Consider the following 144,179-nt stretch of genomic DNA (forward strand, 5'->3'; position numbering starts at 1 on the left):
ACCAACCACCAATTAAAACAGGAAGCACCAAGAAGAAGCTGGAATTTTCACAATGAGGAGTTGAAAGATAATGTCTAAGGTTGCTAAATGAATAGAGGGAACAAAATAGAGTCTAGAGTTAGGAAGGACTGACAAGAAAAGCTAGATAAAGAAAAAAAAAATAAAAAGCTTATCTCTAAGTTGTGGATTCAGAGAGGGGAAGCTGGGAGGCCATTCCTTTCCATTGTAACTTGCTTGGTGTTCTTTGTATTGCCACAAGTGTGTCCTTCCTTAATAGGAAATAGAAGGGAAAAATCTAATAGGATGATGTAGTCTCCAGTAATGTCAGGAAATTCGGTTTCACTATAGGCATCAATGCCTGCTCATTAAGACTCAACAGAATTGGTCTGTTACTAAGCAACAGAAGCCACTTGACTGTAAACTGTACACAAGATGCTATGACACAGGACCACAATCAGAGCAAATGCTTATTGATGCTTACTAGATGGCGGTTACTCGGGCTTTGGAGAATTTTATTTGCCCTTCTCTTTTGGTTTTCATAAAAATCCTAAGTCCTGAGTGATTGCGATACCATACCCATTTTACAGATGCAGAAACTGAGACAGAGATAGAAAGAAGCAAAATGCACAGGGCTAGTAAGTGGGGGACAGAGTCTGAATATAATCAGTCCGCTTATAAAAGCACCTTAACCTCTGTGTGTCGTCGCCTCTAAGCTGTGCCCCAAATATTATCTTGGAAAATATTGGGCTAGGGGTTGGAAGTGTAGTGCGCGCACGCACACACACACACACACACACACACACACAGAGCTATCATACTAGCAGGAGGTAAGTTCTTCATTCTAAAATTATATGTAAATTCAAGTAATAATTGCCTTTAACTTTGTCTTACCTCATTATTTTACCCAAGAAATACTAGCTCCCGACCTGTGCTCTGTATATACCATCTAGGACATGACTCTCCAGGGAACCCCATGGATTTACACAACTTGATTCTTCTGACACGAGCTTCAGAGCACACCGTGAGAAGCAATGCATCCGTGAGGAATGAGAGTGCTGGGCTGGGAGGCCTGACTCTCTTACCCCTGAGTGACACCTCTCTTAATATGCTTTCTGTTGCTATGACAACCCCTGAGACTGGGTGAAAGAAAGAGGTTTCTCTTTGGAGGCTGGGAAACTCAATATCCGGCAGCCACATCAAGTGAGGGCCTCCACTGAGCCAAGCTTCAGCTCATGGCAGAAAGCAGAAGGGAAAGGGGGCATGCGCAGAAGAGAAAAGGAGGGCTGGCCTTGAAGGACAACAACCCACCCTCGGGGCATCTAACTCATCTCCAGGGAGTGAAGACTCACCCCTTTTAGGTGGCATTAATCCACTCAGGAGAGCAGATCCTCAGACCCAAATGCCTCTTAAAGGCCCTTCGACCTCTCAGCATTGTTAGGTTGTCTACCTGACCTTAGGGCATGGATGACGTGGTGCACTAGCAGGTACTAAAGCAAGAGAGGGATTACATCTGGAACCAGGAGCACAGAGAGCCAAGGGAGAAGAGCCGTTTGGACTCTGAATCTCCAAAACAGAACTAAATAAACCTCTTCTTCATAGGTAGGCATGTGTCAAATATATCATTTCCCATTACCAGAAAGCAAGGCTCAGTATAAATCGCGGCTCCTCATGGACTCTTGCAAACAGTGGCAGCCTTGGGGGTTAATCCTACCATGCTTTGATCTCCTAGGAGGAAATGCAGACTCTGCCCCAGTCGTTCCCAACCTGGACTAGGGCTGTCCCTCTGCTGCAAAAGCTTTGGTCCCAGAACCCTTGACCATCTTTAAAAGTACTGAGGATCCCAAGACTTTCTTTTTTATGTATTTTTTTTTAGTTGTAGGTGGACACAATACCTTTATCTTATTTTTATGTAGTGCTGAGAACCGAACCCAGTGCCTAAGCCGCGCCAGGCAAGTGCTCTACCACTGAGCTACAGCTACAGCCCGCCAAGACCTTCTATTTACGAAGGCACACCTATCAATAATTACAACATCCACAATTAAAACTGAGGACTTTAAAAAATTGTGTATGTTTCATTTTAAAATTACAATAACAAGCTTATTACTTTAAATCTAAATAACATATTTCTATGGAAAAAAATCTATATTTTCCAAAACAAGAAATAGTGAGAATAATAGCTTTGTTTTATACTTTTTGCATATTTCTTTAATGCCCAGTTTAATGGAAGAAAAACAAGATTTACCTTTTTACTTCTGCAATCAATTTCATTATCACACAATTTATATTTTGGAAACTACTACTCTACAATGTAAGAACAAAAAAAGGCAACAATATCTCAGTATCAGTACGGTATTAGGTTTTTATTAATTTGTGGGGTGTGTGGGGTGTGTGTGGTGCTAGAGACTGAACCCCATGTCTTGTACCTACTAAGCATTCTGCCACGGAGCTATATCCCCAGCTCAATTATGGTTTAAATTTAAACTTGAACATTCTCTGAAAAGTCCCAGGGTCCCTGAACCATGTCGTGAGAACAGTTTTTCTAAAGAGTGTTTGGAAACAGGTGGGGGTTGACTCAGTGATTTGACGAAGGGAATGGCCAGGTTTGCTGATGTCCTGTACAGCCACAGATAGTTCTATAAAAGGAAAAAAAATCACAGGGCCCGAAACAACAGTGTGCAGGGTAGGGAGACTCAATCCCCACAGGGGATGATCTGAATTCTTGCATTACTGGCCTCAGTATAACTTTACAAACATTTTTGAATTTGTTAAATGGAAATGAAGGAACCAAGCTGTTGACCTAATAATGAATCAAAATCTAAGTGAGAGTGTTTTCATTGTGCAGCCTTCTAATTACCATGATGTTGCCAAAATCATTGCATGTCCCAGATAATGTCTAAATATATACACACACACACACACACACACTTTTTTTTTGGTAACCAAAACAGTTTGGCCATTGTTAGTCATATGATTGTCTTCATTTGCTATGTTAAAATTCTACTGGACTAATGAGTAGATTTGGTGCAAGACAGAAAGCCCAGTGGAACCCACTTCCTCCCAGGAAACAGAGTAAGGCTATAAGTCCTATGGGGTTTCTGATTAAAGTTACAAATGAACACAGGGAACTCAGTACATTTCAGTAGAAAATGTCGAAGAGAACCTCTGTTAAGTTAGCATCCTTTTGTTTATTTTTAAAAACCATAACTTAAATCATAAATATGACTCATTGTGCACAGGCAGGAATTACCAGGGATGTTGCGTTCTGGTTTGCTGGTCTGGAAGGTCCTGCTTTTCACAATGGCATTGGAGGTGAGATTCGGACTTTGGAGGGATAAATGCTCCCGCCCTGTGCTTCCTTCACCAGCTCCCTGGATGCAACCAATAGCTCTACTTCTCACTGCATTTTGATAGTAATTATCATCAATAAACTCTATTAGTTGAATGCATTTAGTTTGCATCTTTTTCATCCTAATTAATCTCCCCAAACCTTGCTGTCTCTTTTCCATTCAAAATGGTCAGTGCAATGCCGGGCACTAGGGAGCTTGCCTGTCTGCCCAGCTACTAAGGAGGCTGAATTGGGAGGATCACTCAAGCCCCCAAGTTCAAGATCAGCCTGGGCAGCATAGTGAGACCCCATATTAAACAGGAAATGATTCAGCCCATCCTCTTTCCACTCTGGATGAATACAGCAAAGTTACTAACCCGTCATCTCTTTGGTGAGTATCTAAGTCATGTAAAATTTTCCTTGAATATGAATAATACCGTTCTGTTCATAATGCAAATTTTCCAGCTTAGTATTCCAGGACTTCACACACTGTCACCTATTAGCTTTCTTCATGTCCTGATACACCCTACATAAATCCTCTGCCTCAACGGGGCTCCTACACTCCCGTCACTAAGCCCTGCCTCTCTTCTCCTCCTTGTCACCATTAAAGCACCCTCTCAAGGATCAGCCCAGCCATCCTTCCTCCACGGGGTCTGTATTGACAGCTCAACGGCTGTTTCTTCTCAGATTCCTAAAATATTTACCATCAGTGCCACGCAGCTGGCACCCGCTGCCTCCATACTTTTTATGTATCTTCGCCCCACTCCCTGACACCCCCAGGAGATGAAAGTAACCTGGTTAGTAGGAACAGCATCAGAGAGCCTTAAAGGGAAGGAGATCCCTGCAGCAACCAGCCCAGGTCCAGTTCAGTCATTACCTGCTGGTTCTCATTTGACACACATGTATACATGGTGTATTTAAACTTTTTGCAAAGGTTTTTTTTGTTTTTGTTTTTGTAAGTCTTCATTTTAAACTCTCCCTTAGGTTGGTTACCATCCAAGTGAAAATAACTCATTGTAAAAACAAAAGGAGAGAGAGAGAGAGAGAGAGAGAGAGAGAGAGAGAGAGAGAGAGAGAGAGAGAGAGAGAGAGAATAAAGAAGTATTTTAAGAAATTGAAAGTAAAAGTCTCCCATCTCATTTTTAAAGGAAAGTGTGCTTCTCCCTGAAGATCCACATGTAGAAGTCCCCGTGGGTGTGGCTGGGTTTGCATTTGCCTCAGGCTTTCTGTCCAGGGGGTGGGGAGTGGGGGAGAAACAGCTGGAGAAGAGACCTGAGTGGTTGTTACAATGTGCTTGGCGCAGACCCTGAGACCCCTGTGTGTGCACATGGACCTTCTGGGATCACCACCCCACAGGCTGACGCTCCTCTGCCCCAGATGGGGAAGATCAGTGCAGAGAATAACCACTTACCACCCTCTATCTGTAATTTAGGGAAACTGCCGCTGTCTTTCAACACTGGCCCCTCAAGGACTGCTTCCTTCTGAAACTTGAGAAACTAGTGGGAAAGGGTGACAGAGAATATTCAAATCACCACTCAGAGATGAACATCAACATTGTTTTGTATAATTTTCCACATTCTACACACATGGACGTGTGCATGTGTGCACATATAGTACACACACACACACACACACACACGCACAATTGGGGCTCACACCATATAAGCAACATGAGCAACTATGTGGTCAAGGTCACAAGTCAGGCCTCTAGAGTCTGACCCCAGGATCTGAACCTGGTCCTACCACAAACTAGCTCTGTGACCTTGAACAAATTGCTCTCTCTTCACATGTTCCCCCAGCTATAAATCAGAATAATGGTTCCTGCCGCATAGAGTTTTGATGAGCTTCAATGAGGAGATGTGTAAAATGTTTCTAATAGTGACAGCACAAAGCAAGAATGATTCAGCTATGGATGATCACAATTACACAGTTCTCCAACTTACCTTTGAGTGTGTATGTGTATCAGTTATTCACCCAGGGCCTCTAGCATGCAAAGCAGGTATTTCACTGAGGTCCACCCCAGCCCCTCTCAACTCACCTGTTAACTTAAAATTTTGTTTTGACTGTGTTATTCAGTAGCCTTTGAAAATATTATTTTATGATTATGTGATCCTGTATCCTATTCTTTTTTAAATTTTTTTTAAAGTTGTAGATGGACACAATACCTTCATTTTATTTATTTATTTTTATGTAGGGCTGAGGATCAAACCCAGTGCCTCACACATGCTAGGCAAGCACACTACCACTGAGCTACAACCCCAGTCCCCCTATTTTTTTAATTAACATTTAATCATGAACTTATGTTTTTAGACATTCTTTGAAAACATTATTTTTGATCTTTACGTAATTAAAACTCTATTTTCTAAATATGCCATAATTTTATCTACGATTACTGAACATTTAGGTCATCTCCTATGCATCAGCATTATAAATAAGACTGTGATGGATGATATACTTCAAACTGTATCACATCCCCAATTATTTCCTGAGGATGAATCTCTAAGAGAATTGCCCAGGGCAAGAGGGCATACACATGATTTCACGTTCGTGTTACCACACTGCTCTCCAGGAAGGGCAAAACGGCCTCCCCTCATCAGCGTCCTGTGAGAGTGGCATTTTAGTATTATCTCCTCTTCTTCTTTGCTATATGGGGAAAAGAAATTTCTTATTTCTTTTTGTTTTAATTACTCCTGAAGTTAAACCTTTATGGTTATATTAGTCATGGGTATTTTTTTAATTGACAAAAATTATATAATTTTGTGGTGTGCATGTGTGTGTGTGTGTGTGTGTGTATGTGTGTGTGTGTGTGTGTGTTATACATATTTCCTCTTTTTCCTTCCACCTACCCTCATGGGTGTCCCTAAAATCTTACAACCACTTTTATATCTCATGGTCTGGGACTAGAAGAATAAAAGTGTGCAGGGAGCTTTGATAAAACAGAGAAGCTTGGGGTCCCATAAGCAGAGGAGACTGTTCCTAGCAATAGCTCTAAGAAATATCTGATGCAACAAAGCCAACTTCCCGAGATTCCTTTCCCTCCACTGAGGCACAGGAGGGCCACCGAAAATCCCCTCCAAATCCATAAGCCCCCTTAGCCATTCTCCTCCTCCTCTCAGTGGAGCCAAACTCTCTCCACACCAACCTGGGTGCACCTGTGACCAGATGGGTCACCCTCCCTCCAAAGTCTCAGCCCCTAGAAACCACTTCAGGGCAGGACATGGAGGGGACCTGGAATTGATTGAGATTGTGTTTCTGGCAATGAAAGAAAAGGGAATAAAAACAATTTAATGAATAAATTTCTATTTCTTATACATTTGAAATATCTCACTTCGGTTTGTTTGTTTATTTGTTTGTTTGTTTGTTTTAAAGAAAGAAACACCAAAAAAGAGATCATCGGGGCTGGGGTTGTTGCTCAGTGGTAGAGCGCTCACCTTGCATATGTGAAGCCCTGCGTTAAATCCATAGCACCACATAAAAATAAATAAATAAATGTCTATCTACAACTAAAAATATTTTTAAAAAGAAGTTCATCATCAGTTCTGTTTTTGGCGGGAGGGAGTGTTAAATACTGAGAATTGAACTCAGGGTGCTTTATTAATGGGTTGCATCCCCAGTCCTTTTTAAATTAGTTAATTAGGAACTGAGGGTCTTGCTCATTTGCCCAGGCTGACTTTGAACTTGGGATTTTTTTTTTTTTACACAATACCTTTATTTTATTTATTTATTTTTAAAATAAAAAAAAATACCTTTATTTTATTTATTTATTTTTATGTGGTGCTGAGGATTGAACCCAGGGCTCACACATGCTAGGCAAACACTCTACCACTGAGCCACAACCCCAGTTGGAACTTGGGATCTTAAACCTCTAGAGCTGCTGGAACTTAGAGGCATGCACCATGGTGTCTGGTGAAATTCCTACGGTCCTTAAGAAGAATCTGAAAATGTATCCAGAATTTCATTAAGTTAGCAATAATAATAAATAATAATAATTTTAAGTGAATTTTTTAAAGTGCAGTTTGAAAAACATTGTTTGCTCCATTGTGTCCAAGGTGGAGGTGACTGATTCTGCTCTTGCTGGCTGGCCCATCACAAGTACCAGAAGCACAAATGTCCTTCAAGGGCACACACAAGCAAAGACCTCCTGACAGTAGGTTGCTAAATGGTCCTATTGAGAAGATTCCTTCTTTTCTTCCCTCCCAATCCATAAGCCCCCTTAGCCATTCTCCTCCTCCACTCATCAGAGGCTGGCCTCTAGAGTGGGGCTTTTTCCTCACTGGAGCAGAGTTGGCTCTCAGTGGGAGGAAGCAAGTAGAGCAAAGCTCATGGAACACGGTGTCAAAAGAAAGCATCAAAAACATGCTCAGCATCACCAGGATCAGGGAAGTGCAAAGCCAAGCCACAAGGAGAGAACATTCACACCCATACACCCATCAGGATGGTGGTCACTGAAAACGGGGGGGGGGGGGGGGGGATTGGAGCCCTGCAAACCCTTGTTGAGAAAGTGAAATGGGGCAGCCGCTGTGGAAAACTACACAATGTAGTAATTCTACTCAAGGAATGTTCCCAAAAGAACTGAAAACAGAGATTCAAACAGAAGTTTGTACACCCATTTTCATAGGAGTATTATTTACAATAGCTAAAGGTAGAAATAAGAAAGTAGCAGAAATGTTGTTAGAGGGGGAAATAGGGAGTTACAGTTTAAAGCCTTATGACATTTCAGCTTGGGAAGATGAAAAGGTTCTGGAAATGAATGGTGGTGATGGTTACACAGCAATTTGAATGTACCTAATGGCACTGAGTTATCCATTTTAAAATGATTTAAAGGGGCGTGGTGTCTGTAATCCCAGCTACTCTGGAAGTTGAGGCAGGAGGATGGCAAATTTTAGGCAAGCGTCAACAATTTGGCCATGGCCTAAGCAATTCAGTGAGATTCTGACTCAAATTTAATAAACAGATAAACTAAAAACAAAAAGGGCTGGGATATAGATCAGTGGTAAAGTACCCTGGGTTCAATCCCTCATAACAACAACAACAAAAAAAAGTTAAAAAGAGAGGGAGTGTTGGCGCCCGACTCTCACCTACTCGGGAGGCTAAGGTGGAAGGATCCCAAGTTGAGGACAGCCTCTGCAATTTAGCAAGTCCCCATCTCATAAAAAAAGGGGGTGGGAGGGGAGGGCCTGGGATGCAGCTGAGAAGTAAGGCGCACAGTGTTCAGTCCCCAGGTCGAGGAGCAGTGGGAGGTGACGGTAAAGGGTGAGAAAAGGAGGGAGGAGGGAGAGGGTGGTGGTGGAGGAGGAGGAGGAGAATAATCAAGAGTTAGAATCGCAACCGGGAACCCGGGTTGACTGTCCCCAGGAGCAGGTCCCCAGGAGTCCTCTGGGTTGTGCCGTAGAAGAAAAGGCCGGGAAGCGCCTGGGTGGCCCTCCTCAAGCCCCCACCTGGCTCCTCCAGGCGCCCAGGCTGATTCCAAAGGGTTAAGTTTGGGAATGGGAAGTGGACGTCCTCAGAGGTATTTAAACTCGAAGGCCCTCCGTCGCCCTCCCTGGTGTCCCCTAAGCCGTGCCTTCTCAAGGGAGCCCCCCCCTAAACGGGTGCAGATTCGTTCTGGAGGTAACAGGACGCTCACTTGGTTTTCACGCACACAGCACAGAACGGCACGGGGCGCAGGCACCGTGCGGCTGTGTCCCCACGTTTGACGGAGGTGGCGGGGACGGGGCAGAGCCCGAGGGGAAGGGGCACCGCGTCCCGGAAGCCGAGGAGCGCACGCGGCTCGGTCCGGTGGCCCACGCCAGCCCCGCGCTCTGCCCCCGGGGCCTGGGGGGGCGTCCGTGCCACCTGGACCCGTCCCAGCTCTCCGCGGGGACCCCAGGCAGCGAACGGCGGGTCGCGTCCCCCGAGTGGCGCAGGCCACGCTCGCAGCCGGGGCTGGCAGGGAGGCGCCCGGGCCGGGCTTTGTCCCCACGGGAGCCCCGAGGCCCCGCCCAGCCTCCCGCGCCCCCGCGGCTCCGCCTCGCCCTCGGCTCGGCTCGGTTCGCGGCTCGGCCTCCGCCCGGGCCCGCAGCGGTCCTCCGCCCGCACTCAGCGTGGCGACGCCCGGGGTGGCGAGGGCCGCTGCCGCCGCCGCGGAAACGTGTACCCAGCGCGCCGCGGCCCGGGTAGCTGGGTCTCTGTGGCGCAATCGGTTAGCGCGTTCGGCTGTTAACCGAAAGGTTGGTGGTTCGAGCCCACCCAGGGACGGCGGCGCTTCTTTTCCCGAGAGACACTCTCTGCGTGGGTTCATTTTAAAACTGCAACCCAGAGGTTTTTAATTGAGGAAGAGGATCACGTAGAACCACGTTTCTAGGACAGAGGACACTATCTCCTTGCTGCTTGGGGACTAACGCGATTGGTGCACCCCCAGTGTGGCAAGGGACTCCCTACCCTTAACCCTAGGGGTGTACACGTGGGCTTCAGGAGACCCGCCCAGCAGTGCTCCCAAAGAGCAAGAATGAAACAGCAACCCAGGTGCCCATGGGCAGGTGAAGAGATAAATGCCATTAGTTTCCCCCCCCCAAATTTTACACCACCAAATAGCAAACTTATTCAATATTACTACCCCCCCCCCCAAAAATGAGCAAGCCTACAGATGAAACTGTGAAAAGGAGTCATCCAGAAGAGGGTGAAGCACACCATCTTCAGAAACTATTCGGTTAACCTCAGTCACAGGCCCGCCCCCCAACAATGGACCTGAATCTAGGAAAAGTCGTTAGAACATTTACCTTAGCCTGATGATGGAATTTTCCCTGAAGTTGACCTCAAGAGGAAATTGAATAGGTTCCTATGAAAAAGTTCCAAATGACATTTTTTTTCAACTCTAATCTTACGGGGGACACAAATATTTTTCAAGTAAATGATTTACTTAACTATGAAGACAGAGAAACCCATGATTGTTTTGATATAATAACACAATTTTCTGTGAGGCTTGAGGTCATGTGGCAGGTGCTTTGTCTCTGGAATCAAAATAGAATTTAGAGACCTAGATGAAGGAACTGAGTCACTAGCATGTCTCTTAAAGAATGCCTAGGCAAGGGGCTGGGATTGTGGCTCAGTGGCAGAGTGTTTGCCATGCACTTGTGAGGCACTGGGTTTGGTCCTCAGCACCACATAAAAACAAACAAAATAAATATGTTGTGTCCACGTATAACTTAAAAAATGCCTAGTAAATGCTAACTGATTTTTTTTTAATCAAATAACTTGACAATAAAATATTCTCTCTTGCATCGTTAGGGCCCCTAAAGAATGAAGCACAGCATTGCTTATGGCAGAATTCCAGGCAGAATCACAGGTAGTCCCCTCAAATGCTCTTAGGTTAAAGGCCTTCCTGAAGCCTATCAGAATTCCTCACTTCCCAACTACAATTAAGGGTATGTTTTTTTCAGTGGAAACAAGAAAATGAAAATAAACTAGGTCATAAAATCATGTATACACTGTTCAAATCTTACCTAACTTCACCATGAAGGGTATATTATTTGCTACCACTACAATGATGAGGACTTAGAAAGCATGCCTTCCACTTAACTGAATATTGTATTGGAGGTTACAAGCTCCTTGGGGCAGAGACCATCTTCTATCACTAATGATTATTTTAGGTGCTTCCTTCAGGATACAGATCAATTTCTTGAGCTTAACCCACAAAGGACTTATATGATCCACAGCCTTTGTCTTATATCATGTTGTCCGGTGAAAACTTCCCATGGTTATATGTACTTACCCAGGGTTCCTTGAGTGGCCTTGCTGCCTTACAGCCCCAAGATGCCCTTACAAGTCCACCCCACTCAGACTCATCAGCTCAGGAGTCACCTCAGCAAACTTCCCCTCACGCCCCTCTTCTGCAAACCACCACACCACCCTGAAAACAGTGGGCTTGTCGCTGACACTGGAATTGAACTCAGGGAGAGTATACACCAGGGCTTCCCATGCTTGCTCATCTAGCACAGGACTGTCACACAGCGCATTCTCAGTACAGGAGCAGTCCCTGCCTTCTCAGGATTCAGAGAGATGGACAATCACGTAAAAACGTGTATGATGGAACATTAGCTCCAGACCCACAGAAAAATGTTGTCAGGCAGTTAAGGAGGTGGTCAACATAATGGAGGAGCTGTAAGTGTCTTCATGGAGGATTTGAAAACCTTGTAAGATCTGGATAGGTCAGAAGTAGGGAAGGGGCATATAAGTCTCAAGAAAATTCAGGACCAGATGGTAGTGGGCAGGTGGCGGGAAATGAGAACAACTGGTATATAAAGCAAGTGTTCTCTAAGAGGGTGAAGTGGAGGTGTTCTTAGCTGTGGAAAGGCCCTGGAGACCTGGGGATGAGGCTACACGTCACCCTGTAAAGTAAGGGAGTAACTATTAGAAGGTTCTGCTTCAGGACAGAATAAAACAGACTTTGGACGGTTAGTCTGGCAATAGGGCAGAGAAAATAAGAGATCAGAGAACAGTTAAGAGGCAATTCTATTTCAAGAGAGAAGCAAAGAGATTTTGTGCTAATGTGGGTACAGAGAAGGCAGGGTATGGATGCAATTCAAAGGAAGTCTGGGAATGGGCTTTGGAGATTCAGGCTTTTAATCCCAGTGAGTCAGGAAGGTGAAGCAGGAAGATCCTGAGGACAGCCATTGCAATTTAGCAAGATCCTATCTCAAGAATTAAAAATGGCTGGTGATGTAACTCAGTGTTACAGTGCCCCTAGGTTCAATCCCCAATACTAGCCAAAAAAAAAAAAAAAAAAAAAGACTAAGACTAAGAGACTGAAAGGAATGAAGAGCCCAGGGTAGTACCTACATTAGAGCTTGGGTGACCCTATTAATAGATATTTGAAATTTGGAATTGTTTTTGGCTTTGTTTTGCTTTTTGAAATAGGGCCTTGCTGTATTGCTGGGGCTGGTTTTGAACTCCTGGGTTCAAGCAATCCTCCCCTTTCAGCCTCTGGAGTAGCTGAATGGAGTGGTCATAAAAAAACATAGAAATAATAAAAAGTATAAATTGTCTATCACCCTTAGCTTATCCAGTTCGAAACCAATGAATTCTACTGGAAACTAGAACCTAATTCCAGAAACAGACTTCATTTTTTTAAAGTTGAACCACCTCTTTTTCCCCCTTCTTCTTCTGCCTTCAGAAAGGGTTTTCCTATGTTGCGAAGGCTGACCTTGAACTTGTGATCCTCATGCCTTAGCCTACTGACTAGCTGGGATCATACGCATGCATCACCATGCCCAGTTTTAAACTTCATCTTGACCTTAAGTTAAGCTTTTACTTATTTAAGGAAAACTTCCCAAGAGACTACCATAGGGATTCATGGAGCCCTGTGAAAATCAAAAAGAAAGGTAAGTACCCGGTTCCCCCAAACACATATATTCAGAAATAAAATTTTGTTAATGATGTCCAAGGAAATCACAAGCCCTATGAAGTAGAGTTCTTGGCCCCCAAATTTTTAATCCCTGGCTCTTATTTTATATGCTGAATTTTAATTCTAATTACTGATAAAGGCCAGAAGTCAAAAAGTGTTTACACATGGAAAAATGACTAATCTAAAGATTTTAAGATAGCACAAAGAATCAGAATAGTCAAGTACAAAAAGAAATCGGCTTTGGGGTTACTTTGGTTGAGCAATTAAGTAGACGTTAAATCAGTTATAAAGGACTTGAGACTAAAACAGCTGCCTTGAGGTTCTCATACAGTGTTGTCTGGGTATAAACTGGGATGAGTGGATGTGAAGGGCTTCAACAGAGTGACCCTTTCAGGACCATTAGCAGATACAAATTTGCATTTCTTTCCTTATAAGTTACTTAAATGACACTCCAAAAATTGCCACGTTTTGGTTACCCCTCCAAGGAATAGAGTCATTTCCATGGTTTTTTAGCAAAAACAAAACAGCCCAAAACAAAAAAGCCCTGGTGTATACTCTCCCTGAGTTCAATTCCAGTGTCAGTGACAAGCCCACTGTTTTCAGGGTGGTGTGGTGGTTTGCAGAAGAGGGGCGTGAGGGGAAGTTTGCTGAGGTGACTCCTGAGCTGATGAGTCTGAGTGGGGTGGACTTATAAGGGCATCTTGGGGCTGTAAGGCAGCAAGGCCACTCAAGGAACCCTGGGTACATACATATAACCATGGGAAGGTTTCACCGGGCAACATAAGACAAAGGCTGTGGATCATATAAGTCCTTTGTGGATAAAGCTCAAGAAATTGATCTGCCAAAGATTGTGCCAAAGATGACTTAAAATGGTCATTCCCAAACAAGTGAATTAAATACACACTTCAAAATAAGGAGAACCTCAACTGCCTTTGTAAAAAGCTGAGAAGATTATCATGTGTGTGAGCATAGTGAAGGCTTCTTTGTACTTCACTGAACTATATGTTTACTTATGCTTAGTATATTGAATTCTGATGATTAGAATTAACTCGTATAAATGTTATCAGGTAAAAGATGCTTTGGTTAATACCTGGTGTAGAAGTTTGAAATATAGGATTTCTCTATTAATTACCAAGCACAGGGACTCTGTCCACCACAAGTTCCATAGCCAGGGGGCTGGGGATGTGGTTCAAGCGGTAGCGCGCTCTCCTGGCATGCATGCGGCCTGGGTTCGATCCTCAGCACCACATACAAACAAAGATGTTGTGTCTCCCCAAGAACTAAAAATAAATATTTAAAAAAATTCTCTCTCTCCCTGTCTACAAAAAAAAAAAAAAAATGTTCCATAGCCAGTCAACATCAGTTGACCACTGCAAAACTTTTGCCATCCTCCTGAATGGGCCCGGTTTACATTGCCCTGGGGCTTTGGGAGGCTTTAACTATCAAGTGACTTGTAGAATCACGGGAACTTCCTGAGCATATTCAGATAATCTCTGCCTCCCAGCCTGTGGAAAGCTCGCAGAACACCTGTGAAGTACCTGCAATAACTAAACAGAAAATGCGTTTTCATTTTGAGATCTAAAGTATTTCACTGGGTTCTTTTTCCTTACAACCTCTCTCTTCTGTAGTTATATTTAATCTACTAATTATTTTCAATATCACCAATACCAGATTTATGGTCACTTTCGTACTTTGGCTATTTTGTAGATGCTAATCAGCGCCTTTTCATGGATGTCCTGTATTTAGAAGAACCTGATGTGCCCTTCGGCCCCACTTGCTTCTGTGGTTCTCTTAGGGAATGCTGGTGGGATTTAGGAGTGCCGGCCTCTTGGTGGTGAAAAGCTATCAAAAAACAAAATGTCAACAAATGGAGTTGGACCTGTGAATTGCGGGTGGTGGCTTTCATTACTAATGTACTTTTTAATGATTCATTAATAGAGCAGCATCCCATCTATGAAATAGAAGGGTGCTTATGGCCTGAGACAGGTACTAGAGATAGAAAAAAGACAAAGCAATCAGAAACAAGAAGAAAAATGGGTTTGTTTCTGTAAATTTTCCTATGGGGTTAAAGCAGAAGGGCTGTCTTAGCATAGAGCGCAAATAGACCAGGCCCCCTTCTGATTGGCTGCAGTGATCTGCTCTTTTGGAAGACTCTTATAGCACCTAGTACAGGTGACTCCATTCTGGTTTGATCTGGTCTATTTAGCCTAGTGCTGTGACTCAGTCCAAAACAATGGCTGACCATAAATTTTATTTAAAAAGTCAAAAGGGCCAGAGATACAGCATCCCAGATAAGCTCATTGACCAGGTCTGTTCAGGCCTATGAACTGTGGGTGATGGCTCTTCGTGACATGGATGCCCATCTGAAGGGTTGCCTCTGGAAACCACTCACAGTGAAGTCATTAGTTGAAGTCATTGCTTGAATGTCACTTCTGTGGGATACTTTCTCTAATCCATCAGATTGATTACACCTCTGCTGCCATGAGCTTCCTATCATTTTTTCCTCCCTGATATAGCACACCCCTTTTGGACCCCAGACTCTAAGGTTGGAGAGGCCAGTCCATTCTGTGTTGGTTTCGACACCAAAACTCTAATGCATTGTCTTCCACTTTCCACCCTCTTTTGAAGGCTTGCCAAGGACATTTTTGTGGTATCTTAAGTGGATAAAAAATTGGCTAAAAATTTAATACTTTCCTCCTTGCATGTTTTTTTTTCTTCTAGGGAATTGGCATTAAGTCCTTGTATTTACACTTTTCAAATGGCATTTGATAAGAAAATTTCCCAGTAACTGCAACATATAATGGGAATTGAATGTTGTTAGTATATGAAGTAAGAAAGATATATAAACAGTGTGTTCTGAATCATTACAGAACCATTTATTCAACAAATTATATTCAAACAAGTTTACTATTTGGAGAAAACCAGAAAAAAACAAAACAACAAAAAATGTTACATATCAAAATATATTCCAAATTATTAAATTCATATGCCAAAAAAACACAAGTTTTATTAGAAAAAAACTGTGAATATTTGTAATTTAGGATGGAAACTTTGCTAAAATACCAAAAGATTCTAAAATAATGTAAAAACTTCTATATTTCAAAACATTAAAAATTATGGCTGCCTAGAAACTCAAACTGCCAAATAACAGAGAAAGTTAAGTATCTTTTATACATAGAGCTGATATCAATCACCTCAATTCAACTGCCACAGGACTGGGGAGGTCCATAGAGTTCTTCCTGCTTCTCCTTCAGACACTAGTGCTTAATTTGTCTTTAGGAGACTCCTCTCTTGCCAGGTGTGATGGAGCACACCTGTAATCCCAGCGGCTGGAGAGGCTGATGCAGGATTGTGAATTCAAAACCAGCCTCTGCAGTGAGGCTCTAAGCAACTTAGTGAGACCCCATCTCTAAATAAAAAATATTAAAAGATCTGGGATGTGGCTCAGTGGTTAAGCATCCCTGGGTTCAATCCCAACACAAAAAAAGAGAATCCTCTCTTGCCTCACTCCAACTTTCTAAGACATCAATCCAAGGGGGATGCTACAATAACAGCCTGTCCTGATTCCATTCCCAAGAACTCTCACACTATGTGTACCTCTGTCACCCTATTAACGGAGGCCTCCCACATCTAATCTCACCCAACTGCCCAACCTCTCTTGTCTAGCCCCTTACCCTCCCACAGTGCCAATTCATGGCCTGTCCTTGACAGGACCTCCCATGACTTTGACTTCTGTCAACAATCTCCCTCCAGCCCTGTGCTAAGGGTATTCCGACTCTCCCCAGGAGGGCTACCCCTCCAGTCCTATCCAGTGTTGTCTCCCACACACCACTGGACCTGGAGATGGGCCAGGTTCTTCCTTGCTGCTATTTCAGCCACGGTTCCTCCATCCTCCTCATAACCCTCCAGTGCCTTTGATGCAAATCTTTCCACTGAACCACCAACTCATGCTCCTTTTGCTGCCATCTGTTATTTGCACCATACAGTTGTCCCTTGGCATCCTTGGGGGATTGGTTCCCAGACTTCCCTTCAGATTAAGTACCTTCTATAAAATGGTGTAGTATTTGCACAAACCTACTCACATCCTCCCGTACATTTAAATCATCCCCAGATTATATATCTAATATAGTGCTGTTACACTAATATAGTGTAAATAGCTGTTCTACAGTATTTAGAGAATAGTGACAAGAAAAAGATCTGTGCAATTTGGGGAATATTTTTAATCTGTGGTTGAAAATGCAGATGTGAAATCCATAAACATCAGACTAAATACTGTCCTTCCTTGAAAATGTTAGCTCCTGGTTTTTTCTTTCCACCCATTTACATTATTTTATCTTCCAAAAAGATAACCCATGTACAACATGTTCTGGCCTCTTTATTCCTTGATCTCACTTCTTGTGGACTTTTCGCCCAACTTCCATTGGGTACTTTCGTCACACTTCATACTTTACATCACTAGACTGCTGTCTCTAATCCAATTACCTACTAGTTCTGCCTTGGCATTCTTGAACTCTCCTATCCATCAAGATTTGCTACCCTTTCAATCTATTGCCTCCTAATCATAGCAATAATCATTACCTATGTCCGCTGGCTTTGTTATTGTATGAAATACCTGAGATAATCAACTTACAGAGAAAAAAAGTTTAGTTTGGCTCAAAATTTTAGGTTTCAGTTCTGTGATGATTGGCCCATTTCTTTGGGCCTGTGATGAGGCAGCACATCCCGGTGGAAGCCTGAGGCAGGGCAAAGTTGTTTCCTTCATGGCCAGGAGCAGAGAGAGGAAAAAGAAGGGGCATGGTCCCATTATCCCCTTCAAGGGCACACCTGAAGTGACCTGAAGACCTCCCACCAGGATCTATCCCTTACAGGTTCTAGCACCTCCCAATAGGGCTAAGACATTAGCTTTGGAGACATTCCAGATCCACACTTCAGCTTTACCCAAGCATGAAACCTTAATTTCTCCATCTCTTCTCCCTTTGCCTGACAATTCTTCTCATTTGGCTAAATCCAAATTTTCACATACTACGACCCACACCTGAGCAGCTAAACTGGGGGAAAAAAAAAAAAAAACAAACAAAAACCCAAAGACAAACAAAAAGCTCCCCACCATCATCTTAGCTGGTCTCAGTTAAATTTAAGACTGTAAATCCCCAGTGGGCTCTCTACACAGCCTAGCAAGACCACTGCATGAACTAGCTGGATTAGCTCTCCTCTCCCAGAGACTGAATATTTCAAACATCTCCTCTTCAATATTCAACTACTACTCGCTTCACACCCCCAGCAACTAATCATTTCCCTGAGAAAATCATCAGAAGAGACCTTCCTCATTTTTTTTCTCATCATAGTCTCCTAATGTTTGTCTCCACATATCTGTCTTCCCTAGTAGTAAAATGATAAATTCTTCTGGCTCTTAAGGTCACACTTGCCTCTTCTACACTGAATCCCATCCCTGGGGAAATCTGCTGCCATGACTGCTTGTTTTTACCTGTAACATCCCTTGACAATTCTCTCCAGGGAACATTCAGGCCCACCTAGAAGCATATTTGATATCTTCCATCTTACAGACAATAACAAAGAACCTTGACCTCACATTCCCCCACCAGGTACCAGGAAATGTTACAAAAATTGCATCTATACCTCCACTTTCTCATCCCTTTCCTTGTGGGCCCAACCACTCTGGTTTCACAACTCCACTGAATTGTCCTTATTAAGTTACCAGGGACTCCTCAAAGGCCAAAACCAACAGTCCCAGACCTCATATCACTCTACTTTTCAGCAGCATCTGACAAATAATCACCCCTTCCTTTTAGTTAAAAAGAAAAAAAGGAAAAAAAAAAAAAAGCATTCTTCAGGTAACAAACCCATCAGATTTTCCTCCAACTGCCCTAAAAGTTCTCCAGAGCTGTTGAACTCCCTAAGTGACCCCATCCTATATTATGGCATTGAATATGATCATGCATTAATTCCTCAGTGAGTACCTCCAGTGTCTGCTTCTCTCCTGAGCTCCACCATTCTACAGCCAACTTCCTGCTAAATTATCTTCACTTGGAGTCTAATTAGGAATCTCACACTTAACTCACCCTCTTTAAATCCGTTTCTTCCCAAGTCTCTCATCTCAGTAAATGGCACAACCATTCACTTAGCAACAAAACCTGAGATTCATCTTCGACACCTCTTTCCAACCCAAATCCAATCTATCATCACATTCTATTGGTTTTACCTTTGAAATTGAACAGCTATCCCATGACTTTTTATTTCCTTCTTTTTTCCACAGATAGGGATTGAACTAAGGGCTTCAAACGTGCTATGCAAGAGCTCTACCACTGATTTACATCTCCAGCTATATGCAACCACTTTTAATACCTCCACAATTATCACCCTACTCTAAATCCTAAGGAGACTGTAATTGACAAGGATTTCTATTCTGACCACTGTAGCATTTCTCTACACTTCAATGATCATATTAAACTCAGACCAGATCATGTTAGCCTCTCGCCTGAAACCTTCCAATGGCTCCCTAATCTCAATGAAGTCAAGGTCCTCACAGTGGCCCATAAAGTCCTAAGAAATCTTGTGCTGCCAACTTCTTTAATCTCATGCTCAGATTTTCCTTCCTCTGCGCACTCTGTATACCACCTCTTTCCCATTTCTATTAAAGTGTACCCTCCACAAAATCATGTTGAAACTTGAAATTTCCAATATAATAGTATTAAAAAGTGGGGTCTTCTTTCAAAAGATGATTAGGTCAAAAAGGATTACTGCTCTTATAAAAGAGCTTGAAGGGACTGCCCCTACCCACTCTGGTCCCCTAAACCATATGAGGATACTACAAGAGATGCCATCTCTGAAGCAGGTGGTGTACCTTCATCAGGCAACCAATATGCTTGTGCCTGGAGCTTGGGCCACCCAACCTCCAGAACTGAGAAATGTATTTCTATTATTTATGAATTTCCAAGACATTCTGTTGTATTAGTCTGCCCCCACACACTTGCTCCAGTCACATGACTAACTCCCTAACCTCCCTTGGTCTCAGTTCCAATGTCACCACCTTCAACAAACCTCCCCAGTCCACCCAGTCTAAAATAGTTCTCGAACTCATGCACTTTTCTTCTCCATAGTATTCAGTGCTGCTGACTGCCAATCCTAATTATTTGTAAATTCCATATTTGTGAATTCACCTACTTGCTAAAATTTGCAACCCTAAAATCAGTACTTGTGGTGCTTCCCATGGTCACTTGTAGACATGTTTAGCTGCTGAATGCACACATTCCCAGCTCAAGTTCAATACTGTGCCTTTGTGTTTCAGCTTTCATACTGTAACCAAGTAATTTTGAGGTCTACTTAGTGCCCTGGTTTTCACATTTTTGTGACTTCCCTGTTTGAAATGGCCCCTAGCACAATGCTGAAGTGCTGTCTAGTATTCCCAAGCATAAAGCAGCTGTGATATGCTTGACAGAAAAATCCATGTTAGGTAACTTTGTTCAGCCTTAATTTACAGTGCCATTGGTCATGAGCACCATGTTAATGAATCACTACTAAAATTAAATAAGGTTATCTGTGAACAGAAACATATAAAAAAACATGATCACTGATTGGCTAAAAAGAACATGACCAGAGGGTCAGGAATTTAACCCTGTACTTCCCCTAGGAACATAATATCTAAGATATGACCTTACTACAAATTTACAACCTTGTATGGCACTCACCAGTAATCTGAAAATATATAAAGTGGGTAATACAAGTGAAAGATGAATGAGCAATTACTGAAACTCAACTGGCCAATAGTTACAGAAAATATTCAACCTCACTAGTAATCAAGGAAATGTAAACAAAACAGCCAGGGTTGCCCCCTTTAAGCAATTATTAAGACTTTTTAAATGTGGATACCTTCTGACCAAGAAACAAAACTTGGATCTGTGCAAAAATTTATCAGCAATAGTAACTGATGTGGCAAAATTAACAGCACCAAAACAGTAGAGATCACCTCAGAATCTAAAAAGGATGAGCAAAACAATAGTTGTCCACCCAATGTAATATGTAGTTATTAAAAAGGTTGTTCAAAACTATGTGATATGGAAAAATGTCCATTATATAAACAAGTCTGATAGGATTTGGGGGGATATGGGGGATTGATCCCAGGGTCCTGCACATGTGAGTCAAGCAGTCTACCATGGAGCTACATCCCCAGCCCGTAGGATCTAATTTTTATTGTTTATGTGCATAAAAATATGAAAATTTGGTTACTAGCACTAGATATTAAAATGACCTAGTTTTTTCCTGATGAAAAATATGCATTACTTTTATAATCAGAAAAAAAAGAGAAAGCTTAGAGAGTAAATTTGGCAAATAAATTACCAAGTTCTGAGTCTCTGGCAAAGTTCTGCCACCCCTAAACTGTGTGCCACTTTCAACCTGAGTTCAACTCCAATCACTACAGCAGGAACACTGTGCAGGTATTCAAACTTTTAAAGGAAACCTGAGAAGTGAAACCTGGAGAGAGAAGCTCAACACTTCTAACCCCTGCGATAACCACTCAATCCCTGCCCCACAAAACTCATTGACTATAAACTATTTTCTGTAAAATGTGACACAAGTTGTCTCACTCACAGGAATGGTGAATTTTAATGAAATAACACTTCATATATTACAGAATCCAACATATAGCAAGCCTCATAATTATTGGTTATTACTCTCTCCCCAAACAGAACTGTTAGCTGGTGTCCCACTCTGGTTACAGAAATAAATGTATTGGGAATAAAGATGGTATATTTACAATAACGTGTAAACTTTTCACACATCACAAATAAAGACTACCTCTGCCCTGTTACAGGTCATTTACTGCTCACATAACATTACTCACAGTTCTGGTCAGGTTCCTGCCATCCACTGTGAGGAGAGGCAGAAGAGATGAGTAGCTTTGAGGCAGTCGTGTTCTCTTCCTCTAAGAGACAGGCACAGGCCCTTCTGAGGAATCTCATTCACTCCACATGACAGCTTCAGTCTGTATGAGCAGTGTTTGTACTGAATCTAACCAAAACTTAAAATCTAGAAATTTAATGCACCCAACTGTATAAATCTTCAGGAACTAAACAATACTTTTCATCTTTAATGTTCTGAAATCCTCATTCTCCCACAAGTACAAAATGAAACCAACAACAAAAACACATTTCCTGATCATTTTTATTTGTAAAACTGATTCTATGACTCATGGGCAGAATCAAAGGTAAAACCTTCATCAGCTTACATTTTATTCAAGATTATAACACAAGGTCAGTGTATAAACACTACCTGAAAATACAGTTATGTATTTCTAAGAGCAATAAATATTACACTAAAGAGTTAACAAGCACTCATCAATTCTCAAACAGATATTCATCAAAATGAGGTAAGTCTAATGTGTCATTTGCTAAAGAATTTAATGCTGAAGTGGAAAAAAATTCATCGAAAATATCAGTCTTCATGGGGCTCTCCAAGTTTGAGGTTCTTAGGGAGGCATTATTCGTTAGTGATTCTGGATGAACTTCACATTGATTTCCCTTGGTGGGGCTGCAATAATTATGGTCCTGTTTCAGATGTTTGTTCTGGGGAAGATCATTTAATTCACTGGGTACTGGGAAAGGGTTATCTCCCATTTCCAAATATCTGAAGTCAGTTTCCCCATTTTCTGAGATCTCTGTTGAAATAGTTGTAGGGGACAATAATTCTGCTAAAATTTCTTCATGAGTTTGACCACTATAGGAGGAAACAGGAATAGTGGTACATCCAGATTTATTATCTGCAATATCAATTTGATACTGTAGTTCATTTAACAAGTCTTCTATTGATTCACAGTCATTTGGAGACCCACAATGGGGCACGGGTTCTAAATTTTCACTTGGAAGTGTTTCACTTTGAAGGGAAGATGTAAGAGCAGCTAATTTCCTCTTTTTTGCCTTTAGCTTTTTAAGAAGTTTGAGACGAAGTTTATGAATCTGACCTTCAACTGAGTCTCCATGGTTTGCTGAAGAAACACCATTTTCATTTCTGTGAGAATCATGGCTGAGGTGAACTCCCTGGGAGGCACTTTCACACTTCTTCAGAAGTTCTGAAGTGCTGTTCCCACCAGTGTGCGGATGAACAGCTGTGGTACCTGATGGCAGAGGACCTGGTGGAGGACTGCAGACTGGAGGAGACTTATCTGCACTCTTTCGAGCTTTCTTAGATAACCGGTTAGCTTTTTGGTTTAGACCTTTAGTTTTAAATCCACCAAAATTATTTGCCCCTTTAACTGACGGCTGCAAATCAGTTACAGTGTTTCTATTATGAGCTGAAACACAAGGTGGCATAAAAGAAGCACCTCTGCTTAACAGGCCTTTAACCCAACTTCCCACAAATGGTTTCTTCTGATTTTCTTTTGGAGGCTGATTCTGTGATGACTTGGCTACTACGGTTTGAGAATCTGCTGCAGTGTTTTTCTTCAAATTAGATACCTGAGATGTAGCAAGTTGTTCCGGTTTTAATTTCTCAATTTTTGGTGGAAGAAACTGTTTTAACTCAGTCTCCTTCTCAATTTCTACTGACTTCATTCCCTGTACATGACTAGTAGAATGAATACTGTTCATAGATGTGATAATTGACGTATCTCCTGAATTTGGCTGCACTGACTGTGTGTTCACATTTACAACTTGTGATGGAAAGCTTAAATCCACAAATTGGGCTTGGGTAAGCTTTTCTTTACGTGGACTAGATGCTGAAGAAGCCTTTAGTGATTCTTGAGATGGCAAAGTATTTGCTTTGCCAAGCCCTATATTTTCTGTCACAGATTTGTTTTCCGATGTGAGAACTTTGGAGTTAATGGGGAAATCTGGGGCAGTTTTCTGGATAGTTCCTTTAAGTGTCAAAGGTAAAATAATACCGTCAATCAAAGTTTTTTCATCCCGATTTTCATGAGCTATAGCTTTGTCCTGTGGAATAGCATGAGAAACAACTGATGATACATGTGTAGGGTGAGTCGCCGAGGACGTTTCTGCTGAGGCAGCCTCACCCACAGAACACCATGCTGGAGACGCTGGTTTCTTCTCACCAAAAGTGTGCTTGTCATTAGTCTTCGGAAGGCGACGGTGGGTAGCTTCCTTATCTGTCACATGGGATGATTTTCTTTCCCAAATAACAATATGTATCTCTGAAGCAGGAACTTCAAATTTCTCATGCCTTTCAGCACACGGACCTTTTAAGTCATCACACTCTAGCCAACTTCCTGTGGAATGGGAAAGAAAGCCAGCCATTAGACAGTCACAAACCACTAGCCTAGGCTGACTTTCTTCTGGCCTTTTAAACTGCTATTATCACTGAATATCCATCCACTAAAGGAGATCACTCTAAAACAATGCCTTATCCTTGTTACCAGTCTTCTCTGTCAAATTTTTAAGTCCTTATTTGGATGACAAAAGTTACTAATATAAGCAGAACAAAAGTTACTAATATAAGCAGAAAACTGAAAACCTCGGATAGTTTTCTGGAGTAGTTCATTCTCTTTCCTAAAATACTAAAAATAAACAAAAAATTAAATAAAATCAAGACAGCTTTATATTTAACTTGGGGGCTTAGAATATAGCATTGCCTAATTTACCCAAGAAAATCAGAAAATAGCATAAGTTATTTCATATATATGAATTTTCAAATTAATAAAGTTTATTACCTCCAGTAGCAACATTTGCTTCAATTCTCATTTGAGTCTTTTATCAAGTGAGAATTGATATCAATATCATTAATATCAATACTAATGGCTACACAAAACTGAGTGTATTTAATGTATGACAAAAGAGTTTAAGGGCTGTGAGTAGTCTACAGTAACAAACACAAACCCTTGTCAAGAGTTCATTGCGTAGTTAAAAAACAAAACTAATTAAAAAAAAATAAAGAGTTCATTGCTTACAGCACAACTAGTGATATGACACGAAAAGAAGTCATTATGCAGTGGACTAAAGTGTAAATAAGGAGTAAGTTTAAACTACTCCTCAGAAAAGAAAGGGAAAAAAGGTCAACTATTAGAAGAGCTATTACCAACAAACAAATAAATAAGTAAATGGAAAATGCAAATGCTGGCAGAGACATGGAGAAACTGGAACCTTCGTGTATTGCTGGTGGGAATATAAAATAGTGAAGCTGCTGTGGAAACAACCAGTTATTCCTCCAAAAGTTAAACAGAATTATCATAAGACTTGGCAATACCACTGGTAGGAATATACCCCCCAAAACTGAAAACAGGAAGTCAAATACCTGTCCATCAGTGGTCACAGCAACCATTTCATAAGTTAAAAGGAAGAAACAAATTTAATGTTCAGCCTTATAAAAGAAACCTGGCATGCTACATGATGAACCTTGACAATAAGCAAATGAAACAGATCATACATAGAATGACAAATACTGTGTGGTTCCCACTTACATGTGGTACCTTGAGTGTCGAATTCCTAGAAACACAGAGTAGAACAGTAGTTACCCAGAGCTAGGGATGCAGGGACGATGGGGGTTAATGTTTCATGAGTTAAGAGTTTTGGTTTAGGATGAGGAAGAAGTTCTGGAAGTGGATGGTGGTGATGGCTCTACAAAACTGTGAATGTACTTAATGCCAATGAACTGTAAACTTTAAAAATGTTAGAAGGGTCAATTTTATGTTATATTTTACCACAATAAACGAATACAAAGCATGGCTGAGAAGTAATAAAGATGACCAGATGGTGACAGGTAATGAAGGTTACAGGAAGGTGTGTTTATTCATTTATACTACACACATAATGATCTGAGAAAAGCTAACCACAGGTTTGGATAAGTAACAGCTTTTCAATAGTCAACAATTACTTATTTATTATTGACTTCCCACTGTATATCTCAATATCCATACATCTATATGAAATGAAAACAGACACAAAAAGTAAAATGGTGTGGGAATTCTGACATACCAAATATGTAGCTTACTGTTTCTTCAAACTCAAACATGGTATTAAAGCATGATGTCAAACACCACAATATGTAGTATAAAAACGTTTGAGAAATATAACAAACTCTAAGCACCCAAACCACCACCCTATATTTCTTCATGGGAGCACATTATTTTAGAAAATATTATTTTAGCAGCAGAAATGACAACACAGTGTTAACACTGCAAAAATATGTTCAGAGACAAACACAGAAAGTGCACTGTTTCCTTTCCCTGTTCTTTAAACATATGCATTTATCATTTTTGCAACAAAAATTTCAAATTATGAGGAAAAGGGAAAGTTAAGAAAGCATAAAAGAGATCTTTCAGCAACTACCACTATAGGCCAATTTAGTTGCTAATACACTGGCCAATTTCTAAGATATATCATTTAGTGACTACAAAATGTCATTAGACATTTGTGACTACAAATGTCTACGACCAACAAGGTCTAAGATCCAACATATTAAAAAAAATTCCCCAAAGAGAAGAATTAAACACAAGATTAAAATGCTTATTAAAATATAATATCTGATACAAAGTAAAATGAGTGACAAGTCACAGAACAGAAATATGAATTCTCTGATTTACCAAAAAGAAAGCAAAATATACTCAGATCTGCTAACCTCTCAAATAAACAAAAACAAAATCATTCACCTAAATATGTGGTTTATGTGGATATACACTATAAACTACCTGAATACTTTTTATTCTCTACCAATTAAAACTTTGAGACTCTTCAGCTTGCCTACATCAATGATTTTCTACCATATGCATACCAAAATTACCTGGGGAACTTTTTTAGTATACGTCTTGCCAAAGCAAGCACTCACCTTGGGAACTTTTAAAACAATACTGACATTTGGGTCCAATGCCCAAGACTCATTTGTTGATACAGGGTATAGCATGGCAATTTTTATAAGTTAACCAAATGATTCTTATATGTCACCAGAGTTGGAAACCATACTGTACCAAAAGTGGATTTCTCATTTCCTGGAATACACCAAAAGTTACAATACTTCCATTTAAAGCCTGATGCAGGGTAAAACTTTAAGGTAATAATTACACGTATAATGTTTTAGTTTGCAAAGTGCTTTTGTTATACAATTTTGCATCATCCTTCCAAACCACCTCCAAGAAAAATATCAAATAAGAAAATTGCCCAAACAATAGAAAACAGCTATAACAAAGTAATTCCTCACCGAGGGCCTGAAAACACTTTACTGGGATTGAATTATCTTGTTTTAAGACAAAAGTGAACATTTTGAGGAAAACACACCTAGCAGTAAAACACAATGAACAAATGGAAGGGGGTGAACTTCCAAAATTTGTGAACTGTATTTATTTGGTTTTCCATTGAGAAATTTAGTCATTTAAGTAAAGGCTTCACATTTTAGCTGTTAGCCAATTATGGACTTCAGATGGCTATTTCAGCAACAGAAGGGCTACACAGTATTATGTTTAATAGTTTTAGAAATAGACATTCACTTTTATTTTGTTTATACAATTATAGCAAAATATAAGGAATATTTTTACCATTATTAAAAATCTTCAGTATGATATACGTTCTTTTTAGAAGTACAAAGTATCTAAAAAGTTAAAATTCCCACCACTCATTTTTCTATATTAAACACAGATTACATGTAACACATGTAATTTAAAAAATAAAAGCAAGAATATTAAACAGAAAAAAAGCAAACTTCAAATCAACAATAGTATTCGATCTCTATGTAAGAAAGAAATAAGAATGTGCATCATATAGATATGTGAAAGAAGAGTAAGGAAGGACACTAAAACCAAACTTTTAACAGAAGGGAAAAAAAGGCAGAAAAATTAAAATCCAAGAGGAGAGAAAAAAAGTCAAAGCATAGGTTGCCTTTTAAAAAATAAATAAACCATCAGAGTTTAGTTTGCATGCCTACTATCATAAAAGAAAACATTTCAATACTTACCATCAGCATCTAAAATCCAAGTTATAAAATGATTCTTTGCTTGGTACTGAATTACGGATGTTGCTTGATAAAGACAGCCTTCAAAATGAAATGCATAGTGCTCCAAGTCATTCTGTGGTAAGCCTTCTACGAAGTGCAACATGAATATGGGAGATACTCTGTGGGGGAAGAAGGCAAGAGACGTCAAACAAATTTAATGCCATGTGTCTGCTTATGCAAGAGTCTAAAGTGAACTAGTCAGTTACACATAACACTTTCAAGGCTAACTAAACTGATTTTTCTTGAGCACCTCCAGATGTGTGCCTTAATTAGAAATGAAGAACTTGCTCTAAGAAGTATGTAACACTAAACCCTTTTCAGATTGCTATCACTGACAGTTGGAAGCCGTCATGCAATAAGAGCAACACAGACCATTAAACAAAAATTGCTCTGTGAGCAGCAATGTTGCTTTGGCTTAAAGAAAATCTCATGGTTGCTACTTTGTAAAATTCAAAGGAAAAAATCCAGATCATTTAGAATTTTCTTTGGCATCAAGTGCCCAAATTATTTACTTTTGTTAGGTGAATAGGCAACACATGAAAATAAGGTAATTAAACCTAAGACAGTCAAATAAATGTTAATTTGGCCTATTTCTTTCTATCATCTCAGGAAGCAATCTATCAAATTACAATTTCTACTTAGAAAAAAGTTTAAATTTGACTTAAAACATACTGGTTAATTTATTGTAAACTTCAAGATATTCAAAACTTTCAAAAATACATTTTTGTTATACTGCAACATGTCAAACTAGAAAACAGAACCCACAAATGGGCCTCAAATAACTAAATCTAACAAAGCTATCAGGATTTAAGAAAAATGTTGAATATCCTTTTTCCTAATATTTAAACAGCTGTCAAGACTTACTTAGCTTATCAAAATTTATTCAGCTGAAATGAACTTGAAGCAATGTCCAAAATGTAAGATTATTCATAGTGACAAGGGATAATTTGCAAATTATCCCTTGTCAGTCATTTTGTTAAAGAATAATCAAGTCCTCAAAATTTAAGAACCTTAGAAATACAAAGTCCTGAAAACTATAACACTGAACCCTTTCCCACTGTTTTTAAAATCATAACTATTTTCACTGAATCCAAGACATCAATGATTATAAAGTATACCACACCATCAATTTTGGGTGGGGGCGTGCAGGGGAACCAGGGATTGAACCCGGGGGGCGCTTAAGCAATGAGCCACATCCCAGCCCTTTTATACTTTAATTCTGAGACAGGGTCTCACTAAGTTGCTTAGGGCCTCAATGAATTGCTGAGGCTGGCTTTGAACTTGCAATACTCCTGCCTCAGCCTCCAAAGCTGCTGGGCATGCCATCAATTTTTAAACATACTTTTATTTCACATGTTAAAATATGAAGTATATGTCTTTGAACTAATACTTCACAGTAAAACTACAGATGTGTTCACAAAGCTACAAATGCAGGCTTGAAGCACCTGCCTCTTTTTTTACTATTAAAAAATTTTAAAATTACTAATATTTGGTTCCCTTGGACTCATACAATATCTGTCAAAATATCTTCTGAGGCTAGTTACTATAGCAATCTCTTTATAATCCTAGACTAGGAAATCTCACCAGTTTCCTGCCTTTGTGTAATTTACACATGGAAATTGTTTTAAGATAATGTATACATGACCACTTGCCAGATTTTTATGCTTTTTATACATTTTAAGCATTCTAAACGACTCTTTTGTAAGTTGGTAAAAGTAAAAACTGCCAAGACCAGTATTCAAGAGGCCTTGGGTTCAATCTCCAATACAACACGAAAAATAAATTGTAGCTGGATACAATGGTACACACCTGTAATCCCAACAACAAAAGAAGCTGAGGCAGGAGGATTGCAATTTAAGGTCAGCATGAGCAACTCAGCAAGACCCTATTTCAAAATAAAAATTTTAAAACGGATGGGGATGTGGCTCTGGTAGAATGCTTGCCTAGCATGCATGAGGTACTAGGTTCAATTGCCAGTACCACTTTATGGGGGGGGGGGAAGATCAGAGTGATGAAACAAATTTTGAAACATCTTTTTATATACTATTCTCCCTAGAATTACTGCACCAAAGTTACCCAGGGCCTAACAGAGACTGCAATGATGCCAAGCAGAAATATTATTCTTTTTTTTTTTGGGGGGGGGGCAGTACTGGGAATTAAAGCCAGGGATGCTTTACCACTCAGTTACATCCACAGTCCTTTTATTTTTTGAGATGGGGTCTTGCTAAGCTGCTGAGACTGGTCTTGAACTTGTGATCCTTCTGTCTCAGCCTCCTGCCACTGGGATTGCAAGCATGTGCCACCCCACCATGCTTGGTTAGAATCAGTTTTATTACCATTTCACCTGAACAGAGGCAAACCCCTCAGAATATCCTCCATAATATTTTCTCGTTCCTATTTTTTAGTTGTGGGGACCAAATGCAGGGCCTCCCACATGCTAAGCATAGGATCTTTCACTGAGCTATACCCCCATGCCTTTCAAACTACTTTCTGTAACTATAAAACTGCGTAAACTCCAAACACCAAATCAATTACAATTTTCTTTGTATGTGTTCGTGTGTGACTGTGTGTGGAGGTGGGTATACAGAGGATTGAACCCAGGGCCTTGTGCATGGGAGGCAAGCATTCTACCAGCTGAGCTATATCCTCAGCCCTTCCCTCTGTATTTTAACATGTCTGAGACTGGGATGCATCTTATCATTGATGGCTCAGCTAAACAGGCAGCATTTCTTTCTTAATGGCATTTGAAAAGATGGTACAATTTATAAACACTGACATCTTGGAATCAATCAAGTAATATGCTTCCTCCTCCTCTTATTCATTTTTCTCAGTGGGTTCCCTAAAAGTCACTGTATTTTCCTACACACAACTCCAGTTTGTTTTACATTTCCAGCCTCTCAGGTGAGGGCAGAACTCTGCCTCCATGTTTTGTTCTCAAGCTTCTTCCTACACTCAATGTTAGAGCATCAGTTAGAGATGATGCTCAGAGTTGTAGAGAACAAGTTAAGGTTCTGCCTGAACCATGAAAAAACTGGATGGCATGGATTAACAGAACTGGAATCAAAAGTCAACAAGAAATTTCAAGCTAAGACACATTTGCCTTCACCTAACATGGGGCCGATTTCCTCTCCTTATAAGGACCTTTTTTTCTTTTAAGAAAAAAAGCACAAAAGGATTGTGTTAACCACTGTACCCAAAGACAGCAAGGGAAATGCAAGTCTCCATTACGCAGAGAGCAGCCACATCTTGCACTAATGGCCTGGAGTAAAAGTTTTTTTATTTATTTTCAACCCAACTAATGAAGTAATTCATATTTTATAAAATGCAAATCTAAGCTGGGTGTCGTGGTACATGCCTATAGAGCCAGTTTTTCAGGAGGCAGGAGAATCACTTGAGTATGAGCACATGAGTTCGAGACCAGTCTAAGAATATAGCAAGACCCCCATTTAAAAAAAAAAAAGTTAAAAAATACCAATTAAAAATGTGCATATATGTATATCTGAACTGTAATAATGTAGGCTTTAGGTAATTATATATATGTATATATATAAAATATATACATATATATATAATCTCATTACATTTTAGGTCTACTATATTATTTCAACTATTTTAGAATCTGATAAAAAATATTAATAAAGTCAGTTGCAATTCAAATAATTAGAACCAGATCATATTCACTGTACTAAGTAAATACATCTTCAGAAAAATTTAACTGGGTTGGGCACAGAGGTGCACATGTAAAGTCCTAGCAATCTGAGAAGCTCAGGAAGGATTGCAAATTTGAGGTGGGCCTTGGCAACTTAGTGAGACCCTCAGCAACTTATCTCAAAATAAAAACAAAAACAACCGGGGATGTAGCTCAATGGTAAAGTGCCCCTGAGTCCAATTCCCAGCACAAAAAGAGAGAGAGAGAGAGAGAGAGAGAGAGAGAGAGAGAGAGAGAGAGAGAGAGAGAGAGAGAGAGAAAATCTGCTAAACAAAGTTTATAAACTGTTCTTTGGAGTTAATCAAGGATCTTACAAATTAATAAATAAACATTTTCTTTCAAACAATGAAGACTTTAGAAAATCTATTTTCTATATTCTATTCAAAATTTTGAGGGGAACCTGCAGTTACTTATAAAAAGAAATGTTAAATCATTTTATTAGACCTGAATAAGTTCAGTAAGCACAGAACAGAAATATCTTACTTCTCTTCCTACCACTCCACCAATCTTGACAAATAGTTGCTAAAAACAAACAAAACCATTAAGACTGAAGTTCATGTAAATAAGTTTTTAAAATGCCAACCAAGGAGAACTAGACTCTTAAAGGAAATTCATTTCAAAAGCTTGAGAAGTAAAATTAAATCTGATTCTAAGATCTTGGTGGTTCCATGTCAGTGTGCTCTGAATATAATTCTAAATAATTTACTTAGAAAAAAAATAGCAGATGTGGACCAGACAGACATTATTCACCTGATTTATCAATGGATTCTTTTCCTAATGGGGACATCACATTACAGATGTAGATTATCTAAGATAAGATATTTGGGGAATTTACAAGACTATCAGTCTTTGGAATGCTGTATGATTAAATTACTCACAGTATCGTGATGGACTTAATTATTTTTAAGTTACCTCTAACAACTATATTAAATTTGTTTCTAAATTCCATTAGACACCAACAAACCAAGTTATACAAAGTAAAAATGCTACAAAGGATTTGTATGAAGATCTTGTCATTTATAATTTAAGTGAAATTTTACATGTGTTCGATTTACTTTTGAAGAATACAGGAAATGTCCACATTACAAATTTTGCTTATAAATCAGCTCAGTGGAACTCAAAAAAACACATTTTACACTGGAATACGTTTTACCTAAAGGATATCTTTCCAGATCAGAACATGAATGTTTAAGTAAAGCAATTTATGTATATAATTAAAAAGTGTACGTTGCAAAGTAACCAATTAACAGATTAAACAAAACAGAATGAGTCTATCCTCAATCCTGAGGCTTAAGAAAAAGTAGATATAAATATTAGAAAAAAACTATATACACCAAGATGCCTTAAGCAGCCCAGTGAACCAATGCAGGACGCAGACAGTCATGCTCTGCTGCCTTTCTACCCATCTTATCATCCAACGAAAAGATTTACATAGAGGATCTCTCAACACTTAGATCTCAAAACTTGGCCACCAGAAAGGCAAAATAGGTTACTGACTTCTGGTTGAAGACAACTCCTTGTTTCCTTGTTTTGCGTCCCACTCAAGAAGCTTTCAAATGACAGCAAAGGACAAAAACCGGTAATAATCCAAAAGGGCAAAAGAAGAGAAAGGGTACTGAACAAACAAGCCAATAAATATTCAGGGGACAGCATACAGAGAAATGGCCTCTTATATAGCAGAATGGGTAAAGTGATGACACAGCACTACAGAGCAGGCATGCTGATGAGAAGAGCTTATCCATCCCGCTCAACTCCCAATCGATATCCAAAGGCAACAGATACTGTGGAATATGGGGACGAGGCCTAGGCTAAAAACTGGAACAGGGAGTAAAAAAAACAGGAAGTATAAAGAGCATTCCTATGCACAAGGCCCGGAGATAGCCAATACAGTCTGGAGCAAAGAATGGAAGGCAGCAGGAGAGAGGCTTCCAGGAGGGAAAAAAGGGAAGGATTCAAAAATTTTAAAGTATTGAGTGCTGGAAATTTATTATTTGAAGTATTTGGGGAGGGAGACCCACAATATACGATAAAGTAAATGAAAACGTTGAATAAAGAATTATAAGAGAAATAAAATATAACCATTTATATTGCTTGGCTGGAGAGAGAATAATATATGTGTATCAGTAATAATGCAACACCGAATACTGGTTTAATCAAATACAAACACTTGGAGGAACCAAGAAAGGCAAAACAGAGAGACAGGGCCCAGGTGCTGATGCAGGAACTCTCGCTCTCAACTACTTAAAAGGTGAACAGGCACTGCTGCAGCAGAAGCAGCCATCATTTTAAAATGTCAAAGTAACTACCATCTTAATTTGAAGATCTGAAGCAGAAACTGAGAGAGGGAGTGAGGAAGGGGATTTCCCTGTTTGCCTTCTATGCCTTTTGGTACTATTAATTGAGAACTGAGGGGCTGGGGATGTGGCTCAAGTGGTAGCACGGTAGCGCGCTCGCCTGGCATGCATGTGGCCCGGGTTTGATCCTCAGCACCACATACAAACAAAGATGTTGTGTCCGCCGAAAACTAAAAATAAATAAATAAATAAATAAACAAAAGAACTGATTGATTTGATTTGGTGACAATCAACCTTTAAGAACAATTCTGAGGAGTTTCTGGTAGATTCAAGGGCATCAAAGGTTATTGATTTTCTTTTTTCTTTTTTGGTGTGGGGACGGGAGGTACCAGGGATTGAACTCGGGGGCACTCAACCACTGAGCCATATTCCTAGCCCTTTTTATATTTTATCTCAAGACAGGGTCTTGCTAAGTTGCATAGGGCCTCGGTAAATTGCCGTGGCTGACTTTTGAGCTTGTGATACTCCTCTGCCTCAGCCTCCCAAGCCATTGGGATTCCAGGTGTGCATCACCATGCCTGGTACTGAGTCTTTATTAATATACAGTTACTGTGAAAATGAAGGCTAAAGAGGATGTGTACATTGTGTGAGCAGATTAACAAAGAGAGACACTGCCTAAAATGAAACTAACCTTTGAGCTTAAAGAGAGTGATTCTGGTAACACAGGAAAAGAAAATTCTGACCAACTTTCCTGCTCAGGACAAATTGAAAAATTGGCACAATATAATAAAGGCACATCTGCTAAGGGGCAGGAGAAAACTTACATGATGATGAAGAATTAGCAGGCCAAGATAGAAATTTAAACAGATGAGCCTGTGGCTTACCTTTGAAACATCTTGGTTCTTGAAATTATATTTTAAAAATCCCAGAATTCTAGTGACTTAAGAAAATTAGTAGGAGAAAAAAAAACTAATGTTCAATATCCATAAAGGGAGAAAAAAGGCAAAGAGAAGGAAAGAAACTAGGAGAGCAGGGTCAATCACCCTAAGCCAACAGTACATGGTATTTCACAACTGCTTATACCCATTAAACAGCTGGTCCAGGTGAAATACCAGTGTTCCTATAAAGACGGGCATTTGGCAATTCATAAAGATTTATTAACTCAAACTTCTGAGAGACAGGTTTAGTTGCCATTTTGCACTCTACACACACAAAATGCATATCTACTTTCATCTTATTTTTTAAATGATGAGGTAATTTTAACTCACTTTTCCAATACCATTTTTCTTATTTGTGATTTACTGTTGCAAGCATTACATGGGCCAAAATGGGCAGCATTAAGTGGGTGCCACTCAGAGATGACATTTGTAAAGGTGACCAAACTCTTCATACACCTATGAAAAAAAAAAAGACAAATTCATTTATGTTAAATTCATTTACATTAATCTACACCAATGTCTAAAATACCTTCATTTGTTTAGTCATACTTTCTTGTTTTCCTGAATCATGTATTAGTGTGGTAATTTTCTTCCCTATTCTTTGTTGTAAGGCATCAAGAATGTTTAGCATCATCCTGGCTCTCTATTCCCCAGATGTCAGTGTAGCCTCCAGCTACAGCAGCCAATGTCTCCAGACACTGCTAAATGCCCTACTGGTGGGTGGGCAACAGAGCCCCTTGTTGAAAAACCACCATTGTTGGGCTGTCGAATATAAAGAACTTGCTGCTTATTAAACTCAATCTAGCTATATGTTACTGACAACCCAAAATGAAAAAGGGTATCTTCTTTCTTTGTGTGTGTTTGCGTATGTGAGAGAGAGAGAGAGAGAGAGAGAGAGAGAGAGAGAGAGAGAGAGAGTGAGAGTGTTTTATTGGAGATCGAACTCAAGGACGCTCTACCACCAAGCAATATTCCCAACCCTTTTTTAACCCTTTTATTTTGTGGAGACAGTCTGGCTAAATTGCTGAGGCTAGCCTCAAACTTGTGACCCTCCTGCCTCAGCCTCCTGAGTAGCTTACACCACCAAGACCAGCTTGTATCCACTTTAATAAGCATTTTTAATTTAAAAAAAAAAAGTTACTTATTACCAAAAAGCAATGGCTGTTAACAAAAGATAAATTCTCAGAGAAGCTAATATTTTAAATGCAAAGCAACAGAGAAGTATTAACAAATATATCAACCAAGTTCTGCTAAATTCTTCACTCTCAAAGGTACTGTTTAAGCAAAGCCTCCTTTTTTTTTTTCCTTTTGGTAATGGGAATTGAACAGAGGGGCACTTAACCACTAAGCTACACCCCCAGCCTCTTTTGTATTTTATCTACAGATAGGGTCTCCCTGAGTTGCTTAGGGCCTTGCTAGCTGCTGAGGCTGGGTTTGAACTCGCAATCCTCCTACCTCAGTCTCCTGAGCCTCTGGGATCAGAGGCATGCACTACTGTGCCTGGCCAAAGGCTCCTATTTTTAATTTGTAAAAGACAGTTTGTCTAAACAAATAAGTGTTAATGCTTGCCATGACAGCTGCCATTTCTGAGCACGCACTATGTGCAAGGCAAGGCACATTACTACATAGTTTTCTTCCAAACAACTCTTTAAGCAGTCAATGCTGCCCTTACCCCATTTTACAGAGGAAGAAATCTGCAACTTTTTTCTTCTCCATGTTTCCTCCCAAGTGCCAATCTTAGGGCCCAGAATGTCACTCACTAAGGCTCCTAATTCTCACCTAGAGGACTCAGGGATGCAGAAAGTATGGCTGAGCAGTTCAGGTGCAGGAGGACTCTCATAGGACCAAGAGAAGGAACAGGGAAGTGTAGGTTATCTGTAAGATGCTGCCAGACTCTAAGAGCCTGAGATCTGTTTATATGATTAAAAGACTAAAGTTAATGAACAAAAAAATGCCCTAGCTTCCAACAGAGGAGTAAAGAAAACACAGTTTCAAAGAATTCTGAGTGGTATTCTTAGCTGGGAATCTGAAGTGCTTCTCAGTTTTCCCCATGTCCTTCTAAATAAATTCTTGAGAAAACTCCTATTAGCTGGGCACAGTGGCGCATGCCTGGAATCCCAGTGACTCAGGAGAGAAGGAAGGATCACTAGTTCGAGGCCAGCCTCAGGAACTTAGCAAGATCTTCAGCAACTTAGTTAGAACTGTCTCAAAATAAAATAAAAACTGGGGATATATAGTTCAGTGGTAAAGCGCCCCTCGACTATATAAAAAGAAAAAGCCTATTAATAATCTCTCAAATCATAAATTTTTAACCCTTCCAGTTTAAAGCAGCAAGCAAACTGCAGTTTCTTGCTAAAACGTGTCCTTTTAACCTTAGTAGTAGAGAGAGACCTTAACATGTGGTGGGAAATTTTGTCAAGGGTAGAACTATAGAGAGCAAGTGCTGGTTTAGGGGCCAAAGTTTTATTCAAATTATATTACTCAGAACCATTTCAATAGAATGAATTCATTTAAGAAAAAAAAAAAAAAAACTAACCTGTTTTGATACCGGTGCCCACACTGTGAACATTCAAAGTCCCAAGAAAAAGAATATGTGAAGAGCTTTTCAATGTGGGGTTCTATTTTTAAGAGCAAGGGAAATGCGAACACAGGGCTTTCCATATCACCTTTCAAGAACAATAAAAAAAAATATATTACTCTTACTTTAAAACTGCAAAAAGCAAACTCAAATAATGAACTGTTATCTTTTCTCACTGCATTTATAGTATGAATATACATGTATACAGTCTGATAGTTGGAGGGGAGTTTTAAAACTATTTTTTTTTTCTAAAAAATGCCAGCACAAATTTAATTATCACCTCAGTTGCTTCTGTTTTTCTTGGTGGTAACATTTATGAAAACTTGAGACAAAAACAAAAGATCCATATTGTCTTCTCACATCTTTCTATTATTTCTCATGAAAAAAACAATTAAAATGTAACTGGTAAAGATAGTACAGAATAATATATGGATCTGACAAAAATCACTAAAGCACATTTCTATTCTGACCCTCTTTTTCTACATAAGAGGACCCACACACAAGGGCTAAAGGATGAGACAATCTTCCCTACTCTTCATTTACCATTCTTTCCAATCTTTTATTCAAGTCCTTTCCTTAAACTCCAGTAACTTTAAGATCTGAATTTTGTTGTCATTAAGACAAAAACTAGGGACTGGGGCTGCAGCTCAGTGGCAGAGTGCTTGTCTAGCTGTGGGTTTGATCCTCAGCACCACATAAAAATAAATAAAGGCATTCTGTCCATCTACAAAAATAAAAATAAAAAATAAAAAGACAAAAACTAGTCAATGCTAGCTTCCAGCTTTGAGATCAGCAAGTCAGTTAACAGGAAGACTCACACTGTTCTCACATTCGCGTACCAACTGTTTTCCTTCCTCAGGGAGCTTAGATGGCCCTCCCTCCCTCCCTAAAAGAGCCCTCTTTCACCATCTAGTTCTCCCCCAAGCCTGCGACTATAGCTGTCTAGAACATGGCCAGGAACAGTCACCTTGGCAGGACCACAAGGCAGAGGGTAAGTGCTATTACATGAGCATGTTCTATAAATATCAGTAGGTACAAAAGCTATTTTAATAGTCACCTTTGTAATAGTTCCACTGCTATTTTTGTACAAAAACATATAAAATCAAAACAAAATATTTTTGTAAGTAGAAATACAAATAAAATCTCCTAGAAATGAAAAATGTAACACCTTGAGAAATGCAAACTTGAGAACAGTAGAAGTCTGTAAAAAGTTATCAGGCTTTAAATGCTTACCTTATCAAAACTAAGTATTACTGAAAAAGCAAACCATTTATACTTCATGACAACATAAAATCCTCAAATTTAAAATAAAATTTTCAGTGAATCAAAACATCATAAAAGAGCTCAAAACTGTTAATTAGTTACATGATGGCAGATCATTTGAGATAACTTAAAGAGCCCCTAAGTTGATCTTTATTATTTTTCCTCAGATTACAAATTTTACTACAGAATATATAATATCAAAACCTCAGTTTAAATCTTATAACTTTCTGCCTAAATTAGTTAAGTGGTGTCTTTTTCTCTAGAATCAAATACCAGTTCCTCAACCCAACTCTTAACCTAGTTTGCATATGTCCCTAAAATACCTCCACTTGCCAAGATGCAAACCTTTCAATGACTCCTTCTGTACAGCTATTCGAGTTTTCTTGTTAATTGCTCATTGATAATAGCAGGCCACTTCGCTCCCCCCAAATGAGGGTTTTATTTTGTTTATTTCTTAATAAACAAAAGTTCTAATATATCCTGGATATTACTTCTTTGTTCTATCCTTGCCCAAAAGTTTCAAAATTTAAGGGGTATTTATAAATTTTTTCCATCTTATTTGTAATTTTATAATTTTTCCCCACTCTAAAGTAATAAATATATATTTTATTTATTTATTTCTGTCCAAAGTTTTAGAGTCCTGCTTTTTTACACTTTGGTCTTTAAATATGCTGAAGTTTCTTTCCAACTATGCTGTGAAGTAGAGACCCAATGGTCCTCCTGTATCAGTAATCAAATTACTTTTTACATTGATTTAAATAAGCAGAAACTATAACAATAGTAGCTTCTACCTTAAAAAAAATTTTTAAAGTGATGATGAAGAAATGGACACTGGAGGGGGAAAATACCAAATTAAAGAGAGTTATCTTTGTGCAGAGATAAGGAAGAACTGGGGAAGTGTACAAAGGGGACTACAATTGTATTTGTAACATTATATTTCTTAAACTTCAGGGAGGGAAAGCAAAGAGAACAGTATACAATGTGTTCTTTTAAAACAACAATTAGGATGATAAAGGAGCTGATCTGGAAAAAGTTAACCAACATTCAGGGTCAGTACAGATTCTACTTGTCTTTATTACTCTGAAATAAATGCTAATATTTGGAATGACAAGACACAGATGGCAAGATTTTAAAGTGCTCTCTGAAGCAGATTAGGTTTCATTAGTAAGGTTTTAAATTTTAATGTAGCACCTACCACTACTGAGTAGACAGAGTATAAATAAGAGAGGACTTTACCATTCTAGAAAAGCTACACCTGCTCAGTTATCATGATTGCACACAATAATATTTAATTTTTTTTCTTCATAGAAAACCCCCAAGGCCAAGGGGGCACAAGAGATGCAATTTGCTTCAAATACAATTATCAGTGATAAGAAGGGTGGTGATTCTGATTAGGGCAGAAACACCTTCTTTTAGTCACACCTCAGGTTACCCTTTGGGGGAAGATGGGATGCGGAGCCCCTCAATTTGTATTCAGAGATGCTTTGGAAAAGGCTGTTTGAAATGTGTATTCATGCAAAACTTCTTTGTGAGGAATAGGGTGGATTACAACAGAGCCTGGTGAAGTTTTAGGGTGACAGATCTATCATTAATGGAGTGATCATTATACAACTGTATACATTTAAAAGGTTTTACTATATGTAAATCATACTTTGATAAAAAAAAAATATGTATCCCACTGGAGATCCCACCTGATGATAAACGAGAACTATTCTTTAAACTAAAAGGAGGTTATGCCAGAGACTGGCTTATAGAAAACCTGTGTATTTTAAGTGGAAGGTAAACTCATATGTAAAAGTCTATGAAAAATTAAAGAAAACTAGGGGGTAGACTGTGAGACAAACAAGTAGGTCAAAAGCTGTCAGGTATGGACAAAAGACATTGCTTCTAGATACCATATCTAGGCCTAATGAAATAAATGCCATTCACTGAGAGGAAAAAATAGAAGGCACTGATATTTTGCATAATTGAGTATAGGTACATACTAATACAAAGCACCATACATTATTAATGGAAGAGTTAATACACAAAAATAAAAAAGAGAAATAAAAAGGCACTCCTCGCAAAAAAAAACAAAACAAAACACCAAACACCAGTGGCTCCTTCTTGTAATACTAAAGGCATGTAGAAAGATCTGGATGGAGACTCTGGTTTCCTTGCTTCACTCTGCTCCCTCCCACAAGGCCAAAAATCAATTAACAGAGGACAAAGCAAGTTCCACTCTTATACCCTTTTTAAAGATGAAAGCTTTCCTGAAAGGTCTTCAGCATAGTTCTCCTAATATCCCACTGGCCAAAATTGTACCACATGTCCATTCTTAGAATCCACTGGTAAGAGAAGAATTACTAGACTGGTTTAGATCTGATTCTTAACCCTACCCAGATATATGAGCCCCAGCACTGGTATTTACTTTTAAATTCCCTACATATTTCATAATGCACAGTCAAGTTTGAAAATGTTGAATTAGCCTATTGGGGTAAGAACTGGAGAAGCAACCAAGGGTGTGCCCTCTAAATATTCACCTGGCTCTGAGCACTGCATCCACTCTCAAGAGGTAGAACACCAACCTGCAGATTTATCTAAACAGCTGTACACACCAAAGATTCAATTAGTGGTAGACTCCTAAGATAAACTAGCCAGATTCCTGCTCCCAAAGAATCCGAACATCCAAAATACTAAACCAATATTATACCTCCTTATGATTTACACATTTCTATGATAGATGAGTTAAGGTACATCAATTACTTACCCAATGTGCATCTAAGCTGGGGCTGCAGTTCAGTAAAAATTTCGCCTCTGACTTCATTCAGACAGGTCTCTATCTCTGTGAATATTTTTGAAGTAATTTTATACTCTCCATCTAGAAATACATTCAGAACATTATCATCAAAAATTTCTCATCAATGTATATCTTTCTACATAAAATTTAAGACATTATTAAAAATGGAAGTTTATTAATTTGTGCAAACAGAGATAAAAGGCAAACATAAAATTACAGTATAATATATAATTCCCTTTTTATTTGTTATCAGCACAGTATCATTAGCATTTACTACCTGAATAAAAATATCACCCAAATAATCAGAGGTCTAGTAAAACACAGGTTGGAATCATTAGTGTTTCACATTTCAGGTTGAATTTTTTGTTTTGTTTTTAAGATTTTGGAATATCTGCATATACATTTTGGGGAGAAGAGCCAAATCTAACCATGAAATTCATTTACTTTTACACAGAGCCTGAAGTTAATTCTAAAATATTGTGTTTTGACTATGACCTGTCACATGAAGTCAGGTATGAAATATTCCTACTTTGGCATCATGTTGGTACTCAAAAGTTTCAGTTTGAGGGCATTTTAGATTCAGATTTTTGGATTTAACCTTTAAGATATTTTCGTCCATCTCTGAAACAGCCGAAGCTCTCTTTATATGCAATTATTACTTACACTAGAGACAACTTCTAATAATTTACTCCACTTTGTATAACTTTTCTTGAACCTACCTAAGTCTTAATGATTAAGTTATGATTATTTTCCTGATATCTAGCATATTTCCCTTCTTCCAAATCCTCCTTTTGGGGCAGGTAGAGAGGGTCCTCATTAGCATTACAGTTTTTATGCAATTCCACATCCTCCTTTGTTCATACAAATTTGCTTCATTAAGCACAGGGAGATTCAACATCATGTTCAGCCAGAGGAAGGAGAAGTTGTGCTTCATTTGTGAAAAATGTGACAAAAATGCATTCTACTGTCATGTATAACTAATTAGAACAAATTTTTAAAAAAAACACAGTGGGCTAGCTGCACCCACTGTAACCAACAATCATTCCCCTATTGCTGGACATTTCTTTTTTCAATATCATAAATTTATAGTAATAACATCTTCGGGCACATATCTATCCATATTTTTGATCTCTTTAGGGTTAAAGTCCTCAAAATGGAATTACTGTGACAAGAAACTAGCCAAGATTAATAAATTATTTTGAATATAAGCCTCCATATACATCTGAGACTCTGGTTACTCTTAAGCAACAAATGGATCTTCTCTTGAAACTCTTACAGCTTGACCACTATCTGCTTAAGTGTTTCACTAATGAAAATATCTCGATTGTCCTTAATAAAAAAAAGTAAGCATTAACTCAAATTTTTAGTTATTTGATGATGGCAAAAAAGAAAATTCATAATGCAAAAAAAAGAAGTTAAATATAATTAACATATTGTGAAAATAAGTTATTCTATAGAGTATAACAAATATGAAATTAATTCTGATATTTAATTATTGCTTTTCAGCAATAATTGACTGAACAACTGTCTCAAAGCATGTGGAGAAGACTCTGAGACTTCTGTAATTACATAAAACAGAAATAGAAGAAAAAGCCAAAGGCAAAAATGCTTATGAAAGCTGGGCAGGATGGCACACACCTATAATCCCAGCTACTCAAGAGGATGAGGCAGAGGACCGCAAAAAAAATTTCAGAAGGGTTGGGATGTAGTTCAGTGGTCGAGCACTTGCTTAGCAACTGTGAGGGTCCTAGTTTTATGCCTAGTTCTAGGAGTAAAAATTTTTTTAAAAAGGCTTATTTTAAAAATTGCAAAAAAAAAAATTTGCAAATGAATGATGCATGAAAAAATTTAGTTTCAGGGAAATTTGAATCGAAACAAAAATAATCTTTACAACATCATAATTTTTTTTTAACCTTGAGATTAAACCCAGAGCCTCCCCTAGGCAAATAGTCTACCATGAACTACATCCCCAGCCCTTAGATTTTATTTTGAGACTGGGGGTTTCAGTAATTTGCCCAGGCTGGTCTCAAACTTGGGATCCTCTTGTCTTAGCTCTAGAGTGGCTACTATCACAGGCATGTGCCATCTAGCTCAAAGCCAAAGATGGCTAGAATACTCTGAGATATTTTCTTCCACATAATGAAAATAAAACTATATTAGTATAACTCTTCTGGAATAAGAACCATAATATTCATATTTTACATCCCTCTTGACATCAATGAGCAATACATTCAAAAGAATATATACATATTTGTCATAATGTGAATCTGAAATAGTAAAAAACAGTAAGCAACCTAAATGGTCCACAGTCAGAAAGCAATGTACAGGATCCATACAAAGGACTGCACAACCAAAGTCACATTTTTTAATATATTAATGAATATGAAAATACCTACAATGTCAAGTGAAGAAAGCATGGTATGATGTTAAATCTGTCAAAGAAAATATATGCATAAATAAGATCAGGAAAAAAATATACCAAGACACTTCAAAAGAGGTTCAATAAAAATGAAGATCTTGTCCTTCCAGACAGCAAGACTTTAAAAAAGTCAAAACAGTGTGGGTACAGGGACAGACAGACAAAACTGGGAGTTAAGAAACAGATGCACATACATAAGACAAACATGGTATGGCAGGATCAACTGACAAAAGGAGGAAAGCTAGAAAAACAGGCAACACAAATGAGAGAAAAATGGATCTTTACTCCATACCATACACAAATATTAACTTCTGCTGAATTAATAATTTCACTGTCAAAAACAAACTATGATTTTTTCAGTGACAACAATGATCAATGTCCAACTTCCTGTTCTCAGGAAAAGAAAGGCTTCTTTGCCACAACACTAACTCCAAAAGAAAAGCTGAACACTTTCCTGTATATCAAGACAGCTTTTAAAAAGTAGAAAAACAAGCCGTGCATACTGGTGCACACCAGTGGCTCCGGAGGCTGATGTAGGAGGATTGCGAGTTCAAAGCCAGCCTCAGCAAAAGTGAGATGCTAAGCAACTCATTGAGACCCTATCTCTAAATAAAATACAAAATAGGGCTGGGGATGTGGCTCAGTGGTCAAGTGTCCCTGAGTTCAATCCCCTGTACCAAAGGAAAAAAAGTAGGAAAAAAAGATGCATCTGAGAGAAGATTCAGCAACAAATATCTAACTTAAAAATAGCAACAAGGATATTCAAAAATTCATACAAATCAGTAAGAACACAACGACCAACAGAACAAATAGGGATAAGACACTATTAAACACTTCACAGAAAAGCGAACATATATGGTCAATGTACACATATCAAGCTCCTGAAATCTGGAAATGCAAACCAAGACCAAAGACCACTTCATGACACTCAAATAGCAAAAATCTCAAGTGTAAAATCACTAAGAGAAGATGTCTTATAAATTGCTACTGGGAGTTCCTGACTGATACAACTACTTTGGAAAACAACTGCCATTATCTGAATGTCTAGACTCAGATATGGTAAATGCATTCCTATGGAATATGCAAGAGAAACTCTCCTACTATCTATACTCCTGGAAAATTATCCAAAATGGTCACAACAATAGTATTTATAATGGCAAAACAAGAACACACTGTCCATTGACAAGTGAGTAAATCACAGCTGGTCCTCAGTACCTTCAGACTCAACCAACCATGGACTGAAAATATTTGGCAGGGAGGAGGGGGGGTTGCATCTGTACTGACTGTACGTGTACAGCCTCTTGTTCCCTTGCCATTATTCCCTAAACAACATAGTACAGCCACTGTTTGCATCACATTTGTTATATTAAGTAATATTAAGTAATCTAGACATGATTTCAAGTATATGGGAAGATGTGCATGGGTTCTATGTAAAAATTAAACCATTTTAAATAAGGGAATTAGCATCCTTGGATTTTGTAATCTGTAGGAGGTCCTAGAATCAATTCTCGACAAATACTGAGGGAAGAGTACATTGATATATTTCCAAAATGAAAAATACCATACATCAATGAAAATCAACAAACTGCAACTCCAGGCAGCTTCATAAACCCTTAAAAAAAAGGTTCCAGAGGACACACCATATCTTTTTTAAAACATTTAAAATAAACTAAATTTGGCAATTTTAAGAAAAATTATTAAGTAGTGGTGACAAAACACAATTCAGGATAATGATTACTTTTGGGGGAAATGAAGGGCAGGATGGGAGGAACACATAGGTCGACTGAGTATAAAACAATGTTTTAATTCTTCTTGGGTTGAAAAGTAGGTTTCTGAGTATCCTATCAACTTGTAGAAAATTTTAAAAAAATATATCCCTCCCTGTAAAGATTTTGGAGGGCTGTAGGATTACAGGTGATTTTTACTTGCTTCTTTATTCTACCTTTCAGTAGTTTAAAAACTTAAAAGATTTTACTTTGATGGACTGTGACGACGACTACTACCCTGACAACTACTCCGCTGACAACCACTGCTTCTTTCCCCCTCACAATTAGTTTTTGAAAGATGACCTTTGTGGCACTCATGATGCTGTGGCCGGTGTTATCTCATCTTCATGACACTATCCTTGAGTTTCCTGCTCCTAGGTCTTTATATAGTACAAAACCCTACTGATGGCATCTTTTCCACATGCTTTGAGACAAAACTCAATAACATCTTTAAAAATTAAGGAGAAATAATGTACTACTACCAACCTTTAACTCCATCCAAATGATTGTTATATAGAAGCTTACTTGCTTGATCATATTTTTCAAACAACCTCCTAAACACAGATTCTTCCTTAGAACACAATTTAGTCACAGTGTTCTTTAACTCTTCCAAGTGTACCAAAGCTGACAAGAGACAGTCTAACCAACAGAGAGCATTAGTATTTTTCCACTGGACACAGAGAGTCTGGAGAAATGACGAACATTTGATCTCCAATGGCATTTCCAGTTCAGATGTATATCCTTCATTCTGAGGGGAAATTCCCCCAGTTTCAGAGACATCAACAGTAATAGGATCTTCTTCAGCCATATCAACATTATCACTGTCCAAGGTCTCATTATGATCCAAGGAATGAGCAGTTCTAACTGAATTCTGTTGACTACTACTATTGGGTAAGTTTGACAAGATTTCATCATATTTGCGGTTCAAAACTTGTTCTCCATCAGTAACAAGATGATTTCTAGTCTTTTTGGAATTTGCTAAAAAAGGTGAATCATTACAGCTGGTTTCTAAGATCTTTCTTTTTTGAGGCTTATTTGGAATGTGACAATCTTCCAAATCAGGAGAAATTAAATTATTAAGTGATTTAGAGCCCAAAGGATAGATGCACTAGAAGAGAAAAATAAAATCATACAATTACAAAAATTCAAATAAGTAAAAGTTTTACTTTACAGTTTCTAGTTTCTACACTATGAAAAACAAATTTTTAGCATTAATTTAACATGAGAATATATTTATCAATCTAAATTTGAAAGAACTAATGACAAACACTATTTAATCAAAATGTGGACCCCCCCCCTAAAGAAAAAATTTTCCTAATGAATTAAATCTTAGATTTAATCTGAGTTATAACTAGGGTAAGATAACAAAGAAAACATATTTTTGTGTTAATAAAAAAATCTAATTTCAAGAATATTAAAAAATTTCAACATTGTAAAGAAGACTGAGGACCACTACTCTTTTGGAACAAACAGTATAACATTTTAAAAATTGGAAAAGTATGTTTCTTTTTTTTTTTTGGTAGTGGGACTGGGACTGAACCACCACCCATTAGTACTCTACCACTAGATCATATTTCCAGCCCTTTTTGAGATGGGGTCTTGCAGGCATGTACCACCACACCTAATTTTGAAAAGTATTTTCAAAGTTAAAAAACTGCATGGATTAATTTCTGTGTGTCCTATATTTTAACACTGAGTATAAATCTAAAATCATGCTATTTTAGTTCATATCTAATGGGTTGAGAGAAAAATTGCTCAATTTTAACGACTCATCAAATCTAACTGGGCATTAACACAATTTCAAACAAATTCCAAAATGTAAATACATCATAAATCAGTGAATTTTTCTTAATTTTCAAGACCACCACAACATTCTACAAGATAAATTCAAGAACCTATACACTAAATGCCCTCATTTAAAATATATCTTTTGGAAAGAGATACTGTAGTTCAGTGATAAAGCACTTGCCTAGTATAGTATGCAAAAGACTAATTCAATCCCTAGCACTGAGAAAAAGTAATTTAAAAAATTAAATGAATAAATAAATAGCATACTACAGGGACACAACCACATCAATGTTTATGGCAGCACAATTCACAATAGCTAAATTGTGGAATCAACCTAATGCCGTTTTGTAAATGAATGGATAAAAAAAATGTGGTATACACAATGGAATATTATTCAGCATTAAGAGAGTACAAATCAAGGCATTTGCAGGTAAATGGATGAAGCTGGAGAGTATAATGCTAAGTGAAATTAGCCAATCCCAAAAAACCAAATGCCAAATGATTTCTGATTTAAGGATGCTGATCCATAATATGCTGTGGAGCAGGTATAGGGAGGATTAAATGAACTCTAGATAGGGCAAAGGGGGAAAGGGGAGGGAATAGAAGGGAAGGGGTATAGGGGTAGGAAAGATGGTGGAATTTGATGGTCATTATTAACCTATGTAAGAAAACATGAAAGATGTGAATCTACTTTGTGTATAACCAGATATAAAAAATTGTGCTCTATATTTGTAATATGAATTGTAATGCATTGTTGTCATATACAACAAATCAAAATTAAAAATAAATATATATTTTGGATGGATATTGTTTAATGATGTTCAATCTGTCCCAACTCTGACATAATAAAATTATTTCTATGATAAAAAAATTAAATGAATAAATAAACAAAACATGCCTTTTTCTATACAAGTTTGGTAGACCGCTACACTTTGGTGGCCTTCAGTGAACTGAAGAACCATACCTTCTGGTAACTGATGTCCTCATATTGTCAAGTCCTCTACACAGACTGGGCTTAGGCATTTACTACCTTTGATGGGACATCTGGACACAAGATTCACATGAAGGTCTGATAAGCACTGGCCTATTCTTGTACTCTTGGAGGCCCTTCTTCAGTCCCAGCTATCATGCAGTAAGAAGCCCAATTAGTCTCAAGAAAAAGAACTGAGATTCCCAGCTGGCTCCCTAAGCTGAGCTCCCAAACAGCACTTACAGTCAGACATGCAAGCATTTTCAGTCATCACAGCAGATATTGTACATACAAGGATAAGAACTGCCTAGAGAACCCACAGAATCATGAAAATAAAGCCATGCAATTATTTAGTTTTGAGGTAATTCACTTCATAGCAACAGATAAGTGAAATGCACTGAAATCCCTCATCTAGCTTCTTCTATACAGTGAATACTATATTTAAAATACTACATTTGCATAGGCCTGCAACCCCAGCTAACTCTGGAGGCCAGGATAGGAAGATCACAAGTTCAAAACCAACTGGGGTGAATTAGCGACATAGTTTAATAAAAAAGGATGGGCTAGCGATATAGCTTAGTGGGGAAGCACTTGCCTAGAAAGTGGATGCCCTGGATTCAATCCGCAATACTTGGGGATCAGGGTAGGGATGAAGGAATAATAACTTGACTAACAATTTTATATCTTGAGATTTCTCAAATCCTACCTTATGCCAGGAAACCAAAAACACTTTAAAATCAATAACAATGCCAGATGTGGTGGCATACATCTGTAATCCCAGCAACCTGGGACACTGTTGACAGGAGAATCACAAATTTGAGGACAGCCTGGGTAACTTAGACCCTCTCTCAAAATAAAAAATAAAAAGGGCAGGATGTAGTTCAGTGGTAGAGCACTTCTGAGTGCAATCCCCAGTATCACACACACAAACTAAAACTAAAATCAATAGCAATAATTGCATTTTCAGAGTCATAAAAGATTACATTCAAAAATATTGAAAGCAGGATCTCAAAGAGATGTTTGCACACCCATGTTCACTGTAGCACTTATTCACAATATCCAAAGGTAGGAAAACAACCCAAATGTGTGATGACATATATGAACTGATAAAGAAAATGAGGTATTATCCATTCAATAGAATACTATTCAGCCTTAAAAAAAAAATAAAGGAAACCATGTCACTTGCTACAACACAGATGAACTTTAATGACATTATAATTAGTGAAATTAATCAGCCACACAAAAAAACCATATACTGTAATGATTCTATTTATATGAAGTACTTAAGAGTAATAAGATATATCAAGAACTATGTAATGTTTTGAACAACCAATAATAAAAATTTTTTAAAAAAGAGTAATAAGATTTATTGAAATAGATCAGTGGCTGCCAAGAGCTAGAGTGAAGGGTGACCAGGATATCTGTGTACAATTCAGTTGTGCAAACTAAAGAAAATTCTAGAGATATACTGCATGACCATGTGAGTACACACAGTACTCCTGAACTATACACTTAAAAATGGTTAAGATGTTAGATTCTATAATTTTGTCACAATTTTAAAAAACAGAAACAAAATAATTTTTTAAAAAATTACCCAAATACCAAAACAAAAGTCCTTCACCAATCTCAAGCAGTCAAGATCTTGATGTATATACATACTGCTTGTATCCCTATTTAATGAAAAATAATAAACTATGAGGGTCTTGGGCTACAAAACTTGGTGGCCTGGATGGTTTCCACACTTCCTTTACAAACGTTTTCACTGACTTTTTTTTTCTATAATCTCTACTCCCATCACTAGGGCAACCAAAATTATAATTTGTTTTTACCATAAGTTTTCCCTTTTATAAATTAATGCTTTTATATTATCTCTTTGCATCTGACTGTAGTTAGCATTTTATTTAAAATGTAATAACTAGAATAAAGCTTTTTAACTTAAACCTAATGCTGTTTCTCAGTGATTTTTATTTTTTTTTTTTGGAGCAGCTTAAGTAATTTCCTGTTTTTATTCCTGAAAGACAGTAATAAGAAAACATGTTTTGTTTTGTTGTTGTTGCTTTTTTTTTTTCTAGTTGTAGTTGGACACGATACCTTTACTTATTTATTTTTATATGATGCTGAGGATCAAACCCAGGGCCTCACATGTGCTAGGCAAGTGCTCTACCTCTGAGCCACAACCCCAGCCCCTATTGTTGCTGTCTTTGTGTGCAGTGCAAGGGATCAATCCCAGAGCTTCTCACATGCTAGACAAGTGCTTTATCCTGAGCTACATCACCAGCTATCATTTTATTTGGAAATTAATTAAGCTTCAGCCAAAGAAATTATAAAAATAATTTATAAATATTTCATGCCCTTTCCTTCTTTTTTTTTTTTTTTGGTGTTACTGGGACTATTTTCTATTTTTTAGGTACTGGGGATTGAACCCAGGGGCACTTAATCACTGAGCTACATCCCAGTCCTTTTTATTTTTTATTTTGAGACAGAACAGGGTCTCCCTAAGTTGCTTAGGTCCTCACTTACTTGCTGAGACTGGCTGGCCTCCAACTTGTAATCCTCCTGCCTTAGCCTCCCTAATTGCTGAGATTAAACATGTGTACCACTGTGCCTGCCCTTTTTGTTTTGAGACAGGGTCTACATTGCTTAAGGGCTTGATAGATTGCTCAAGTGGTCTCAAACTTATTATCCTCCTGTCTGGGTCTCCCAAGTGGATAGGATTACAGGTGTGTGCAACCATTCCCAGCTACTTATGCCCATTTCACAAATGAACAAGTATTTTCTTTGATGACTTAACACTATTTAAAAATCTCTTTATAGCTGAACAAAGTGGCACACATCTGTAATCTCAGCTACTTAGGAGGCTGAAGCAGGAAAATCACAAATTCAAGGCTTGCCTAAAAGCAAGATCTCAAAAAAAAAAGAAAAAGAAAAAGAAAGAAAGAAAAACAAAGTATGCAAGATCCTTTTCATTATAAATCTTTTTCTTTAAAAAAAAAAAAAAGGACTGAATAATAAAATCCTCCAAAATAATGAACTACTCAAAAAAAAAAAAGAAAAGTTAAAACATTTTAAAAATACTTGAAAAGTTCCAATTTGGTATTAATTCTAAATTAGTTTAGAATATTAATTTTTTTTTCAAATTAAGAAACATTTTAACATAAATAAGCAATTGGGCTGGCATTGTGGTTCAGAGGTAGAGCGCTTGCCTAGCATGCGTGAAGCATTGGGTTCGAACCTCAGCACCACATAAAAATAAAACAAAGGTATTGTGTCTACTCACAACTAAAAAATAAATAAATACATAAATAAGCAATTAAAAGGGGTTCCCACATGCTTCTTCCAATTTAGAGCAAACACATGCAAAATGCTCAGCGGACTCCAAGTTTTGTAGAACTCTTTACATATTATGTATTCAGGGGTCTTATGGACTATGAACCAGCAAACTTTATCTATAAAAGGCTAAAAAATAAACATTTTAGGGTTTGTGAGCTACACAGTCTCTGTCAAAAATATTCAATTCTGCTATTATAGTGCAAAAGCAGCCACAGATGTTATAAAAATGACTGAGCATAGCTATATTCCAATAAAACTATTTATACACATGAAATTTGAATTTCATTATTTTCATGTGTTATCAAAGAGACTTCTTTTGATTTTGATTTTCCCCAACCATTTTAAAACAGGAAACTCACTCTAGCTTTTTATCACACAAAAAGAGTTTGCTGACCCCTGCTGTAAACCAATCTACTTCACAAAGTACACTAGGCTCATATTGTTGATTAGTAAAAAAACAAAAAATTTAAATTAGATCAATAAATTACTCCGGATCTGTGTGTGAGAAAAAGAGTTACCAAAAGTTGTACCCAGGGGTACTCAATCACTGAGCTACACCCCTAGATCTTTTTATTTTGAGACAGGTTCTTACTTAGTTGCTGAAGTTGGCCTTGAACCTATGATTCTCCTGCCTCACCTCCCAAGCTGCTAGGTTTATATAGGCATGCACCCAAATGCCTGGCTCAACTCCAGTTTTTTTTTTTTTTTTAAACATCTGCACTGTATATACTTAAAATTCTTGACTATATATTTTCTCCTTATCACCTAAAAAAGAATTCTTAAAATACTAAAAGTGCAAATAACATATCCAATCTTAATAGCTAAAACCTACTTCCTGAAGACAGGAACTGCTCTATTGTTATTCTCCTTAGTTAAAGAGCTCTACTGAATATCACTTATGTATTGTTCCAGGAGAGCAAAAGTACTTTCAACTAAAATTAATAAGATTTTCTCTTTCCAATGGTTACAATTCCACAACTTTAAGTTAACTAGCAAACACTCTGAATATAGCCTGTTATTAAGAATGAGCCCATGAAAAGCTCCTACAATCAACCCCTCATTGTGGGCAACAAAGTCTACCTCCTGCTCCAGGGATATGCCTCTAGCTATTTTCCCAAACTGTCCCTCAATGAATACAACTAGTATGCTGGTCTTTTTCCCAGCATACTTAAAAATTTTGTCTACTTAAAATTTTAAAAAATTCTTTCACATCTATGCTTCTCCTTCTGTCTGCTCCTCTCAGGCTTTTATCACCACTGCTTCATCCAATCTATTCTTCCTGAGGTGTCCAAGGACCTCCAGGTCACTCTAGTCAAAGATGAATTGAGTTGTCCTCTTCCCTGAGCTCTCAGCAACATCTGACAATAACTAACACATTCCCTCCCTTCAATTTTTCACTGGACTTCCTGCACAATGCACTCTCTTACCTGGTTTTACTGCTACAAACTTCTCAGACTCTACTGTGGTCCATTTCATCTTCCCAACTTCTTAATGTTGGAGTGGTTCAGGGCTGTTATTAGACCTCTTTTATCCACTCCTAGGGGAACTCTTCTAACTTTATGATTCAGTTAGCCACATGCTCAGGACTACCAAGTCTTCTTCTCTAATCCCAAACTCTCCACATACAGCTCCAACTACTTACACCACAGATGTTACAAGTCTCAACCTTGATTATTCTGACCTCTCAGGGGTTTTAGCTTTGTGTGAGAACTGGGAACAAAACTAACTAGTCTCCTGGATTCAGTTCTTGCCCATTACATTTATTTTTCAACCCAACAGTCACAGCGATCCTTTTAACACATAAATCAGGATATGTTACTCTTCTGCCAACATCCTTGCTACAGTTCCTCACTTCAACCAGAATAAAAGTCAAGAGCTTATCATGGATTGTAAGACCCTACATGGTTCAGTCCCCAATTATTTTTCTAACTCATCTTCTATCACTCTGCCTCTCACTCAAATGCATCTCAGCTGGTTTCAGTGCAATAGCATAAACATGACAGGAAACCTCTCCTCTCTTGTGGCCCTCCTAGTGTTTGCTTCTCCTAGTGCCCAGGATGGCTCAATACTCTCCACCCCACCCCCTCAGGCCTTTGCTCAAATTCCACTTTCTCAATGAAGCATTCTCCCCACCACTCTTTAAAACTGTGAACAACTCCTCCCAAACTCCAGTTTTATGTTTCTTAGTAGCACTTTTCATCATTTGACATAAAAAAATCATACTTAACTTGTTATTTTCTTTCCAAATCTAGAACATAATCTCCTCAAGGGTAAAATTTTTGTTGTCGCTTTATTCATCCCTGTATCCTAGCATTGTATTGGAAAAAGTGCCAACTCAGTGACACTCATTTGCTAAATAAATGCATAAGGAAATTTGTTTCTATTTGTAAACACGCCTGGGATTGTTTTCCCTCAAATTACACTAAGCAAAATATCTATTGCCAACTGTGTGATGTTGCCTTGTATTCCCAAACTGGGCTGTTCATTAGATTCATTCTCAAAAATTACAAAACTATAGAAATATGGGCCAACTTTAATGAACAGTGTCTAGAGGTGAGAACTAGAAATATTTTAATAACATTCCAGATGATTCTGATGAACTGCTAGTTGAGCTGGAATAAACAGGTCTGAAATTAGCTCATTACATTTTCCTTTTTTTTTTCCCTTTCTGTACTGGGGATTAAGCCCAGGGCCCTCACACATGTCAGGTGAGTGCTCTCCAGCTGAGCCACATCACCTAGCCAACAGACCTGAAATTAGAAAACCACAATCCAATCACAGCTCTGGCACTCTATAAAGATCTTCTATTCCCCAAACCGTCCGAATCTAGGGTGCTTGTTTAGTTTTGCACAGTGCTGGGAATGGAATCCAGAGACTGACTCATGCTAGATAGTGTGCTACAACTGAGGCACATTCCAACACTGAATATCTTTTCTTAAAAAAATGGGAATACTTATCTTGCAAAGCTTTGAGAATTAAAACATGTACAAAAAAGTTTCATAAAGTGTCAAGTACAGTAAAATGTAGAACATTACGGAATTAATAAGCTCCTATATAAATGCTGTACTGGTGGATACAATTACTATAATTAAACATATTTAGAGCCTTTTAAAATTTTTAAGTACAAACTATTTAGCACATAGAATAATACTGTTTGGGGACTAATGATTTCCGAAATACTTTTCCAGGTAAATTAGAAGGTAATAACTTTTCCAGTCTAAAAGTTCATAAACCAAAGAGAATAACTACTACATACTAATAACTAACAAGAACTCCCCACCAAAGTTAAAAAATAACGTATGCAACAACTAAGGAATCCAAATGGAAAAATGACATAAAGAACCAAACAGATTTAGAAACTAAGATTATCTATGTGTTAAAAAGCTACATCCTAGGGGCTGGGGTTATGGCTCAGTGGTAGAGCACTCGCCTCGCACATGCAAGGCCTAGGTTTGATCCTCAGCACCACATAAAAATAAACAATTAAAACCAAGTTATTATGTACAACTACAAAAAAATAAATAAATATATTTTTAAAAATCTACATTCTAAAAATACAAATCGAAACCGGGTATGATAGTGCATGCCTACGTCCCTATAACTTGGGAGGATAAGGCAAGAGGATCCAAGTTCAAAGCCAGCCTCTGCAACTTAGCAATACCCTATATCAAAATAAAAAATTTAAAAAGGGCCAGAATGTGGCTCAGTGCTTAAACACTCCTGAGTTCTATACCCAGTACCAAAAACAAATTGAGTAATAATATAAATAATGAAGAATAAAAAAACAAAAGATTTTATAAAACTTATGTGCTATATTAGATTAATACTTTACCTGCAGATCCTCACACAAAGAGATAGATTCTTGAAAACTAATTCGGTAAGTCTTTAAGGCTTTCACTTTTCCCTTCTCTCTACAAGCGGGGCAATACCCATCTGAGGTAGCTTTAGCTGAATTATAATTCTAAAAGAGAAATAAAGCAATTAAAATGAAAATATTTTTAAATCTATCAAATTACAGAAAGTTCAATTAGAAGTGTCCTGGCAAGATTAAACACGGCAAATAAAAGAAATGCATAAGGTTTTAAATTTAACTATTACTGAAAAAAGAATATCATAAGAATTAAACTTTAAGTGTTAAAAACAGCATCCATTTTATTTGCAGGAAGAAAAAAAAGTAGCATCAACTGCCAGGGAAAATGTATGTTCCATATTTTCAAAGAATAATAAACTATAAGGTCTGTTCATATATCAATAAACACAGAGAGGTAAACACATTAAAATAATCTTTCGCCATTGCTGTAAGATTTCCGTGGAAGATACACCATTTTAGAAGTTAATTGGTAAAATTAAAACTGAATTTAAGTGTCAAAAATAGAAGGGGGGAAAAAAAACAACTTTGTACTGAGCCAAAAAATAAGTTCACTAACTTTTCCCAAATACCCCACCATGGGGAGTGAAGATACCCCTATATCAGCCCCTGGTCCAATCACTGGCAAACCATTTCCAATCTTCGGAGAATCCATCATTCCGAGTCATTGGCTAATTTATGTCACTTGAAACATGTCAATATCACTAAGGATTTTTCAATGAACCCTGGAAAAAAAAAGTCAATAGACAATTAAATAAAAATTCTTATTCTAAAAAAGAGCTATGATATTTTACAAAAGATACATATTTTAAAGTATATATTGAGAGATCTATATTCTAGGATAAACATATTCTAAAATTGTGATCATGAAGTTGAAAATATCTAAATTTATTTATATATTAAGCAAATGTGTGAGGAGAGGGCAGAGAACAACAATAGGATGTATTTTCTTAGCAGACTCACTTGTAAGCAAATTAAACAAAATTTGTTGTAGACGCAGACACTATTTAAAGCACCCTTTATTCACCAGAATTTGAAAATTTAAGTTTTTAAGAGCCTATGCACAAGTTAAAACAAATAAGCCAGCATTATAATGAGAAGTCTCTAAAACCCCCCAGACTCACTGTGTTATTACTTGACAGGGAAAAAAGAACCAATGAACCATATACATTCCTACTGTTTTCAACCCCCAATACCTCACCAATTGAGAATGCTACCTTTTAAAAGTCACCAACAAAATACAAAATTCATGTTATTTGTAAACAATCTGTACCAGAACTAAAATATAAACACTGCCATAGTACAAATTACACAACAAGCTTGTTGAATGTAGGCACATGAAACAGAACCATATTCAGTAAAAAATTATGACACGCAGCTCAGAATAAGGAAAAAGTTATTAAAAGCAGTTTAAAATATAGAAAAATCAGATATAAGAAACTTTTAAGTAAGGCAAATTACCACTTGGCTACAACATTGTTAAGTAACTTCAAGCATAAGTTACTACAAAGCCTAAGAAACTACAATTCTACAACAACTATATTCTGGGAATCAGTGGCTCACAGATTCACTTTGAAAACTGGTTATACTATTCTGTTCTAGTTGTATAAATTTTACACCTTCAAGCCAAGGAATAATTTCAAAGATTAAAAAAAAAATTAAGTATCAGTGAATCTCAATTTCCTATTCCTAAACCACAGACAGGGTTTCTTAACTACAGCACCACACTTTTTGAACCAGATTAATTCTTTATTGTAGGTGCTGTCCTGTATATTGTAGAATATTTAGCAGGATCACTGATCTCTACCCATGATACAACCAAAAATGTCTCCAAATACTGCCAAAATGTACACGAAGAGATAAAAGTGTCCCATTGAGAAGTACTGCCATGGGCTGGGGTTGTGGCTCAGAGGTAGATCGCTCGCCTATCATGCATGAGGCCCTGGGTTCGATCCTCAGCACCACATGAAAATAGAATAAAGACATTGTGTCCACCTATAAGTAAAAAATAAATATTTAAAAAAAAAGAGAAGTACTGCCATGAAAGTTACTACAAGGTGGATGCTTGTTATTTTCAGGCTCTTTATGGACAACACCAACTTATGGTCTCTGGCTAGTTATAATCTACTTACAAAAAAGAATTTCAGGGGGCTGGGGTGGTGGCTGAGTGGTAGAGTGCTCACCTAGCACATGCGAGGCCCTGGATTTGATCCTCAGCACCACATTAAAATACATACATAAGTAAATAAATAAATAAAATAAAGGTATTGTGTCCAACTACATCTAACAAATAAATATTTAAAAAAGAAAAAAGGAATTCAGGGGCTGGGGTTGTAGCTTAGTGGTAAAGTGCCTACCTATCATGTGTGAGGCACTGTGTTCAATCCTCAGCACTACATTAAAAATAAATAAATAGGGCTGGGGATGTGATTCAAGCGGTAGCATGCTCGCCTGGCATGCATGCAGCCGGGGTTCGATCCTCAGCACCACATACAAAGATGTTGTGTCTGCCAAAAACCTAAAAAAATAAATATTAAAATTCTCTCTCTCTTAAAAATAAATAAATAAATAGATAGATAAAGGTATTATGTCCACCAACAACTGGGGGGAAAAAAAAGAATTATAGGATATAGGAAAGAGTCAAACTTGGGCTGGGGATGTGGCTGCGCACTTGCCTGGCATGCATGTGGCCCGGGTTTGATCCTCAGCACCACATACCAACAAAGATGTTGTGTCCGCCGAGAACTAAAAAATAAATATTAAAAATTCTCTCTCTCTCTCTCTCTCCTCTCTTAAAAAAAAAAAAAAAAAAAAGAGTCAAACTTGTACTGTCCAGAGTGACTATTAGCACCAGTTTTGCACCTGCTGATCTGAGCCAGAAACTTGTTAAACTGTATCATTCTAAGGATTAAATGAAATAATGCATGTCAAATGCTTAACACTTGACACATAACAAATTTATAACTACTCCTAGTCCTAATTTCCTAATTGTATTTATTTATTTATTTATTTTTGGTGGTGCTAGAAATCGAATCCAGGGCCTCACACATGCCAGGCAAATGCTTTACCACTGAGCCACAGCTCAGGTCCTAACTTTACACTTAACCATGCAGAAACTGTGCAGTGTACTTTCTATCATTCTGCAGCATTCTCAAGAGATACTGATAGGCTAAGTATCTTCAATATTTTTTTTTAAATGAAAATCTCCATCTGCCTGAGGGATCTAGGAAACCATTTCAGATTGTTCTCTCTCTCAATTACAGACACAAAACACAAGGAGCCTTCAAATCTTCTGACACTACCACCCAACATTTCAATGGGAACAGCTGGTAAGTTGTGGAAAGAAATAATGAATATTCAAAATATCCCCCCCCAATAATACCAGAGATAGGTTCTTCAAGTCTTCTTTCAAATACAATTTATTCTTATATGCAATCCAAGAGTGGCTAATCACAACTAAAATGTCCCTTCACTGTCTTCTATTCAGAAATAACATATTCCTCCTCCCCAATCTCAACCAAATTTTGCCATCTCCAGTCTCCTAAATATAGACTAGAAAGTGTGAATCGTTCTCTGCTTTTGTTTTTCTTTTCTTCATGTAGTAAAAGTCACCAAAGTCTGTGGACAGTTCTTTGGAAATGTTTCAAATTCTTACCTCTCTATTCCAATCTTACTCCACCCATCTCTGTCAAAGTGATGCTCCTATAAAACAAGTCTGAGTTTGGCACTGCTCAGCTTAAAAATCGCCTACTTACTGCAGCCTGATTATAGGAAAGTCCATCCGAACACCTCAGAATGACCTAAAGATACTAAGTACTATGACCTCATTGCATGGCGAAACCAACCTAGCTTTAGGGTCTCCCTCCACTTCACTCTTGGCCCCTTTCTTCATACATCCCTTTTCAATACTTCTGTAAGCCACCGATGCTCCAAAGGTCCTCAGTATGCACCCAGTTACAGCGCAATGAATTTGTTAGTGAAGCTGACCATGGGGATGGCAAAAAGCACCCAATTAAACTTAATTCACAGTGCTACGTGAGAAATGATAAAACCCAGAGAAACTGTGCTCAAAGGAGCTTGCACCCATTTGAACTTGCCCTTGGGACCAAGTGGGCTCAGCACGTGAACTCTCAAAGGCAAGGCCACCAGAGACTTAAAGGCGAGGAACGGGATCAGCTTTTAACGGCCACCCTGGTACCAAACCCCAGGTGTCCTGAAACGGAGACGGACTGGACAGAGACACGAGAGTTTCAAACCCCAGCCCTGGAAACCCCAGAGACGCCGCGTTCCGTTAACCCTGCCCATCTCCAAAGCTTCCGGGAGACGGAAACAAACTCTGGTTTCTCTTCAGCGTTTAACTCTCTGTGACCAAATAAATCTCTTAACTCCAACTCTTATACCTTAGCCATCAACCTTTCCCACCTGAACCTCGTCCCTGCCCATCCTTTCAGCGTGCCCACTATCCCATAGGGCATCTCAGGTGTTCCTTTTTCCTTATTTCGAAAGCCTGAAAGAAACTACTCCCTCTTCTCCCTTACCTGCAATTGGAACTCCCCCTCTTCGTACCGGATCGGTCCGAACTCCACACCACCTAGTTGTTACGTTCAACCCACGTTCCCTCCGGACTACTCCTCCCCCACCGGCATCTCTGCTAGGAAGGCAACTTCCGGTTTGAGTCCGCGGCAGAAAAAAGTCCCCCTTCCTGCTGCACGCGGGGCTTGAAAGGACGTCGGCGTCGCGGGGAAGGCGAAGATGGGAACACTTCCGGAAGGGCTCCGCAGAGGCGTGGCTGTCCGCCCTGTAACCGCAGCCGCAGTTTTAACTGCGGCTAAAACTGACGAGGAGGGGCGGGGCGGGTGGCTTCCAAGCTCGCCGAGTGTGAGTGGCTGGGTTTGGGGAGGTGATGTTTCTGGAAGCTGCTGGAAAGCACTAGAGTGGCGGAGGTGACGCCGACGGCCAGGGGGTGGGGCGTGATTAAAACTAGTGCGCGGCCCGCAGCGGAGGGATTACGCTGCTGAGGAAAGAGAGAACCGTGCGTCTCTTTGCGCCCTGCCAGGGCCGCGCGAGCCGGGGCTGGCCACCCCGGGGGCCCCCGAGTGACCCTGGGGGGTGGCGCAGCAGAGGGGAGGACCGCCATGGAGGCTCTCGGCTGGCGCGTCTCCTTGGTGCCACGGTCGCCACGACGGGGCTACGCCGGGCACCCCTAGTCGGCTCGCTAAGCCTCGGTGAGAGCCGAGCTGCCACAGTGCCTGTTCACAAAGGGTCACCACACACGGAGCTGCCCCTCCCTTCTCCCTAAACCCCACCTTCGAGGCCAGGGGCTTTTCCACCAGGATTCTGGGGTGTTTCTCCTCCTTTCCTCCCTCCCAGATCTTCTAACGGTAAGGGGAGTAGCGAAAGCCCAGGGACGTGGCTCTCCATGACCCGTTGTGACTCCTGAGCAGCCGACCCGTCCCTGCTGCACTGGTTTCAGCTGCCCTGCCTTGTTTTCACTTCAGAGGAAGGGGGAGTTCTCATTGAGTTGATAAGTTGCGAGGCTGCTTTCGTAGGGAGGTCATGTGGTGCACGGGACGTGGTGACCGCGTCTGCTGTGTCTGGAGTCTGTATTCTAAATCTCAGGGCAGCCTATTCAGAAGTACTTTGGGGATGATTGTTTCTGGGTCCTAGGATAACAGTTTGTAGTTTACTGACTATCTCTTTACCTCGTCACCGTGTTGGGCATTTTGGCTTTTTGGACTGTGGGTTTCTTTCAAGTGCTCAAACGAAATGATGATATTCTGGAATAATGCTGATGCCTTTGATAGGGTGATAGGAAGGAAACAAGTCCCGTGTACGAGGAAATTAGTGACTAAAAGAGATTTTAGTTTGTGATACTTCTGAATGTCAATAGCCAAGAAATCCAACAAAGAATTGTTGGTTTTTTTTCCTCCAGGTGAAAATAGGCTGGTTAGGTTTTATTTACTACTTTTTTTTTGGTAGTTGTACTAGATTATTAATGTACTGTGCATTCGTTGTAAAATCTAATAATAAAAAAATTCATTATTTTGAATTTATGAAAATTTGGAAAAGTAATATTTCCTCCTGAAATAATAGCTTTTTTCTTGCTCTCCAGTGCCATATCCATTTTTAGAAAGAAATACAGTAATAAACACTTGCTGAATGTTAATTCAAATTGAATAAAACCAAATGCAAATGTAGTAAAAAATTTGAGATTGCAAACCAACATCATTGACTAAGTTATGTCAAAAAGTAAACGTTTACAAAGTTGATTTTTATTCTTTGAGTGCAATTTTTATTTTTATTTTATTTTATTTATTTTTTTGGCCAGGAAAGATGTTAATAATGACAGGAATAATAAAATGGAGATGGATGGGGCTTTCAGTTGTTTTGGTTGTGTAATGACTCCAGAGCCTTTCTCCTTGTAGAAAGTTAGGAAAGTCTTAAAGGAGAGGATTCAGATATAGGCGATTAGAAGAATTTGTCTAGAAAACTCCACTTACATTTATGTTAGAGAGCAATGGTCCCAATTGATAAAATTGTTTGTATTTCTACTTATTCCTTAACCAGTGTATTTGGAATGCTCTGAGTACTCCAGTGGCAGAGTGCAGTTACCTTCCAGTGGCTTCAAGCTATTGCCTTCACTCCCTTGTCAGCAGCATGGAACACAAATTACACTTCTTTATTTCCATTTATAATCTCACGTTTAATACATGGAAACTTGTTTTTATTATTTACTAATATAGTGAACGACTATAGTAGTACAATGCCATACAATTAGGATCTCCTTTTTTTTTTTTTTTTTGCGCTTCATTTTCTCACATGATGTCAATTCTTAATAGATTGGCTCTTTAACCAATAAACTTTTTATCTCAGATCTGGAATATAAAAGCTGCCTGCTGTGATTCCTTGTGTGGCTTCATCCAAAAGACAGAGACAAGTATTCATACTTCTTAGCAGCACCCTGCAAGTTCAGTGTCTAATCCCTTATGTAAATCTAATATTCAGGAAGCTTGGAAAATCAAAAGCTTTTGAAGTTTAGAGACACAATTCATCACAAAATACAGCCTGCATTAATGAGAATTACATAAAGTTTTTATTCCATTTGTTTTTCTAAAACAATATTAGTAATTTTGATTGTGGGGTTCTGTTCTCAGTCACTGTTTTATGGAGTGTTAAATAATGATTTGTGTACCTTGCAACATTTTTAATTCCAAGAAATTGTTTTTGTATACCCCCACCCCACCCCCAGTTCTGGGAATTTTGCACCCAGGCCTCTTTACCCTTGAGCTACATCTCCAGCCCTTTTTATTTTTGAGACAGGATTTTGCTAAGTCTCTGAGGTTAGCCTTGAACTTGGAATCTTGCTTGTGAGACGCTGGGTTTGATCCTCAGCACCACATAAAAATAAACAAATAAAATAAAGGTATAGTGCCCAATTATAACTAAAAAAAAATTAAAAAAAAAAACTTGAGACATTTTAGTATTTGTCCTCAGTGATTTGATTTGTTAGAAGGGAACATGCATTTATTTATTCTGCTCTATAAGTGCAATTGTAAAGAAAGTAAGTGCAGCCATTTAGTGATCTAAACGAGAAATTATTAATCCCAGGATTTAAGGTTGTTTTATACTTTAAATTGTAAAATTTAGATAAAACCTGACAACTTATAATGTAGCCCAAATTTACTTTTTGCCCACACAAAATGAAGACAGTATGATAAAGAGTCTTACAACATATTTTGGAATATCTGATTTCTATTCCAGAGTATCTATGTGACCTTACACAGGTCACTTAATTCTGAAGGCCTTGGTTTACAGATTATAAAATGAGAAGTCTGAAATAGATGGACATCTTAGAAAGGTCTTTTATAGTTCCACCATTATACCTGCAGATATTTACTTTTTAAAAAGTGTTTCCCACTCGGGACATGATCCCATTTCACCATAAAGTGCTATCTTATTACTCTAAATTTGTTGTGTTGTTTTGGGTTGGTAGTATATTTGTATGGTTCAAAATTCAAAAGTGTATGCAGTGAAAAGTCTTCCTACCACACCTGTTCCTCAGTTACCCAGTTCCCTGCCTAGGAAGCAACAAAGGCTAACAGTTTCTTATATTTTTTTAATTATGCATATACAAGCAAATAAGTACTATTGGTGTTAATTTACCCCTCTTTTGATATAAGTGATATATACAATGCATGCTGAAATACCTTTGTTCACATATCTTATTTATTGTTCTCTATTACTTAGCAAGCAGTTTGTTGTTTTTATGACTGCATAATATTCCATTAAGCTTCTTCATTATTTCATCAGTCCTCTCCCCTTTTGGATATTGAATGGTTTTTTTTAATCTTTATTAAAAAGTATTGTGCAATGAATTACATTGTATATTCACCTTTTTCTACCTATGTGAATATATCTGTGCCCTTAATAGTGGCACGGATGCATCCCCTATGTTGTAGTGGGATAATGGAGTCAATGTCCTGTTTAGTTCTAAAGTAAGCACAAGACCTTGGGTTTGATCCCCCAGCACCACAAAAATAAATAAATAAATAACCTGAAGTAAGACTAGATATATGAAGTCACATAACCTGAAGGACTGCTTCTACATTTAATCTCTAGAGGAATAGGTGGTTTGTGTTCAGGGACAAACACAAATCTTTAAACATTAAAATCATTCAGCACAGCAAGATTTTCAACAAGAAACATATGAAAACAGACTGACTTCTGTGCTTCCAAACCAATGCTTATTCCAAAGCATATGCTATTTAAACTTATTTTTTCTTATACATTTGGTTAAACATGTAGTTAAATTTGTCTATGATGCAACTGCTGTGCATTGTCATTTTACCAATAAGAAAACACCTAAAAGAAGTAAATAGTTTACTCAAATTTACCCAACACAGTGACAGACCTGGGACTAACACCCAAACCTTCTAATTTCTTTCTTTCTTTTTTTTTCAGTTTTTTTTTTTAGTTTTATTGATTTTTTTTAATACACAACAGTGGAATGCATTATGGTTCTTATTACACATATAGAGTACATTTTATTTCTAATCTCAGACTATTCCAACATATCATCCACCTTCGTAATTAAGTGGGTAGCTTCAGCCGTAGACCTGATCTGAGAATGCTCAGTGGTTAGGGACTGCTTTAGGTACATTTTTCTCTTCTTAGACCTTAGACTAACCTAGAGTTCAGAAAGCAGCAGTACATTTTTCTAGCAACAAAATGACATTCTATAAGTACTTTTTGAAGTAATCACACAACATGCTGATTAGCAATCAGGAGGCCTCCCAATCAAAAAATTAAGCTTATATAGAGAAGCATTCCTAATTGAAACATAGTTGTCAATTCAAAATGAATTTATCAGTCATAAGGACTGAAAGGAATTTAGGATTATTTGGAAATGGGTAGTCTGAAATTCCCCAGAGTTCATGCCATCATTTAATTTAGCCAGGAAATTTAAAACAAGAAATCACCAAGAAAATAAAAACAAACAAACAAACAAAAACATAACCAGAAGAGAGTGATAATAGAAACAATAGCAAAATAATCGAAAAAAAAAGTAGAAGGTTGGAAGATGTGCTGTAGTAATGGCATTGCATCACATGGCAATGCTATTCCTTGACTTCGTAGAACTTGCTCTTCTCAAGCTTTTGATCTCAGCTTCAGTGTCTTATATCAAGTTGTCCACCCTGTTACAGAAGCCCTCTGTCCTTTACACCCACACTAATTTTTTATTACCTCTTACTGCTGTTTTCCTCATGGAATGAATGTGTAATAAATTCATATATATATTTACTTTCTCTGTATTAGGTTCTGTGAGAACTTGGACTACATCTGTTTTGTTCATATGGTGCCCAGTACATACATAGTATGGACTTGAATGATCTTGGTAACTTCCAATTTCCAATTAAAATGGTAGACTTCTAAAATGGAATATTGTCCAGGTTTTTTTGTTTTGTTTTGTTTTTTGTTTTCTTTTTTGGGGGGTGGTGTTGGGGATTGAACCCAGAGCTTGTGCATGTTAAACAAGCACTCTTAAAAATGAACTACAGCCCTGGCCACTTAAGATGGAATATTTTCAATAGTATATTTCCCCTATATTTTTGTATGTATTAGTTTCAGTGTATATGTCATTGAGAAAAACATTAAATTTGTCAACAAGCATCCCTTAAATATGCAAGGCACTGTACTAAATATAGGGAGAATCAAGGTGAATAATGCATGGTCCTTATCTCTAGAGAGGTAGAAACATGTAAACAGGTGACTGTCCTGTCACAAAAGCAGAATGAAATTTTAATTACTAGAGTTGCAAAGCAATATTCTATAGGAGCAATGGAGAAAAAATTAATTTTAGGCAGAACCTCAATTAGTTGAATTTTTACTTTGGTCTTGACCCATTGAAAATGGAACTGACCCATAAATAGAGAAGAGAGGTGAATGAATGTTTAACTTCACTTTTTTAAAAAAGTTCTTGAAATATTAATATTGACCACAAAGCATATGTTCTTTTAAAATCTCAGTTATAGAGGCCCCTGATCTTAGCTGGGCACACTAGCACATGCCCGAGTTCCCCGGCTACTTAGGAAGCTGAGGCAAGAGTATCAAAAGTTTGATAATGATTTGGCAGTTTAGCAAGACCCTGTATCAGAATCAAAAGGGCTGGGGATATAACTCAGTAGTAGAGCACCCATGTGTTCAATCCCCAGTACCACAAAAATATTAATAAGGGCTGAGATGTGGGGATGTAGCCCAGTGCTGGAGTGCTTGCTTAGTATGTGCAAGGCCCTAGATTGAATTCCCAGTACCACCAATAAATAAAAAACTCCAGCCTTAAACTTTATACTTCTAAATTGAGGCTAACCGTAAAATCAGTTTGACTAGGTTGGCAGTTCCCAAATAGTAGCTAAGTGCAGTCTAATGATTGGATTGATTGTATTCTTACTGTTATTTGGGGGCTAATAATTTGTAAACTAATACAACTATGGAATGGTAAGAATAGACTCATATATTTTAAAGAGCAAAACCACTGATGGTATTTAATATATGATTCTCTAATCACATAATAAGTAAAAATGTAGACTGAGTTTTTGTGATCTAATCTGATTTCTTGTTTAATTTTACTTTTGCTTTTTTCTATGTTTTCCTAAGCAATATAGACCTCCATCTACTCTTTAAAAACCATGCCAAAAAAAGTACAGGTTATAGATTCAGAGATCTGATTTCAACTTGGCCACTTATTAATTCTGGTGCTGCCACTGTTGAATTTGTTTCTCCAGACATTAACTTCCCTGAGGCTCAGTTTCATCTATAAAATGAAAATATCTACTAGTCCCACTTTTGTTATTTAACTAGTTTTGTAACTTCAGGCTAATTATTTATCCTCTTTTGAGCTCAGTTTTCCATATATGAATGAAATTCTCTTAAATGAGGTAATATGTACAGCAGTGTCTGGCAGTTAATAAGCCCTCACAACAAATGTTGGTTTCTCCTCCTCTAAACTTTGCCTGTCCTTCAAAGTTCACTGTAACGTTTCAGTTGCTAGTTCTTAGCAGCCTCTCCTTCCAAAGTTGTACTTGCCCTATATGCCTGGGTTCCTAGATAGATACGGATGGCAGTACATTGGGAACTTGTTAAAACTGTAATTGTGTGGGTCCCATTCATGATTCCATGAACATAGAATGGGGATTGATCATCTGTATTTTTCTTCATCAAATTTTCTCCTACTAATAATCACAATTGCTCACCTATTTGTTAATAGTCACGTGCCCATTATAGTTTACATTTATTATGTAATTCTTAAATAACCTCTCAGGGTCTTTTCTTTGTATCCCAAATTTACTGCACATTTCATGCAGGCAGGAAATACTCAGTTTAGAGTTTGAAAAGAAATGCCTTCCTTTAGCTGGACATAGTGGTGCATGTCTGTCATCCCAGCAACTCAGGAGTCTGAGGCAGGAGGATAGCAAGTTTGGACCAGCCTCAGCAACTTAGTGAGACCCTGTCTCAAAAATAAAAAGGGATGGGGTTATGGCTCAGTGGTTACACACCACTCAGGTCAATCCCCAGTACCAAAAAGAAAAAGAAAAAAAATGATCACAAATATAATATGCTAAATAATATTAGGTTTCATAAGATAACAAAAAATAATAATTGCAGTGTTAGAGGGAACTTGAAATATTCATTTGAATTAAAAGTATATAATTCATTTGCCTTCCATTTTATAGCTTTTCAACAGTGGAACAGATAATAATATGAAGATTAAGGCAGAAGGTGTCTTAAGATAAACTGATAATGTCTAAATGTTCTTTGGGACTCCAACTGTAAGCATTGTTGGATTTCTTTGCTTTTTAAGTTGCTTGAAGAATTTATACGTAAGACCAGTAACAGAAGCCCAGCTATTAGCATGATAGGTTTTCTCAGGTATCCGTTCCCCATGTGGAAGAGCACACACAGTGTGGCGGCACAGACTTGGAACTCGTTTGGATGTCATAATTTCCAGTCATGCAGGTGTAGTTGACAGCAACTTTCACCCTCAAATATTAGGAGGCACTATTTTACTGATCAGGAAAGAAATTTTAGGAAATTCATTTTACTTTCTAAATATAATTTGTCATGATTAATCAATAAAATGATGTTTGCCTTAATTACTGATTAGCTTTAAAATGAGCTCTCCTCTGAATTCTTATTGTAGATGAGGGGTGTTAGTACATTTTTTCTGAATATGGAGTATATAAAACCTGGATACTCAGTTGAGTCTTCAGAGCTAATAGGTGGAGATTAAATAATAATAAAAAAAAACTTTTGGAATAAATTGAGGATTTCCTGAAAATAAAGGGCAGAGAGATTATAGAGAAGTTGGGAAATAGTAATTTCAGAATATCATGCCAGACATAGCAAATATATTTATTACCCTCAAAAACTCTCAGAATAGAACAAGTTAAATGGCATGACAAGAATCAGTCAGTCAAATCCTTTCTGTAGATGGCGTCTTTTCAGCAAATCAGTAGCATTAAGAGACCAAAGAAACATGACAGACAAACGCAGTGCATGGACTTTGTGGATCCTGGATTGTAGAATATATGCTGGGAGAATTTGGATATGATGCCCAGCTGTAGAATATAATGGAGAACATGTTTTTAATTTTCCTAGGTGGGGCTGGGGATGTGGCTCAAGCGGTAGCGGGCTCGACTAGCATGCGTGCGGCCCAGGTTCGATCCTCAGCACCACATACAAACGAAGATGTTGTGTCAGCCCAGAACTAAGAAAAAATAAATAAATGTTAAAATTCTCTCTCTCTCTCTCTGTCCCCTTCTCTCTCTCACTCTCTCTTTAAAAAAAAAAAATTTTTCCTAGGTGTGCTAATGATGGCTTTATGTAGATGAATGGACACAGGAGACATACTTGAAGTTTATTTAGAGATGAAGTTATCTTCAAATAGTTTAAACACATACCCAAGCACACATAGGTAAAACAAATATGATACACTGTTAAATGTCGGGTCTGTGGTCAGTATATGGTAAGGATAGTTGTCAAACTGTTCTTTTAATTTTTCTGTATGTTCAAATATATAAGATGAAAAATTGGGAGAAAAAGAAATGAATCCTCTTTTCACAGTTTTAAATGTAGGAAAAGGTCTCAAAAAAAGTGGATCATTGTTATCCAGGTATGGTGGTACACGCCTGTCATCCCAGCAACTCGGAGGGTTGAGGCAGGAAGATCGAGAGTTCAAGGCCCACCGCAGCATTGTAGCAAGACCCTATCTCAAAAGTAAAAATTAGAAAGGGCTGGGGGATATGTCTCAGTGGTAGAGTGCCTCTGTGTTAAAGCCCCAGGCCCACCCCCAAAAAAGTGAATCACTGTTTAGAGCTGTTGTCTCTGTCTTCCCCTCCATTCTCGTGTGAATCCAGGCCAGTTAGGCCTTCACTCCTATCTCCCCAGCGAGTGCTCATTTCCACATCAGCATTGACTGTCATGCAGCCAGCTCTGGTGGTCATTTTTTAGTCTCCGTTTTCCCTGACCTCAGAGCAGCACTTGGTACCATTCATCACTCTCATGTACTCTAAGTTCTCCTACTTCTTGGCTTCCCCTTAGTATCTCCTCTTTGAACAGTGGCATGCCTAGGGCCAAGATGGCTTCTCGGTTTCCATTTGTTCCCTAAATAATTTTGTCTTATAGCTTTAAACACTGTATGGCTGCTAAAACTTCCAAGTTAATATCTCCAGCATCAGCCTCTCCCCGATCTTGGGACTGTGTCCATCTGCCTACCTGACAAACTCTCTTGATGACAAGTATGCACTTCAAATTCAGTGTGTCCAAAACAGAACACTTGAGTCCCATCAATCTCATCTGCTTTTCCACAAAGCACCTTCTTTCTGCCTGCTATTCCCACGTTATTCCTCATCTCATGTGTTGAACTTCATTCTAATTACTCAGGCAACAAATCTTTAGGTCAGCTCCAATTCCTCTTTTTCCCTTATACCTCACACTCCATCCCTCAGCAAATGTAGTCAGCCCTACTTTTAAAATATACCCATAAGCTAAGCAGTTCTGCAGTTGTCACACTATTATCTTAATTCAAGCCACATCCCGTCACAGGTTATAGCAGAGTTTCCCAATTTAGGCACTATTGACATTTGGGATCAGTAATGCTGGGGAACAGGCTTTCCTGTGCTGTGTGCCCTGCACGATGTTTAGTGCATTCTTTGCCTTCACCCACTAGGTGCATGTAGTCACCCATACCTACAGTTGTGACAGCCAAAAATGTCAACTAGCCATTGCCAAAATGTTGTCTGTGAGGCAAAATTGCCCCCAATTGAGGACCACTGAGTTATAGTAATATCCTTGTTTTCCCTGCTTTTTTCTTGTCTCCCTTCTCTTTATTTTCCATCTAGCAACCAGTATGTCATTTAAAACATTTCTGTTTAAAATCTTCCTGTGTCTTACTAACTCATTAGATCAGTCTAGTAGCCTACAGATCCCTTCTCTATCCTCTCTTTCTCTCTCTCTCTCTCTCACACACACACACACACACACACACACACTTGTTCCCCCACTCAATCGAAGAACGGCTTTTTGGGTGTGTGCAAATTAGAAAGGGTACCCCTTTCGTTAAGTGGATGCATCCCATTCCCCTGCTTTATTTTTCTCCATTGCATCATCTGTCACCATTTACATGTTATGTTTGTTGAGTGAATGGTAAAGTGGGAACTAAGGATTATAATGTGTATTTAGTGACAAGTTACTTAAAGGGCACATAATGCCATCAGAATGTCAAAAAAAGGCTTAGCACCTAACCTACCTTCAGAAATTCTGTAAAGGTCTCCCAGAAGAAATGATGCTTAAGTAAGTCGTAGTCTGGAACCTGTTAAAGCAGAGGAGGAGTGGAGCAAATGAGAGGTTTGATTTTGAACTAATTTTGCAATACCTCAAGGAGGGGAGCCTTCTGTCAAGTGGTTAGAGAGATAGGACTTGATCCCAAGGTATACATCTGGATGGTAAGTACAGATTTAAGAATAATTGGGAAATAAGCAGAAATGAGAGAACATTTGCATATCAGAATTGCAAGAAAAGCCTTGAAGTTGAGTGTGGTAGAGGAGAAAAACTCCCTAAACCCATGCCACAGAGAAGAATAGGGAAAACGAGAAGCAAGATGGGAGACTACTGACTGTGTTTCTCTAAAACAAATGAAGGTGGGTCATTTGGTCATCTGTACTTGGGACTCTTCCCATTACTTTAGTCTGGTTTAAGATAAATAATTGCTCTTCTTCAGGGATTAACAAGGTGGTGATTACATCAGACAAATGAAGCTGACGGACTGCACTACTCTTACAAGTTCTAAGGTGATTTTAATTTTTATGCTTCAGAAAACTTAGTTTTTCAAATTTGGAGATCTTTGGAGGAAAACTGTAAAAAGAGGACTATGAAGTTTTTTTCATCTCATTTGTATACTTTCTTGATCCTGTAGGTCATTGGCTAGTTTTTCTCCTGGTCTCAGTTTGGCCTGCTCACACAGCTGTAATCAGTTGGCAGCTGGCCTAGGGCCACAGAGTCTTAAGGTGGCTTCAATGACATGTCTGAGGCTGTGGTACAGGGTGTCAGCCAGCTCCTTCTCCCTCTTTGCTGGCGTTCTCTTCACTCACAGTCTCCCCAGAGGGCTTTAACATGGCAGCACAGAGTTCTAATAGGGCAAAAGGAAAGACTGCGAGGCCTGTTAAGGCCGAGTCTCAGACGCCACACGTCAGTCCTATTGCATTCTACCACACTTAAGATTGCACATTCACTCCTTTAAATTTCACAACAATGCTATAAAAATTTGGGACTTTATTATCAGTTTGTCCACTGACAGACACCGAGCCAGATACTTTCAGGCACTCCTTTCCTATCAACAAGCTCTGGTATGTTGATTTATCTAAGTTATTTCCTCATCTGTAAAGTGGAAGTTTATACCACTCCACAGAATTATTTTTAGGATTGAATGAAATGATTTCTGAAATGCCTAGCTAAATGCTGGATACCTAGCAGGTACTCAAAAATGTTAATATCAACACCTTCTTTTTACCCTTCTCAGGTTCCTTTTATAAGATGGGAAAATGTTTTTCATATATGTTACTTGTCTCATTTTCTTAAACAAAACCTAAGTGACCTAGACCAGACTGTTATTAAAGGAGACAGTGATTAACATTCCAATAGCTGAGCAGTTATAAAGAAAATTTCATTCTGACAGAATTGGTTATTTTAAGACTGTGATCTGAGCTGTTCTACCCTAAGGTGTTAGTGGCTGATGATCTCTTAATATATTACTCTTGCAGTGATTTACTTATATTTTCAGAGGAAATAAAGTACCAAAGAAGGAATAGAACTAAAGAATTTTAGGTTTTGTGGCAAGCCAATGAGGAAGCTGTGATTAGGAAAGGGATCTTTCAGTGGTGCTCCTTGTGGTCTGACTGCCACCATGGGCCTGCTCTGGCAAGTTATCAAGTCATACCACATTTTGTGTATAATTTATAGATTTGGGTTTCTGTAGAGAAAAAAGAGAGATGCCTTTTAATAAATTCAGATCATCATGCTACATTATTTCATTTGGATGTGTGACATTTAGATTAGCATAAATGCAGTTACCCTGCTATAAATCCAACTGCAGTGCTGACACATTAAGATTTGGGCCTGTTATGAGCTGAATTGCCCCCCTCAAAAAAAAGTTCATATGTTGAAGCCATAATTCTCTGTACCTGGAATGTGACTGTGTTTGGTAATAGGGCTTTAAAGAGATTGTTAAAGTGAGGTATTTAGGGTGGGCTCTTTTCCAATACTACTAGTATCCCTACAAAAAAAAGAAATTTGGATACAGAGTGAGACACCCAAAACAGGCAGAGGGGCAACCATCTGCAAGCTGAGGAGAGAGGCCTCAGAAGAAATCAAACCAGATATCAGACTTAGACCTTGAGACTAATAGCCTCAAGAATTGTGAAGAAAAAAATCTGTTGTTGTAGGTATTTTGTTAGTGCAGCCCTAGCAAACCGATACAGAGGCCAGCATCCACTTTACACATGATGTTTAATATTGTTATTTTTTTCAAGACCAAAATTTTTCATTATAAAAAAGCAAACTGAGAATGAATTATAGAAGCTTGTTTGTTCTCATAATATAGTCAAATTAAGTTATACAACAGGGCATTTGAAATAGAACCAATTAGAAGAGCCTTCTCATCCTTTATTTTACCACCAAGGCCATAAAATGTTTCCTCTTTTCTTCTTCACTCTACCCTCCTATCCACCCTGTCATTCTTATTGCTGGCTCTTTTACCTTCCTTTCCTTATTTTTAATAAGCTTTCATCATTTTTCCTAAGCAACAGGAAAATGTATGGGTTTCTTTTTTCTTTGTACTGGGGATTGAACCTAGGGGAGATTAACCACTGAGCCACATCCCAACCCTTTTTATCTTGAGACAAGGTCTCACTAAGTTGCTGAGGCTGGCTTTAAACTCACGATTCTCCTGACTCAGCCTCCTGAGTTGCTAGGATTATAGGCATGTGCCACCACACTTGGTTTGTGTTGTTTTGTAGCTTCATAAAAAAATACAAGTAGGGGCTAGACATGTTGGCACATGCCTTATAATCACAGTGACTTGGGAGGCTGAGGCAGGAGGATCACAAGTTTTGAGATCAGCCTTAACAACGTAGTGAAGCTCTAAGCAATTTAGCAAGATACTGTCTGAAAAACAAAAGATGATAGGTGCTGGGGATGTGGCTTAGTGGTCAGGCACCCCTGAGTTCAATCCCCAGTATCCCCATAATAATAATACAAGTAGGGGGCTGAGGTGGTAGCTCAGTGATAGAGCACTTGCCTGGCATGTGTGAAGCCCTGGCTTTCATCTCTAGGACTGGAAAAGAGGGGAACATGTTTTAACATTCATTGAGCAACTATTTTTTGGTAGGTACTGTGTTATTCACTTTGTATAAAACATCTGCTTTAGGGCTGGGGTTGTGCCTCAATGGTAGAGGGCTCACCTAGCACGTGCAGGATCCTGAGTTCAATCCTCAGCACCACATAAAAATAAATAAATAAAGGTATTGTGTCCACCTAAACTAAAAAGTAAATATTTTTAAAAATCTGCTTTAATTGAGAAAACAGCAGTGGCCCAATCAGAAAAAGAAGGAAAAAATGACAGTGGTAGCTGTCTGACATGATTTTAGAACTTTTCAGTCTCTGTTTCTGTGTACTTAGCCCTGCCATTGTCGGGTCTGCAGTATCTGGTGATTATGAAAGAGCACTCTTAATTATTTAAATCTCTAGATGTAAATCATTTGTGATGTGAAAACATTGTACTTTGGAGACATGTGTCTATTAGAATGGGCCACGAGCAGCACGGGGCCCTAGCGTGTTTGAGGGTAAGTCATTGATGTCGTAAGTTGCGTGTGCTTGCTTGCTCCCTTCTTAATGAAGAGTAAATAAAGTAAAAGTGGAAAAAGTTTCTAACTTCTGGACTGTGGGATGATAATTCTGAGGAAGGTACTACTCTGAGGACATTGGAAGCATGCCTGGGCTAGTGTAAGTACCACCTAACAGTGAAAAGAATTTGAAATAGTTTCTTGGGCTTGGAATGCTGAAGAAAAGGAGCCCAAGGGAAAGGGAGCTAGTTAGCCTGACAAAAGGGATCTTCAGGCTGTGGATCATCAGGTTGTGGATCATCAGGCTGTGGACTGAGGCCTGTTTTCATACATCCCTTGGTTGAGAATGGCTTTAACATTTTTAAAGAACTATAAAAGAATATTTGACAAAGACCTTATAAATCCACAAACCCTAAAATATTTTTATCTGACCCTTTGCAGAAAAAGTATGAAATCCTTTGCATTATAATTATAAAGAATCCATTTGTGTTTTCTTCTTTTTTTTTTTTTTTTTTAATGGTGTTAGGGATTTAACACAGGTGGGTCTACCACTAAGCTACATGCCCAGCCCTTTTTATCTTTGAGACAGGGTCTTAGGTTCTCACTAAATTTCGTAGGAATTCACTAAGTTGCTGAGACTGGCCTGGAGTTGGGACTCCTCCTGTCTTAGCCTCCCAATGTGCTGGGATTACAGCTATGTGCCATTGCACTCGACCTGTTTGTGTTTTCAGTTGGAAGACTAAGCTATACTGTAAACAGGTGAATATGAGAAATCTTCCCAAATATTTGTAGTGTTTCATAGAATTATCCAATTCTAAACCTTATCATTAAGAGATCATCTGTTCTGTATTAGTTTGCTGGGGCTGCTGTGTCAAAGTGCCACAAGCTGAGTAGCTTGAGCAACAAAATTTATTATCTCATAGTTCTCGATACTTGAAGTCCAAAAGAACATGTTGACATGCTTGGTTCCTTCTGAGAATTGTGGGGGAAAATTTGTTCCATGCCTCTTCCTGCTTCTGTTGATTTGCTAGCAATCTTTAGCGTTCCTTCACTTATCGAAGTATCATGCCAATCTCTGTGTTTATGTTCATGTAATGTCCCTCCTGTGTATGTGTCTGTATTCAAATTTTGCTTTTTTATAAGGATACTAGTCACATGGGATTAGGTTACCTCAATGATCTCATCTTAGTATCCCCTGCTAAGAACCTATTTCTAAATTCACATTCATAAGTATTGGCATCATCCATGAATGTGAGGTTAAGATCGACTTTATATGTTACGTTCAAAAAGGAATTTACCAAGGTCTGCTGTTGGCTAGAGAGAATCTAAGCTTCCATGCACAGCATAGCATAGACCAAACAGGTTATTCATGCTTTGTAAATCTCTTTAGATAGTCTAGTGTGTGCTTGTTTACAAAAGTAATATTGCCATGTTGGCATATTTCCAGTTAAGGTGGTTCCCCCTTATCCACAGTTTTGCTTTCCCTGGTTTCATTTACCCTCATTCAGCCTCCATGGTTAAGTGATCCTCATGATGCATCATCAAAAGGTCAGTAGCAATCTCACACTGTTACACAGCCTATGCCATTCACCTCGCTTCATCTCAGCATGTAGGCATTGTTATTAGCTCACACCATCACAAGAAGAGCAAATACAGACAATAAGATATTTTGAGAGATCATATAACTTACTACAGTGTAGTTGTTCAGATTTCTTAGTTATTATTATTAATCTCTTACTGTGCCAAGTTAATAATAAATTAAACTTTATCATAGGTATATGTGTATAGGAATAAACAGTACATACAAGATTCAAAACTATCTGTGGAATCAGGCATCTATGGGAGCCTTGGAAGGTACCTCCCGTGGATAAAGGGATACTACCATACAATTATTGGCTAGGTTATGTATGAGGGACTAAATCTAAAAGGTTATACTCTAGAGATCACCTAATAGTCACTACCATTGGTATACCAAGCATTTGGGTTTAAGAACACCTCATTTGCCCTCCCTTGATATCTTCTGTCTTTTATGTAGCCTTTTGTGGTAGCCAGCTACATAGATGGCCCTCAGCATTTTTTAATGTTTAAAATTTTGTGTGTGTGGTCCTGGGGATAGAATGCAAGGGTGTTCTACCATTGAACTACATCCCCAGATCTTTTTTATTTTTGGAGATAGGATCTCATCAAGCTGCTGAGGTTGGCCTTGAATTTGCAACCCTCTTGTCTTAGCCTCCAGAGTTGTTGGGATTAAAGGCTAGTGCCACTACACCCAGCCCCCAATGATCCTTTTTTAAAAATATTTATTTATTTTTTAGGTGTAGATGGACACAACACAATACCTTTATTTTTATGTGGTGCTGAGGATCGAACCCGGGTCCCGCCCGTGCAAGGCGAGCGTTCTACCGCTGAGCCACAATCCCAGCCCAGCCCCAATGATTCTTGCGTCTTGTAATTCATGCCCAATGACTGTGTAACTACTGGAGTAGTGTGTTTATCACACACACATGGTGTGTGATTTTGAGGCTAAGTGATTAAAAAAAAAAAACATTGTGGCTTCCGTTTCCCTCTCTTGGATCACTCTCGGAAAGTCAATTCCCATGTCATGAGGATACTCAAGCAGCCTTGTGGAAGTCATGCATTATGAAACCGAGGCCTCCTCCCCCTAAAAGAGCAGTAACTTGCCTGGTATCTGAAAGAGCCACATTGGAAGTAGATCTTGAAGACTTTGCCCAGCATGCAGAGACTATAGGCCCAGCCAACTTCTTGTCTGCCCCTAAGCCAGATCCACCTGCTTAAACTGCTCCTAGAGTCCTGACCACAGGAACTGTATGGGATAATAAATGTTTATTATTTTAAGCTACTGTGTTTGGGAGAAATATGCAACAATAGATAATATAATCTTTGTCGATTCTGCCCCCTTTTTCTTTTCAGACCACTATTACTATATTTCACTAGATTTTTATCTACTTAAGGGCAGACAGGGTCGTGTTTAATTCATTTTTGTAAGCCTTACAGAGGTGATTGTTGTGCTTTATCAATACTTCCTAAATTGAATGTGATTGGCTTCTATCAAGGCTAAACCTGGGTTGCTCCTATTGCTTCTGTTTGGAAAGGTGAAAATTACTTCTGTTTTATTTAGAAATAAAGGCAGTATTTTAAAAGAGCTTTCTTAAAAATAATCTAGAGTATTTGAAATATGTGGTACAAAAATAGTTAATCATATGAGACAAAATTTTAACAAAGATCTAAACAAATGGGAAAGATAATAGAACAAAAAAAAAAGGAAGGAGCTGGTAATCTTTGAAAAACTGACTGCTTGCTTTTGTTCCTTATTTTAAAATAAGTTCAAACACAGATAAGTAAAAAAGAAAAAAACATACAACACCTATATACATTTTACCTAGATTCTCCTGTCATTAAAATTTTGTCTCATTTGCTTTATTACTTATGCTCATGACGTCTCTTGCTCACTCTCTGAATATGTGTCTCTAGATACAGATGTACCTGAATATATGTACTCATATGTAATATTTTAAAGTCATTTATGCATATCTTCAGTACATCATATGTAATTCCTAAGAATTACATAAACAACTTGAAGTTTAATAGTGATCCTTTGTTATTTGTAATCCAGTTTCGTCAGTTGATCCAATAATGTCCCTTGTGGCATTTCCCCCCTTCCTAGTCCAGGATCCCGTCTAAGATCATGCAATTATGTGTGTATCTTTGGATTCTTTCAACCTATAATATGTCCATAGCTTTTCTGTGTCTTTTATGGCATTGTTATGGGAAGAAAAAGACACCATGCCTCCCCCTTTTTAGCAGAATGTTCCACATATTGCTGATATTTCCTTCTGATTAGATTCAAATTATACAATCTACAAAATTTCCTTTTAAATTGTCTAAAATGTGAGAATAGTATTCTGTCCAAAAGATCAATTCAAAACAAAATTTAGGTAAAAAAAAAGTATATGAGTTATTAGAAATCAAAATGGAAAACCAAAACATGCCATAGAATAATTTCTGTAGGAAATATTTAAGATCATTTTCAGTCTTTCAAGTTACTGTATATGGTTGGTTTAATAACTAGATTTTTAAAAAATAAAGAGCTGAGCATGGTGGTACATACCCACAGTACCGTTGACTTGGGAGGTTGAAGTTGTATAATTGCCAAGTTTGAGGCCAGCCTCAGCAACCTAGAAAGACTGTCTGAAAATAAAAAAAATAAAGAGATGGATATATGGCTCAGTGGTAAAGCACCCTTGGTTTTAATCCCCAGTAACAAAATTAATTAATTAAAAATAAAAAATTAAGAAATCTCTTGGTGCCGAAGGGATCTTAGGTGGTTTTATTTTACTTCATCATGAATTCTGCTTCCTAGAAAACCAATGGTATCTTTAAGAAACAAAAAATTTTCTTCCAACTTCCACTAAATTTATTCAACAAACATTATTAAATTCTTATTATCTGCCAGACATTGGGGTGGACCCTGGGAATACAAAGGAGAATATAACACAGACTCTGTATGCCACTGTGTATTAAAAGATCATCAGAGAAGTTCATGTGCCTCAGAGGACTGGAGGAGCTCCCTCTGGGGATAGTCTAACTGTGCAAAAGGGGGGCTGCCTAAAAGCCCCTTTCTGCCCCAAGAGGGCAATCCCTGTTGCTCCTATGAGGCGCTTAACATTTTTACCTATTCTGGTGCATTAAGAATGACTAACCTACATTGAATAGTACAAGAAATTCTTTTCAGAAGCTGAGAGATAAGATAGATTATTTCTTTTAATGCTTGAATTTTTGAATGGTTGCAGTTTTGTACTATATGATCTGCCCCAGGGACTCACTTCTTTAAATAACAACACCGAATTTTCAATGATGTCTGTTTGTTTATGCATTTTCCCAACAGTATCATGGATGAATTCGTAAATATTATTTTAAGATGGAGAGTGTGTTTAAGTCTGTAAGACAAGGCATTGCTTGACTCCCCATGACAAGATCTCAGGCAATTCATTTCATCCCCAGACTAATGCCTTCTCAGCCACTTTGTGTATCTGATTTCTGTTGAGAAATGTCAATGTACATGAGCTGCCAGAAATACTATAACTTAAGCCTGGAAATAAAATACTAATATGCTGAAGGTAGATAATTTCTAATAAGAGTACCACTAAATATAATTTTCATTTTTCACATAATGTAGATGAATGGGTATGGCTGCATTTTATAGAAGATGTTTTTAAAGATTGTATTACCCAGGAAGATTGATAATACTCATGTCATTCACAAAATAAGAATAAAGATGATGTAATAATTTTCTAAATTCTATATTGTAGACTCGGCACCCTATGATCCCAGCAATTTGTGAGGCTGACAGAGGACAATCACCAAGTTCAAGACTAGCCTCAGCATTACAGAGTGTGCCACTACAACTGGCCAGAATATTTTCTTCTTTTCTTTTAATACCTTTATTTTATTTGTTTTTATTTTTATGTGGTGCCAGGAATCAAACCCAGTGCCTCACACATGCTAAGCAAGTGGTCTACCACTGAGCCACAACCCAGGCCCCCCAAATTTTTCTTATATGAGTACTTCATAGCCAAAATGATCAGCCACTTGACATTTGCTCTTGGATATTTGCTGCCACCATCTTAATCCAAGCCCTTACAATTCTATACAGCCTTCTACCATCTTCACTGAATCTGTGTTCTCCCTGTTTTAATCCATCTTCTATGCCAGTTTTACAAATATGATACTCCCTTATCTAATTGTTTTTTTTTAAATCTATTCCCTGTATTCTCAGTGTACCCTTTTGTTGCCTTACTTCAAGACTTCTAATGTCCTGGCTGTGTGTTAAATGTCAAATATTTTAGCCATACAGCCTCCCATTATTTTTCATACTACAGAGAGATAACTCTTTTACTATCCCACTAATGTGCTGTATCTAATCCTGTCTCCTAGTCTTTATGTTACATCCCTGATAGGCAACTGCTTTCCCCTTCTTGTACCTATTCTAACTACCTGTCCTTCAAGATCTAACCCAGGGGCTGGGAGTACCACTCAGTAGTGGAATACTTACCTAGCATGTGCTCAATTCCCAGCACCAGAAAATATATATATATATATCTAACCCAGATTGCCTCTCTTCCTTAAACTTTTCCTGATTAGTTTTTAGAATCTAACTTTTCTATTCTTCACAATTATCTTTGAATGTGTTTGTAATCATACATTGTCTTTCTATATTGCTGTGTGATGTTTTTAACATTACCTGGCCTCTTATTTTCTGTTCTCTAATTTGTGTTGATATTATTACTGTAAGAATAACATACTACTCTGTATTTTCTCTGTATTTGCCATTGCTGAGCACATGATAAATATTTAATGAATATCTGTTCATTAAATAGTATTTATGATGAGTAGAGGGTCAGATATACATGACAGCATATGAAGGTAACTTTAGTAGGATTTTTGTTACCTCATAAATGCTGTTCTCCACTGATTGGCTTATTTTACATGGTTTGCAGAGTAGCCTCTATTGTCTCATTTTCATCATTTTGAGAAATTACCATCCCTTACTGAGCTTCTAGAAAAAGTGTTGAATTGGGCAGTCAATAGGTCCCTCATTATCAGTTTATTCCTCACAAATCTCTCAGTATTTTTCCAGACTCTCCTTTTCAAGATAAAAGAAAATCCTATCAAGTTGTCATTGATAATGACAGAGTGATGTAAAAATTGACATTGCAATAGCCCTACAAGAATAAGTAGTTCTTGGCTGTTCTGTGGTATATGAACTTCATACCTTAGTGCTTAGCACTGTAATGAACTATATTGGGAGACATAAAAGATTTACGTGTATTCCAAATAATATTCTGATAGATATGAATCTGTTACTTAATAAATTGCTAGAATCTTATTAGTGAATTTGTGTAAATTTTAAGGACCCTACCAGTCTCATATGGATAAGAAATTTAGAAAGCTGGATATTTAAAATTCTAACTTGGGTAGTGCAATTTGTAGTTAACTGAACCACTGCATCATATAATGGCTACTATTCATAGATTAAATACAGTATTATAGGAAAATACTAAATTTTTCATGATCTCATTTAATCCTCAAAATCTGAGGATATTATCCCTGTTTTATAAAGAAGCTGAGATTTAGAAAATTTTAACTTTCCCTAAAATCTGTCAACCCCTAAGTGATAGAATAGACTTCAAAATCAAGTCTCTTCACTCCAAAATTATTGCCTTTAATTACTAGGCTAAAACTACTGCCTTAGTATTACTAGAGGTATGTGTTGTTCTCCAGGAGTACACAGAAAGGACACTTCATCCATCCTTGTTCGGGGGGTGTGTTACAGCTGGGAAAGGCTGAGGAACAGACTGTGGGGATAGCATTAGCAAATGCATTAGGTATTAAACAGTATGGTGTGAATGACAGAATTATGGAAGTTTGGTATCAACTGTTTTCCTACAGTATTGCTTTTGGAATCATTGATAACTAGAAGGTGACCAGAGTTGTGTCTAGTGTCTGTAGATGAACAGTGTGGGCATTGATTGGTTTTACCCTTAGGGATGGATGACCTTGTTCATGTTCTTCTGAGGGATTATTTCTTTGTCAAATGGGGAAGGTGTATTCACTCGAGGTTGCAGTTAGGCTTATGTGACATGCATATTGGAAGATATCTATCACCATGGAGCATGGAAGGTAGATGTTGTGATGAATTGTATAAAAAAGATTCAGTTCTGGGTATCAGAAAACCTAAATACAGTGGCTCTGACCACTCAAGACTGGCTCATGATCCAAGACCAGGATCACATCCCAAATTGGTAGAGAATAAACTTGCATCTTGTTGCTTGGCCGTTGTAGGTCTCAAACTCATGGTTAAAGCTGGTGGCATGTGCACTTGAGATATCAGGATAGAGAAAGGAATAGAAAAAAAAGACAATACTATGCATGTGATCTGTCTTTTGGGGGTAATAGCCTATGTGTCATTGGCCAGAATTTAATGACTCGCCTGTATTTCCTTGAAAGAGAGTCAGAGATGTAATTATTCACACCAGCCATGGACCAGCTAAAATTTTTATTGCAACATAAGATGGGAATACCGTATTTATAAAGTTATAAGATTATTATTTTTGACACCAATATTGATTTGGCTTATTATTTTATAAAGAATCATAACTGGGTACAAAGGGAAGCCCTAGTTTCAACAAAGTAGAGATCATATTTTTGTTAAGTATCAGTACAGTGAAGAAAAAGGAACTAGATTTTAGTCCTTTTTTAAAATTTTTTTTAATTATATATGGACACAATGCCTTTGTTTTTTTAATGTGGTGCTGAGGATTGAACCCAGTGCCTCACATGTGAGGCAAGTGCTCTGCCACTGAGCCACAACCCCAGTCCAAGTCCTTTAAAAAAAATATATATATATATATATATATATATATTTGTTGTAGATGGACACAATACCTTTATTTTTTTATTTTTATGTCATGCTGGGGATCAAACCAGTACCTCACACATGCTAGGCAAGTGCTCTAAACTGAGCTACAACCCCAACCCTTCAGTCCTTCTTAACACTCCTAATATTTAAAGTCAGGCCAAGCATGGTAGTGCATACCTATAATCTCAGATACTCTGGAGGCTGAGACAGGAGGATCTCAAGTTTGAGGTCAGCCTCAGCAACTTAGCAAGGTCCCCAGCAACTTAGCAAGAACCCGTTTCAAAATTAAAAAATAAAAAGGGCTGGCTTATTGGTTAAGTGCCCCAGAGTTCAATCTCCAGTATTAAAAAAAAAAAAAAATAGAGTCAGTAGAGAAATAGAAGCCAATAGAAGAACTGGGAGGAGGAAGGAGGAAAATAGCAGAATTGAGTATCGGAAAGGTGGAGAGGAAAGTGTTTCAAAGAGGGCATTATTAGCTAATGCTTCTGTGTAAGAGTGGGTAAGATGAGGACAGGAGATGTCCACCGGATTTGGCTACACAGACGTCACTTATGGCCTTCCTAAAAGCAGCTTTAGTGGAGAGCTACTGAGAACTGACGTCAGATTGGAGTGGGCAGAAGGTGAGTGGATCAGAAGGAAGCAAACAACTATCTTGAGAGGTTTTGTTGTCATGAAAAGGGGAGAAGTGGGCAGAGGGTTGGAGACAAGTCACTGGACAGTTTTTTTCCTTAGGTGGGGATCAAACAGAGCAGATTTGCATATTAATTACTCAGGTAGGAATGGAGTGAGCAGGCAATCTTCAACCTGTGTGTTTGTGATTGATTAATTGAATCTGTGATGCTGAAAACTGAACCCAGGGGCACTTTACCACTGAGCCCTTTTATATTTTTTTATTTTGAGACAGGGTCTCACTAAGTTGCCCAGACTGGCCTGGAAGTTGTGATCCTCCCGTCTCAGCTTCTCAGTAGCCGGGATTACAGATGTGCAGCACTGTGCCCAGCTAGATTTTGGTTTTGTGATATTAAAGGAAATATTAATACTGTAAAACTTCCCACAGTATCATCTGTATGCTTTTCTTTATATTGGATTTAAAGTTTCAGCATTGCTTTTTATTCATGGAAGTGTTTTCTGTATCAGTCTAGTGATAAGTACAATTTGCTAGAGAAGCTTGTGTTCATTGGAAGCATTTTTAGAAGCTATTCAATTGCTCAAACACTTTCCAACATAATACTTACAGTTGGCCAAAATGGTTTGTTTATTTATCTACTTTTGGTACTAGGGATGGAACCCAGGGGCATTTTACCACTGAACTACATCCCCAGTCCTTTTTATTTTTAATTTCGAGCCAGGGTCTTGCTCAGTCACTGTGGCTGACTGGGAACTTGCAATCCTCCTGCCTCTGAATCCTCCCAAGTCACTGAAATTATAGGTATGAGCCACAATGCTTAGTTAAGCATTTTATTTAAATAATTAGAAAATGCCTATAAAACATCAAAACTTCATTAAATTTCAAAGTGTATATGTTTTCTTGATAAAATGAAAATAAATAGATGAATTGTGTCATAGCTAGTCCATAAGCAGATTTTTCTTCAGTACCTTCTGTGTTCCAAGCACTGTTTTAGTCTGACTCAGGAGTGAAACAAACCATGCCCTCAAGGAATGCTTAAATTTTAGGATACCCCGCGGAAGACAACTAAGGTGATTTTTATGTACGGAAAGTACCTTGAAGAAAGTAAAATGGAATCATGTAGTGGAGAGTGACTGGTAGTCAAGAAAAGCCTCTTTGCACTGGCTTTTTAGTTGAGAGGGAATAATGGGTGGAGGAGATTCAAGGTTGAGAAAAGAACAGAAAAGAAAAGAAAGCCCTGAGGCAGGACTGTGTTTGACAATAGGAAGATAAAAACCCTGGCCTGGCTGGGACAGGGAGGGATAGGAGCAGAATGGTAGGTAAGGGTCACAGAGCCTGTTTGAGCCTTGTTTAGGGTAAGGACATCAGATTTGGGTTTTTTCTTAATGAGAATTCATTGAAGGGGTTAATTGTAGGGACATAATTAGCTTTATGCTTAGATCAATCTAGATGCTATGTGGAAAGAAAGACACTGTGAAGCATCCGTAGTAGTCCATGTGACAGACGAAGGTAGTTCAGACTGACTTTGATGTTGTAGCAATATAGATGGTGGGAGATGGTTAGATTCAGGATATACTTGGGAGGTAGAGCTGATCGGGTATGGGTATAAGAGAAGGAGAATCATCAAATTCAGCAGAAACACTTATGAAGTACCTGTCCTTAAGCAGTCCCATGTTACAGAACACACACACACATTTTAAGAACAAACACACATGTAAGCAGGTATGACCCTTGCTCCTTGGAGAGAAATTCTTCACTTCTTCCCATGTTGCTGTTCCTCCCCCCAACCCCCACCCTGGTACCTGGGATAGACCCACGGGTGTTCTACCACTGAGTTACATCTCTGGCCCTTTTTGTTTTTTATTTTTTGAGACAGGGTCTGGCTCAGTTGCCCAGTCTGGCCTTGAACTCGTGATCCTCCTGCCTCTTGAGTAGCTGGGATTATGGGTGTGCACCATCACACACACCAAAAAATATGTGTTTGTGTGAGTGTGTTTAAAATCACCTAAATGATGTCATAAAATTACTTTCATTTTAATGTAAAACATGCATTATTTTTAAGGTAAATTTAATGTGACTGCAAAATGAGAAATAAGTATTGTTTTATCTGCATTTCTATAGATCTTGTTTGAATGTTCGGCTCCCATGACACTGAAACATACCACATAAATGTTTCCTTGCCTCTGAAACAATCACACTTTTTTTTTTTTTTTTTTTTTTGCCAGAGATTGAACCCAGGGCCCTTAACCACTGAGCCACATCCCCAGTCTTTATTTTTTATTCTGAGGCGGGATCTTACTAAATTGCTTAGGGTCTCACTAAGTTACTGAGGCTGACCTTGAACTTGGAATTCTCCTGCCTCAGCCTCTCAAGGTGCTGGGATTACAGGCGTGCACCACCACACCCAGCTCCATCCCACTTCTCTTAAGGCATCTTGCTTTTGCTAAAGAGAGGTTTTAGTTTTGATGCCCCTTTGAATACTCTCATCTTTATTTTCAGATTGAATTCACTTTGCTTTCTTTAGCATGATATGATGATTCTATTGAAAAATTATGAAACTCTCCCTTCACTAAATCCTGGGTCACTTTTACCCACAGCTCCCCCACCTTCCCAAAAGCTCTCGGGATTTACTGCAAATTGCAGTCTTGCCAGAGAAAATAGTGTGTAGCAGCATAGTTAACGGAAATTAAATGAATATCTGAGCACTTGGTCACAAGTTGACATGGACTCAGAACTTCTCCCTGCAGAAAATTCTGATTTTGCCTGCAGGTGTCTCCCTCCTCGTTGAATTAAGATGGCCTACTGTCAAAGCAAGAGCCATGGTTCAGAACCTCAGTTTCCATTATAGATGGTCAGCCCTATCACCTGCTTGCGTAATTTCTAATATATGCGGTGCTGTTCTTAATTAGCAATATAGAATGCTTACCCTCTCCAAGAATTAGCATACTTTCTGTAAAGGGTCAGATAAATATTTTCATCTGTGTGAGTCACTAGGCCTCTGCCACAGCTACCCACCCTGCAGTTAACAGCATGAAAGCAGCCACAGTGTGAAAACGATGGCCATGGCTGTGTCCTAATAAAACTTTATTTGCAAAAACAAGCAGCAACACAGATTCACCCTGTGCTCTACCTTTCTCCAAAAGTTTGTTAGCTGAACAGAGTAACAGTTTGTCTATCATCAAAAACTGGGCTAAGAGGGCTGGGGATGTGGCTTAATCGGTAGCATGCTCACCTGGTATGCTCGCCTGGGTTCAATCCTCAGCACCACATAAAAATAAAATAAAGATGTTGTGGCCATTGAAAACTAAAAAATAAATGTTTAAAAAAAACTGGGCTAAGAAAAGTGCTGTTTATAGAATATGTTTAGGCGCAATTGGGGGTCCACTGCACTAGGTGATCTAAATTAGATGATTCAGTTCCTAGACCTGATTCCCTCTTTTGTTTTTTTTTTTTTTTAGGGAGAAAAAAAAGGTTTTTAAAGAGTACAATCTATTTTTTATTTATTCATTGTTCTGGTCAGCTTTTTCACTGCTGTGACTAAAAGACCCTACCAGAACAATTTTAGGGGAGGAAAAGTTTGTTGGAGGCTCACAGTTTCAGAGGTCTCAGCCCATAGAAGGCTGGCTCCATTCATTGGGGAAGAAATCATTGCGGAAGAGTGTGGTGGAGGGAAGCAACTCAATGATTATCAGAAAGCAGAGAGAGACTCCACGCACCAGATACAAAATACATACCCCAAAGGATGCCCCTAGTGCCCACCTCCTCCAGCCACACCCTGCCTGCCTTCAATTATCACTCAGTTAATCCTGCCAGGGGATTAATTCACTGGTTGGGGCTAAGGCTCTCATAACCTCTAAATATTATTGCATTGCCCCACACCTGAGTTTTTAGGGGACACCTTTCATCCAAACCATAACACGAGTTTATTTGGTGATGCCACAGATCACACCAGGCCTCACGAATGCTAGGTGAGCTCTCTGTCACTGAGCTACACCTCAGCCCCAATTGTGTGTGTTAAACAGGTAGACATGCTGCTGTAACTCTGCCTTGTCAGCAATTGAAATGCTGAGGAAGAAGGTGCTTCTGTAGCTGGTGATCTTTAAGGAAAATGTGTCTCAATGCTGACCAGTGGGGATTAGCTACATGGAAAAATATGGGCAACAATAAGGACAACCTATTGGGCAAAACATAGTAGTAATTCTCCGAAAGATCTGACTTTTCTCCGTTTCTTGACTCTTTGTGTGCCATTCTAATGTCTGGTATTATTCAGCCAACAGTTATTAAATTCTATGTACAAGGCATGGTGTTATAAACATTGTCTCCTGAGAATACCTAAAGAATGCCTAATATAAATGATTGGTATATATTTTCCTGCCATAGAGGGCCCATTCCCTTCAGTGCAGTAAATGCTCAGTAAATACTTGTGACCCAATTAGTATCTCCCATTATAAATCAAGAAATTGATATTATTATTTGTTAATTACTCTCCTGGATTCAGTTAACATGAATCAATGAATGAACTGATAAATAAAACAAGCCAGAGCTGAAATCCAGCTGTGAACCCACGGTGATTCCAGATAGCCTGTGATGTCTAACGATTTTAACGAAATTACTGAAAAAAATATTTTTTTCCTTACATTGACACCTCCCACACTTTGAATTAAATAAATACAATATATTAGGAAAAAAAGAAATGAGAGCTAATTTGGGGGCTAGAACAAGGCAGGTATTTTCTGGCTAATAGAGCAGAATTTGCACTTATTTTTCAACACCTACAAAGGTTCTAGTTTCCAATATTGTAATAGGACTTTTTTTTAAAAAACTGGAAACTTCTGTGAAATTGTAGTTATTTATTTTTACCGATGAAAAATTGAATCTAGGATACATGAAGTATAATTTATTTGAGGGAAATCCTTTTTTCTTCCTCTAATCCAAAATAAAGTCTTGGACTGGGGATGTGGCTCAGTGCGAGAGCACTTATCTAACACATGCAAGGCCCTGGGTTCAATCCCCAGCACCACAAAAAAAAAAAAAAAAAAAAGGATAAATAAATAAAGGAAGGACAGTCTTGGTCTAAGAGACTAATATTAGTGTGATGTCTTAACTCTTGTATCATTTCCTTTTTCTCCCAGTGAATTCATTGCTGGGTTGAACCAAATGAACATTACTTTGTAAATAATATTCATTTTTTTCTTTCTTCTATTTGTTTATTTATTTATTTGGAACTGGGAATTGAACACTGGTGTGCTTTACCACTGAGTCACATCCCCAACCCTTTTTTTTTTTTTTTTTTTTTTTTGAGGCAGGGTTTCACTAAGTTGCTGAGGCTGGCCTCAAACTTGTAATCTTCCTGCTTCAGCCTCCCAAGTTGCTGGGATTACAGGCATGTGCCACTGCACCCAACATGGTATTCATGCCTTTTAAACAGTAGTCATTTTTAAAATTTTAAACTATCTTCTTAAATACCAGCAGTGATCTCCTGACCTAGTTTAGTATTCACAGTGAATTTAAGCATATTTTACCAAAAGAAGGAACTGACATTTTTCTTAACTTGCTTATGTGCCAGGCACCAGGTGGTCATCATTACTAAGATTTGTTGAGTAAATACTAAGTGCCAGGCATGTAAGGTTGCTAAGGGTTTTACAATTCATTTTCTCCTCTACTCAGAACACTCTATGAAAAAGATAACTATTACTGTTGTCAAAGTGATTTCATAAGGAAACTAAAGCATATGGTTTAATTTGATGTTTTGTAAGATATTACAGCAAGCTATGATATGAACCCATCTAAAAATATACTTTTCACATCTCATTAATCTTTCCAAAATTCTATATGGTGGCATTATAGTTGAAGTCATTACCAAATAAATTGGACTAAACTAATAAATGACCATATGCAGTATTTTTCAAACCTTTTTATAAAACCTTTTCCAAACTTTTTTATTCCACAGTGGGTAATATACATTTAACATTGCAACCCAAGACACACATACACATATATGCAACTAAAACAAAAATTATACCCTCTGCTGTTTACTATTATTCTCTTAATGGATGGTAACTTACAGTTGGAAAAGTAGCTATCTGATGATTCTATTCAATATGTATTTTTAGTGTGATGCACAGTAAAACAAGAGATCCTCTCATTTTTTCTAACCATCTATAAATTATTTAAAAGCTACATACATACTGAGTGCTTACCAAATCTCAAATGCAGCTCTAGGTCTCAGCATATACAATGATAAATTTAAGATTCAGCCCTTGAACTCAAATGGATAAGAGAGACAAAATCGTAATAATTTCTAGTAAGTGCAGTGCTCTCAGAATGAACAGTGTGTTGTGGGCACAAAGAGGAGTAAACAGCTCATTCTGCCAGTGAACATCCTAGAAACACTTAATAAGGGAGTGACTTAGGAAATAGTTCATAGAGCATGAGTTCAGAAGTGAGAAAGGACATTCGTGGCAGAGGGCACTGTATATGCAAAGGCAAGAAGGTTTGAAAGTATGGAACTTACTCTTGCAACAGTAAGAAATTTAGTGTAGCAAGAATTTCTGTACACACAGAGAAGTGAGCAGAGAGAAGATTAAAGGACTAATGGTCCTTGTTAATTAATATTTTACTTTCTAGCTGACTGCAATGGTACACCCCTGTAATCCAGAGAATCGGGAGACAGGCAGGGTCACAAGTTCAAGGCCAACCTTGTCAACTTAATGAGACCCTGTCTCCAAAACAAAATGGCTGTGAGCATATCTTGGTGTAGAACAAGCACCCCAGTTTCAATCCCCAGTACCAAAAGGAGATTTTTTTTAAAAAAGGTTAGACTTTACATCTTAGGCTGTGAGAAGCCCAAAGAGGTTTTGAATCTAGGGATGTATAAGATAGGATATTTGTGTTTTAGGAAGACAGTTCTGTCAGCTGTTTAAAGGATGGCATGAAGAAAAGAGAGATTATAGGCAGGAAATCCTTTGCATTGCTTCACATGGGAAATAAAAACTTGAACCAAGATAGCAACAGCATGTATGGAAGAGATGGTGGAGATTCCTTAGCTATCTTCCATTCAGTGTATCAAGCATTTACTGATTTTTACTGTATGACAGTTTACCAAACACTGATACAAAAAAAAAAAAAAAGAAAGAAAGAGTAAGAAGTGGCCTTTGATTCTTCCATCTAGAAAGGCAAACAGATCGCTGCAGAATTACAGTGGGTAAGTGTTATGATAAAGCTTTGCATACAGCATACGAGGAGCAAAGATGAAGAGTTCATAACCCAGACCAAGAAGTCCACAAAGGCCTCCTGGGAAGGAAACATCCAAGCAGAATCCAGAAGAATAAATAGGAGCTGGCTGGGCGACACCAAGGGCCAGGACATTACAAGCAGAGGGCAGAGAGAAGCAGGCCTGAGCATTACGGAACAGTGGGGAGCTGCTGCGTTCAGCGTGGCTGGAGCTTCGAGTGGGTGAGGAGCCCTGCATACGAGCCAGAGGAGGGGAAGGTTCACCTGAGCTCCTGTAGTGGAACTCACAGGTTCATATGGAGCCTCCACATCATGCTGAGGGGCACAGCCTTTTTTCTCTTGGTGGTAAGGAGTCTATTGAGGTGTTTTAAAACATGAGCATGACATGGCAGCTTTGTGGTTTAGGTGGCCTATTCTGATCACTTAAATGATAGTGATAGCTAACTTACATCAGCTGCTTACAGTGTGCCAAACACGATTAAGCATTTTACTTGTATCGCCTTGTTGAAACAACCCTGCTATCAGTCTCATTTTACATGGAGGTTACTGACACGCAGAGATAGAACTTGCTCAAGTTCACAGTCAGCAGCAGAGCAAGAACTTAAACCTCCGTGATGTGACTCTAACCGAAGTGATGAAGCACTAGGGAAATGAGTATGTGGCCAGCCTAGAGAAAAGAGACTAGGATGAGTTGCCCTGGGACAGTGGTGACGGGTGGAGGGAAGGTGACTGTATTAGTCAGCTTGGACTGCAGTAACAAAATACCATAGACAGGGAAGTCTAAACTTCCTCTTTTGGAAACAGAAATTTTTTTCTCATACTTTTAGAGGCTGGACATTCAAGTTCAGGGTATTGTCAACATTGGGTTCTGGTGTGAGCTTTATTTTTGTCCTGTGTGTGGCCACCTTCTTGATGTGTTTGAACACGGGCTCTTCTTTATCCCTGAGTGTGGAGAGAATAAAAGAGCTTTCTTGTTTATTTTTCCAGCAATAGGGATTGAACCCAAGGGCTTTTAACCACTGAGGCACAGCCTCAGCCCTTTTCATTTTTGAGACAGGTCTCACTGAGATGATTAAGGTTGTGCTAAATTGCTGGCTTTGAACTTGTCATCCTCTTGCTTCAGCCTCCCAAGCCATTGGGATTACAGGAATGCACACCATGGCACTGGGCTATACGGTCTCTTCTTATAATGACACCAATCTTTTTTTTTTTAAGAGAATTTTTTACTTAAAATTTCTTATTTTTATGCAACCTAATGGACATTTATCTTTTTAATAAAAATGGTTTTATTTTTGAGTTAATAAATCAATCTCATATATTATTGAACCCAAAGCTAAATTGATGCCTAAGAATTTCCTTATTTATTTATTTATTTATTTTAATATTTATTTAGTTTTCGGCAGACACAACATCTTTATTTGTATGTGGTGCTGAGGATCGAACCCAGGCCGCACGCATGCCAGGCGAGCACGCTACCGCTTGAGCCACATCCCCAGCCCCTATTTATTTTTTTTAAATATTTATTTCTTTTAGTTGTACACAATGCCTTATTTATTTATTTATTTTTATGTGGTGCTGAGAATCGAACCCAGGGCCTTGCACACACCAGACGAGCCCTCTACCGCTGAGCCACAACCCAAGCCCCAATTTTTTAAATTTATATATGACAGCAGAATTATTATAATTTTTATTACATATATAGAGCACAATTTTTCATCTCTCTGGTTGTATACATAGTCTATTCACACCAATTCATGTCTTCATACCTGTTGTTTGGATAGTAATGATCATCACATTCCACCATCATTAATTACTCCAAGCTCTCTCCCTTCCCCTCCAACCCCTCTGCCCTTCTAGAGTTCATCTGTCTTATCGGATAAGGGACCCACCATTATGACCTTATTTAACCTTCATTACTACCTTAGAGACCACATCTCCAAATGCAGTCATCTTTAGGGGTGACTTCAGCATAAGAACTTTAGAAGTCATGAACTTTAAATCCGTGACAACAATAATTCTGGAAAATATTGGGAAATAAAAATAAGCACAAGTTGGTCATTGATTTGGAGAGTGAGGGAAAGAATGAGTTTAGAGTCACTATCAGCTTCTTCACAACGGATGCAGAAGTCAGCAGCAAATTTGTGGGGTGAATGGCAGCTCAGTTGGGGTTACAATAAATCAGAAGCACATGGAAAGCCTCCAGGAGATAACTGGCACTCCTGATATGAAGAGAGGCAGTGGTATGTGGAGCTGGTAGTTGAAGCCACAAGTTAGGTCACATCAGCCACGGAAAATATGGAGAAGAGACCTTAATCCCAGAATCCAAAGGGAAAGAAAATTCCAAACAATAGGGAACCATCAACACAAATTCTGTAGCCTCTTATGTGTTGGATTTGCATAAAAAAAGGTGAGAAAAAAGAGCAACTGTAAACCCATCGCCCTTTATTGCCCAGTAGGACCAGAGATGATTTTATAATTCTCTCCTCCTACAAGCGAGGAAAACCGAAGCCCTGCAAAGCCTTGTGATTCTGTCTTTCGTAGTACAGACAGGACTAGTGTTTAGGTCTCCCAAACCTTTTGACTTTTACAGCTAGTGCTTTTTACAGCTTATCAAATAAAATCCACCATTGTAGGGTTTGAAAACTAGGTCTAAATTATAAAAAAAAAAAGTTATTAAATAAAGTGGAGAAAGAAGGATCAGAATTTTTATACACATTTGGGGAAAGTAAGTAATAGTACATAAACTATCTAAAACTTGGTTTAAGAGGGGAGAATTGTACTGTTGGCCTTGAGTAGTAAAAAGAAAATTGGTCAGGAGGTGCACAACTGTAATCCCAGCTACTCTCCAGATAGGCCAAGGCAGGAGGATTGCAAATTCCAGGTCAGCCTTCGCAACTCAGAGAGACCCTGTCTCAAAATAAAAATATAAAAAGGGCTGGGGATGCAGCTCAATGTTTAAGTGCCCCTGGGTTCAATCCCCAGCACCATTTTTTTAAATATTTTTTTTGATGTTGTAGATGGACACAATACCTTTATTTTTTATTTATGTGGTGTTGAGGATGGAACCTAGTGCCTCACATGTGTTAATGTGTGAAACAGACAAAGGATAGAGTTATTAACAGAAAAAAATGTGTGTTTGTGTGTGTGTATTTGTGCATGTGTTTAAGTATGTCTGTGTACAAAATATAAGCTAACACTGAGCTATGACACTGAACAACCATTTTTAATGTGACTCCTTTTTATGTCTTTTTTTTTTTCCCATCACATGCCAGGCTTATTCTCTTTTTTACTAACTTTTTATTATTTTCCAGTTATAAAAATAAATTCAGCTGGACATGGTGGCACATGCTTATAATCTCAGCAACTCAGGAGGCTGAGGCAGGAGGATTACAAGTTTGAGGGCAACCTCAGCAACTTAATGAGGCCCTAAGCAACTTAGACCCTGTCTCAAAAACAACTAGGGATCAGGCTGGGGCAATAGTTCAATAACAGAGTGCTTGCCTAGCACGCGTGAGGCACTGTGTTCAACCCTTAGACCACATAAAATAAAGGCATTTTATCCATCTACAACTACAAAAAAATTAAACAACAACAAAAAAGAACTGGGTATGTGGCTTAGTGGTTAAGCACCCCTGTGTTCAATCCCCACTACCAAAATAATAATTTTAGCATACTACTGAAATATAGAAAAGTAAAATTTTATCTTAATTTTATAACAAAGTCATACTTAATATTAAGTGCAATCCTTTCTCCTGTAGTATTTCACTCTTTTAATTGACACATGATAATTATAAATTTATAGGTGCATTATGAGATTTCAGTACATGTATATAATATATATATATATATATATCAGATCAGGATAACTGGCTTATCTGTCCCTCCAACATTTAGTATTTATATGTTAGGAAAATTCAAAATCCTACTTGGAGTTCAGGGATGTGGCCCAGCAGTAGAGTGCCAGCCTAGCATGCGTGAGGCCTTGGGCTCAGTTTCCCACAGCACATACACACACGTAACCCTACTAGCTATTTTGAAGGGTTCAATTTTGTTGTTAACCGTGGATATCCTCCTGTGATACAGAACATTAGAGGTTATTCTTCTTTCCCACCTGCACCTGTTTATCCATTAGTCATACTCTCTTCATCTCCCTCTTCCCCACATCCTTTTCAGGCTCTGGTACCAACTGTTCTGTCCTCTACTCCTTAGAGATCAGTGTTTTAGCTTTCACATACAAATGAGAACATAAGAGTATTTGTCTTTCCGTGTCTGACTTACTTCACTGAGCATAATGTGGAGTTCCATCCATGTTGTTGCAAATGACATAATTTGATTCTTTTTATGAATGAATAGCATTCCCTTGTGTGTGTATACATACACACATCTTCCTTATTATTATGCAAATGTGGCATATATTTATGAACACATACCACATTTTCTCTATCCATTCATCCATCAATCAACACCTAAGTTGATTATCTTAACTGTTGTACATACTGCTACAATAAACATACAAGTGCAGATGTCTCTTCCACATACTAATGTCAGTGACTTTGGATCAACACTCAGTAGTGGGTTCACTGGATTGTAGGGTGTTTTTATATCTATTTTTTTTAAGAACCTCCATAATTTTCTTTATATTCCTACCAACAATGTATGAGAGTTCCCCTTTCTGCACATCCTCAAGAGTATTTGTTATTTTTTGATAATAGCCATTCTAACTGAGATAAGATGATACCTCATTGTGGTTTTGATTTGCATTTTCCTGGTGATTAAAAATATTGAGAATTTTTAGATGCTTATTAGCCATCTGTATATCCATTTGAGAAATGTTTGTCCAAGTCATTCGCCCATTTTTTAACTGAATTATTTGGGGTTTTGCTTTCAAGGAAATTAATCCCTTGTTGGGTTCATAGTTTGCAAATATTTTCTTCTCTTCTATAGGTTGTCTCTTCATGATGAGTCCCATGTTAGATATTATAGTATTGGAAAATTGATCTCAAGTCAGTATATTTATGGAGAGGAAGGGCTTATGCTCACAGGATTTTTTAATTTTTTTACAGTACTGGGGATTAAGCCCAGGAACATTCTAACACTGAATTATATCCTCAGCCCTATTTATTATTTTTATTTTGAGTTGGGGTGTTGCTAAATTGCCAAGACTGGCCTCAAATTTGAAATTCTCCTACCTCGGCCTCCCAAGTAGCTGGGATTATAGACCTGTGCCATCACACCTAGCCTTACAGGATTTCCAAGTTCCCTTCAGTCACATAAACTCCCCTAAGTGAAAATCTCTGTCAGTAAAGTTGATCATTTGATTAATGAAGTATATATTGAGTATCCATTATAAATAGACTTCAGGTGGTATGAATGAATTCAGTAGTGTCCCTATGTGAAACATACATGTAGCCTATTGCTGTAGGGTAAGAACAGTGTGATATGAAGGTTTAGACAATGTTTTAATAACATTGCTTAGGAGTGCTAATATGTCCTATTCAGTACTTACTGAAAACTATGTGAGGCGATTGGGTTATATTTATCACTTTCAAATTTAAAAGAATGAGCACTATAGCAAATTTAGCCATTCTCTTGGCTTGTGTATAAATTGCTTTTTTGTTTTTTACTAGCTAAGAAGCAAGTGTGAATTTGACTTTAAAAAAGTTTTCTATGTTCTAACTCTATAGTTTAAAACTATATAAACTAGCATTTAAAATAATAAATATATGCACACCATACAGATATTTTTACTCTTTTTCCCCCTAAACATTTTTTGTTTGTTTGTTTGTTTGTTTGGTGCTGAGGACCTGTGGGCTATGTGAATGCCAAGCAAGTGCTGTCTCTGTCCACTGAGCTACACCTCCAGCCCAATTTTTGGTAGATTTTGGTGTATTAGTTAAAAGATTCATAGAGATTGATTCATCAACAGACACTAGGCCATCAACAGAATTTTTATGTGCTATGTACAAACTATAAAGTACGTTATATGGAAAACAACAAGTGAGGTATATACCAGCATTAAATCATAAGGCCAACTAACATGCAGTTAATGTCATAAAAGTAATTTTTGTGTATGGCTAGACTAGTACAAGTTTCTACATTAGATACAGTGCTCTCTAAATTACCAAAAGGCAAAGCATAGCTTTAGAGGATATTAGTATATTGGCAGAAACCATAATATATGTTATTCCAAACATGAAATCTTGCCAGCGAAGGTGTTTTATGAAGTCTGAGCCATAATGCTGCATTACTCAAGACTTTTGAGTAAAATGGGACTTGAACATATTCATCTTTTATTCCCAATTCCTACCATAGGTCATGGAAATTAGTAGTTTCTCAATGAATGTTTATTAAATGAATGCTTTCTGTTAAAAGTAAAACATTAAGAAGCAGTTTTGACTGGGAGTAGTTAACAGTGCTATGATCACAAGAGGATTCACTTAGCACCTGTTCATTGAGCATCATTATGTGGAGACATTGTGGGCACTAGGAATGCAGAACCTAAAAAGGCAAGCTTTCAAGAGGTGGAACAGGAGAGGAATCAATGCAAGAGGGAAGGGAAAAATTTGTAAACAAAAAATACGTAAACAATGAGAGACAATTGGTAGTACAAGAGAAATACAAAAAGAAGTAACTCTAAGATGGTTATATGATCATAGAAATATCTGCAAACAAAATAGTTATGCTATTATAAAAATGCAAAATGTCCTGGGAGCTCAGAAGAGAAAGGAGTAGGTAAGAATAGGTAAAAATGTTGGCAAGATTTCACAGGAGAATAGCTTTTGAATTGAACTTTGAAGAATATCTCACTGAGGTATTTGGTATCCCAAATCCATGTGTCCATGTTTATGGTCATTATTTTATTATCTATCCCAAACCTGCACATGTGAGTCTTGGACATGATTACTGATGTTACTGTTCACCCCTGTATCATTCATTTTAAGAGTAATTTAACTCCCTCTTGATCTTTGATCACTGTAATTACATGAAGTTTTGAATAGTTAGCTTTTTTTTGGTACTGGAGATTGAATTCAGGTATGTTCAACCACTGAGCCGCATCCCCAGCCCTATTTTGTATTTTATTTAGAGACAGGGTTGCACTAAGTTGCTTAGCTCCTTACTAAATCACTGAGGCTGGCTTTGAACGCACCATCCTCCTGCCTCAGTCTCCCCAGCCACTGGGATTACAGGTATGCGCCACCACACCCAGCTAGTTAGCATTTTTTATAACTGATATATTTTATGCATTTATTAGTCTACTAGTTAAAACACACATACTGGTGCTGGGAATCTAATTCAAGGCCTTGTGCATGCGTGCTAAGCATGCTCTCTATCACATTTTATTTATTTGTGTATCTATTTATTTAGAAGTGCTAGGGATTAAACTCAGGGATACTTTACCACTGAGCTATATCCCCAGCCCTTTTTAGTTTTTATTTTGAGAGAGGGTCTCACTATGTTGCTGAGGCTGGCCTCAAATTTGCAATCCTCAAGCCTTAGCCTCCTGAGTTGCTAGGATTACAGGTGTGTGCCACCATGCCTAGCCCTATCACCTATTTTAAATTTTGTTAAAATATATGCAAAAAATGTCATATTTTGAAGCAATTCATTTTTTTCTACATTGAAAAAATACAATTTTGGTTTTAAAAGACAGATCATTGAGAACTTATCATAGGGGAGCTGCCCTGTTCTACAATCATGACAGTATTTTTATTTTAAAATAATACTGTTCTAAAAATATATTTCTTTTGCTCTGTCCTTGTCTCTATGGAATGCAAAGTTTTTATTACTGTGGAATTTCCAAACAGTAATTTGTTGCTGCTGCCATTTGGAGGAGCTGGCATCCCAGGGTAATGAAGAGTTGATTCTGACTGGCAAAGATGTTTTCTTTGAAATTTAGTGCCCCCCCCAGAAGAATTTGCCATCAAATTCTCACAATTAATGAATTGTGTCTTTGTTTAGCAGTAAATTAATGGAAGTTACAATTACAACCAATTATTCTGTAGAGATATTGAAGATGTTCTTACACCCCTGAAACAACAGATCTTCTGAAAACTGAAAGTGAAATTGCCAACCTTGGCGCCCATAGTTAATTGACTACTCGGTTTTGTTGATAGATAGTTCAGGTAATTCAGAGATTAAGCCAAGAGTGTGGGAGGCCTCAAGACTTTTTGAATGGAAACATTTAAATTTTGCTAAAATCCATGAAGCATAACCATAGTCTCTTTTAATCCAGATTTTTAAATTATATCTACAAATACTTGTTCTCTAGTGTGGTATTAGGAGTTAGGAAAAGCAGATGTGTATGAAAATGTATTTCACTTGTTCCCCAAGATTTACAACAGAGTTACTGAGAATTCATCAATGAAAGATTTGCCCTTCTGATATCTTATTCTGATGAAATAGTAGAAAGATGTTTTAAGAAGTAGAAGATTAAAGAGTTTAAGGAATTTTCAGTTAATTAGCAGAGTTGCATTAAATATCTTCTTACCATGATAGTGAGGTCCTGAATTCTAATTTTGCCTTTTCTCGCCTAATGCTAACCAAATATTTGGTTTAACTTTCAAATTTTCATAATAAACAAATAGCCCAGATTCTATCAATAAGGTGGAAGGTTTGCATTTAGAATTGCCTTCAAAATGTAATTGGTTCCTATGCCATTATAAAATGTTACTGAACAGTCTCTAAAGGCCAACAGGAACAAATTATCTCTGGAATATTCTGTTGTGGCTATTTCCTGAAATAGATGAAGAAAGGAAGGTTCTTTCTAAATTCATTGTTCACCTGCACCTAACCTGATGTCATGAAATTCCACTGCTTCCTGCACAGTGCACATGCATCCTTTAAGTCTGAACTCGAAATCCATTCTTTGAAATCATGCTTATTCTCCCATCTGGATCCTGCAAAACTAGGCCTGAAGCTATTATATTTCCTACCAAGTAATATCTGTTATTCAGGTATATATATCAATGCAGAAATAACCTAGGTATACCCTCATAGTATATAGAGCTGGGTTTATCATACACTAATTACCAATAAGCAAATATAAGCACCATTTTCCATTAAATTATTTTTTTAAAATACATGTAACTCACTAAAATTGTTGGGAAATAAATATGAACAACTATTATTATACCATAAAAACAATATAAAGTAATACTTGCAAAATACAAACACACTGAGTTATTATTTTTCCTTACTACTCAATTAACTATCTTCCATCTCCGCCTAGACAAATCCTAGTTTTCTCCAGACTTGAATATATTTAAATGTTTTTCACTAACCTTTTTTTGTGGTTTCAAAAGTACCAGGCTCTGTGCCAGTTATTAATGGTGAAATTTTATTCTTTTTTAAAATTTTTTTAGTTGTAGTTGGTACAATATCTTTATTTCTTTATTTTTATGTGGTGCTGAGGATCAAACCCCGTACCTCACACATGCAAGGCAAGTGGTCTGCCACTGAGCTACAGTCCCAGCCCCTTTATTCTCATACTTCAGCTTAATTGCCTATAAAAGAACTTTGTCTTGTTTTTTGTTTTTGTTTTGTTTTGTTTTTTGCTGATTCTAGAACAGTGATTTCCAACACTTCTGTCACTACTTAAGTTGCCAGGCTTCCTACTTCTTTGATTTTTGTCTGCCAAAATCAAAACAATATAGAATAAAATGATTATGCTGTATACTTCAAAAATTTTCTTATAACTGCATTTTTAATCAAAACAAGATTTTCTTCTACCTTCTGACTACTATTACTCTTTTTTATATGAAAATATAATTTGTAGTAAATATATACATTTATTCATGAGTCTGACTTTTGAACAAATTTTTTTTTTTTTTTTTGGTACAGGGGATTGAACCCAGAGGTGCTTCACCACTGAGTCACATCCCCAGCCCTTTACATTTTTCTTTTGAGAACAGGGTCTTACTAAGTTGCTGAGAGCTTCACTAAGTTGCTGAGGTCAGCCTCCAACTTGGAATCCTCCTGCCTCAGCCTCCCAAATCGCAGGGATTACAGGCAAGCACCACCATGCCCATCTGAACAAGACTATTTTTAAAGTCTATTTTAAAGACTATTTTAGAAAGACTATGATATTTTATCTTTGGCAGTTCTGGGAATTGAACCCAGGGCCCAGCACATGTAAGACAAGTGCTTTACCACTGAGTAATATCCCCAGCTCCATTTTGATACTATTTCCTGAAAATGAATTTATATTAAAAATATTGCAAGAATATGAAAATCAAAGCACATTAATTAATGTATTTAGAGAATTGCTTTAAGAAGATGAAACTGCATGAAATTAGAACTTTCCCAGAAACTATGGACTATGTAACTATCATCTCTATGCAATATGGCCCTTGTCTGTTTGATGGTTTTGAGTACAGGGGCTAGCATGGTGGCCCAGAGGGACATTTAATAAAAGATTTTAATTACCAGGAGATGAATTTCCCTTGATATGAAGAAGTAACCAAAGCAATGCTTTTATTCTATCTCTAAAACATAGGAAAGCACAACATTTAATATACTCAATAAGAAAGCTACACACAAGCCTGGAGCAGTAGCACACACATGTAATCTCAGAGGATCCGGAGGCTGAGGCAGGAGGATCTCGGAATTCAAAGCCAAATCAGCAATATTGAGGTGCTAATCAGCTCAATGAGACCTGTCTCTAAATAAAATACATAATAGGGCTGGGGATATGGCTCAGTGATTGAGTGTCCCTAAGTTCAATCCCCAGTACCCCCCTCAAAAAAAAAAAAAAAAAAAAGAAAGCTACATAGAAATTCAGAAGTATACCTTAAAGAAGGATGGAGATTTACAGAGGCCCAATTACATGAAAGATGTAAAGCCCCACATGTCAGTGTCAGTACGTGGATGTAAACTGATTAAGCTAAGCACTTATCGAAATTGCTTTCAGAAAGCTGTGACCAGAAAATAAGATGCAGAAGTTCAAAGTGAAAAAGTTACCCTAGACTAAGTAAAATGAGGCCCCAATCAGGCATTAAAGCCGTTTGGCAATACTTGCAAGCCTTCACTAACATCTGGAAATTCACAAGTGAATTTTTTTAAAGAATGAAATGTGAATCATTACTTGCTTTATTATTAGTGTGCTTGTTTAAGCAGAAGGGTGGCTGCTTAGGCAGTGCCTCAGACTTCTTTTTCCCTCCTACTCTCTCTGCTTGTGAGTCATCAAAACCAGGGTGCCCTCCTTCACATACAAAGAACACGCTGTTGACCCATCAGCCAGGAATGCACTGGTTTGTATCATCTGCTCTGCTTTCCGCCGTCTTGCTACAGTCCGCCTGGCACTGACAGACTTCTTGGCAGGTTAGGGAACCTTAGATGGCTGTGGAGGGAAGCAGGGATAGCTCAACCTACAGAAAGTGGCCTCTGGCCTCATTAATACAGGGACTGACTCAATTTATAAAGCGTATCGACTTGGTTTTGGTCCTAAAACATTCTTGTTGATGTTTTTTACCTTCCTCTCCCCTCCACAGCCTTCCCCTGTGAGTAGCCTGTGTTTGCTGTTCTTATCCATCAAAGCGCACTGTGAAAGACAGCCCAGGAAAAGCATGGCGGCGATGGAGAGCAGGGGCTTTGGGGATCGGACTCAGTAGCTCAAGACTTGGCTCTGCCACTTAATAAATGTCTCATCCCAGGCAAGTGAGTCACAGAGCCACATTGTTTTCTCGGCGTCCTGATCTGTAAAATGGGAACAATACCCACCTGAAGAGGATACACAAGGTGCATATTTAAGGTGCTTAGTATACTGCCTGCTGTATAGAAATGCATACTGAATAGCTAAAAATGAAAAAGAAGGCAGACTGGTTTACAGAAAAATTGATGCATTTAACTTACAAGATCATGTCTTACCTTTCCCAGAAAAATTTATTTTTTATTTTTTTCATTTCTTTTTAGATATACATGAGTATATATAGAGAGTATACTTTTAAATTTATTTTAGGTATACATGAGTATATAGAGAGAGTATATTTTGATATATTATACATAAATTGAGTATAACTTCCATTCTTGTGGTTGAACACAATGTGGAGTTACACTGGTCTGTGTCATATATGAACATAAGAAAGTTACGTCCAATTCGTTCTACTGCCTTTTCATTTTTTTTAACAGGTTATAAAACATAATGTATAAGTACAGATTTAGGAACCCTACACAGTTTCTGAAAAGAGGTCATGTTTTAAATGAACCTATGCAGTACCCTGTAATCATAGACCCCATTGGGACATGCCTGTTTGCTGAATTCAGACCTACAGACTTTTAACCACCTCTTTTTGCTACTTCAGACTCGTCCATGTCCTAGGATGAACCACTTTTCCTTTCTCCTACTGTGTACTAGGTTACTAATGTTATGCCATAACAAATTATCCACAAGCTTGGGGGCTTACAACAATTAATTCTTCACAGCCCTAAAAGCCAGAAGTCCAAATCAAAGTGTCGGCAGAGCAGGTTTCCTAGCGATTGTGAGTGAGGAGCCGTCTCGGCATCTCTCCTTGCTTCTAGTTGTTGCTGGCAGTCCTTGGCATTTCTTGGCTTGTAGCTGCATTATTCCAGTCTCTACCTCCCGCCCCTCTGGGTCGGTCTCAAATCTCCCTTTTCCTTTCTCTTATAAGGACAACTGTTACTGGATTTAGGACCCATTCTAAATCCAGGGTGATCTCATCTCAAGATCCTTAACTACATCTTCAAAAAACAATTTTTCTAATACGGTCATATTCACAGGTTCTTGGGTTAGGACCTGGACTTCTCTTTTAGGGGACCACCATTTAATCTACCATATTGTGTGTAAGAGAAGACCAAGATCTGGGGGGAGTGGGTGTGAGAGCTGGAAAAGGAAACTGTACTCCCTGAAGAATCCACCCAGTGGGCACAGTAGACCCTCACTGCCAACATGGTATCATGGCACCATTGATGGTTAATTTTCTGGGTACACTGAGGCCTCTGTTCAGTGGGTCAGTCTTGATCTTCACCTGCAGGAGCACCGCCATTGGGATTTGTTCAGTTGTCTTTTTCAATTTTATCAAATCTATCAATACTATTTAGTTCTTGGAACCTACTAACTATAGTATTGGGGGTCAAAGAACAAGCAAGGGACCTAGAAGTACCTTCATGTGGTTTGGGCCTGGGTACCATGAGAGGGGATATGCTAACAAGAACTAAGTGTAGAAGACTCAACAGGCATCAGTACCTTAGACCCTCAGTCACCCCACCATCACCACCACCCCTTTCCAGCAGCCATTAGCCCTGCATCAGGAGTGTGTAACTAGAAATTTGATTAACAAATAGAATGAGGGGAGGGGATTGTATTCTTGACATTTTTGGTTTTGCCCCAATGGAGCACTGGGAAATGAACAGACAAGCTCAATAAGGAAAGATAAATCAACTAATTATAGAACTGGGCACAGTGGCAGGCACCTGCAATCTCAAGAGACTGAAGCAGTAGGATTGCAGGTTTGAGGCCAGCCTAGGCAAGATGGTGAAACCCTGTTTTTTTGGAGGGTGGGGGGATCACCTAATTTTATTCACCACAATAGCATTACTAGTGACCGAGAAAAGGACTGTATTTGTGTTGGTTTTTCATTACTATAACAAATACCTGAGATAAATCAACTTTAAAAGAGGAAAGAGTTATTATTTTAGCTCCCAGTTGCGGAGGTTTTAGGCCATGATCAGTCGACCCCATTGCTTTGGGCCTGTTGAGGCACAGTCCATCGTGGCTGGAACACATGGGAGAGCAGAGCTACTCACCTCATGCAGCCAGGAAACAAGGAAGAGGAAGGGCTGTAGTCCCACAATCCCTTTCAAGGGTACGCCCCCAATGACCTAAACCGTGGCACCGTGCCCCACCTCTTAAAGGTTCCACCACTTCTTAATAATGCCGCCTTGGGGAACAAGCCATGGATGGATCTTTGGAGGACATTCCAGATCCAAAATATAGCAGTACTAATACCAGGGCACTTTGCCTGAGATATGGGATTTCATCCAAAAAGTGGTTTGGAATGGTAAGTGGTTCAAGAAAACCCAGCATAGCAGAAAGGTGTGACTTTCTATGATAAAATTTCTTATTAAATTACATAGCAAGCTGCCCTTGACAGTTATCGTATTGCACTTTTTTTTTTTTTTTTTTTTTGGTACTGGGGATTGAACCCTAGGGCACTTAGCCACATCCCCAGCCCTTTTTAGGCAGGGTCTCTCTAGGCTGCTTATAGCCTCTGTAAGTTGTTGAGGCTGACTTCAAGCCTGTGATCCTCCTGCCTCAGACTCCTGAGCCATTGGAATTACAGGCATGCACCATCACACTCAGCTCAGTATTGCATAAATTTTTGAAATCAAAACTTACTTATCCACCAACTCTCTCGGCCAAGATATCCTCAAAGATAATTACTGCATTACTCCTTTTTATATCTGTGGTTCCTGTCATAGTGCCTATTTGGGAAATATTTAATAAGCCAATTATTTAGTGTATTTCATCATTGCTCACCTTTTAAGGTGCTATAATTGATTTCCATAAAGATCAAAATATTGAGGGAGCAAATGTCATTATCTAAAGGCTGAATTAGGTGGGTACAGTCTCTTCATTCTTCAGAATAACTTCTGGTTGTCTTGTTAGGGGAGATGAGAAGTAAGTGCGTAGTTTCAAGGAGAACAATGTGTGGGTATGAACCAGGCCAGGGTATTACTGCTTTAGACCTGGGTTTGGCAAACTCTGGCCTGTGAGCCAAACCCAGCCCACCTTATTGTGTGGCCTGCTAACTAAAAACAGTTGTTACTTTTTTTGTTGTTGGTGGTGCATTTTAATTATACAGAATAACGGGTTTCACAATTTTGAATCATTGAAAAAAAATCAAAGAATAATATTTCATAGCACATGAAAAGCATATGATATTTTCATTTCAGGGCCCACAAATAAAAAGTTTTATTGGAATACAGCACCTTTGTGTACATACTTCCTGTGGCTGCTTTTGTCGTACAATGGCACAGTAAGGTAGTTGTGAACGAAGTCCTATGTGGCTCAGAAAGCCTAAAACATTTGTTCTCTGGGCCTTTCCAGAAAAAGACTGCTGACCCCAACGGCAGAGCAGCTGCTGATAAAAATGCTGGTGTTTGAACCTCAGTATACTGAGCACCTGAGTTCATCCTCTCAAGCTCTACTTTGACCAAAGTAGGGACACATTGTAGCACATTACTGCCAGGCATCCCTCCTATGGATGGTGGGCAGAGTGCAGGCCCTTTTAAACTGGGCAGAAGCTCTGCAGCGCTCAGAAAGTGGTCCATGACCAAATGGGCCTGGCCAGCAGCCAAGGAGTAATCTAAACAGGACACTGCCACCAGTGCCATCTCGGGGTCACTAGTACCCACATTTCTCCTAAATTGTCTTCGCATCTGTGCAACAGCCTCAAAGGTCAGGGCCCTGGAAAGAAGTCTGGTTGGCAGACCAGGCTGTTTGCCCACACCTGGTCAGGTAAGAGCAGATGAGGTGGATACTCTTACTTGCTGGTTTTCCATGTATCCCTCCTACTGTGATGCACAAGGAGGTTTCTCTCAGTGAGAAAGGATGCTAGGCAGCTAGAGAATGGAAATCAGATGTCTTCATCTCTGCTTCTCCATGTGTGGACCACGGACCAGCAGCGCAGGCCTCATCTGGGAGCACATTAGAAATGCGGATTCTCAAGCATCTCCCCAGACCCAGGGAATCAATCTGCATTTTAACAATTCTCCAGGTGATTTGTGTCTACCTTCAAAATTGAAATGAGATCCTAATAAAGTCCTAATTTGGCAGGATTTCAGGAGATATATGAAGTAAAGGGAAGTCTTTGGGCAGTGGGAGGTAATCCTAAGCATGACAGATCTGCTGGGGAACCTATTTGCATAGGTTGTGCCTGCTTCTCACAGCTTCTTCCTTTCTAGAGCCCTCCGACTTTAAGCCTCCCCAATTATAACATTTCTGGAAGCTGGGTGCAAAAGCGCATGCCTGTAATCCCAGCAGCTCAGGAGGCTGAGGCAGGAGGATCGTGAGTTCCAAGCCAGCCTCAACAACTTAGCAAGGCCCTCAGCAATTTAGTGAGACCCTGTCTCTAAATAAAATACAAAAAAGGGCCAGGGTTGTGGCTCAGTGATTAAGTGCCCCTGGGTTCAATCCCTGGTGCCCCCCCAAAAACAAAACTATGGCAGTGTACCAGAAGGCCTGAGAGTAAAAGTGGATGGGGGTTATGGTGGCCAAACAGATGTATGGCTTTTGTATTACCTGCTTATTCTCAAGGCCAGAACCTATTTTAAAAGGCCCAAAGTGAATTTTTGACCTAATATAAATTCAGAATATGAATCGAGTCACACTTGGATTCAAAGCCCAGCTCTGACACTTATTTGGTGAATTTTATATAACTTACATTATCTCTGGAGACAGATTTTCTCATCTCTAAAATGGGATTAATAACATGAATGAGAGAGAGACCATTATTGGTTTAATTTGCTACTTTGGGAAGCCATGGTGCATTCTGAGTTAGTTAACCAAAGTGTTCCAGCTTGTTAACTCATTTTGCAATGGGATTGTTAACAGCCATTCATGCTGAATGATCTATGTTGAGTTTTAGAATCACAGATTGTTGGGCATTCAACTTCTGTTTCTGCCGCCTTCTGGTTTCTGTTACTGTGAGGCGTTGTAGAGTTCATTGTTCATATCACCAGGTCAGTTTGCAACAAGGAATATCAAAGGATAAAAGCACAGTTTTGAAAAGCTGTTACATGTACTAAGTACATTCTTTAAGTCTGACTTTTGGCATATTGCCACTAGTGACCACAATAGAAAAGTCCCAGCAACACCTTTCATGGGAAAGAAATAATTACTCTAACTCATCACAAACTTACTAACATTTACTTCCAACAATTTTTTGGGGGGCGGGGGGCGCAGGTATTGGTGTTGGAACCCAGGGGCACTAAACCACATTTTATTTAGAGACAGCGTCTCACTAAGTTATTTCAGGCCTACTTAATTGCTGAGGCTGGCTTTGAACTCAATCCTCCTGCCTCAGCCTCCTGAGACACTGGGATAATAGGCATGTACCACCATGGCCAGCTTCCAACATTCTTTAGCATTAAAGATAAACAGATCTCTCCAAGCACAGGACTGTGTTGATGTCACAAACGTGCAGTCCTATCATCTGTCCACTTCTCCTTTGAGAATATATATCACCTTCATAAAATTGAACTGGATTTTTTTCCCATGGCTAAAATGTTTGGCCACAATGCCCCTGATGTTACTAAAACAAATTATTCATTGGAACACAAAATAGGTTTCCAGTTACTCTGTTAATTTTTGTTGCCTTGTAAATTAAAGAGCATAGTTATAAAGCAGGAAGCCAGCTAATAAAGCTTAAACGAGTTGGTAATAAATGAACTAGATCATACAATCTTTAAAACATATCTCAGCCATGAGGCTTCTTCATCCTCAGTAGATCATATAATGTTTCATCCATGTCACACCATGTCAATGACACCTCTTACATGAAGGTCCTAGGTCACTTTGGCTAGAATCCAAATGTAGAGTGCAGAAAAATAATTCTATTAGTCTTTGAAGTACATAGCTATAATGTACCAAATGAAAGGAAATGTTTGCTTATTAATAGCTTTTTTTTTCCTGTTGAGATGGTGATTTACTATGTTGCCCAGGGTGGTCACAAACTCTTGGACCCAAGTGATCCTCCCACTTCAGCCTCCTGAGTACTGGGTCTACAGGCACACACCACTACACCGGCTTAAGCAATATTATTAATTATTGGCCAGGAAATTACGGGGATACTCTATCAAAAATTGAATTTTAATTTGTGGGGCTTTACCCCAAACAGAACTTGTAGCTGCCTCTATAAATGCAGAAATTGACTTTGAGCTTAGAGCAGATCTTTCTTGTTGCAGTAATATTTTCCCACGTCATTGTCCTTAGAAGGCTGGGTAGAGTAGACTCCCTGCTCTTATGGGTACAAGGAACCCTAAATACTATTCCCTAGAAGCCGGCCCTTCTGCCCCCCAGACTGTAGAACATACATCCCAGGTCCGACCCCAAATGGCATTAACATTAATGTGTCACCTACACCCTTTCTCCTCTTGAAGCTAATCCCTTGTGGTTTACTAATCTTGTGCCTTCTAAACCCTTACACTTGTTTGGGAATACACCAGTTTAGGTACAGAAAAACAGAAACTCCCTGATTCTCCAGTTATAAGACTCTGCCATTGCACAGTGGTACCTCCTCTAGCCAATCCGGGCCTTTCTATCTGTGTCTGGGGTGGGAGGAGGGTAACCTGGGAATCCAGGGCCCTAGGCATGCTAGGCAAGAACCCTCCACTGAACCTCTGGCCTCTTTTCTTTAAATGTGTTGATGAGGCTGGGTGCTGTGGTGCAGGCCTGTAATCCTAGCACCTTGGGAGGCTGAGACAGGAGGATCACAAGTTCAAGGCCAGCCTCAACAACTTGGTGAGAATGTCAAACAAACAAACAAACAAACAAAGTGTTAGCCATATCCTGACCCCAGTGTCTCCCAAATTCGCAGCCCTCTCACTGGCTTGGGTTATTTTTCTTTTTCACTATCAGAAATGGACAATTTATACTTCTGTTATGTGAAATTGTTCTTGAAAATATTTATTCTCATTATACAAATTTTTGTATGAGAAAATACTTTCTGATGTAGAAGTTTTTATGATTTACTATATCCTTATGTATAAGAGTATTTTATAGTGGTTATGTATAATTCAATATATATACATCTATATGAGAGAGTATTTCATAGAGGTTATATGTGACTTTATATACTAATTGACCTATATATGAGTATTTTTTTTAAAGAGAGAGTGAGAGAGGAGAGAGGGAGAGAGAGAGAGAGAGAGAGAGAGAGAATTTTTAATATTTATTTTCTAGTTCTCGGCGGACACAACATCTTTGTTGGTATGTGGTGCTGAGGATCGAACCCGGGCCACACGCATGCCAGGCGATCCCCAGCCCTATATGAGTATTTTCTTACACTGTTTTCTGTAGTGACGATATATATACGAATTTCTATATAAGGCAGCATTTTCTTTTATTAACCAGGAGGATTATACAGTCATTCATTCACCTTCTAACCACACCCCCACATTCACTGAGAAGTTGGGGGATGAGTTGCTGGTGTTTTCTTTTCTTTCTTTTTTTTTTTTTTTTATTATACTGGGGATTGACCCCAGGGGCACTTAATCACTGAGCTACATCCCTAGCCCTTTTTATTTTTATTTTTCTTTGATACAGGCCTTCACTAAGTTGCTGAAGCTGGCCTTGAACTTGTGATCCTCCTGTCTCAGCCTCCCGAGTCGCCTTTGGAATTACAGGCACGGCCACTGCACCTGCTGCTAGTGTTTCCTTCTCTCATTTCTGTTATTGCCATTTCTTTATGAATGGGATTTTCCTCCTGGGCATTCAGTGACTTTCACTCTCTTGATGACCCCCTTCCTCTTCCATCTTCAGGGTCTGTGAACAGCATCCCACCACAGTATCTACCAAATAATTCTTCCGCAGCCACACATTCCATTCTAGCTACCCTTCCTAAATGTCAAAGAGTAACCTGTGCAGTTGCCTCTCCTCAACCCAGTGTCGCCTGTCTCTTTTCCCACCACTTCACTGACTGGCTCTCCCCGGGGTCTTTCCTTCTCTCTCACGGCTGGGTTGACTGCTTGTCAGTGTGTGATTCATTCATCCTTCCCTTTGGGAACATGACCTACTCTCACTTCACTGTGTCCACCGTCCTACCTCTCTGGTGACAACTACTCAGCCTTTTTGTTCGTCTTGGGTTCCCACCACGACCCCAGTAGATATTTGTATTCCCCAGGAACGATGTCCTTTCCTCTTCTCACTTGACATGCACAAGCCAGGCGATCTCAGCCTACTTGCATGCTTTTATTGTATTTTGTTTATTCATCTGTTCATTTGTTGATGCTTGGGAAGGAACCCAAGGGCACTGTACCACTGAACTACATCCCTAGTCCTTTTTATTTTATTTATTTATTTTTAAATTTTGAGACAGGGCCTTGGTGAGGTTCCTGAGACTGGCCTTCATCTTGTAATCCCCACGTTGCTGGGATTACACGTGTGCACCACCGCACCCAGCCTTCTTCCTTGATTTTAATACACTGGTTAGAACTGCTGCTTCTGAGCTGTAGACCAGGAAGTCACTATCCACCTTTCCCTCCTTTGTGAGATACTTTCATCTACTGGCTTCCCTGATCCCAGACCATCTTGATTTTTCTCCTATAGTCTTCGACAAATACTTCTTTGTCTTCTGAAATCTGCCACTCTCCTGCTTGAGCAGTTCAGTTACTTAAATTCAGTGTGAATTATAAACCCAGCTATTGCCTGGCCCCTCCTTGAGCCCCTGATGCTTCCTACCTTTTACCAGCTCTGCGCCTTCTTAACAGAACTTTCATTTCTTTGAACACCCTGTTCTCTGATCTCTTGCTCCTGGAGAAAAAATATAACCTGAAGTCAATTCCAGCTTATGAACTCCAACCTCTGCTGGTCCATGTACTTGTTCCCAATGTCCATTGCTTTTCAGACTTCAGTATTGACACCACTACCCTCTGCCAATTGACTGCCACCTCCTTCACAGGAAAAAAAAAATAACACACACACACACACTCACACAATACATATACATATAGGTAGCATATTTATATATAAATGGCCATTATTCTCACATTTCCTGAGCCGCCTCCTGAACAGTTAGAAACTTACCTCCATAGGTGCCTCTCGTTATTCTTCCTTATCCTCTGTCTCCAAGGGAAGAAATGTGCTACTGCCTCTTTAAATCTGATCTGATCTTTTCCCAGCTCTTCATGAATGTAGGTTTCTTTGTTTCTTTGTTTTGTTTTGTTTGTGGTTCTGTGGGTTGAACTCAGGGCTGTACCACTTAGTTATATCCCTCAGTGCCTCCCCACATACCCACTTTTTTTTAGTATTGGGATTGAACCTATGGTGCTTTACCACTGAGCCACATCCCCAGTCCTTGTTATTTACTTACCTATTGATTTATTTTAGGCAGTCTGGCTAAATTCCCCCAGGCTGGCCTCAAACTTCAGATCCTCCTGCCTGGGCCTCCTGCATAGCTGAGGACTGTGTTGTAACTTCTTCATTGATAATGGGCTTTTATCTCAAGTGTTTTCACCCAGTGATATGCTCTGACGTTCCCTGGGAGGAAAACAGCACTTTGACCCCACATTCCCCTTTAGCCCTTGACCTGACCCGCCTCCTTCTAGTCAGATGCAAGCTTTTTGAAAGGCTTGGCCTCTGTTGCCTGTTTGATTACTCCACCCACTGCAGACAGCTGTTCCTGAAGAAAGAGGTTTGGCTAATCCTTCACATTGGCCATAACTAGAAGTACTCTTTTATCTTTTTCTTACTCTGTGCCTTTGTGGTACTCGACCCTGCTGACCACCCTGCCAAGGAACACTTTTTCCTTTAACTCACATGACCTCACTTTTTCCTGTACTTCTATCTTTCTAGCTTTTTATTTTGCAGCCTCTTTGGGGCTCCTCTTTTCTCATTTACTTCTTCCAAAAATATCTATTGAGCTAGCCCTAGAGCTGCAGCGATGCACACAGGATACAAGCCCTGTCCTCATAGAGTTCACGGGATGGAAAGAAAGATAGTTATGTAAGCAGGGCACAGTGGTGCACCCCTGTAATCTCAGAGACTGGGGGGGGGGGGGGGCAAAGTGGGAGGATCACAAGTTCCAGTCCAGCCTCAGCCACTTAGGCCTAAACAATTTAGTGACACCCTGTCTCAACATAAAAAAAAATTAAAAGGCTGGAGATGGGACTCAGTAGTAAAGTGCCTCTGGGTTCATTACCCAGTAACAACAACAACAATAAAATTATACAAATAATTATAGATAATTTTTTTTATTTGTTACTGGGGTTAGAACTCAGGGGCATTCAACCACTGAGCCACATCCCCAGCCCTCTTTTGTATTTTATTTAGAGACAGGGTCTCACCAACTTGCTTAGTGCCTCACTGTTGCTGAGGCTGGCTTTGAACTCACAATCCTCCTGCCTCAGACTCCAGAGCTTCTGGGATTACAGGCATGCGCCACCACGCCCAGCAATTATAAATAATTTTAAATTCTGGTGAGTGCTGTGAGAGCAGGTGCTAGGGATTGATTTAGTTTAATAATGAGGAACACCTGATATCTGAAGTGCACCAAGGCGTCATCCATCACGCTGTGCCTCTTTTCTGACTTTTTTTGAATATGAGATTTTGGTGAATGAATGCAGATTCATCTTAGTCATACTCTTAATTATTTAATAATTGTCACTCACATACCCTTTCACAATCTGCTGTTTCCAAGTGGAGATATTTTTAGCTTGTATTTGCAGCCTCCTCCGTCTCCTATTAGGAGTTACGTAGAGATCTAGGCTTAATACACATTTGTAAATCTTAGCTTGCTGATGCCCTAGTTGGGCAGCAATGACTAGAATCTCACAGAACTCCAGGTGCCCATCTATTTGAAGCTGAATTCCATCCGCTTTTCTTAAAAACTGAAATTTCCCCACATAGCTATCTAAATTTAGACCTCATGTGTTAGAGCAGCCTACTACAAGCACATCTGTGAACGTTCCATTTCTGAATGCCAGATTGTCAAAGAGGTGTGGACGCAGTGCATGGCTGGAGTCCCACCTCCATGATTTCATAGTTTTGATGCGTTATTTAATTTCTAGTCTCAAGGAAACACAACTAGTAAACTGACGTTGAGACTTGGGCAGTCTGACCGGGATTGGGAGTTAAACTGGTACAATAGTCCATTGTCCTGTACCTGACCATGGGTGATTGGGCAGGAAGCAGTTTCCCTACGGTGTGCTTCCCTAGCTGTTCTAGACGCACAGGAAGCAGCTCACCTTGGAGTGAGGCAAATGCCTAGTCCTTGATGATAAGGAATGACCTAAGGCTGGGGTTCTCAACAGGGATTGATCTTGCCCTGTCCCCCAGCCCCAAGTACATGTGACAATGTTTGAAACATTTTCTGTTCTCACAACTGTGTTGGTGCTACTAGCATCTAATGGGTAGTGGCCAGCGGGGTTGCTAAACAATGCCTGCGACAGCCTCCCCAGCCCCCAAGAATCACCCCATCTGAAATGCCAGTAATGCTGAGGTTGAGAAATCCTGATCTAATGGGTAATGAAAATGTGATAATTCACTGACTTTGCACCTAAAGATAGATGGAAGGAACAGATTCATGTGTCTCTGGAGAAGTCCTCAAAAGGGCCTTGTGATTTTATGCTGGATGTGGTGATGCACTCCTGTAATCCCAGCTGCTTGGGAGGCTGAGACAGGAAAATCACAAATCCAAGGCCAGCCAGGGAAATGTAGTAAGAACCTGTCTCAAAGTAAAATAGAAAGGGCTGGGAATGTAGCTTAGAGTTCTTGTCTAGAATTCCAGGGCCCTGGGTTCAATCCCTAGTACTGCAAGGAAAAAAAAAAAAAAGAAGACTTTTATTTTTAAGAATAAATATAGATTCAAAGTTTTTCTGGGAAAATGTGTATGTAGACTATTCCTTCAAGGCATTATAAACATTTACTATGAGCAGGGATAGCCTTCAACAATTTTGCCCTTGACCTGTAGGAGGTAATAATCTAGTCTGGGTTGATGGTCCTCAGATTTTAGCATACATCAGAATTGTTTGAGGCTCATGAAAAACCCATTGCTGGGCCACACCCCCAGAGGTTCTGGTTTAGGAGGTCTGGGGTGAGGCCCAAGGATTTGCAGGTCTAATAAGGTCCCAGGTGGCTGGCTCTTGAAGCTGGCCCAGGATCATTCTTGAAAATCATTATTCCTTGAAGCGTAAAGAAAACTCTGATATATTTTTTTTAAACTGGGAATTGAACTACTCAACCACTGAGCCACACCCCTACTCTTATTTTGTATTTTATTTAGAGACAGGGTCTCACTGAGTTGCTTAGGGCCTCACTTTTGCTGAGGCTGGCTCCTGAACTCAAGAGCTCCTGCCTCAGCCTCCAAGCCGCTGGGATTACAGGTATGCGCCACCGCACCCTGGCCCTTAGTTTTTTAAAAAACATTTTTCTGCAGATATCATGGTGAAAAAATAGTTTTAAATTCCACAATCTTAACTAACAATGAGATAACAAGATATAGACACTACTTCTTAAAATTTAGTACTGTTTACCTTTGCCAAGTGAACATATACAGGATCATATGAAACTACAGAGAGCAGTTTCTAGAATATTGTTTCATTTTTATCATCTTTACCTTTTCATCATCTTTACCTTTCCATTGAAAGTCGTAATCCGGTAATCAGGGTTGCAGATCTCAGGTTAACAAGGGTTAAGTTTCCAGACTACCACAAATCAAAGTGACAAAAAAAGATTTCTGTCCCATCTTTGCCTGGGAAGGTTCCAAGGGAAACCCAGGAAACAGCACTTGAGTCCCTGTTTTTTCCATTCTTCTTCTTCTTTTTTTTTTTTAAATAACTTTTGCCTAGGCTCAGTTTTTGGAAGTTGTAGGATGCTAATTTAGGTATGTGTGTCATTGCAGTTTTCACAGGGATCCTTCCCAGGCATACACAGAATATGCCAGACACATTAAAAGGAAGGAGACAAGCACAGGAGCCCCGAGGGCACTGGCAGAACTCAAATCCACCTCCACACCCACCAGACTCTGAGCCTGTGATTCAAGTCCCTCTCTGTTCCTGTCCCTCTCTCCCTGACGTTCCTTGCCCTTTCCAGACTATATATAATTCCTAAAGTTAGAACTGTCCTCAGGAGGTGAAAAAATTAAAAGGAGCAAAATTCAACTCCTTTAAAAAAAAAAAAGTATATCAGATAACAATTAGCTTTACTGTGGTGAGTAAGTAGAATGGGTAGTTAGGAGAGTGGGTTACAAATGTCCTCCAAAGTCTTTTTTTTTTTTTTTTTTTTTTGGTACCAGGGATTGAACTCAGGGGCACTAGACCACTGAACCACATCCCCAGCCCTATTTTTGTTTTATTTAGAGACAGGGTCTCACAGAGCTGCTTAGAGCCTCGATTTTGCTGAGGCTGGCTTTGAACTCATGATCCTCCTGCCTCAGACTCCAGAGCTGCTGGGATTACAGGCGTGTGCCACAGTGCCTGGCTCCAAAGCCCTTTTTTTAACTGTGAGTTGAATCCTTATGTTTAGGATTCTTTGGTCAACACTAATTGATGGACATCACAATGTGCTAGGTCCAGGGCACACAAAGATATATAAAGCAAGATCTCTAGCCTCAGGGATTCAGACTGGTTTTAATGAATGCTCTCTTACTCCCTAATTGAGGAGACCAATATATACATGTAAATAATCATAATAATTATGTTAACACAAAGTAACAATGAAGTGATGGTTTTAACAGGTGTTGAGGATCACTCTGATTACATTTGGAATTAAATTCTTACCGATTACATTATTTATACCGATGTGCAGCACCCGAGGAATTATTTATTTATATTTCTTTTAATTGATGCATTATAAGTACCCAAGGAATTTTTTAATAGACAACTTGTTTCCACAAGAACACTGCTTATAGAAAAATAAAGATAAAAAGATGGGAAAAAAATATATGGCATTCAGTGCATATTTTATTAATCTACAAAAACATAATTATTACTCTTTTAAAATATTTACATGAGATCATAAAACTTATGTTTGAAATACATTAATATAACAAATAACTTCTTTTAAATTTGTATGGAAGTAAATTAATTGCAGTGTCTTAAGGATTCAGACTGGTTTTAATGAATGCGCTCCTTGAAGGTGTGCTGGCGTCTCCTGCTTATTGACAGCTATGGCAGAAGCTTCCAAAGCTGCTTTTTCTAAGATCTTTGCAGATTTCTAATGCTTCTCCCAATGAGAAAGTAAGATTTTTTTTCCTTTGAATAATTCTCATTTCCCACAAAGTATATAAACAACTTGGTGTATCTCATAAAATCCATACAGATTAATATTTCAAACATAGTAATCCTTATATACATTATTTTTGACTATGGATATTATGGTAATGAAGTGAAGCTTTTGAATAAAAACTACTTTTGAGATCCCAAAGCTTTGAAAAATCTTAGGTATAAGCAAAACAACATTTTCCTGTGAGATATTGATACGTAAGCTAGTTTTCTTAAGTTCCTGACCCAAGGGTTGAAAATTTCTTGCTGAAAGTTAGGTTTAAGATATTAGAGAAAAAGCTGCGTATGGTGGTGCACGCCTGTAATCCCAGCGGCTTGGGAGGCTGAGGCAGGAGGATCGAGAGTTCAAAGCCAGCCTCAGAAATTAGCGAGGCACTTAGCCACTCAGCAAGACCCTATGGGTTCAAGAAAAGATATTAGAGAAATATGGTTTGTGGTTTGTCTTTTCCTAAATTTAGGATGAGTGTTTTAAAAAGTAATTCTAGGGGCTGGGAATATACCTCAGTTGGTAAAGTGCCTGTCTCGAATGCACAAGGCCCTGGGTTCAATCCCTAGAACACATACACACACACACACACACACACACAAAGTAATTCTAGGCATTGTTTATTTCATATATTAGTGTATTCCCAGTGCATTGATTTGAACTTCAGTTACTAGTAAAAGTACCTAATTAAAATTAACCAAAACCAAAAAGGGATATAAATGGAAGAATACAGCTGGGCCTCAAGAAAGAAATGGACCTTGGAACTGAATCCCAAGTTCTTTCTCCCTGTGCTCTCCCATCTCTGCTTCTTCAGGAAGTCTGTGAGACACATAAATGAAGCCCTGTGATACTTAAATGTGCCTCGTTTTTGTTTCTTTCTGTAAACCAGGTTTTTGGGCTTCTCCATCCACATGGCAAAACATGGTGACTCCACAGGTCCCGGGATGAACATTTTATCCCTAAAACTATGTGCTATATTAGCTGCCTATTCTTGATCTCCAGTTCAGCCCTGTCCCCCCCCCAAAAAAAAATGAATCTCCTCCGTGTCCAGTGAGTTATGGCTAGAGGGGAAGATCATGAAATATCCTGGTTAATATGAGCACATGAAAATGAGGGAAGAGGTAGTAAATTTTAAGAAAACTGGGAAGTAGCTAAGTGCCATGGTGCACACCTGCAATCCTAGCAACTCAGGAGGCTGAGGCAGGAGGATTCTGAGTTCAAGACAAGCCTCAGCAAATTAGCTAGGCCCTAAGCAACTTAGTGAGAACCCATCTCAAAAAAAAAGGGGGGGAGGGGGGTTGGGAACTTGGCTTAATGGTTAAGCACCCCTGGGTTCAATGCCCAGTACCAAAACAAAACAAAAAAAGAAAACGGAAGGAAGAAGATGGTTTCTAAGCTAGACAGATACATAACATGATTTATTATAGTCAGTCATGACTCTTGAGCTTATGTTTATTCTGTGTGTGTGTGTGTGTGTGTGTGTGAGAGAGAGAGAGAGAGAGAGAGTGCGCACACATGCGTGCTCACAGAGCCAGGGATTACTCATTATCACAATTCTATAAAGGAAGTATTATCAGAAGTCAAACTGTTAAATGACCTGCCCAGGTCATGGCTGGTAAACGTCCATACTTAGATTCAAATTCAGGTCGGTCTGGCTCCCAGGCCCGTTGTCTGTTTACCTTACCTCACTGTTGTCTTCTGGGCTCTCCTGAAAATAGAGCCTGTGACAAGGACTTGGCTGCAGTTTGTTGGTCTGGGAATACATCCCCAGAGAACAAATGAGAGAGACAGAAGAGTGGCACCAGGAAAGAACAATAGAGTCCAAGGATCCTTTTCAAGTTGGCAACCTTTGTGAATATCTGCTCCTAGATCCCATGGGAGCTTCTGAGAAGCTTCATAAAATGCATCCGAGAGTCATCCACCCTGGGATCAAAAGTGGGGAGCATTTTTCTTATGCGCTCCTGTTCTTCACAGTCAATGGCGAGCTTTCACAATCACCCAAACCCCACCCTCTTTTTCTAGATTGTTCATAGCCTAGCGCAGGTGGTTCCCACATAGCCTTGGGGCTGGAAACAAGAGTCGCACAGCACAGGCCAAAGCAGGGTGCTTCCAGGCTGCATCTGCACAAGACCAGGAGCCCCACGGCAGTGTTTAAAATAGGAGATGAAATTGAGAACATGTGAAGAATTGCCCAGAAGGTTCCGAGACCACATTGGCCAGTTAGAGTAAGAGAGGAAGAGAATCTCGAATGTCACCACTCATTCATTCGTTTATCCATTCAGTCACCAACTAGTGCCAGGTGGTGTATGAAGTGCCCGAGGAATTGAAATGAGTCCAGTGAAGTTTCAGATACTACAGAAAAGGAAATAGATGTATGATCGTCTGTATTAAGTGCTTCAACCGAGTGTGTAAAAGGGAGTAAAAGTGTAGAGGAGACATACCTGGTGTGGTGGGTGCGCGCAAGCCTCACACACAGGGGCACAGGTATGTTGAAAGGTCACGTCATTTTCCTGGAGCTTAATCTTGAAGGGCAAACAAGAGTTAGCTGACTGAGGAAAAATATGAATCTTGACTGCATATTCAAATTAAATTTTAATATTTTGATATTAAATTTCCTGAATGTAATCATCATATTGTGGTTAGGTAAGACGAAAGTCCTATTTTTAGGAGACATAGGCTGAAGAATCTAAGAGGAAAGTGTCATAACGTCTCCATGGTACTCTCAAATGATTCCTGGGGGCGGGGTGGGGGGGACAGCAAATGAGCACATGTGACAACATGTTAACAATTAGTGAATATGAATGAACCTGTGTTATTATACAGTTGTCCCTCAGTAGCCAAAGGGGTTGTTCCAGGACCCCTGTGGATACCAAAATCCAAGGACGCTCACATCCCTTCCATAAAGTGGTATAGTATTTGCATAAAACCCACATACATCTTCCTGTATGTTTTTTTTTTTGTTGTTGTTGTTTGTTTGTTTGATTGATTGGTTTGTGTGCTGAGGACTGAACCTAGGGCCTCATGCATACAAGGCAGGCACTCTACCACTGAGCTATGTCCTCAGCCCATCCCCTATACTTTAAATTGTCTCTAGATTGCCGAAGTCTGGCTTGGCACAAATCAGGAGCCACTTGTCAAAAAGAAACTAACTTTATTTTTAGAACTACAAACGCCAAACAAAACAGCTCCAGGGAAAAACCCTCAGAGCCCAACTGCCACCACCGGCTTCCACAAGCCTCTCTCCCCCACACCAGCCTCTCAACCTCCCACAATCCTCCTCCTCTTGAGGCCGATTGGCTGGGTTGCGTGGGCAGAGCCAAAGAAGTCACCCAATGAGCAGCTCCGTGGAGGAGCCAATCAGCTAGATGTTGCTGGGGCAGCTGTGAGCCAATCATCAGCTGGCAGTCTGAAGGGCAGGGAAACAGCCCAATGAACATCACCGCAGAGGAGCCAATCAGCTAGATGTTGCTGGGGCAGTCTGAAGCTTGCTGGCAGCTGGAAGTTTGCTGGGGCCCCTTTGGCTGTGGCTCTCAACATCTCCCCCTCTCTGTTTAAACAACAAGCATGTGGCTTATGGACCGTGCCTGCCTTAGGTTGTCCAATACATATGGTCCTTACCCGTCTTCGGATGAGCTGACCTCAGGGCGTCAGCCTCCTGTCTTAGGTTGGTACCATTGTAATTGGATCTTACCCGTCATTGACTACCGGTCCAGTACAGCCACACCTGTGGAGAGGTCTCAGCGGGGGGGGGGGGGTGAGGTTCTTTGCCTCACCTCTGTTGACCCCCAAATTTTAGCTGAATGATCATGACAAGCAGAAGGGAGGAAGATATACCAAGTCAATTGACGGCTCCTTTTGGGAAAATTGTACCACCGATGATATCATCAGCAAAAATACCCCAACACTACCACAAGTCGCTGCACCAACAGATAGTTCACAATGCATACAAATGACACATAGTTCTGTAAGCAGTTCAGTGCAAGTTCTGTAAGCAGTTCAGTGATGGCTATTGCAGAAACTGTAGATTAGTTTTATCTTTGTCTTCACCGGCACAGGGATGAAGATAGGAATTCTGGCAATAATGACTAAAGAAAAAATTAGGTAACATTCCAGAAGACACTAAAAGAAAACAATTTTCTTAATAATTTATATTATCTTCATCGGCACTGGGATGAAGATAGAAATTCTGGCAATAATGGCTAAAGAAAAAATTAGGTAACATTCCAGAAGACACTAAAAGAAAACAATTTTCTTAACAATTTATATTATCTTCATCTGAAGATAGAAATTCTGGCAATAATGGCTAAAGAAAAAATTAGGTAACATTTCAGAAGGCACTAAAAGAAAACAATTTTCTTAACAATTTACATTATAGTGAAGAGAATTATTAAATATAATGAAAACGAAAGGTGAGAGTAAACAAACAGATCTGTTAACCTCCTTTTTTGTTTACATATTAAAACAATTCTTAACAGTTATTTACCCAATTTAAATTAAACCATTTAAATCACGTGAATAAAAAAAAAAATATTTGGATCCATCTTTTCATGAGCGCTCATCATATATGATATATGGAAATACATACATTGGACATACGTACATTCAAACATATAACACAAAACACAAGTGTGCACACATAATATAATACATACAACACATAACACAATAGTAAAGGCCTTATAACTTTTTACAGGTAAAATCTCTATTGCAATGTTTAAAAACTCTATAGTCAAAAAAAAATAGAACTGATCAGCAAAACATTAACCTAGGTCTGTATGAGCTCAAAAAAATAAAATAGAACTTCATGATATGGGAAAGGGCAATAATAAAATAGATATTGAAAAAAGCATCCTGGTTCTGTCGCAGATGTAAGGATAGCCAAATTGGAGTTTTGGATATCAGCTATTATGGATTTGAGCTAAATCATCTTCTTTTTGGTCTGTAGAAATCGCTTTAGTTAATCTCTCTGGAATCCAAATCGGCTGCTGTTCTCTCTGTGGAAACACAAAAACAGACCCCCGACTCCAGACAATCACTGGGTCAGGATTTTAGTTAATCTCTCCGGAATCCAAATCAGCTGCTGTTCTCCCTGTGGAAACACACAAACAGGCCCCCGACTCCAGACAATCACTGGGTCAGAACCTTGGTTAATCTCTCTGGAATCCAAATCGGCTGCTGTTCTGGGTCAGAACCTTGGTTAATCTCTCTGGAATCCAAATCGGCTGCTGTTCTTCCTGTGGAAACACACAAACAGACCCCCGATTCCAGACAATTACTGGGTCAGGACCTTTCCATTGTCCTGTTAGAATATCTTTCCAAAGTACCTTGGGCTTATGTACATTTTTTGGACACATATGCCTTTCTGCAGCACTAAGTCCTGATGAATCCAAATTTAAAAAGTTTAGAGTAAAAAGAGTTATTTTAAGTTTATCTTTGGGGAATATATACCCCTTCCCAATTCCGTCTTTTTGCTTTAATAAGTACATTTTAATAGTTTGATGAGCTCTTTCAACTATGCCTTGACCCTGTGGATTGTATGGGATTCCTGTTATATGAGTAATGCCAAATGATGAGCAAAATTGTTTAAAAGAAGTAGACGTATAACCAGGGGCATTATCTGTTTTTAACTGTTTTGGAATGCCCACAGTGGCAAAATTTTGTAAGCAATGAGCTATAACATCTTTAGTTTTTTCACCGGCATGAAGGGAGCCCATCAAAAATCCAGAAGAAGTATCAACTGTAACATGCAAATATTTTAATTTTCCAAATTCTGGCAAGTGTGTGACGTCCATCTGCCAAATATGGTTAGGCATCAATCCTCTAGGATTGACTCCAAGATTAACTTGTGGTAAAAAGGTCACACAATTTTGACATTGTTTTATTATTTGTCTAGCTTGTTCCTTAGTTATTTTAAAACGCTTTTGTAAAGTATTAGCATTGACATGGAATCTTTCATGAAAATTTATAGCTTCTTCTAGTATAGAGAAAATATGTATGTCACGTGTAGTTTTATCTGCTAAATCATTGCCCAAACTAAGGGCTCCAGGCAATCCTGTATGTGCCCTGATATGTCCTATAAAGAATGGATCTTTTCTGTCCCAGATTAAACTTTGTATAGTGGAAAACAAAGAGAAAACAGTAGAAGAAGGGGAAATTCTACCAGCATCTTCAAGGGATACTATAGCATTAACTATATACTGGCTATCAGAAAATAAATTAAATACAGAATCTTTAAACATCACAAAAGTTTGTAATACTGCATTAAGCTCTACCTTTTGAGCTGATTGTTTGGGTACTAAAAATGTAAAAGCTTGATCAGGTGTAACTATTGCTGCTGTACCATTATTTGACCCATCAGTGAATATATTTGGAGCATTCATGATAGGTGTTTTTCTTGTCATTTTTGGAAAAATTACAGGATGCAATGACCAAAAAGACAATAAAGGATTAGATGGTAAGTGGTTATCAAATGAAACATTAGATTTGCACATTATTATTGCCCAAGTATTTAACTCATTAGCTAATTCATCAATTTGATTCATAGTATATGGAGTAATAATTTTATGGGGAGAAATTCCAAACACTGCCTTTGCTGTTTTTATTCCTTTGAGTATTAATTGTCCTACAGCCTCAGGATACCTAGTAAGAATAGTGTTAGGAGAATAAGATAAATGTATCCATAATAATGGACCTTCTTGCCAAAATACTCCTGTAGGAATATATTTTGTTGGTAGTACAATAAATAATAAAGGCAAACTTATATCAATTCTATCCAAATGCATATTTTCCATATATGTTTCAATGATTTTTAATGCCTTTCTTGCTTCAGGCGTTAACATTCGGGGTGAATTTGGATCTGATGGACCTTTTAGGATATCAAATAAAGGTCCCAATTCTCCTGTTGGAATACCTAGATAAGGCCTTATCCAATTTATGTCTCCTAATAACTTTTGAAAGTCATTAAGTGATTTGAGTTGATCTACTCGTATTTGAATTTTTGGTGGACGGACCATGGTTGAGGATAATAGAACTCCTAAATAATTAATTGGAAAATTTAATTGCACTTTATCTATTGCTATCTCTAGATTATAATTTTTTAATAAGTTTGTAAGTGTGGCATAACATTCTAGCAATGTGTTTTTAGCTTTGTGTGCCAATAACACATCATCCATATAGTGAAATATTTGTAGTTCAGGATTTTGATTTCTAAGTGGCTGGATTACTTTGTTAACATAAATTTGACACATAGTTGGGCTGTTAGCCATCCCTTGAGGGAGTACTTTCCATTCATATCTCTGATCAGGACCTTCATGATTTAGTGCAGGGATAGTAAATGCAAAACGTGGACTATCCTCAGGATGAATTGGAATTGAAAAAAAACAATCTTTAATATCTATAACTAAAACATACCAAGTTTTTGGCAAAGCAGACAATTGAGGAATCCCCGATTGAGCAGGTCCCATAATGACCATTTCATTGTTAATGGCTCTTAAATCTTGCAGTAATCTCCATTTACCAGATTTCTTTTTGATGACAAAAATGGGAGTATTATGGGGAGATACAGAAGGTTGTATATGTCCTTCCGCTAATTGTTGTTTGACCAGATCATGGGCTACTTGTGTCTTTTCTTTAGTCAAGGGCCACTGAGGAACCCATACTGGTCTTTCTGATTTCCATGTAATTTTTATTGTCTCAGTGGCCCTTTGTGAAAATCCAACCCATGTCTGTCTGTTCCTTGATCTATTTGTATTGGTGCTGCTATACATTGTTCTTGTCTTTCTAATCTTTTTCCTTTCCTAAAACCTTGTCTAGCCATAATAGTGGGTGCATTTTGATTGATATTATTTGTTAATGTCAAACCTAATTGATCTAAGACATCTCGTCCCCATAAATTTACGGGAAGATAATCCAATACATATGGCTGTATAGTTCCTTCACATCCTTCAGGATCCTTCCAATCTAATAGCATTGCACTTCTATCGGGATTAGTCGCCACTCCTAGGCCTCGAAGCGATTGAGTGGCTTGTTGTAATGGCCAATGTTTTGGCCATTCTTGACGAGAGATGATGCTAAGATCTGCACCTGTATCCAGTAGCCCATTAAATTCATGTCCTTGAATATTTAGTTTTAGCATGGGTCGAGAATCTAAATTTAAAGAAAGCATAGCCCAATCTACACCTGTGGAGCCTAATCTCTTGGAACCTCTTTCTACAACATGACTGGAAAATTTATCATGTAGGCTTGGTATTATTAGTAACTGTGCTATTCTATCTCCTGGTGAAATTACTGATATACCCTTTGGAGAACTGGCTATAATTTTTATTTCACCTTCATAATTGGAATCAATTACCCCAGGACTTATCAAAAGTCCTTTTAGAGTAGAAGAGCTGCGTCCCAATAATAAGCCTACTGTTCCTTTGGGAAGAGGTCCTTTTACCCCTGTGGGAATGATTTGAACTCCCATCTCTGGAGTTAGTACTGATTTGGTGGAGGCGCAGATGTCCAACCCTGCGCTCCCTCTGGTTTGTCTGATGAGGGATCTGATGTGCTGGGCACTACCCTGATGGGGTTGCTGGGGTTGCTGGGTTCCTCCAGTGCTCCGTATATTTGTGGTTTGGGGCCCCGGAGCATTGGGGCCCCCTGTCCATTTTTTGGCAACGGAGCCCGATGCCTTTGTCCACGATATTGTGGATAAACACCTTGTCCTTGTTCGTTTTTTGATAATGGAGTACCCTCTATGGTGGTTTGAGGATGGTATTCATTAGCCCAATATAATGGAGTACCCTCTATGGTGGTTTGAGAACGGCATTCATTAGCCCAATGTCTCCCTCTACGGCATCGTGGGCAAATACCCGGTATTCTACTTGTTTGATACCTAGTTTTGTTAAACCCTCCTCCTATGGGGCAATTCCTTTTAAAATGTCCTGTTTGTTGACAATTGTAGCATGTTCTTGGCCTGGCATCTAAAGCCTGTTTTACTGCAGCTGCCACAATTTGCCCTTGTTCATTAATGTCTCTGGCATCCAAAACCTGTTTTACTGCAGCTGCCACAATTTGCCCTTGTTCATTAATGTCTCTGGCATCTAAAGCCTGTTTTACTGCAGCTGCCACAATTTGCCCTTGTTCATTAATGTCTCTGGCATCTAAAGCTTGTTTTACTGCAGCTGCCACAATTTGCCCTTGTTCATTAATGTCTCTACATAATTTAATATATGTGTTTAAATCTTCCTGTTTCCATGGTCTAATGATATCTCTACACCAACGATTCGCTTGGTCATAAGCCAGTTGTTTTATAAATGGCATTGCTTGTTCTGTATTCCCAAAAACTCTGGTAGCTGTTTGAATAAGCCTATCTACAAATTCAGCGTAAGGTTCATTAGCTCCTTGTATTATCTTAGATAATTGACCTTGTAAACCTCCAGGTTCTTGTAAAGACTTCCATGCCCTAACTGCATCTACAGCAATTTGTAAATATACACCAGGATCATATGCAAGTTGTTGCTGCCGATCCTCATAAGGTCCCTTTCCTAACAACATATCTAGATTTCTCTGAGGATAACCAGCTGCTGCATTTCGACTAGCCGTCTCCTTGCAAAATTCCTCATTGGCAACCTTCCATAACAGGTATTGTCCTCCATTTAGCACAGCTTTACACAAACTAGCCCAATCTGCTGGCGTCATGCTTAAGTTGGTAATGGATTCGACCAAGCTTACAGTGAAGGGTGCTTGAGGACCATAGGTTGCTACAGCCTCTTTTAGCTCCTTCACTGATTTGAAATTTAAACCCTGGTAAGTTCGCTGCCCTCCTACCTCAAATACAGGGCATACTTGAGATCCTGTCTCAGGATCCAAACTATCAACTGCGGGGGTTGGGAGTCTCTTAGCATATGGAGGTGGTGCTGTTGATTGGACACTTATGCCCTCTGGTGATAGAGTGCTGTTAGTAGCAGTCTCCTGTAGAGGTGGCGCTGTTGGTTGAACACTTATGCCCTCTGGTGATAGAATGCTATTAGTAGCAGTCTCCTGTAGAGGCGGTGCTGTTGGTTGGACACTTACGCTCTCTAATAAAAGGGTCTTATTAGCAGTCTCCTGTTTTAAATTTTCCCCTGATAGATTTTTCTGCTCTAAACTTCCTTCCTCTGTCTCACTATCTCGAAAGACCTTCTCTTTTACTTGAATCTTTTCCTCTTTCTGACTAGCTCGAGCTTTTACTTGAATCTTTTCCTCTGTCTGACTAACTTGAGAGACTTCCTCTTCTACTTGAATCAATATGTCTTCTTCTTCCTCTACCTCTGTCTGAACTGAAGGCTTTGGACTAAGCAAACTAGATACCAACGTCCACAATGACAATGTGCCAACTGGCAGAGTCCCTGGGTTGTTCTTTTCTATTCTTTTTAAATCTTCACCGTGATGGTTCCATTGTGATATATCTAACAGCTCCTCCTTAAAAAGCCATGGGCTATATTCTTGTATTACATCAACGTATGCCCTGACTGCTCTTGATTTTACTGGGAAGCTTCCTTCCTCTAACAATTTACTTAACACTCTTTCGGTTTGTTTTTTACTAATTGCTGATCCCGTATTTCTACTATAATACAACCCAACAAGATGACGCCAAACAAAACCGAGACAGAATCCAATAAAAAGGGAACCACACAAAATCATTATAACAGCCTTTCTATCCTCCTGACATATGCATCCGTCCTTTCTCCCTATCTGTTCCTCAAACGCAAATAGTTTTTCCTCAGATGTGAGTGGTTTTTCTTCCCTCTTACTCATCTCCAGGGACAGGAAAGTTAAAACAAAAACGAAGCAAAACAAAAGAGGAGACTTAGAATGGCTCCCCATCCTCTCGCCCTGCCCTCAGGGGCGAGCAGTTTACTTACCCTCAGTTGCTCCCCGTGCGAGCCACCAAATGCCGAAGTCTGGCTTGGCACAAATCAGGAGCCACTTGTCAAAAAGAAACTAACTTTATTTTTAGAACTACAAACGCCAAACAAAACAGCTCCAGGGAAAAACCCTCAGAGCCCAACTGCCACCACCGGCTTCCACAAGCCTCTCTCCCCCACACCAGCCTCTCAACCTCCCACAATCCTCCTCCTCTTGAGGCCGATTGGCTGGGTTGCGTGGGCAGAGCCAAAGAAGTCACCCAATGAGCAGCTCCGTGGAGGAGCCAATCAGCTAGATGTTGCTGGGGCAGCTGTGAGCCAATCATCAGCTGGCAGTCTGAAGGGCAGGGAAACAGCCCAATGAACATCACCGCAGAGGAGCCAATCAGCTAGATGTTGCTGGGGCAGTCTGAAGCTTGCTGGCAGCTGGAAGTTTGCTGGGGCCCCTTTGGCTGTGGCTCTCAACACTAGATAATATGGATTTCTAATGCAGTGTAAATGCTATGTAGATAGTTGTTATACTGTATTGTTTAGGGGATAATGACAAGAAGTCTATACATGTTCAGTACAGATGTAATTTTTTCCCCATTTTCAATCCAAAGTTGGTCGAATCCACAAATGGTGGAACCCGCTGACTATACTAACTTAAAAGCTTCTTAAACTTCTCCATCATCATCATCATCATTTAAAAAACTGGGTGCTGTGGGACACACCTATAATCCCAGTGGCTCTGGAGGCTGAAGCAGAAGGATTGCAAGTTTTGAGGCCAACCTCAGCAATTTAACAAGGCCTTCAGCAACTTAACTGAGATCTTGTCTCAAAATTTAAAAAAAAAAAAAAAAAAAAAAGCTGACAATGTAGTTCAGTCCTCAAAGGTAAAGCGCCTCTGAATTCAGTCCCCAGTAATAAAAAACAAATAAATAAATAAATTGCAGATGCCATGGAGCATGCCTACGATCTCAGCAATTCAGGAGGCTGCGGCAAGAGGATCCAAGTTTGAGGCTGATCTCAACACTGTCAGTAACTCAGACCCTCTAGCTCAGTGGTGAAAGGTCCTCAGTACCAAAAAAAAAAAAAAAAAAAAGTGGGCCATGGAAAGGAGCTGGGGGACCTTGGGGAGAAGCAGAGTGGGTTGAGCGCACAGGCTCCTTCAGACACAGGGAAGCTTCAGACTTCTCAACTTGTCAGAGGTTGGGTATGACTTGGAACAGGAAGCTATGGGACAGGAATGTCAAAAGTGACAAGAGAAGACCATGAGCTGGGCTGGAACCCTGAGGCTGCATCCTACAGGCATAGATGACACTGAAGGGTTTCCGTACATCCTAGTAGCAGTTTAAGTACCACTCGGGCAGGGGCAAAGCCATGGTAGAAAGAGTAGCTCCCAGGTTGTTACAGTAGTTAAGGGGACAAGCTCTGAGGCCCTAAAGGAAAACCATGCCAAAGATAACGAAGACAACTTTGAAGCTACATAGGACTGAAGAATCAATAAGAATGTGTCAGTCAATGCTACTCGGTAGGGAGCTCCAGCAATGCAAATAAACAAACTTGCGCTCTCTGAAGACTGATGTGGCTCAGTTTGGTGTGAAGAGTTTTTGGGTTGGGTTTTCTTTTTGTTGTTGCTGTTGTTTTGTTTTGTTTTGTTGGTACTGGTGATTGAATCCAGGGATGCTCTACCACTGAGCTACATTCCCAGTTCTTTTTATTTTGAAACAAGTTCTCACTAAGTTGCATAGGGCTTCACAAAGTTGCTGAGGCTGGCCTCAAACTTTCAATCCTCATGGCTCAGCCTCCTGAGTCTCTGGAATTACAGGTGTATTCCACCATTCCTGGTGGGGATTAGTCTTAAAAACCCTCCTCCTCCTAATAAATGGAAGACTTACAGAAGGACAAGATTATTATAGAACTTCTTTAGCCATGGACTATTAAATGAAAGGGATTGTTTATACATCAAGAGTGTGTTTATCTTTTATCACCATAGCTAGTATTACTTTTGCGATGTAGAGGCATTCAATAAGATTTTCCAAATTGTGTTTGGAAATCATGATAGTAGATGGTAAAATGTTTCCTTCAGTTGCTGATACTCAGGGGAAATGTGCTGTGTGTTTTGTTAATGTTTTCTCCCCGAGGGCTGAACATTTGGTGAACATCTGTCTGCTAACACCTGTTGGACTGGTTTACAGAGCAATGTGAAATGAACACATGCCGGGATACTGCCACTTAAAGTACCTTCCCTTTTTAAAATCCATCAGGTGTATCTAGAATCAGTTATGTCTACTACCAACTAGTTAATCACCTCGCTTTGGAAAGTACAAGTATTTCTACTTCTTAGTAGTTTTAATACAGGAAATGTGAATTTCAAGAACTTGCAAAGTAGGAAAATTAATATTTCATATAACATGAATTTTCAAACTCAAAAATTTCCTCCTGGGAGTCATTCTCATGCTTAGGAGCAGGGAGGACGGAACAAATATGGCACCAAAGCCAAGCTTCCTACATACTGCAAACTGAGGAAGAGAAGAGGCGGCCCATGTGTGCCATGAGAGGGTCCCCAGGCATAGGAGCTGTTCCTCTGGTGGGTGTTGAGTGGAGCAAAGGCAAGTAAATGGGGGTGGTCACAGAGAAGGAATCCCTGCACCGTGGACAGACATCAGGACCCAGGTTCAGGTCCTTCCTCGCCCCCTGTGTGAGAGCCTGGGCGCTAACCCCCTCAGCCATAGCCCTGATCACTTTTACTTTACAGCTTATAATCCTCTGCTTTCCCCTGGGCCTAAGCTAAACCCTGGGAAGGTGCCCACCTGTGCGTCCCCAGCATTGAGCCTTGTGCCTAGCACCAGGTCGTTGCTCTGTGCTTTCTACATACACAAGTAAACAAATGGGCAGACTTGACTTCCTAAGAGAATATCACCATTTCCAGTGGTCATCATAGCACAAGTACCCACCCTTTTCTTTGTAATGAGTTCCAATTTAGTGTTTTTAAAGAAAACATCATATGTTTTTAAGGTTGTTTTCATCCTTAATTGACATAATTGTACATATTTATGGAGTGCAGTGTGATTTTCCATACTTGTAAAGAATAGATAATGATCAAGGCAGGGTAATTGGCATATTTATCATTTTGAACATTTATCCTTCCTTTGTGTTGGGAACATTCAAAATCCTCCCTACTAGGTACTTCCAAATAAGCAATTAATTGTTGTCAACTATCATTTCTCTACTGTGCTATATAGAACATTAGAAGTTATTTCTCCTATCCAGCAGCATTCTTGTATCTGTACTCTGTCAGAATTTTTTTTTTAAAAGAGAGAGTGAGAGAGGAGAGAGAGTGAGAGAGAGAGAATTTTTAATATTTATTTTTAATTCTCAGCGGACACAACATCTTTGTTGGTATGTGGTGCTGAGGATCGAACCCGGGCCGCACGCATGCCAGGCAAGCGCGCTACCGCTTAAGCCACATCCCCAGCCCCTCAGAATTTTAATTAACGGTACACACACACAAACACACACACACTCACACACATACCACACTTCAGAGTCTGTCTAATGAATATGAATTTTAACTTGAAAAACAATCTAAGTTCACATGCTTTAGGAATTAATATTTTTCTACTAAATTATTATTTAAGATGTGCCAAATAAAAAGATTGCAAGCTTAATGTGGCCATTGTTGTGTTAGTCAGATTTCCATCACTGTGACAAAACACCTGACCTAAGCAACTTAACAGGGAGAAAGGGGTTTTGGGCTCATGGCTTCAGAGGTGTCAGTTCATGGTTTCTTAGCCCCCTCACTCCAGGTCTGGCATCGTAGCCCTTCGTGGGGGAGCACATGGTGAAGAGGCCTGCTCACCTCATGGTGAGAGAGAAGAGAGGCCAGGCTCTCAATAGCCCTTTCTCCCACTAGGCTCCACCTCTTAAAGGTCTCACCATCTCCCACTGGTGCCACAGACTGGCAATCAAGCCTTCTTTAGCCGGGCCTTTGGGGACATTTAAGGTCCAAGCCAAATCAATACCCTTTTCTGATTCTTTTTATTTCATTGAAACTAAAATTTCATGACACCAAGAGAAAGCAGCCAAAAGGAGCTACTACTCTCTCTCTTTTCCTAATTTATTGATTTTGGGGTCCAGGGTTTGAATCCAGGGGCCCTTCACCACTAAGCCACATCCCCAGCCCTAAATTACTTAGGACCTCAGTAAGTTGCTGAGGCTGCTTTTGAACTTATGATCCTCCTGCTTTAGCCTCCAGAGTCACTGAGATTACACGCGTGCACCACCAAACCTGGCTCCTTTTTATATTTTGAGACGGGGCCTGTTTGGCTGCCAAGGCTGGCCTTGAACTTGCAATCTTACTGCCTCAGCCTCCCAAGTAGGGTGTGCACACCACACCTGGCCACATACTGTCCCTGTATTCACTGTTATGGACATTTTTTTTTTTTTTTTTTTTTGCAGTCTGGGAATGAAATCCAGGACCTTGCACATGGTAGGCAAATGCTCTACCACTTAGCTACACCCCAACCTAGAAATAATGTTAATAAGAAGGCTCATTTCCAACTTTGCACAGTGCTCTTTGCCGCCCATGGCCAACACTTCCAAGACAGTGTGGTCCATTTGATCTTAGGAGCAGATACAGAGGAGTTAGTCCACAACCTACAGCAAAGCTCTGGGGGCAGCTACTTCCATAGAAAACTGTCTTGTCTTTTTGATGTGTCCCTCAGGGCAGAAACTGTAGGTCCTGATGACATTTTATCCTAACTCATTAAAAAGGTTGAGAAGCAAGCAAGCATAGCTCTGGGCTAAGAAGGACTTCTCTCATAAGAATTTTGCAAACAATATACACTCTCTTGCTTTGTTACAATGCTTTTATCTTTTAGAAAGAGACCCACAGATATTGATATCAGTGCTTATTAGTAAACATCCTTCTCTAATTAATGAAAAATAAAAGGTTTTAGGGACATCAGAGAGTCCCCTGCAATAGATGATGTTACCATTTAAAAATCTGAGGCCAGATGCAGTACACACACCTGTAATCCCAGCCGCTGGGGAGGCTGAGGCAGGAGGATAGCCTCAGGATTCAAAGCCAGCCTCAGCAATTTAGCAAGGCCCTAAGCAACTCAGTGAGACCCTGTCTCTAAATAAAACAAAACTGGCTGGGGATGTGGCTCAGTGACTAAGTTGCCCCTGGATTCAATCTCCAGTATCAAAAACAAAGACCTGTGGTGTTAGACAGCCACTGCAACATGGTGCCATGTGACAAGCCACCGTAAACTCAGGGGTCATATTCACGTGTATCTATCTGTTCCTCTACTCTGAGGTCTTCAGGCTGGCTGACGGTGAGCTGCGCTGCTTCAGGTCGTAGGCCAGATATATTCAAATGGAAACCACCTTGCCCATATTGGGCTCGTTAGATTTTTGCCCCCATGCACAGTTATGAAACTTTTACTTAAAATGTTTAGGGACAATTTTTTTTTGTGTGTGTGTGAAATGTGAGGATAAAGGAAGAAAATTTTGGGCTGGGGATGTGGCTCAAGCGGTAGCGCGCTCGCCTGGCATGAGTGCGGCCTGGGTTCGATCCTCAGCACATACCAACAAAGATGTTGTGTCCGCCGAGAACTAAAAAATAAATGTTAAAAATTCTCTCTCTCTCTCTCTCTCTCTCTCTCTCCTCTCTCACTCTCTCTTAAAAAAAAAAAAAAGTGAAGTTAAGGAGCTGGGGCTGTAGCTCAGTACCCAAGCACTTGCCTCATATACATGTAGGCCCTGGCTTAGAGTCCCAGCATTGCAAAACAAACAGAAATAAAGTTGAACTGGTTGTGGTGGTGCATGACCATAGTAAAAAATAAAAAAAATAAAAAAAATAAAAAAAAAAAGGAAGAAAATTTATAACTGGAGCAATGCCTTGTCTATAGTAAGTTCTCCAATAATATTTGGAAAAATAATAAAACAATGAAATATGGAGAAATCAGGGGTGATAAATTTTTCTGGAAATAGTAGCATTTAAGAGCAAACCTCTGACAAAGCCAAGTACAGACCACTTTTCACCCACCTCCGTTGGCATTGATTGTCTGAGGGCTTCAGGTTTCACAGGGCAGACTGAGCACACGTGCCCTGCGCTCCCTGCCATGGTAGTAAAGAAACGTGTACAAATACAGTTTGGCAGATGAAAGATAGAAGGACAAGTGAAAGGGACTTGGAGATGTAGCTCAGTTGGTGGAGTGCTTGCCTTGCATGCACAAGGCCCTGGGTTCAATCCCCAGCATCACCATCCAAAAAAAAGGACAAGTGAAAATTAACAGCAAAAAGCTGAACCCCACCTCCCAGAGTGCTTGTTCAGGTTGAGGGTTAAGGGTCAAGAGAGCGGGACAGTCGGGCTCTGTGGTGTACTGTGTAATCCCAGCACCATGGGAGGCTGAGGCAAGAGGATCGCAAGTTCAAAGCCAGCCTCAGCAACCACAGGCACTGAGCGACTCTGTCTCTAAGTAAAATACTAGGGATGTGGCTCAGTGGTCAAGCGTCCCTGAGTTCAATCCCTGGTACCAAAAGAGAGAAAACAGGGCCTTCAGATACTTGTGGGCTCATAGTAGGGCTGAAAATAAAAGAGTTAATGGAAAGATTGTATAGACAGAAATTAAATCTCCAGATTCCTTCCTCCAACAGTAACACTTCTCTCAAAGCTTAAAACATTAAGGTTTAATTTTCAGAACCACTCAAAAGAACTTTCTGGGAAATTGTGGAAATATTTTATCTCCGCGTTGTCCACATCAGTCCATATCCTTATCAGTGGCCACACATCAGTGTGACCAGTGTGATGGAGAGCTGCATCTTTAAATTTTTGTTCAACTAGCCACGTGTGGTTAGTGGCTACCATATTGGACAGGGCAGCTCCAGACCCAGGGATTCCAGGCCCTGGAGAACAGAGGTGGATTGTCTTGTGGAAAACAGGGGAAGTAGGTAGAATTCGTCATCTGAATGGTGAGATCTCTCAACTTCTAATCATTGGAGCCCAGACTAGAGGATTATTTTCTGAGAAAATGGACCTGTCAAAGGATAAGAAAATGCACAAATGCAGACATGAATTTAGCCCCAGTAGAGAGGCCAGCACTCTGCCTCACCACCCAACGACAGCACCCCTCGCCCAGGGTGCTCTCTGTTGGTGTTTTAAATGCATCTGCATTTCGAATGTGTCTCCCCAAAAGTTCATATGTTGGAAGCTGAATTCCCTCAAGTCTTATGTTATAGGTGTTTGGAGGTGGGTCAGAGAGGATCACATGCCAGCATGCCAGGTGGGGTCTCATGATGGCATTGGTAGCTAGATAACAAAAGAGACCCCAACTGGCATGCTGGCCATGTGATGCCCTCCATCATGATGTTATGATTCAGGAAGAGGGCCCTCACCAAATTCTGGAAGCTTGATATTGAACTTCCCAGCCTCCAGAACCATGAGATTAGTAAACCTCTGTTCTCTATAAATTACCCAGTCTGTGGTACTCAGTAATAGCAACAGAAAATGGACTAATATAGATGGCTTGCTCCTAAATATTACTAGATAGCCAAAGACCATCATATGCTGTGGAAAGCTGTCCAGCTGAATCAATACAAATGGAAGAAAAGGAACTGAAACAAAGACGTTACTAAGAAAAGTGTTGACATGTTTAAAGAGAGAAGGTATTACAACCATGAGACAGGATCAAGAGACTATTTAAAAGATCAAATATTTTATAAAAATCTTCCAGTGATTAAAAATATGATCGAATAAAAAGCCAATTGAAGTGTTGAAGGTTAAAGTTGAAATGTTCTGCCAAAAAAAAAAAAGATATGAGCATTAAATGATCAGTATAAATTAGTAAAATTCCAGAAAGAAAAAATAAATACAATAAAGGGGGAGGAGGGAGAAAGTGTCAAAGTAATTGCAGAAATGTGCGCCAAACCAAAAAGAAGTAAACACAGAGATTAAAAAGGTCCATTGAGGAGCGTAGCTCAGTGGTAGAGCATGTGCTTAGCATGCTTAAGGCCCCGAGTTCAATCTCCCACCAAAATTTAGAAATAAGTAAGTAAATAAATAGAAAGGCTCACTGAGTCCCCAGCCAGAGAGTGGGGGGAAAAAAACCTGGAACAAGAATGAGTGGATCGCCACCCAAGGGGTGAACCTGACAAACTTAACAGACGGAGAGCAAAGGACTACATATTGCATGCTCTCATTTCTATGAAAAATCAAGTCAGATGCAGTGGCACCCACCTGTAATCCCAGTGATTTGGGAGGCAGAGGCAGGAAGATTACAAATTCGAGGCCAGCCTCAGCAATTTAGTGAGGCCCTAAGCAACTTAATAAAACCTTGCCTCAAAACTTAAAAAAATAAAAATAAGAAGTGTTGAGGATGTGACTCAGTGGTAAAGCCCCTCTGGGTTCAATTCCTGGTACCCCCAAAAAAGAAAAAACCACCACTGAAACCAAACCAGACCAATTGATCCACGTCCAGTCCACGTTCTTAGAAATTGCAGCAGGGTCACCACTAGGGGCAGGCAGGGGCTGAAGCAGCTGGGCCGTCTTGTCCCATGAAGGCTGCTCCTTTCATGAAACTCCATTAGGCCACTGTTTATGATCTGGACTCTCGGGTGTGTATGTACATTACACTTCAATAAAAAATAAATACATTTTACATTTTTAAAAGTCCTACACCCAAACATATGATATTGAAATCTAAGAACCAGAGATGGAAGTTTTGGATGCATCTAGTTGGGGGCAGGGAGGTGAAAGCAATAAGACAGAATAACTTAACACTTTGTAAAAGTAATATTGGAAACTTAAAAGGCCAAGGAGAACATTCTGAGGGGCGGGCAGTTACTGCCATCTATAGTTAGGAGGGAGGGGCAAGGCGAAACCATTGCCTACACACAGGCTGGAGAATCCACCCTTCGTGCACTCTTTCTCAGGAAATTTCTAGAAGATATACTTCATTAAAAAATAAGAAGAAAAAAAATGCAAGACAGAGGATCCAGGAAACAGAAAAGAGGGAAAGAGAATCTCCTATGGGGAGTCCCCAAATTCAGCGGCTCAGTGATGAATCTTGGCTACCTGCCTGTGACAGGCACCTGAGTTCCACTGGGCAGAATGGGGACAAAGAGGGACAGGTACACAGAAATCTCGACAAGTTAAAACCAAAAGAGAGAGAGAGAGAGTTACTAAACATAGGAAAACAAAAATGTGTGAGAAGGAAATGCCACAGAGTACACCACAATGAACGATAGTGACTCCATCGTTAAATAATATAAATATGAAATATTGATTTAATTTTTTTAAATCTGCCTGTTGGGAAATCAGAAGAAGGGGAAGACGTACACTGCGTCGCCAGGAAAAAACTGGAGGAAAAGTCTGGGTTTTAACCCCCTGTGATGGCAAGCCAAGGCGCTCTGCGCTGTGCTTCTGCGTTACTATGATAACTCTGTGTGTGTCGCTGGAGGGCCACTCTGCCACTGAGCTGCCACTCTGCCACCCCCACCTTGTTGATTTTTATTTTTGAGATAGATAGGACCTTGCTAGGTTACCCAAGCTGGCCTCAAATTTGGCGATCCTCTGGCTTCATGGGTCTCCAGGTGTGTGCCACCAGGGCCCGGCACTTGGATGACTTTTAAGACACTTGGTTTCTCTGCATTCCTCACCAAGACTTGTTGCTTTGGGTTCTTTGACAATAGCCTTCCTCAGGGGTGTGAAGTGGCATGTTGTGGTTTTGATTTGCGCGCCTCTGATGATTAGTGATGTTCAGCATTTTCTCATGTGCTTCTCGGCCATTTGTATCTCATTTTTGGAGAAATGTCTGTTTAAGTCTTCTTTCCTCCTCCTCCTCCTTTTTTTTTTTTTTTTTTGAGTACTGAGGATTGAACCCAGAGGGACTCTACCATTAAGCTATATCCCAGCCCCCCACCTTTTTTTTTTAAGGCAGGGTCTCTAGAAATTGCTGAGGCTGGCCTCAAACTTGGATCTTCCCGCCTCAGCCTCCTGAGTAGCTGGGATTACTTACCTGCACCCCAGCATCCAGCCCTTGTCCACTTTTTAATCAATTTGTTGGATATTTTGTTGCTGGGTTGTGGAGTTCTTTATATATTGTGGATATTAACCTCTTACCAGATACATGATTCTTAAATCTTTCGTTCGTTCCACATGTTTCCTCTCCACTCTCTTAATTGCATCCTCTGATGCACTGAAGTTTTAAATGCTGATATAATCCCCTTTGTCTAATTTTTGCTTCTTTCTGTTCTTTTGGTGTCACATCCAAGAAATCATTGCCAAGTCCAATGTCATGAAGCTTTTCTTCTCTGTTTCTTTCTAGGAGTTTCACGGTTCTAGTCTTTAATCCAGTTGGAGCTGGACTTGTATTGGGTATAAAAGTCCAGTTTCATGCTTTTGCATGGGGATATCCGGTTTTCCCACTTCAACTTGCTGAGGAGACTGGCCTTTCTCCGCTAAGTGGTCTTGGCACCTTTGTCAAAACTCAATCCACCCCATCATGGAGGGTTTATTTCTCTTTCTACTCTGCTCCTTTGTTCTATAGTCTGTCTTTAACCCCTTTACCTGTTGGTCAGGCAGTTTTCCAGCTAAATCCAGGACTCTATGACGTCCATGGGGACCTTCATCTGGAAGTGGATGATCCTTTTTTTCTTGCCTCGGCCTTGAATCTTGGCTCCAAAGATTTTCCTAGTCCAGATTCCTAACTCACGTTTCAATCTTATTATGTGGTGGCCTGGGTTCCTAGCCATCCTTTGGAGACAGAGTGAGGCAGCACATCCATGGCATAACCCTTGGGTCTGCTGACCCAGCCAGTGCTGAGCCCGTGATGTTACTGAACAGGTCCTGTCTGGCACCTGGAACAAGACGGGACCTGTGTCTCGCATGCAGGTTCAGGAGGTAGCTCTGGGAGGTGGAAAAGGAAGAGAAGCATGTGAGGCGGAAAGCCGGGTGCTGCTCTGCTGGCCTGCGAGGAACCCTTGTCTCTGGACTGATTGGTCAGAGGGTAGCAGCTTTGCCCAAGGAAGGGTGTCTCAGGAGGCTCGAGTGGGAGGGAACGGAGGCTGGCCCAGGCTGCTGGCCCGGTTTAACTGAACACGTGTGGACCGGCCAGGAGTAGGAAAAGTGGATCCAGCTCGAGAAGAAGTCCAGTACCAGACTGAGGAGCAGGATCCTTAGTGAGTCCTGCGTGGCCACCACCCGGGGAGAGTGACGCTCCAGGATACGGTGTGTGTGTGTGTGCATCTGTTAATTTTTTATTTTTGTTTACATGTGGTGAATGGAAGTATTGTTTGATGACACCCCGTTTCAGTGTTTACAGGGTTCCAGGGGTCACAAGGCCAAGGTGCCTTCTGAGAATCATGCAATCAAAACATGGAAAGGCTTTTCATCTAGAGGAAGCTGTATGGTTGTCAGCAAAAAAAGCCCCACTGAGCCGCGGTACTGTGAAATTTCTGGGCTGTGGTCACACAGCTGTCCCCGGGCTCTGGTCCCCAGGCCTTCCTGCTCAGAACATAGCAAGGGGTGCCACCTGAGGGTCCTTTTCTGCGACCACTTTCCACTCTGGGAATCCTTTCTTCTGCCTTGTGGGGGGATCCACGTTGTCTGGGCTCAGAATGTGTGTTTCCAACTCAGTGGACCTGGGGCTGCACTCAGCCACACACTAGCACACAAGTTAGGCCATTCCGAGCCTCCGTCGCCTCTTCCTTAAAAGAGTTGGGAGAGCAATAAGACCTACTTCAGAGGGTTGTCGTGAGAACTTCATAAAGCTCCATTCATGTGTTCATATACATGGAGGGTTGACGGCAGTTCTGTGTGTAAAACCCCCAATTTGGAAACAGTTTAAAGATCTAATAGATTTTCTTTAAATTATGTTACATCAATCAAATAGAATACTACGCGGCTATTGGGAAGAAGGAGATAAACCTAACTCTCCCGACAGGGAAAGAACACCTACTATATTACCTCCTAGTGGGAAGACTTAGGTTGACAACCATGGTCCAGTGTTAAACACAGATTTCTGGACAAGCATAAAGAAATGCTGTCGTAGCTTAAAGGTGGCTATAGTCATTATCTCTGAAAAGAAGAATTTGGAGACTTTAAATTTCTGTTTAGTAAAAGAGATTTTTTTGAGTGTGGATTTATTTTGATGGGGGCAGGCTTACTGGGGACTGAGCCCAGGAGTACTCTACCACTTCCCCATGTCCCCACCCTTTTTATTTTTATTTATTTATTTGAGACAAGGTCTCTCTAAGTTGCTTAGGGCCTTGCTAAATTGCTGAGACTGGCCTCCAACTTGTGATCCTCCTGCCTCAGCCTCCCAAATGGGCTGGAATTATAGGCAGGCTCTGCTGCACCTGGTTTGTGTGCCTTTTGTATTAAGGGAGAAATTAGCTGAACACACACACACATCACCTGTCATGATAGTTGTGTGCGCTCAGCTGGACCTGTGGGACTGAGGGTTTGTCCTGAGAGTCCAGTTCCGGTGTGAGGGTGCTGCATCTTCACATCCTGTGTTCCTGTAGAGTGGGACCACCGCTGTCTTAGGGTTTCTATGTGAACACATACCCCTTTGATTGTTTTTGTTATTGTTGTTGTTTTGCTTCTGTTTATTTGTTTCGTGGTGCCAGGGATATCACCCAGGGCCTTGTGAATGTTAGGTAAGTTCTACCACTGAGCTACCTACCAGTCCCTTTCTTTTTCACTTTTGATAGACTCGTTATTATAGTTGAGGCCTGTTTGGAATGTTCCATCATTTGTTTTACTTTTTAAAATTATAATAGCAGTGTGGGCTGGACAGTGGCCTGTTCCCATGCATAGAAATCTCTAACTGTGTGGCTGCTGACTCAGCGTCCCTGGACCATACCCCCCATACACTGAATCGAGTCCTCTTCTCCACTCTTTTCAGAACTGCAGAAATCTTGTCCATCATTCTCTGTGCCCTTTTTCTCACCAACATCCTGCATGATATTGATTCAGCATCTGGAGGAGCCAATCCGAGTTGACAAAGTCAGGAGGGTCTCCTTACCTTACCTCCTGTGCCTGCAGGATTGGGTGGAGCTCGGTTTACAAACCCCTGCTGGACCTGGTCAGCCCCCAGGCTCTGTAAAGAAACTCTAAATGCTGGGGAAAGGCCAGACTGGTGGAGCACGCTTGTAATCCCAGCGACTCCAGGCTGAGGCAGGAGGATCCCAAGTTCAAGGCCAGCCTCAGCATCTTAGTGAGACCCCCAGCAACTTAGCAAGACCCTGTCTCAAAGTAAAAAATAAAAAGGGCTTGGAATATAGCTCAGTGGTAGAGCACCCCTGGGTTCAACCCAGTACTGGAAAAAGAGAGAGAGAGAGAGAAACCCAAGGAAATATAATATGCTAATCTTCTATAGGTAAATATGGTCTTTCTCTCCTCCCAACACATGATTTATCTTTATGTTTTTAAAAAGAAACAGGCCTTGGGAGGCTGAGACAGGAGGATCACCAGTTCAAGGCCAACTTCAGCAATTTAGGGAGATCCTGTCTCAAAAGAGGGGATGGGGTGCCATGGATGTGGCTCAGTGGTAAAGCGCCCTGGGTTCAGTCCTCAACACCAAAAACACAAAAATCAAAAGAGAAGGGCCCCCGAGCCGGGAATGCCTCATCCCTCCCTTCTGTCAGGTGCAAGTTTCCTTTCTCCCCCCCCTCCGCCTTTCCTAGCAAGGGACTGGCCACGAAATCTCCCACTTCTCCACCTCCCCCCCGGAGAAAAGACATTTCATTTCACGTTTTGCTAGTGACGGGAGCCCCCAGTCCAAAGCTGTATGCAGAAAGGAGCCTGGGACACGGTTGCCTGGTCCCTGTGCTGCTGCACACTGAGTTCCCTGTTTGGGATCAGGTTGTTAAGGCCACGTGGGGATGAGCCACTGTACAGGTGCCTCCCTGTCCCAATTTCCGTTTGCTGGAGCACGTGAACCCACGGACAGCGTCCTGCAAACAGTGGTTCTCAACTCAGAATAAAATTTTAAAGTGATGAGCACCTGGCTTGCTTTTTTAAAAATGTCGGTGTGTGAGTTGGTGCAGGAGGAGAGGGCAGATCTGGGGGGCTACAGAAAGCATCTGAATAAAGGGGGAAGGAGCCCAAGTTCTTCAGAGTGAGCCGTGTTGGACTGTGAAACCTGGCCTCCCCCAGTACTTGGCTGTGTGACCTTGAGAAAGTTACTGTAAAGTCTGGACTCCCTTCTCTGGGAGTTGGAATAGCCCACCTTGCAGTCTTGTGAATGTTAAGTAATAACCATAAAAAAAGCCCGGCACAGGGTCCAGGGTGCGTAAAGGTTAGCATGCCTGCCATCTCCTCTCCACCATCTCTCTCTCTTTTTTTTTTTTTTTTTTTGGTACCAAGGATGCTTCACCACTGAGTCACCCCCACCCCAGCCCTTTTATTTTGTATTTTGAGACAGGGTCTTGCTAAATTGCTTAGGGCCTCACTGAGTGACTGAGGCTGGCCTCAAACTTCCCATCCTCCCGCCTCAGCCTCCTGAGTCGCCGAGATGACAGAGGTGTGCTCAGCACCGGTCTCCCGTCTCTTCTTATGACACATTGTAGCCAAGCCTTGTCTTCCATCTGGGTTAAGGGCAGCCCTGATGTCATGGTGACACTAACCTTGGGGGTACAGTCCATGAGAGAAGAGATGGGACATTCCTATCTCATCCATAGAAGCAAGACACCTGCAGCCCCTACAGCCTGGCTGACACCCGGGAAGGAGGGCAGAGGCTCGGAGCTGGGCACCTCGCCTGTCCTCGGGCTTCCCCTGCCCAGCTATGCTGCCATCTCGGGCCAGCCATCCCTGGTTAGCTGGTGAGCAGGGTGACAGAGGGTAAGGGTTCTGCCATCCCCCTGCGCCAGCCCGTGCTCCCCTCGTCCTCAAGCTCATCTCAGAATGACGCACACAGGAGCTGAGAGCCCGAGTTCTGGGTCCCCGAGGCTCACAGTAGACAGGGTCTGCCTCCCAGACCCCTCCTTCCCCGATTCCTTACCTCCCTCTCCCGAGACGACCAAGACTGAGCAGCCGATCCGCAGCCACTGGGGCCCCTGCTCCAGAGACCGCTCAGGCGACCTGCTGAAAAGGCAGGCTGTCCCCCTTCCAAGACCCAAGAGCATCAGCGGGCTGAGCCCAAGACACTGACTTAGAAATGGGCCCCTCACGGGAGCAGAGACCTCGGTCTCCTGGATCAGGAGGAGAAACAAGAGGGGACAGAAGACAGACCAGGATGCTCAAGCCTCCACAGCAGCTCAGGGCAGGAACTCTGGGAGCGGGAGACCACGTCCCTTCTGGTTGTCCTGGGACCAGGAACTCAATGGGGACAGAGGAGATGGGACCTGTGACAGCAGTGTCTCTGCTTCCCCCAGATAGAGACCCGTCGGTTCTGTGAAGATGGTCTCCAGCAACCCCAGGAAGTGTCTGAGATGCTGTTACTGTCACTACGATTTCTGTCTAATAAATGTAGAACCTGAGACTGAAGAATTAGTGACGTGCCCCCCGTGGAGCTGGTGTCTCTGTCTGACCTCCCTCAGCCTCATTTCTCCCTGACAAAACGGGACTAGAAAAAATACTGACTCCTGAAGTTGGAGAAAAGATGGGTAACTCCAGTCAAGACTGGGCCACGCAGTAGGTGTCCAGGAGGCGTGCATTGTCCTCTCCCAGGAGAAGGGATCCCAAGGAAGTGACGAAAAGGAGCAAAAGGTCCTGTACACGAGGACGCACCTGGGAAGCCACCTAGATCCCAGCAGCATGACATCACATACACAGTCCTGCACCCCTGAGCAGCAGGGCTACGTTCTGAGAAATGTGTCGTTAGGCGATTGTGTTGTATGAACGCCATTGTGTGCTTACGTAGTGGCCCATACGTAATCCCAGAGACTCCAGAGGCTGAGGCAGGAGGATTGCAAGTTTGAGGCCAGTCTCAGTAGTTTAACAAGGCCCTGTCTCAAAAAAGGGTTGGGGATGTAGCTCAATGGTAAAGTGCCCCTGGATTCAATCCACAGAACCAAAACAAGCTAAAAACTTAATCCGACTTTAGTGTTTAGAGATGGAGTCTTTGAGAAGTGATTAGGATTAAATAAGGTCATCATATGGAGCCTCGTGGTTGGAGTTTTGGTAGCTTCATAAGAAGAAGGAAGGAGACCTAACTAACTCTCTCTCTCTCTCTCTCTCTCTCTCTCTCTCTCTCTCTCTCTCTCTCTCCCCCTCCCTCCTTTTCTCCCTCTCTCTCCTGACATGTGATCATGTCATGTCATATGGACTCTGCCAGCAAAAAGGCCATCACCAGATGTGGGCCCTTAAACCCCAGAACTGAGCTAAATAGGCCTCTTTTCTTTATAAAGTCATCCAGCCTCAGGTATTTCATTAGCGTAATGAAAACCAGACACTGATGGACTTATCTGGCTCTGTAACTGCAGTGAGGTTTCACGGTCCAGTGATGGGAAGGTGACTTTCCTAGTGAGGTGCGAAAGCTTCCCTTCGAGGCCTTTGCCCTTGCTCAGCTGGGGTTGAGCAACATGCAGAGTTTCTTTGACTAGAAAAGCATAGTGCTGTAGCATTTAACCTCCAAGGAGATTATTTCATAAAATATTGATTTTTTTGCACAAAAAGGAGATAGTTCATGAATAGAAAATGTGCGCATAAGCACAAATTCCTTAGTTCTCTCAGTTCATAAGCACAAAAAATAATGAGTCCAGATTATAAACGGAGGCTGCCTTCTACGATTCCTACAGGGAGCGAGGTAGAGCAGGGAAATTATTTTTCCTCTATTTTCTCATTCCAAGAACCCAAGGACCAA

General features: G+C 39.5%; 1 protein-coding gene, 2 long non-coding RNA genes and 2 other non-coding genes across 9 annotated transcripts; 4 read left to right on the forward strand and 1 right to left on the reverse strand.

Annotated features, from left to right (window-relative positions):
• Positions 1-8,631: 8,631 nt before the first annotated feature.
• LOC144365178 (uncharacterized) lies at positions 8,632-25,434 on the forward strand. The gene is made up of 2 exons (XR_013423451.1): positions 8,632-8,834; positions 22,646-25,434. It is a non-coding gene; the product is annotated as an uncharacterized LOC144365178 (long non-coding RNA).
• On the forward strand, positions 9,489-9,562 carry Trnan-guu (transfer RNA asparagine (anticodon GUU)). Its single transcript has one exon. It is a non-coding gene; the product is annotated as a tRNA-Asn (tRNA).
• On the reverse strand, positions 21,870-60,141 carry Uspl1 (ubiquitin specific peptidase like 1). Of its 4 annotated transcripts, none has more exons than XM_021730244.3 (9): positions 59,894-60,141; positions 55,951-56,080; positions 55,320-55,448; positions 45,886-46,507; positions 41,185-41,295; positions 37,131-37,260; positions 34,925-35,050; positions 27,615-27,772; positions 21,870-23,943 (listed from the first exon to the last, which is right to left on the reverse strand). In XM_021730244.3, exons 2-9 carry the CDS (start codon positions 56,011-56,013, stop codon positions 22,061-22,063), a joined length of 3,222 nt encoding a protein of 1,073 aa, XP_021585919.2. In that variant the 5' UTR covers positions 56,014-56,080; positions 59,894-60,141; the 3' UTR covers positions 21,870-22,060. The 4 variants fall into 4 exon arrangements, with proteins under 4 accessions (XP_021585919.2, XP_005317126.2, XP_040137563.2 ...); XM_005317069.5 differs by having other exon boundaries at positions 55,915-56,080; XM_040281629.2 differs by lacking the exons at positions 45,886-46,507; positions 55,951-56,080.
• LOC120888489 (uncharacterized) lies at positions 60,114-102,204 on the forward strand. Of its 2 annotated transcripts, none has more exons than XR_005732160.2 (2): positions 60,114-60,580; positions 102,039-102,204. It is a non-coding gene; the product is annotated as an uncharacterized LOC120888489 (long non-coding RNA). The 2 variants fall into 2 exon arrangements; XR_013423450.1 differs by lacking the exon at positions 60,114-60,580 and adding an exon at positions 60,611-60,736.
• A 31,359-nt stretch (positions 102,205-133,563) lies between these two features.
• Positions 133,564-133,636, forward strand: Trnaa-ugc (transfer RNA alanine (anticodon UGC)). Its single transcript has one exon. It is a non-coding gene; the product is annotated as a tRNA-Ala (tRNA).
• The last annotated feature ends 10,543 nt before the right edge of the window (positions 133,637-144,179 follow it).

Source organism: Ictidomys tridecemlineatus, chromosome 6 (assembly GCF_052094955.1).
Source record: "Ictidomys tridecemlineatus isolate mIctTri1 chromosome 6, mIctTri1.hap1, whole genome shotgun sequence".
NCBI classification, from domain to species: Eukaryota; Metazoa; Chordata; class Mammalia; order Rodentia; family Sciuridae; genus Ictidomys; species Ictidomys tridecemlineatus.

Bases quoted from the DNA above. Each gene is read 5' to 3' on its own strand.
- Uspl1 (XM_005317069.5), bottom strand. From the start codon at position 56,013: ATGATGGATTCTCCGAAGATTGGAAATGGTTTGCCAGTGATTGGACCA. The intron at 41,296-45,885 runs GTTGGTAGTAGT...ATGTATTTCTAG, and splicing joins TCATTTGGATGGAGTTAAAG to ATGGAGAGTATAAAATTACT. The intron at 35,051-37,130 runs GTTAGTTTTTTT...TTTTTTTCATAG, and splicing joins GGGCACCGGTATCAAAACAG to GTGTATGAAGAGTTTGGTCA.